The 144,179-nt window shown below is 35.6% G+C and overlaps 1 pseudogene; it reads left to right on the top strand.

Moving 5' to 3' along the window:
* The first annotated feature begins 51,432 nt into the window (after nucleotides 1-51,432).
* On the top strand, nucleotides 51,433-51,921 carry LOC122201187 (annotated as a pseudogene).
* Nucleotides 51,922-144,179: the final 92,258 nt, after the last annotated feature.

Below are 144,179 nucleotides of genomic sequence, written 5' to 3'. Positions count from 1 at the left end.
GAACCAGATCTTGTTGAAAGAAACTGACAAGAAACAGAACTTGGAAACCCAGACAAGTCAGGATGGCACTCAGAGAAAATGCCCTGTTCCAAATGGAGAGAGGGCAATGGGTAAGATACTTGGACAAACAACTCAGTAAAGATGAATCTGAGAAGTAAAGACGGTGAAACGAGGATACAGCAGATTCTGAAGCTTGGAGAGAAACTGCTGCCCAAGTGAGTCACAATGTCACATAATGCTGGTCTGGTAGGATTAACAGAGTAAGCAAATGAAAATACAGAATTCTGGTTAAATTTGATTCTCAAATCAACAAAAACACTTTTTAAAAAATAACCATGTCCCAAATATTGCATGGAATATACTTATACTCAAAAAATTATTTTTTATTTGAAATTCAAATTACACTGTCCTGTGTCTAGACTATATTCAAAATCTATTAGACAGGAGTGTTTCTATGAAGGAAATCCTTGTCAGTATTTCTCAGTAAATTAATACATTTTTTCTGGATCCCTAAAAAAAATCATGTCAAGATGTTAGGAAAAAAATAGTAAAAATCTTTGTCAGTCTCCTCTGAGAATTAAAACATAAGCAACACAGCAACATTATAGGTTTAAAAGAATCCTGTAAGCTCAGGTTAAAGAGTAGGAAATGCTGACCCTCAGAGTTTAAGGTCAGGGTTGAAAGTTCTAGGAACAAGAATACAAAGGCAAAGAGCTGTTGATGTGTTATGAGTGTGGTCCTGTCTGCTGCTAATGATGGATCATTCATGTAAACAAAATAAATATTAATAAAACTTTACATGCATGATCTATTTTATATAAATCCTATGAGTTATACTCCAAGAAAATCGTTTGAGAAGCAAAATATGTCAGCATATTGACTTGTTACCATTCTGTGTAGTACTGTTTATCTAAGAGATACAAATGCCATATTTTTAATACTACCTAACAGTGCTTGCTAAAGCCTTATGGTGTTTATATTTTTGTTATAACCTACAATTTCTTGTAAATATTATATCCATAATAATGACTAATGAGCCTCTAAGTGGTCCCCAATGAGTCTGTCCCCTAGGTATACACACTTTTGTGTAATCCTTTCCTATAAGGTATTAGAGTTGGTCTGTGTGATCAAGAGAATATGGCAGAAGGGGTGGTATATCACTTTCAGGATTGATTATAATGTAAAGGGCACTTCAACTACATGCACTCACTTGCGCTCTCTCTCTCACTCTCACTCTCACTCTCACTCTCTCTCTCTGCCCCTGTCTCTCATTCTCACTCTAGTTCTCTCTCACCACCACTTAGCTCTGGGGATAAACCATGTGTGAGGAATCCTAAAGAAACACATGTGATACCATGCACACCATAGGTTCCTGATTCAGAAAGTAATTACTACCTATCAAAAATTCCACTATTAGAAAATGGAAGAGTTACATGGTTCAAATATTTCTCTACAAGGTGAGAAATGGATGAGGAACCTATGGTCTGTATGGTACATGACTTTTTTGACTAGAGGAAAGGCTGATTGAATCTGAAGAATGGAGTTAAGGTTCTTAAAAGAGGAAGATAAACTCAATGGGTTATTTCTTTCCTTAGACTCTGTATCAAATCACATCTGCTTTATGATTTAGAATTTCTTAGCATTTTTATTTCCACATACATATCCAGACTCTGTAGTGCTTACTCTTGAATACCCACATTCTGGCTCCTTCCCAAGAATTTTACATATCTGGCAAATTCTCCTAATATCATGGAAAGAAACACAGGCTTTGAAGTATAAGCACTGGTTTGAGTCAAGGTGCTGATCTTTATTAATTATGCCACTTACCTCTGGTTCTTAGTCCCATCATTTGTTAAATGGAGCTGGTAATATTTCTCTTATTGGTAATGTGAGAACAGAAAAAAAATTAGTGAAAATCTGTTAAAGAGTAGGTTCCAATAAAGAGGATTCCCAATATTGTTATATCATTTGATTATTTTATCTGCAGTTCTGTGAAGTTAGTACAGCATATTTTTAATGTAGTATTTAAGTATAACATTCACAATTTCACAAACTAAACAAAGTTATGCAGTGCCTAGGTTAAGAAATAGAACAAATGTATTATCTTGAAAGTCTTCCCACCCATGTCCTATTCCAATCATAAATCATATCCTCCCCAGGGATACCACCTATCATGATTTCTAATGCATTGATTAATTTTGCCTATTTTTGAATTTTACATTCACTTCTAATTCCCAAAATCTGTCAATATGTTACATGACCAATGGCCTTAGCAGATGTGAGTAAGTTAAGGACTTTGAGATGGGGTCATTGTCCTTGGTTGGTTATTCAGGTGGGTTAATGTAATCACGTGGGTCCTTAAAAGGAGAGAACCTTTCCTGGCTATGGTGAGGGAGAGACAGAGAGAGAGAGGCACAGAGAGAAAAGGAGAGAAAGACAAAGAGATAGATATAGAGGTAGAGACAGATAGATCCAGGCAGAGAGAGATGTGATGAGGGAAAAAGGGGTGAAGGAATCCAACACTGCTGGTTTTAAAAATGAAGGAAGGGGTAATGAGAAAAAGAATACAGGAGACTTCCAGAAGCTGTGAGTGGCATGAGAAGGGATTCTAACCTAGCGTCCAGAAAGGAACATAAAATACCTTTATTGTTGCCCAAGGAGACCTGTTTGGGTTTTTAATCTAAAGAACTATAAGATAACACATTTGTGTTGTTTTCAGCCACTAAATTTATAGTAATTTGTTACAACAGCAATAGAAAACTAATACAGCATATCCCTAGAGCAAAGATTTGCTGAGTCACAGGGTACACTTATACTTACCTTTATTGGAAACTGTGAAACAACTCTTAAAATGATTTTGCCAGTTTATATTTTTACCAAGAGTAAGTACATGAGAGTTCTAGTCCCTCCACATCCTCCTCATCATTTGGAATTTTCACTTCTCTGATAAAAAGTCATATTGTGATTTTACTTTGCATTTCTCCAACAATCAATGAGGTTGAACACTTTCATATTTTTATGGGGCACCTGGGCATCCTATCTTGTGATGTGACTGGTAAGTCTCTCACCTATTTGTCAATGTATTTTCCTTATTCAATTCTGAGGGATTTTTAAATATATTCCAGATATAGTATCATTTTCCAGACATAGTATCACAAATGTATGTTCTTATCTGTTTTGTCTTTCACACTCTTACTTGTTAACAAAGACAAAGGAAAACATTAAGACATTCTAAATCTCTTTTGGGTTCTATTTAATAAAGCTTTTCCTATTCCAAGATCTGCACCAGAAAATCTTTAGATTTTCTCCTATGATTTCTTCTAAATCCTTTATTTATTTATTTGGTCTTTTTTTTTTTTTTTTTGTCTGAATATGCAATCTGTCCTTAAGGCAAAAATTTTAAATCTTCTGTTACAAATAAGAAAGGTCAAGTGAGCTATGGAGATTTAAACATCAAATAGGAAGCAAAAGAGGAGCTTGAAACTTGGTCTTCTGCCTTGTCCACAAACACTGTCTGACCTCATGAAGTCTTTCTTGATATTCAAAAATCAAATTGATCTTTCCCTCCTATAGACCTTACAATACGCAGTATCACTCATGAAATGTATTTTATAGCAAGTATAGATATTGTATGTATTTGTGCCTGCCTGTCTGCCCTGCTGGATTGTTAGCCCCTGTGATCAATGGCCGCTTTATTATTCATCTTCATGGGTCTCACAGAGTTAGATCAGCATAAAACTGGTGGTTTTAAAAAGAAGGAAGAATAACCATTAATTCCTGTGCTTTGTATCTATATTTTACATGGCAACAGTGACTTGCTATATGGCTCAAAAGTCATGTAAAAAACCTTATTATAAATAACAGTCCTCTGGCATAAAAAAAATGATCTGAGAGAAAATCTTAAATTAAAAAAGAGATGTTTTTAAGTAACATAACCATGAGAACAGGCGTGCTAACATTTTATAGTTCTCTGTTCTCAGAAGGTTCATTCTTAGTTACTTGTACTTAAATTAAAAAGCATATCAAGTTAATGGAGCCGGTTATCTTCAACTACATTTTATGTTGTCAGCATCTTTAGTCCTCAATCTCTTTACAGACTCAAGCTGCCTTCAGAGAGCCATTTGTGTTGGCTGAAAGTGCCTTCCCAAGTATTCTTTCTCAATGGTTCTTTTGCAAGTTCAAGATGAGATGTGTTTCCCTGTTCTCTCGTGTCTGTAGTGTTTTTTCTTCCCAAATTACTGTTCCCATAACTACACAGTTTTCTATCATTCCTAATATACATTTATAACAGTGGTTTTGTAGCATGTCATTCATTGGCCATTGTCATACTTCATTAATTTGTTAAAGTCAACATAATAGCTATGCAACATGATTAATTCAATTTACCACTTAGATTCATTTAATTCTACTCCTACACACAACCATTCTTGGTATTTTAAGGATCCCTGTCCAATTGCTCCTGCACTGGGACACTGGAAAAAGCAAAAGATTTGAAGTGAAGTAAACACTGGTTTAAATCTATCGTTTACTAGCCTCTGTCCTTGGACAAATCTACTTAATCTCTCTTAACCTCCATTTCTTTATTTTTAAACTATAGGATTGTTATGGGAAAACTAGCAAAGTATACTTATGCAAAGTACATAGCACCATGTCTGCAAAATACTAGGTCCTCAACAAATGTCAGTTCTCCTTTTCTGACAACAGAAACAAAGTTTAAAGGTAAATAAGTGATCTTGATTGACACGTTAAAATGTTCAGGAGGCTAATAGGAAGGCAGTGAGGATTATTTTTTTTTAAGTCTTATATATTTACTCTGAGAAAGAGCACGTACGACGGGTGAAGGAAGAGAGAGGGAGAGAGAATCCCAAGCAGGCTCCATGCTGCCAGTACAGAGCCCGACACGGGGCTCAAACTCACAAACTGTGAGGTCAAGACATGAGCCGAAATCAAGAATTGGATGCTTAACTGACTGAACCACTCAGGCACCCCAGGGAGCCAGTGAAGATTCTCAGGAAGCAGATTATTTTGGTCAAATTTGAGAAGAGAAAGAGTACTCTGGTGACACTGTAGGATAAACATGGCAAAATAAGATCTTTTTGGACTAAGCAGGTGCCATCAGTGGGTAAAGAAATGGGAATTACTGGAGCAATGATGATCTGGAGAATGCATGCCTTGCCTGTATGTTAAAATTCCAATGATTAATATTAAAATTCCTTTAATTGTTTTAAGAAATCATAAAGACCCAGACAAAAGAGTGGCTGCCGTAGGGATAAAGTGACCCTATAAGAACAAAGGATGTTACCAGAATAAATTAGTCGCTTTAAAATTTAAATATTATTAAAAGAATCATATTGCAAATGCTTGCCAAGAGTTAGCTATTAAAGATATCTCTTTACGTAAAAGAATCTAAAATACATCTTTTGTTTAAATCCTGATTAATAAGTATTAAAAGTGCTTAGGTAACCCTAAGTAAATGAAGATAGCTTCAAAAACATATTTAAATACATATGCATATATTTAAGTGATAATAAATTACATGTGTTATAAATTACACATAAATCAATTGCTTTTAATTTCATCATGTTTTTTACTGTGAAGATCATTTTCAGCTTTTCCAAGGAGAATTACAATATTGCCCTACTAATAATCCCTCCAAAAAACAAGGCAGATGCACTAATGGGTTTTCATGGTGGGGTGGATAATGCTATAATTATGAGGAGGTTGCTGCTTACTCATGAAAGCAGGTTTAGATTTAAGCTGAGGGGTGAAATCCAGGTACTGGCCATGTAAGGTCATTAAAAAGCTGATTTTACATGCTGAGATGAGCTGTACTTCTTTGGCTAAAATCCAATTCAGTTTATGGTAGTATTTCCTGAAATCATTCCTGGACTTTATAAATAACTACCATCTACTAAGAATCAACATTGTATAACTCAATTTACGTACATTATTTATAATCCTTACAACACTACCCAAGATAATTATAACATTTTCCTTACAGATGGGGAGATAAATGCATGCACAATAAAAAAAAAAAAAGTTGAATCACGTTCATAGTATGTGAGAAATGCATGGTTTAAAACCAGATCTCTTTTCCTCACAAGTCATGAGCTTTTGATGTATCACATGAAAACTTCTATTTTATTACTCACAAACATGATACAAATGTCATAGTTTTCTGTTATAGACATGGATACAAAGAAGCATGGGCAGTAGTGAGGAATCAACATCAGCCATTTTCATTAGACATAGACAAGTGTCCTTAATAAAATTTCAAAGTATATATAACAACAATTTTAGACTGTCCATACTTTATGACCCATATGCTCAGTGACCCAATCTAAGGAAAATCAAAGATGAATACAATTGATAATACTGTATTGTATATTTGCAAGTTGCTAACTGAGACATACTAAAAGTTCTTATCACAAGAAAAAAAATTTAACTATGTGTGATGATGGATGTTAACTGGACTTAATGTGGAGATCATTTCACAATATATACATGTATTTAATCATTATGTTGTACACCTAAAACTCATATAATGTGATATGTCAATTACATCTCAAAAAAGGAGATAAAGGGGCGCCTGGGTGGCTCAGTCGGTTAAGCGTCCGACTTCGGCTCAGGTCATGATCTCACGGTCTGTGAGTTCGAGCCCCGCGTTGGGCTCTGTGCTGACAGCTCAGAGCCTGGAGCCTGTTTCAGATTCTGTGTCTCCCTCTCTCTCTGCCCCTCCCCTGTTCATGCTCTGTCTCTCTCTGTCTCAAAAATAAATAAACGTTAAAAAAAATTTTAAAAAAAGAGAGATAAATACAAAGAATGGCATATAAGAGTTTTTAACATACTGTTACTTACAATTCCCAAAATTAGAAAGCAACATATTAGACCAAAAATTAGTTAAGATAACTGTTCTATCACATATCTGTATGATATGGTATTCTAATCATTAAAAGAATATTTACAATTAATATACAAGGAAGTGATTATAGAATAATGTTCTATGAAAGTAAACAGAAGATAAAAAAATATATAAGATTGTGAACATTATATATGTCTATCCACATCTCTGTATATATTTCTTCTTTCTTTTTCTCTCTCCCTGTCCATTGATCCATCCATCCATCCATCCATCCATCCATCCATCTAGCCATCCATCCACTTGTCTACTATAATTATTAACGTTGTTTGTTAAAGATGACATACATTTTTAAAAATTAAACTCTTGTTTATAATTTCATTTTTCTGATTTAAACATACATTGTTTTTAGTTTTAAAATAAAATCCACAATACTTTTTAAAGATAATAGTTTTTGCCTGTCATGTTCCAAACAGCCTTTCTTTTCATAGTTTTAGGGCTTTAGAGCCAGAACCTAGCTCAGATTTGGCTAAAGTTAAAAAAAAAAAAAAAAAAAAAAACTATTTTCCTGACTCAGGCGAGAAGGTAAGAAGAATAGACGGGAAGATCTAAAGCTGAAAAATATGTGAAGGGAAAAAGTGATGATAGGTGATAAGAATCCTCTTTGGCTGGAATAAGGTAGTCCTTGGAAGAATGGAGTGAGGAATTATCACCTTTAGCTATTCATTCTATGATTGAATTAGGGTCATAAATATTATGTCAACCCCATAAAAATAATAAAATAAAATTTAAAATAATTTTTAAAAGAACCCCATGTAATTTATGCTGAGAATTGTTGCTACTAAGTAATTCCTATTTTTAAATTTTATATGCTTTATTTTTATTCTTTATTGGCAAGAACTACTAGTTGTAGCAGTGACCTAAAATCTGATGTATTTAGTCTACATGCATATATAAAGTGATGAATTTCTTAATATAGTATAGACTTTATAAGGTATTTTAATTCTTGGCAAGAGCAATAAAAAAGGGGAGGGATCTAAAATCTATTTAGTAAACACCTCTTAATACTTTAGTAAATACAATTTCTGGCCAGCGGTACAGAAAAACCCACCACTGCTTATTCCAAACTATGGTAAATTGTGGGTAGTTCTAGTGAGGTGTCAGAGCTATCTCAAAGAAAGGAATATATTCATGTGTATGCTAGAGCCAGCTCATATCACCTCATGAGAGCCAAATGTCACATTTTCAGAGATACTGTAATCTGAGTGATAAACACAACCATCATAAAAAAAATGTTATAGGGGTACCTGGGTAGATCAGTCAGTTGAGTATCTAACTCCTAATTTCTGCTCAGGTCATGATTCCAGGGTCATGGGATCAAGCCACACATTCGGCTCTGTGTTGTACATGAAACCTGCGTGGTATTCTCTCTTTCTCTTTCTCTCTCTCTCCCTCTCTCTCTTGCTCCCTCCCTCCTTCCCTCTGCCCCTCCCTGCTCATGCTCTAAGTAAATAAATGAATTTTATAAACCTACACCTAAAAAATGTTACAGACAAAAATGCTAAGTATTCAAAATTCATGAATCCTTAACTATTTTCCTATATTCCATTCTTATCTATACTCTTGAAATTACTTACATCTCTTGTTTTCTGTATTCTGGAAACACTGTGTAATGGCGTGCTACTACAAATCTCTTTCCAATTTCACTTTCAGTAAGGCCACATTAGTAACTTGAAATCAATAATGGTGGAAGTATTTACACTATGTAAATAAACCAGGAAATTCTAAATCAGTTCTTTATTCCCACCTTCACTGGAAATCTGGTTATTAATATTTATCAGTAACCACAGAACATACTATTTCTTCATGACTTCTTCTTTTTCTTTTTCCCCGGCATGTCCAAATACAATAAGTTGTATTTGGATATCATCCATTTTTCTGCACTTATATCATGGAAAAACAAAAATCAATCAATCACAATCTCTTTTATATTTATTGATTATTTGATAATATGCTTAGAGCCATCCCGTGACACTGATGCTGTAGAGGGTAAAAAGACAAATAAAATATAGCCATTGCCTGCCATCATGGCAAGGAGAGGGGGAATGGATGGATAGATATTCAAGTATGCACTGCTTTGTTACTGAAGATAATGTATACCTATAAATATTGATTAATATTTAAAATAGTTTCATAAAAAGTCTCTTTCATTTGCTTCTCACATAAACAAACCCTGGGAAGTAAACTAGTAATTTAGTATTATGCCCACTTAACCAATAAGAAACTTAAGACACACCCAAGGTCACAGAGTGAGAATAATGCAGAGATAAAATAAAATCCAATATCCTACTCCTTAACTCTAAGTCCTGTGCCATTTGTGTTCTCTTCTACTATTAAAATTAGAAAGAGAAAACAGTTTCCAAATTCTATCCACTAGACTCAGTGAACTTTGTCTGGATACACTGAACTTTTTCTGGAAAACCTCAAAGGCCTGTTATAGAAATCTTAAAATCATTGGCCTATTTCATGTAGTATAATCATACAATGATTCTCTAATGCTGGATTCTCATCAATCCATAAAACAATATACTACACTTGAGATGTCAACCAGGACAGGTGGATTGACAGAAGACACACACACTGCTGACCCTGAATCTGTGCTTCAGGTGCTTGGGACACTGATGGGCACAAGCAGTCTCTGGTTCAGAAAGGCTATAAAATGAAAAGCATTTTTTTCAAAAGCAAAGACTGCTGAAAGAGACAAGACGCATCTAATGAGGTGGAGGATGAGTCAGGCTGTAAGTGCATGAAGAGAATTACAGGAAAAAAGAATGCTTAAAAAGCCAAAAACTCAGTCAGTTGATGATATGAAATAAGGAGACTAAGTCAGTTATAAAAATCTGAGTCAGTCTGTGTTTATCTTTAAGAATGTTCAGATTTCTATGGAAAAAGTCTACTCAAAAGTTCCAATTACTAAGTTAGTCCCAGACCAAATCTATTCAAATATATCCCAGATAATCTGGTATGAATTCATAAATGCCACTGAAGGGTAAGTGCAACAAATAGAAAATACAAAATAAAGGAAAAACAGACTCACTCTTGTTGGTATTGTTTTTAATCATTACTTTAGATATCTGATCATTATCTAAAACCCTGACTATAAAATATACCAAAGATTCTAGTTGACTCAGTACCCCAGAGATTATGATAAATATGTAGCAAAAAGTGGGAATGCAGGACATATTATGAAAATGAAATATTTTATCAGCTTAAAAAGAGTGATTAATGACCCACATCTATCTATGAAGATGAAGTTTCTTCTCAGAATCTCCAATAGTCCTCTGCCATTAAGCAAAACAGGAACTTCACTTTGTTGTAAAGAGGGGGATGCAGGGTAAAAGGGAAAATGAGTGAGAAGTTCTAAGTAACAATGCTTGTTTGTAGAGTAGCCCTGTTAACTTTGTCTTATTCAGTCCCTCTTCTATCTGTGTATTATCATGCTCTTCCCCATTAGCTCCAAAAATCTGTTTTGCAACCTAAAGAATACGTGGGCCTCATTGACAACTATGCCATGAATAAGACAATATTAAGGTGGTTAGTATGCAGAATGGTTCAGGAGTGTGGTACCAGAATGCAATACTGCTAACTGCTAGCCAGGTGGGCAGCAAGCTTGCACAGCACAGCGGTGAGGCATAGACTTTGCAGTCTTCCATGGCTTAGCTTATTTGAACTTGTTTCCTCATCTGTAAAAAGGGACTAATCAGTGTACCTATTTTACAGGCATTTTATGAGGATTCAATGAGTTAATATGTATAAAAAGCCTATAACTGTGCCAGAATATAGTCAGGGTCAAATAAAGTATATATTTATATACAAATATAATTTACAAATATACATACAAATTTGTAAATACATATACAAATATACAATATAGTATCATATAAATCATTATATATATGTATATATGTATATGTATATATGTATAATGATTTATATGATACTATATTATATATTTGTATATACATACATACATATGTATCTACATACATAAACATATATATATATATATATATATATATATATATGTATCAGATCAGTCTGAAGTAATGAAAAATCACAGCTAACTAAATGGAGTATCTAATCTGACTAAACACAGATATTGTCATGTAAGTTGCAGCAGCCATTTAAACTGAAACTTGGACTTGATCAAGTCAATAATTTCTTTATAAAGTTAATAAGAAAGTAAGAATCTAATGCTATTGGCCTATGTCTTTTAGATATTGGTATTCTGATATAAGGGTTATAGGAGCCTATAGACTTCAGAGGAGCTCTATCTAACCTTTTTGGATAAGGTCATTATATTAGTTACTAATTCCGCAAAAAACTCACCCAAAAAATGAGGGATTTCAAAAAATAACCATTTATTACCTCTCAGAGTTTCTGTGGGTTAGAAATTTAAAAGCAATGTGACTGGGTAGTTGTGACTCAGGATCTCTCATTAGGTTACAGGAATGAGAATGTCTCAGGATACAATCATCTGAGAGCCTGACTGGGTCTGGGGAACACATTTTCAAGGTGGTTTACACAGGCTGGCAAATTGATGTAAGTGTTGGTAGGCTTCAAGCCCTCTTCATATGGGCCTCTCTAGTGGCTACCTGAGGGTCTTCAGGGTCATAAACCAGGTTCCCCTAGATACTGCAATCCAAGAGTTCAAAAGGAAAGCCGCAATGCTTTTTAAGCCCCAACCTCAGAAGTCATAGTATCACTTTAGTAATATTCTGTGACTCATATACATCAACTCTGATGTAATGTGGAAGAAGACCACACAAAACTGTGCATGTCAGGAAGCAAGGGCTATTGGGGGCTATTTTATAGGCAGTCTACTAGAATCATAAATTATAATCATTTGTCCTGAAGAACAAACATGGACACCAAATAGATCTATTTATACTGTAGGATAATATATTCCCTTCTTCAACAATAATTTATTGAGAACCTATAATGTGTCAAGTAAAATGCTACATGCTTGGTTGCATAAATTGAAGATAACAAAACACTAGATACAGGGATATAGAGAGGTTTATGTTTTAATAATAACTCAGGAGAGTTGGTGATGCAAAATAATTGACAGTTCCAATAAAAACAGACATCTTGTTCTGTCGTGACTTTGGTTAGGTTAAGTTAGTCTCTCAGATTTTGTGTGTCTTTAAGTAAACTTATGAAGTTGATTCCATGAACATAAATAAAGAACCATTTCTTGGGACAATGGTGATCCCACCAAGTTAGAAATGTGTTCTGGAGCTTGGGCTAGAAAGACAGAGAACAGCTATCACGTTCATTACTAACCTAGGGAGAGTAATGACCATAACTGAATTCATGGGGATGTAGTGTGCACAAAGTGAAGAAAAGACCACTTATATTTCTGAAGACTGTTATATGGAAGAGAAAATGAACTAGTGTAGTTTAATAAAATAGTGCAGTTTAGGTGGTCACCTTATTCAGGAATGCCTGGTTGGTTATTTCTGATGGGTTTCTATTAAATTTCATTTTCTCGGATTCAAGTGCAATGCCTCTAGCTTAGGTTTTGGGTTGCTTACATAGGCCACCAACGTATTAGAGCCACTTCAGTCAGGCCTTCTTATTTAACAATATATAACTAATGTAGATAATGAGAATGGGCATGTTCCTTCCTTCAAAAACCACAAAAACAATGAAGCATGAGCACACGTTATGGGAGTGTAGCGGCTGTGTTTCTTTTGGCAATCATGCCAATTCTCCAATGTACTCAATGATATACACTGTGTTAGCGAAATAAAAAGCCTCAGAAAATTAGAGTAGCTTCAGTTTCATTTACAACACAAACTGAACTCTGCCAAACATCTCTTTCAAAATCTAGTAGATTAGATAAACAAAAAATTGTCCACATTTCCTGATACCATGCTCATAAGATACTACCAAATTCAGAAGGAAGGAGAGTAAAGCCAATCAGATTGCAGCCTGGCTGCTAAATGGACTTGAACTATAATCATCTTCTTATGAAAGATATCATGAGCACATTTCAAAAGGGAAGATACCTAATATCACTTCACAATTCTTTTTCTAATTACTGTTTTCTCCTCAAAATTCTAATGAAATGATATTGCATTTACATATCTTTAATGATGTTTCAATCATCCGTTATGAATACAGGCAATTTGCAACTTTTATTCAACATACTCAGTTGTGCACTGTTTATGAATTCTGATGTTTATTAGATAATTGACTAATTAAATCTTGTTTAGGGCTGAATTATTTAAGCATGCCCCATAGACTCCATTTTTACTCCACTTAAATTATAAAAGTCTTCGACATTCCCTACTGTAAAACTCTGAATAAAGAACCCTTAGCATTTAAGAGCTTTGAATTCCCACAAAGTTTACAAAGTTATTTATCCTACAGATAAATATTCACAGTGGCAAGGTGTCATATGATCTCTCGTCACTCTAGGATTTCTTAAGTCAATTACCGGTTCCTGAGATAGCAATTAAATGTTGCTTTCTCCCAGGCCATTATTCCAGAAGTTTCTAGCTCATTATTTAGAAATACACACAAAACATTTTCCAAACACACAAAACATCATGACAATCACTGTGGTTGTATAAAATATTTAAAAGGTAAAAACACAAGAATCTTTGGAGAAATAATCAAGTCTGAATTTTTTTTGGTTTCTTTGCTCCTGTTTTTATGGTATGTAGCATTCCACATTTCTGTAAGTGTTAATGGGAATTTGTCAAGCTTGGATAAGTAATTCCATATTTAAACAGATTTAATTATCCAATACATAGCTGATTTTCTAAACTGTCCACACTGAGTTTGCTGAATAAATGTTACAAATGAACTATATAAATGATGATTGAAATATTTTAAAATGCAAATACTTTCCTATCTTAAAAGAAGAAAAGTGAAACTGAAAACAATAAACAGAACCTCTTAAAGGTTTTCTCCTGGATTTCTGCCTACTGATTAGACTAATGACAAAAGAGACATCCTCAATGACTGCGTATCACTTAACATCAGTCTTCTCTTGGAGAGCAGATGAAACAGCTTTTACAGAGAAGACACAAAGTGTTCTTTGGTTGCTGAAAGTAACTTTAGGATTATATCAAAGGTTCATCTAAGGCTTTGAATCTTTATAAAGTTAGAAAAACAGTTACATTTTCAAACGGTATTAGAATTTTAATTTTTATGAAATCTCTCTTTTATAAACACCATTTCCCACTGAATCCATCAAGCCGTAATAATTTGAGTCATTGTAATCTCTTCAGTCATATAGTGTTCAAATACTTATATCTCCTGGTAGATACTGGGAAGAAAATTTTTGAAGGGCTGCATGTGGAATGAGATCATGGAAAAAGACAGATATGTATCTATTTCAGTTCATTCTTTTCTAAAATGTGAAAAGTAAGTGTATGATAAACCATTACCCCTGGGTATTCTTTGAGAATACAACTGAGTGCTTCAATCAATTTGTAAATTTTAGCTTTTCCTTTTTATTTATTTATTTATTTTTTAATTTTAGGGTGAGAGACAGACAGAGAGTGCACAAGCAGAGGAGAGTGGCAGAGGGATAGAGAGAGAATCCTAAGCAGGCTCCTTGCTCAGCATGGACCCCAACACAGGGTTCAATCCCATGACCCTGGGATCACGACCTGAGCCTAAATCAAGAGTCAGATGCTCAACTGACTGAACCATCCAGTCAAAAAACCATCTTGTTTTTTTTTTTTATTTTTAATTTCATTTACAGTTAATATTTTTCCAGTTATTCGTTACTACTAGATCTGGAAATTGGCAATCATGCCCATTCTCCAATGCACTCTGGAGATTTGAAGTGTTTTATACTTTTAGAATGCTTATCACAACGTAAGCAGAATTGATTTTGTTCATTATCTCTATTAATTGATTTACGTATATCAACTTTTTTTTCAAATAAGAATTCTTGTTCTGGCCCTATGACTAATAAGTGATATGTTATTAAATATTCCATTTATAGGGAACTTTATTTTTTTATTTTTTAATGTTTATTAATTTTTGAGATAGAGAGAGACAGAGCACGAGTGGGGGCGGGGCAGAGAGAGAGGGAGCCACAGAATCCAAAGTAGGCTCCAGGCCCCGAGCTGTCAGCACAGAACCCAATGTGAGACTCGAACTCACAAACTGAGAGATCATGACCAACTGCGAGATCATGACCTGAGTAGAAGTCAGACGCTTAACTGACTGAACCACCCAGGAGCCCCTATAGGGAACTTTATAAAACTGTAACTGTTTATATTCAGTTTATTTGTATTGATACCTTAGCAATGTTTTCATTGAAGTTTAGAAAGTCAATGGAATTAAATTCTACCTTACTTCAAAATTTATATTTTTGTTTATTGATAATCTATAAAAATATTTATTAATTGATAATCTATAATTGATAATCTATAAAAATATTTATTAATTACTCTGTTAATCTTTCATAAAATATAAAAGTAAACCACATGCATCACTTAATAAGTCTATAGTATAAAATGTAAAGGTTAGTATAGTAATTCTCATATAAAAGAGAAAACATCATGTATCTTATGAGGTAAATATACAGTCAATGGGAAACCAGGAGATCCTAAATACTGCTTCCCCTTGAGAAGATTAGGTAACAATTCTAGAATAAGTAGCTTTTGAGATGGAATGTCTTAGAAGTATATGGCTAAATAAGCAATGTATAAGGGAAGAGGGCATTTCAGACAGAGAGAAGGTAAACTATGAATAGGCATAGAGGCAGAAAATCACAAAGTAACAGAGAAAAAAATTACTTCAGTCTAGTTGGACATGGTTAGATCCAAAATGGTATTATCTGAAAAAGCTTACAAGTTTGAATCCAAACTATAATCAACTATCCTCATTTTTGTGAACAGATTGTGAACTAGTATCTACAAACCCTCCATGAAAAATTTCAAGATAGTAAGAGAAAGAATGAATATATAAATACAATATACAAAGTTATGTTAATAAACATATACATACATTCATATATATGAATATACATGATATATATGCATACATATTACATGTATTATATATATGTGTATATACATACATATACATACATACACATATATACACACATAATCTGTAGTAAATCTTTTGTGGGTTAGCAAGAGCAAATGATGCATTAACTCCTAAGTGTATGTAAAATACCTGTAAAAACACTAAAGCACTGTGGAACCTCCTTTTGAAGCAGGCTGAAAGGAAACATACCAGTTTTCTTCCCTTTTGAAAAATGGCACAACTCTTCATGGCAAGTTTATTTCTGCCCTCTAAAACTCTTTGTGCACATTTATATACTTGCTCCAGAAATATTTTCTAAGTGTCTAAAATATGCATGGCACAGTGGTAAAAGCAGGGTTAAAAGCACACACACGCAACTAAATAAATTGTCTACCCTTTAAAATAGTTTGTAAAACCAGCTATAAAAGAATAAGACAGGGGGAAAACTAAGATGAAAGAACTAACTTTTATAGGAGTACTACCCTGAGTACCTAAGAGAGTCCAGTTGAAGAAGCCATACATTCTGCCCTTGGATGATGAAAATGAAGTCATGAATAAAAGACAGCATAGACACTAGTTACTGTAATGGTAATCATTGTATATTAATTCAGACTTCAATAAGACATCCACAAAGCCTTATCAAGCATACATATTCTTTAAATATTTTTATTATCTTGATTTTTAAAATACTATTAAGGTATTACCCCTTTATACTTCTTTCTTCTTTCATCTAACATTTCATATTCCACATAGCCACAGTACCTGACACTGTTAACTTTCCTAAAGGGATCAACAGTTGAATTAACCTGACAAAAATCATAACAGATATTTGGATTTAATGAAGCCAAATGAAAACATTTCTAAATGATCCCCCTCCTTCTAGCCACCATGTACACACCAGTGCTATAAGAAAATTAAGTGTAACCCTCTTTCTTTTCTTTAAAAAAATTCTTTTAATGTTTATTCGTTTTTGAAGGAGAGACAGAGTGTGAGTGGGGGAAGGGCAGAGAGAGAAGGAGAGACACAGAATCTGAAGCAGGCTGCAGGCTCCGAGCTGTCAGCACAGAGCCCGACGCAGGGCCCAAACCCACAAACCACGAGATCATTACCTGAGTCAAAGTCGGACATTCAACCAACTGAGTCCCAACCCAGGCGCCCCAAGTATAACCCTCTTTCTTAAGGCAAAACTTCATTTAAAATCCAATGATTTGGTTATACTTATATTGCCATTTATGGCTCAAGCACCTGTTAGGAAGTTCCAAGATTCTAAATGTAAACTGCCATGACACAGATGAGCAGGTTAGTATGTTCCTGGTGAAATTCTCAGTAAAGCATATTATTCTTCTTTCTCCAAGTGGGATATGGATGGCATGTAAGAGAGGGGACTGAATATTCTTTCCTCCAGAAAAAAAGCCAATTTGATAGTTCTTTGATATTCTTAGTAAAATGGGTAATCATACATTTTCTGACAACTGGTTAACGTTCTAGGAGTCTTAATGCTATCAGTAGTATATGTATTAATATAAACTATTAATGGCCGACAAAGTGATGGGCACTGTAGTGGATATCTCTTAAGTATCACTAATATACATCTTGTAGACAAGGTAATTGAGATGCAGACGCTTTACATGACCAACCTAAATCAGCAGCTGCCAGAAACTAGGGGAGGAGAGTCAGCACTAGGCTGTAATTTTCACACTGACATCAGTCAGTCAGTTGGAGCCTCACAGTGAACCCTCATGCACACATCCTTTAGTTACTGTCCCTCCCTTCCTGAGTGTGTTACTACTAAAAATTCACCTATCCAGGCATGGTGGTATAAGAAAATCAAGAGCCTGGGACTTTGAATTCAAACACGCGGCCTATGCAGATATGTAAACTCTTTGTATTAAGTTTCCTCTTATACTGAACAGAAGTAGTACATGGAGTTTGCTTTTGTGAGGCATATGCTTTGTAACTGCTCTGTATTCCATGTTAGGAAATAAAGTGAAAACTGAGGGTTCCTCACATGTTTGGGAAAATATTCTCTTTACAGGAAGCTTGTCCAAGTTGTCCAATCATGTGTAGAAAAAGTTCCAGTTATTCCTCCACATGTGGGATGGCAGAAAGGCATCCACTCAAAGAGAACAGCATGTAAAAAGCCTGAATGCATGAAAGGCTTTGTCCTATAGATGATGAAAGAGCTCGTTTTCTACACTGAAAAATGAGGAACAGGTAGAGACCTGGTTGAAAAGGAAGTAGGGCCCATTTAGAAGGATCTTTTCTGCCTGTCTAAAGGGGGGCTCAACTTACATCTGTGACTGTGTGTGTGTGTGTGTGTGTGTGTGTGTGCTCAGAGATGGGCAACTCAGGGTTTTAGGAATAGGATGGCTACATTTGCTTTACAGAGATTACGTTAGAAGGGAGGTGAACTGAAGAGGTACACTATTTATTGCAGGGATTAGGGAGATGAAAATAAAAACAGGATTGGGATATTTTACACATCTATTTAATTTGTACTTGACAATGACCAGTTTGCCAGTTCCAAAACCAAAACAAAATAAAAAACCAGAAAACTAATACTGTATTTGCTATTTGTCAGAAAGTATGCTATTAGCAAACTTTATTAGAAACTTATTTTCCTTTTTTCCTGCAGGGTGCTTTTCTTATCCTTCCATCTTCCTCTTCTTTCCTGAATGTGGCTCAAAACCAGCATTAAACTTAGAATGTTACATATGGCCTTTATGTCATGAAATCACCCAGGATACTGAATGGATAAATGGGAAGTAGTTGTCTGTTGGGATTAACCATATGTTGCTAATTAAGAGTTAATTGGTAGGAAATCTTTATTTATAGAAGGCAAATCCATACTATTCTGGAAATTTAAAGTCTTCATCTTCTCAAAGAATTTCATCCAATGTATAAGTTTTCTTGACCACATAATAAGCACACCTGCTCATGGAAAACATTCTGTCTGAACTATGAAATTAGAATGTAATTGGTAAAATCAATTTCTTGAATAATGTCACAGGAGGACAAAGGTCTATCAAGGAAGAAAAAGAAAAAGAAACTTCATTCAATAATTAAACTAGCCATGATTTTTTTAAAGATATAAAAGCTTAGATACGGGCAGTAAGCGTTCATGAAAACACAATAAAACAGTACATAACTCTTTGTAACAATATAATGCTACTCTTGTGGCAAACATTTCCCTTTTGCAGAGTCAATTTCACATCTTTGGTAAAATCTCACTCAGAAATTTAACTCTAGAACCACATTTTGCCTTACTGCTGTTTACCACTTGACAACATAATTCATCCATGGAAAATAAGACATGCTCTACATGTTCTAAGGCAGTTATCTCCATTTGGCAAATGAAAAGCTTATTATATTGAAATCAGGGCGTGTACTGATAAAAATAGTGACACGAGCATTAAAGTTCTACTTGCTCTAAGAATTATATTGCCCCAGATGCATCTTTCATTGTCTCCTCCTGCCTCATGCTGCAGCCAATTTTGCTGGAGCAAAATTGCTCCAAACTATTTACATGTATTTATTTGGCTTCCTACCTATGCACAAGCTGTTCCACTTTCCTGACACAATCCTTTCTTCAGTCCTCCTCCTTTGCTTAGCTAACTCCTATTCAACTTTAAGTTTTCATCAGCTACTAACTGGGTTAGGGACAATGCCTTTCATTCTTAGCACTCAGTGTTATACCCAATATGGCAATTAATATTCACATCATAATTCAAATTACCCTGTTTTCCTCCCCTATCAGTTGGAAAGATCCCTGAATATAGACAAAACTCTTAATTTTACTTCACCTAACTAAGAATGTTCTACTGTACTAAGAAGTCTGTTGAATGACTACATGCATGATAAATAAGTAACTGACAGGAATGAGGAGGTTAATATTAACTTGATCTTAATAGTAACCTCCTCATTCCTGTCAGTTACTTATTTATCATGCATGTATTCATTCAACGGCAACCTCATCTGACACTTAAATTGTGCCATCTACTGACAACAATCCCTAAATATTCTTCATCACCAGTCTACCCTAGTGCATAAATAATAGGCCCTGGTATGTATTTCAGTTAGTTGTACCTTGTTGAATTTAACTCTATTCCAGATCACTGACACTCAAACTTTAATATGCTTAGGGATCACTTGAGTGAAAAATACTAGAAGTTCACATTTGTGTTTCTACCATTGTAGATTCTAATTAAATTGGCCTGGGACAGGATCAAGACTTCTGTCTTCTTAAAAAATATTTATAGTAAGCTTCAGAGGTTCCTGGGTGGCTCAGTCGGTTAAGCATCCAACTCTTGATTTCTGCTCAGGTCATGATTTCACGGTTTATGAGATTGAGGCCCATGTCAGGCTCTGCACTCACAGCACAGGGCCTGCTTGGGATTCTCTCTCTCCCTCTCGCTCTCTGCCCCTCCCCCATGTGTGCGCACATTCTATCTCAAAATAAATAAACTTTAAAAATAAAATAAGTCTCATGTAGGTCATCCAGGGACCATATTTTGACAAAGACTCTTCCACTAAAAAAAGAAATGTGCTTGGTGGGACATATCCTGTCCTCTGGTGAAACCATATAAGTTTCAACTGTTGCTTTTTCTTTGAGGCCAGTATAAAGTACCTTTTAAAAAACAGCTCTAGAATTTTCTAAGGACAAATATCAAAGGAAATTTTTTCTTTTTTCCTATTTTAAAACATATGTATGCCCTCTCATTTTAATCCTCATAACAATAAATCCTTAGGTTTAAATCCTTATTTAAACCTAAAAAGAAAAGCACTGATATTTGTGTTTTTCAAAATAAGAAAGCAGAGTCTCAGAGAGATTAAAGAACTTGAGAAAATTCAAAGAAGTAGTAAAACTGTAGCATGGGACAGCTCAATTCCAGAGTTTGTGTCCATTCTTCCCCCACCTTACTACATTGGATCCCTGAGAAACATGTTTTACCTACAATCTATCTAATGACAGTAGCCCCTAGAAGCCCAGTTAGTTGTAGTAGACTTGGTAGTTAGAAGCAGTGTCATAAAGAGACCAAAAGGAATCAACTGATGGTGAATCTGAGGAACACAGCTTTGATTTATGCCAGACACTGCACATGTGGCCTGTGGCCCATCAAGACAAAAGTGTTCTGGGGCGCCTGGGTGGCGCAGTCGGTTAAGCGTCCGACTTCAGCCAGGTCACGATCTCGCGGTCCGTGAGTTCGAGCCCCGCGTCAGGCTCTGGGCTGATGGCTCGGAGCCTGGAGCCTGTTTCCGATTCTGTGTCTCCCTCTCTCTCTGCCCCTCCCCCGTTCATGCTCTGTCTCTCTCTCTGTCCCAAAAATAAAAATTAAAAAAAGTTGAAAAAAAAAAAAAGTGTTCTGTGTGTCCCATGAAATAGCACATGAATTAACATGAATGACAGTGATCATGCATCAAACCTTGAGCTTACCAACAATGATCTCATCATTGCAGGCCAACATGCCACTTGTCTTAAAAGTTCATAGCCAAACAATGGAGAGAGCCCAAATGTCCAGTGACTGATCAATGGATAAAGAATAGGTGTGTGTGTGTGTGTGTGTGTGTGTGTGTGTGTGTGTGTGTGTATCATAGAATATTATTCAGCCATAAAAAAGAATGAAATCTTGCCATTTGCAATGACGTGGATGGAGCTAGAGTGTATTATGCTAAGACAAATAAGTCAGAGAAAGACAAATACCATATGATTTCACTCATATGTGGAATTTAAGAAACAAAATAGATGAACATATGGGGGGGGGGGAGAAAGAGAATGAAACAAACCATAAGAGACTCTTAAAGAGACAGAACAAACTGAGGATGGATGGAGGGCATTGGGTGGGGGACTGGCTAGATGGGTGATGGATATTAGGAAGGGCACTTGTTATGTAGAGCACTGGGTGTTGCATGTAAGTGACTCATCCCTGAATTCTACTACTCCTGAAACCAATATTGCTTTGTATGTTAACTAAATAGAATTTAAATTAAAATTTGAAAAGAAAAAAAAAGTTTATAGCCTATTAAGGAAGAGAGATGAGTAAATAAGATAGATTATCATGAGTGCAAAAATGCAGATCCTGGAAGAACTTTAGAGAGTCCAAAAAATGATGCCAACCAGGTAGACCAAGGTAACTCCACGGAGAAGATAATATATAAACACAACTGGGATAGTAATACGCTCCACTTTATTCAAGTCTCTAATCTGTGAAGCTGTGGGGCTTTCTGTCCAGCAAATTCCCTCAATAGGAATAAGCCAAGGATTCAATTTCATTTTAATTGCATTAAATCCCAGAAGACTAGAAAAATTGCAAATGCGGTCCCTACAGTGAATGACTGTACCAGTATCCTCTTCATGCTTAACTGAAGCAGATAGAAAACCCACTAATTAACACAGGCAAAAAAGAGTAATTTAAGATTTTATTTAATTGAAAGCTCATAACTTACAACACAACAATTACATAATTAGATCATGCTTGTATTAATCTTTCTCCCTGATGCTTATAAATTCCATCAAGTTAGCTCACTGTACTTTGGGACTTAATAAAGTTTTCTTAACTCATTTTTGTATAGATAACCATTGTTCTATATATTCAGGAAGTGGGTGCTACAGAATCTATTTTGAGTACCCATTATAAACACAGAAAAGAAGTAGCTGAAGGACAATTATATAAGGGGAGAAGGATGATTTCAATTTTTTGACACTTAATTTCTTTTTCCAAAATTTTCCCTCCCCAAACTATCAGCTTTGGGAATAGATTTGGAAGTTATTTGAACACTTGCTGTAAAATATGAGGATACTTTCTAACAGAGGGACCATCCCTTTGTCCATAATACTAGAAATATATATGGAGGTATCTATAGTGATCTTTTGCACAGAGATTGTGACTATGGCCTCTGTTCCAAAAATAAGCAACATCTCTTAACACATGGCACATACATCAAGTCTTCTGTCATCCAGTCAATCTTAATGCTCTCCAATGTTCTTGGTGTTGATTTTTCTTATTCTTTACCATATATTAGTGGTCATTTGTGTGTACACATGAGTAGGATTGTGGGTGGAGTCCTTTTTATTTTTAAGTTAACTACTAAGTTTAAATTATATCATATTATTTATATTATAAAATAATACAGAATAGAAAACTTGGAAAGTGGAATATGAAAAACAAATTCTCTTCCTGCTCTAACCCAACTGGGGTTACATTTTTGAAGTTTATTTTTTCATAGTTGTAATCATATCCTACTGATTATTTTAATCACACCATTACCACTTTGTAACATAAGCATTTATCCATGACTCCTGCAGAACTTTTCATTTCACTCATAAGTTATGTCTCTCTATCTCCATCTCTTTCTTTATCTCCTTCCTGCATCTTTGGTCTTTTTCTTGTCAATCTCCACTTTCTTTTTCCATTCATTCTTCATTAGTCTACCACTATTTGGTTTTGGCCTCACTCCTCTACTGATATCATTCTATCTAAGGCTAAAAGTGACTTCCTGCTTTCATATACAAAATGTATACTTTCAGTACTTATCCTTATCTTTGTTTTAGAGATGAAACAGGAGATGGGGGTGGTTAAGCAAAATATTATCAAAATCAGGAGCAAGAGGTATAATGGAACATGTTAGAAATCTTGAGATGACATAGTTTTAAATGTTGTCAAACTGTCTGCAGTTTTGCACTAAGATTCTTTCCCAGACTTAAGAGTTAGGGAGTCAGGGATAGAGAAAGTGGCCATGTAGATATGACAGAATAAAGTTGGTGTATTCTTCACTGTTTGCCTTTTGGGCTTGAAAGCTCAAAACCAGTAGTGCTGTAAGCAACAGTTTCATTTTTGTGGCTCACACTCATGGTCTCTCCCCTAGTTCAGGCCCCATAAGCTACCTAAGTCAACAACTATAGTATCCTCTAACCTGGCCTCCAATTATCTCACTAATTTAAGCTCTGTAGTCATGACAATGACCTTTCACATGTGGAAGTGCTATACCACAAAATAAAATGGCCAACATTTCATCACTTTAACACAACTGTAGTTATAATTTTGTGATGTTTTGTTACACATAACTGTATTTATATTATATAAATACATACACACATTATCTATCTATCTATCTATCTATCTATCTATCTATCTAGAATGCTTATAGTATAAGCATTCCCCCAAACTCCTGGGAATATAGAAGTAGGAAAGACTTTGCAGAGAACTTGAATTGAATGAGTTGCTCTTATTTTAGAAACTCAATAATTACAAGGTACAGATAACATATAGTAATAACTAACAGCATGCACAGTGGGCCCACACTTCCAGGATTCAAATCTTGCCTCAAGTAATTAGTTTGTGACTTTGAACAAGCAATTTGACTTTCCTGTGCGTACTGTCTACATTGAAGAAAATATAATATTTATGTCATATAGTTGTTGTTAAAGATTAAACAACATATTATATGTAAGGAATGTAAGTGTTTAAAAGTATCTGGCACAGGGGTGCCTGGGTGGCTCAGTCAGTTAGCATCTGACTTTGGCTGAGGTCATGATCTCACAGTTTGTGAGTCTGAGCCCCACATCAGGCTATGCGCTGACAGTTCAGAACCTGGTGCCCACTTCAGATCCTGTGTCTCCTTCTACCTCTGCCCCTCCCCCACTCATTCTCTTTCTCTCTCTCTCTCTCTCTCTCAAAAATAAAATAAACATTATTTTTTTTAATTTAAAAATGTATCTGGCACATAGTAACACACAGTTACTACATATATATATATATATATATATATATATATATATGTACATATATATATCAAGTAATATTACCACATCTGTATATATTACACACACACACACACACACACACACACACACACATATATAATTCAAGTAACATTATTGTATCTGGAAAACATAAAAAAATACACATTTTATTTTACGAAAGAGAGGCAATTTAGTGTACTATAAGCAAGGACTGGATTTCAGAAGACCTCATATCTAATCTAGCTCTAATAATAATTATTGTATAATTTAGGGAAAATCTCCCTAACTAGCTAATTACAAGACAATTATATTCTACAGATTTCATGCATGAGGAAACTAAGGTTTGCAGAACCTTTTGACCAATGTTTTACAAATGGGAAATGAAACCAAGGACTCAAAAGCATCTCCCTACAACATCGCTGCCTCTGTAAAATACATGCATTGGGTCAAGTGATCTTGAAAATCCTTTAAAGAAAATCAATTACATGATAACACAAAATAGCAACTTCAACAATAAGTAAATGAATATAGTTGCCCTACTCAATTAAAATTTACTGAGACATTAAGTCTTTTTAATATAGACATTCCTGGCAAAGACATAGAATCATGTCTGCTGAGAACGAAAATACTATCTCATTCTTCGTTGTGAAATTCATTTTTCTTTCGCTATTTCTTAAAACAGTGCCAAAAATCATAGACATTTAAGGATTGGGTTTTTTTTTCTCCCTTCCTGCTTGTTTGACCATGATGGAAAAATATATAATGAACACCTTTTTACTGTGAAGAACTGTTTCAGTTTATTCAGAAGCTCTGCTAGTAACAATAGATATCTTTATGTCAAAATTACTTTTATCAAGATTTTCCTCTTTCTTCTTTGATTCAAAAGCATGTTTTACAATAACAGCACCATGCCTACATTAAGCATAAACTTCAGGAAGTACAACTGAATAGTATAATATGTTCAGTGCCAAAGTTCACACTTTCTTGAACTGTAGAAATGTCACCTTCCCTTGCAGGTTTCAAAAAGTGTCTCTTTACCGGGAATATAACAAAGCTTCAAAGGTTCCAGAGTCAGGCACCAGGCTCCTGTAATTGGAGGGTGGATATGTTCTCACTGGAAATAGTGCCCAAAATAGAATAGAAATAAGCCAGATGGTCCTGACTAGAAGCTTAATGAGAAAGCTTATATATTAGTAAGTCCCCAGTTATGAATTAAAGATAAAAATTATTTAAGGTAGAAATATCACTACAGTCCAAGGAGAACTGCTGAAGCTAGAAACAACTTCAGAGATATTTAAGCCAAGTGCTTCCATTTTAATCAAGGAAACTGAAGTCCAGAGAGGTTAATGAGGTAACGTCTTGCGGCAAATTCAGGGAAAAGCAAAGACTGGGACTCAGGAGTTCAGACTCAGGGAAAAGCAAAGACTGGGACTCAGGAGTTCAGACTCTTACTGCAATATAACCAAGTATATGTTTTTCATAATGTGCCATTTAGCATGTAAAATTTATGACACGCCTGCCTACCAGAGACTGCCATCCTATTGATATTAGACATTTTGTATTGCTTTTGTTCTAGGTGAACTAAAACGTGGTGCTCATGAACACCTTACTGCACATGAAGTTGTTAAAAATGTATGTTCGAGCAAAAACTGAAATGGGAGAAACTGTCAGTGATGCTACAGGGAGAGTGTCATGTCACTACAGGAAAGGATTAATTTATTTTCTAATCCACATGTAAGCAAAAAGTGACTTTTTCTGCTTTATAGTTTGAATGTGTCTCTTCTTGGTGCAGGTGGCAAGGATGCAACCACCAGAGAGAGAACTAATTTCACATGGAGGACACAAAGAGCTCTTGGATCAGGGACAGAGAGCTATGACATCCTGAGTCACAGCCAAATTTCTCAGGTTATGTTACAAGAAAGCAAAGCAAAGTCTGTAAAAAATCACGTTGCAGACTGAGAATATCAATACTGCACTTGGAACAAGTGAATAGGAAAAGAGATACACTGAGTCATAAAGATTTCAGCATGAGAATTTAAAATCCAACTAAAAATCTGATGGTGTGAAATGCAACAATAGGACATCAGCAGGAGAAGTCAGGTTAATCCAACCCAAATATTATTCCACAGGCCAAATTGATTACAAATAATTCCCAGCTTTTTTAATATTAGGAACCAGAAAATGATATTGATATCAATCTTTAGAGCCTGAGAGCCATCAAGTATGATTAAAATTGCATAAGTCTGAATTAATATGTGTAATTTTTATGGGAGCAGATTTCAAACTTTGGGCTTAAAATTATTTGTCATTTTCATAGATACCTGAGTTAAAAATATCCACGTTTTCTTGAAGTTATTAAAGATATACATATATCAAGACTGGGAAATTTTACATACTCGATATTCAAAATTTTCATACAGAGATACACAGAAACACTTCAGGTAGCACAACTCTGTACTATACATCATAAACACACACACACACACACACACACACACCTTCCCTGAATTCCATCTGGAGTACTCTATATTACTGTGAAATTAGAAACTCAGAGACTGAGAAGCAGATGTCAGTCATAGAATCCAATCCCACAGCTCTAAACCTGGAGGTATGTGGCTGTTTAGTGTCTTCTAGACAACTGGAAAAAGCTAGTTTTATTATACCCTACTGTGTAACTGTTTGAACAGAGGGTTGTAGGGTTTTGATAGCTATGTTATAGATTTTTTTTTGTTTTTACTTTTTAGTTTTTTGCAAACATAGTATTTTGAAAACATGTGTCTTGTACTCTGCGATATTCTCTATTTGAACTCATGTAACTTTTATTTTATACAACACGTGATATCATTTGATGCAAAACACTATTTACCTAATTGATGTAAAATGCCCATTTCTATTTTTTTTCTTCTTTATTTTCAAAATAATCATCCAAGTAATCAATAATGTAAGTTAGACTGTATTTAAGGTGAAAGTTATATACACACACATATATACAATGACAATTATATATGTATGTATACATATATATATATATATATATATAGAGAGAGAGAGAGAGAGAGAGAGAGAGAGAAGGAGAGAGAGAGGGAGGGAGGGAGGGGGGGAGAGAGAGAACTCTATATACAGTTATAGAAAACCCTAATTATATAAGAGTATGACCAGGGCACCTGGGTGACTCAGTCAGTTAAGCGTCCTACTCTTGGTTGTGGCTCAGATCATGACCTCCTGGTTCGTGAGTTTCAGCCCTACATCAGGCTCCCCACTGACAGTGCAGAGACTGCTTTGGATTCTCTCTTTCCCTCTCTCTGCCCCACCCCCACTTGCTCTGTCTCTCTCAAAATAAATAAATAAATTTTAAAATATATTTAAAAAATCAAAATAAAGGAGTATGACCACTAACTGCTAGAGATAAGTGCCAGCTAGAGAAAATAGGAAACATACAATGGCTAAAATTCACGTAGTTTTCTGTACAAGTTTTATTGAAGGTTTAAGTAACAATTACAAATTAGTGCTCTCTTATATGCCAACTCAAGTAACAGTTAAAAGCAATTTTGAGAAAGAGTCTAGGATTTCATCTAATCTCAGCAGGAAAAGAAGTTGCGTATGAAAAAATAGGCCTGCTGTAGGTTGATGAAAAAGAAAGTCAGGACATGTGACCATGTAATGACACTCTATGCTCAGAATCATGTTGCATCAGGCACACAATTTTTTGAGAAACCTAAATCATGACTCCCGTTCTCATGGACCTTGTATTTTTTAGAAATGTCCTATGAGTAAGAAGCAACCAGAACATATAAAGTTGCATATAATAAACAGGTGATTTCTGCAATATATATACTGGACATGCTACAAGAGTTCAGGGGCCTATAAAAGTAAAAGTTTATAAGGCAGTATATTTGGCATGGTGATTGGATTAAAGATGGCTATTCATGACTTTAATAAAGACTGCAAATGATAAAGTTGCTAATGTTTGATGATAAAAAAAAGTAAAAATGAAAATTTTAAATTAACATGTTAAATGTAAATTTACATTAACATCCCAAATTGTCAAATACCTAGGGAAATTTAATGAAAAAATGTATAATCTTTTTAAACTGAAAACCCAAATCCATTGCTAAGAGAACTTAAATAATATCTAAATAAATGGAAAAATATCTAATACTCATGAATAGAAAGAATCAAAATTGTGATTATGTTAATTCCCCTCAAATTGACCTAGAGACTTAGTGAAATCTCAATCAGAATGCAAATAGAGGTGTATATGTGTGTTTGGGTGAAAACTGACAAACTATTTTATTATTTTCTAATTTTAGTTGATACACTGTTATGTTGAAGTATACAACACGGTGATTCAACTTCTCTCTACATTATGTTATGCTCACCAAGTATAGCTACCATCTGTCACCATACAATGCTATTAAAATATCATTGACTATATTCCCTATGCTGTCCCTTTTGTTCCTGTAATTTAGTCAGTCTACCACCAGAAGCTTGTATCTCCCACTCTCCTTCACCCATTTTGCCCATCCCCCAGACAAGCTATTTTTAATTATGTTTTATGGAAAGGCAAAGAACCAAAAGGAGTCAAACCAATCTTGAAGAACAAGACTGCAAAACATACTACCATAGTTCAGATTTACTATCATTAAGACAGTATGGTATTGGCACAAGGACAGAAATTAAGATTAACGGAAAGAATAAAGAGGTGGGGTTTTTTTAATACACACTTTTAAGGTAACTTGATTTGCAATAAATATGTAACTGCAATTCAGTGAGAAGAGGATAACACTTTCAATAAATGTTGTGGAAAAAGTTAAATATTTGTGTGGAAAAAAAGTCTTGACCCTTACCTCCAGACCATTTATAACATTTAAATCAAAATGAACTTCAGATGAAAGGTAAAACCTGAAAAAATAAAGCTTCTAGAATAAGGCAAAGAAAAATATTCTAGTGACCATGGATTCAGTAAAGATTTTTAAGACAATAAATAAAATTCACTAACTGTTAAAATAGAGACTGATGAATAGGATTTATTAAAATTAAAATTAAAACATTTATCAAAATATAACATGAACAACATGAATATGCAAACCACATGCTGAGAGAATGTATTTTCTGTGTGGGGCTGGGGGTGGGTGTGTATCCAAAAGAAAACTCCAAAATATATAAAAAAGCATTAAAAATGCATATCAATAAGAAAAAAAATGAAAAATATGGGCAAAAGACTAAGTAGGAGCTTCAAAACAATGATTTTTCTCGTTTATAGGGCACTTTCAAATACAGGGCATTCTCCAAACATGTAAAAGGATATTCAACATCACTAGTTATCAAGAAAATGAAAATTAAAACCATGAGCCCTTTTACACAAGCATGAGAATGGTAAAATGTAAAAAGATTACAAATATTGTTGGTAAGGTTGTATAGTATCTAAACATCTTACAGTGGGATATTACATATAACATATTATCTACCTATTCTAATCTCTATCTCTATGTATCTGTATCTGTCTATATATCTATCTATCTATCAGGAATATAAGTTGTCATAATCACTTTGAATATCTGTTTGTATCTACCGTAGTTATTCTATTGCCCAGTTATCTAACTATGTACCCATGAGAACTGAGGTGTTTTATCAACCAAAAGATATATTCAAGGGATGTTTGTAACAGCATTAACATAATAGTCATGGAGAAAAAAGAAATAACCATCAACAGTAGAATAAATTCATAAAATAGGATATTAAATAAAATCTTTGAAAAATAAGAGACACTATGTACACAAAAACATGAATCTCATAGACATTATGCTGAGTGAAAGAAACTATAAAACAAAGAGTACATAATGTAAGTCCATTATAATTCACTTAAGAAAAAGGCAATAAAGTGGTTACCTTGGGTGAGAGGCTGGTGGTATTTGGCTGGGAGGGGGCAGGAAGAAACTTTCTGAGGCTCTGTAAATGCCCTTTATCTTGGCCTAAATGATGACTACATGAATTATAGATCCGTAAATACTCAGCGAGCTGCACATTTAAACTAGTAAACATTATCTTTGATATTATTTTATAATTACATTGTTTACCACTGAAAATGTAATAACATGGACTAACATTTTAAAAATATATATTTATTCATGTATGGCTTTTTAGAACCATAAGGGATCTTAGAGATCATTTAATCTAGTATTTACCAAAATGTGATCTATGGTCCACTTTTGGGGGTATCCCCCTCTGGAAAGCTTATTCACTGTGGGCTCCTAAGATACACACTGGGCATACTGACCCAAATCTCTGGGGATAGGACTTGGAATTCTATATTTTAAACAGGTCTCCTAGATATTATTTATATCTACTAACAGTTGAGAACTATCATCTAATTCAGCCTCTTAAGTTTACAGTTAAAACTTGAGGCTGGGTTGATCCAAAGATATATAATAACCACTGGCACAATCAAGTAAGATTCAAAAAAACTTTTGGAAAGCCTTACACACAGCAGAGATATCTTATCTCATTTTATTTTCTTACAACATCACTTGATAGCTATTACCCTTAGTTTTTACATAGAGAAATCAATTCCCAGAAATGCATTCTCACCTAACTTCAGAAAGTGTGTAAAATTTTGAGCCAGCATGCAATTTCGTACCTTCTGACTTAGAGTCCACTATCACCCTATGCTTTCCACTGTGCTGTAGGTTGAGTGTTAACTGCACATTCTTCAGAGTTATCATTCTAGGACTCAGATTCAAGGCTTTTGGTATGGATGCTACAGTAAGGCAACTCAAACACAGCTGAATGTTTTTAAATAAAATAGCAGCCCTACAGGATATATACTTATATAATGTAACCAGGTGAAAAAACTCTGTACCATAACACAAATGTTTCTTGTCATAAACTCTTAATCGTTAATACATTCAGTCTCAGGAATTCTTAAAACGGTAGATCTCTCCGTATTTCACTCACAAGTTTCCCTATTAGAATCTCTGCATCTAATGTTAACAAAGCATCCTGTTGTGTGAAGCTATAGCAGATAATTGCCCTTGGGTTTTGAATATCTTTACATTGTGTTGAAAAAGAAGAATATGCATATAGCTAGATGGGATGAAGATAAAGGATTAAATAAAACTTAACAGAAAAGCAAAATAAAGGCTTATCCTTTTCAGTCCCATAATTTGAAAAAAAAAAAAAAAACTCCCCAAGCAGATCTGCCCCGAGACAACCTTAAGCAGCATTAAGGTTAGTGATTTTGGAACCCAGTCAATCTATGAGAAACTTCTCAGGGGGAAAAAAAGTGATAATTACACAGCACTTGTTATATATATCAGTGCTTTTAAAAGAGATTTCATATGTATTATCTCTTTTCAAATTTATAAAAACACTAAAAGTATCATTTTATTATCCTTATTTTACTAACTGGAGCGCAGATGGGTGAAGTAACTTGTCTAAGGTTGCTAGCTCTTTCTTGGATGATCTCTTATTCCTTCTTTTGTTGCTCACACACCACTGTGTGCATGTTTCATCACATTATTGTTATAGCCTGCCTTATATTTGGGAAAAGAAGTGTCTGTGGAAGATATCTCTCCCTGGATAGGTTTCAAGATACTTCAGTGTAAATAAAGGCATCAAACTGAGAGGATAACCAGGAAACTTTAGGCTATCACCACCAACTACAAAAAGAGTAAGTAAGAATTGCTGAAAACCCACATTAAGTGTTTTACTTACATAATAACATCAAATCAACAAATACCTATTTACCCTTGTTACTAGATAAAGAAACTCATTAAGTGGGAGTAGCTTACCCATTATGTCAGAGTAAATGACAAAGCAAGAATTCAAACTCCAATCTGTTTCCAAAACCCATGCATTATCCCTACTGCACTAAATACCAAGTTGTCCTAGTCTGTTTGCCTCAACTAAGTGATGGCATGAATTCAGACTGTTTTGCATATCAAAGGGAAAAGTAAAAAGTTGTTTAAATGTGAGATGCTAACACAAGTTGTGATAAGATGACACTCACCTTCTGCTCAGGAATAAAACTATTATTCATTTGAAAGCCCCTATTCTCAGTGGGAAAAAAAAAAATAAGGAAAAATACAGACACAGTGAGGATTTTCTACATTGACTGGATCTTCGCAATCTTTCAGTCAACAGTATCTTAAAGAGGAATGCCAATCCATTATAACTTCAGGATTTGGTAGCATTTTCACAATGAGCATAACAATGAACATAGCTTATGAAGTCCAGCCTCTGAGTACTTGGCATGCTGATCTCAGAAAAGACAAAGGGGTGATATGCAACATGATAACCCTTAAACACTTCTATTATGACCATTCACTCTTTCAACACATTCACCCGGAGGATTCACTCTTTCACCCAGAGAATTTTGTGAGTCACTGGTGGAAGGGGGGATACAAAGATGGCTTACAATCTTTTTTTTTTTTAATATAATTGCATTGGCTTAGTTTTGAAAAAGTTATTTCCTCCTTGGCAATTTGGTTATAATTACAGTAAACAATTACTAGAGAGAAAGAGAATTAACCCTTGTGGATGACATAAGTTATATGAGGAACAAGTGTTTTATGTATGTTATCTCATTTAATACCCCCACCAACCCCAACAAATGTTACAACTAAGTTATAGACAGATGAGCTATTTTTCCAAGAACAGGAAGAAATGTAGTGGTAAAGCAGAAATTCATACTTTCTGGGGGCGTCTGGATGGCTTAGTCAGTTAAGCATCTGACTCTTGGTTTTGGCTCAGGTTGTGAACTCATGGCTCATGAGTTCTAGCCCCACATCAAGCAGTTCTAGCCCCTGCTTAGGATTCTCTCTCTCTGCATCTGCCCCCCACCCCCACCCCCACTCAAAATAAATAAATAAGTTTTAAAAAAAGAAAGAAAAAAGAAAGTCATACTTTCTGGCTCCAAATACCCTGCCTTTTCTTCTCACTCAATTCAATATTGTAATGGCTATGGCTTCATAAGATAATATGGACACTTGTTCACTTTACCTTATTTGGGAAACACACATACACATACACAGAGGCACTTACACACACATATACATGCAATACAACAGAAAAAGAAAGAAAAAACTTAACTCAAACAGTATAGCCTTAAAAAGAGTTAGGGAGGTACTTGCTAACTACACATTCAATAAATGTTTATTAATCTTTCAGGAGCCAGCAGAAAAGGGGAGTTTGGTGAGCTGGGACAGAAAGAGATAATTGTTGGCATAGTGTTCCCAAAGAGTTGGAAGGCAATGTCTTATGGGGAGGGGGGAGGTGGACATTAGACATGTATGCTTATGTAGAATCTGCGCTGTGTGAGGCATTGTGTTAGGAAGTTTTGTACAATATCTCACCTGATCTTCAAACAACCCTGTGAAGTAAGAAATATTAACTTCTACAGATGATCATGTGAATGTTTGAGAGATTATATAACTTTTCAAGTTCATGTTAGGGTATGACAAGAAGAGTCTAACCTCCATTTCCACACACTAAAGCTGCCACACAGTTGGAACAATTATATATAAGAAATTAACTTTTTTAAGAAATTAATTATTATAACTAAGATTGGAGTTTGAAGGAAGGTAAATTTGGGAAATTCAAATCTCTATTTTCACTGCCAAATGGCAGATAATGACCACTTGAGAATAATCATTAGCCTGACCTTCTCCTTTCTATTGACTCATCAGCAATGCTCCTTAGCTACACTAAAGGGGTGTCCTCACATCCTCACAGACCTGCAGCTGCTTGGCCTGTGCTATGTCCTCCACTAGGTCTGATAACAATGGAACCTGGGGTCGGACCAAACCTCTGGGAAAGAGCCAAGTTGTCCACAGGAGATTTTCAAATATGAGTTAAATAAAAAGGAAGAACAAAAAAGAATATAATAAGCCCATTAGAGCAATCATATATTATCTTCTACCAAAGCCACTGAACTTTGTTGTTGCTCTTACTGTTTTTCATGAAACAAAACAAAGTATGGAAAGAGGCTGCAAACCTTCCATGCTGTAGCGGTCTTGGGATTAACCTTTTTTCGCCTCTATACAATATTACTGTCTATGCTGGTTCTGAAGTTCATTAGCTCTTTGAAATCTTGTGTATATTTTTTGTTTTGTTTTATATTAGAAACACTTTGTAAATAATATTACTTCCTGTTGTTTAAAAAAAAAAAAGAGTCAGGGATACAGAAGCCAATGCTTTAGGTGCAATTCAATATTGTTCTCAGTTTTTAATTATTCTCCGTCATTATTTAGCTTAACCTCATCCTTCACTTCTGGCATAAGTAGAATATTTCTTTCAACTTACCAGCTAGCCTTACACTTTTAGTTCAAAACATATCCTGTGGCATGCTTCTAATGATCTAGAGGCCAGAATTAAAACAACTGTTCTTGGTTTTTAATCCTATGAGGAAAAATGATTCCAGAACTTTACTTAAAATTAATCAAAGTGCAGCGTTTATTTTGCCTTTTTAGAACCTGGGTTTTGACCTAAGATACACTATAAAATATTCCCCCCAAAAAGAAAAAATAGTCCTCTGTCATCCATTTCTAACTCTATTGATTTCCCTGCTATAAGACTATCAAAAGCATGAAATCCCTTCCAATAATAACACCATGTTATCCATTAGGTTGTGTCCACAGTCCCACCCAAAATGACATGTTGAAGTACCTCAAAATGTATTTTTATTTGGTAAAAGAGTCAGTGCACATATAATTAGTTAAGATGAGGTCCTACTGAGTAGGGTGGGCCTGTAATCCAATCTGACTGGTGTCCTTATAAGACAGTCACGTGAAGACAGAGACACAGGGGAGAAATGCCATAGGCTGACAAAGCAGCGATTGAAATGATGTAGTGCAAACCAAGGAGCACCAAAGATTATCAGTGAGTCATCAGAAGTTAGGAAAAAACAAGGAGGACTTTCCCTACATATTTGGAGGGAGTATGGCCATGCTGGAACCTTGATTTCAAGCATCTAGGCTGAACACCGTGAGAAAATAAATTTCTGTTATTTTAAGACACCCTGTCTGTTGTAATGTGTTTCATCAGCCCTAAGAAACTAACACACATTATAACAAATGTGTATATTTATTGTAGACTCCACCATATTTGCATGCTTTGTATTGAATTCAAGTCTCAAAGTAATGTTTTTTATGTCTATTTAATCTATCTTAAATACACTGGCATTCCCTTAACCTGGTACTTATTCCTCGATATCAACTATTTCCTTACTTTCCTTACTCCTTATTCAAATCTCAGTTGGAAAGTCTCCTCTGGAAAGAGGCCTTCCCTCACTACCCTATTTAAAATAGTACCTCATACCAGGGGTGCCTGGGTGGCTCAGTTGGTTAAGTGTCTGACTCTTGATGTTGACTCAGGTAAGGTCATGATCTCATAGTTCGTGATTTCAAGCCCCACATTGGACTCTGTACTGACAGAATCCCCCTGCTTGGGATTCTCTCTCTCCCTCTCTCTCTGTTCCTCCCCTGCTGTGCTCTATCTCTCCCAAAATAAATAAAAAGCTTGAAATAAAATAAAATAAAATAGTACCTCAGATCGCTCCTTATCTCCTTATTCTGCTTTATTATTTTCATGTCACATAAAAATTCCTGACACTATATTGTATATTTATTTTTGTACATATTTTCTGTTTGTCCAAACTTGAGGGTAGACTCCACAGAGATAGGAATTTTGTCTTTTGCTCTCCTTTGTACTTTCAGTATTTGTAACAGAGATTAACACTGTAGGCATCAAAATAAACTTTGAGGGTTGAACAAAACCATTACCATTCTGTATATGAGGAACCTGTTTCAGTACTAATTTAATATTAGAAAGGACCAAAAAGTTCACCCAAAGATGGACCTGCATATCTGAAGAAAAAACAGTCTGAGCCTAGGCTGATCTGAATTCTGTATGTTGTTATTGTTTCTATGCTGCCTTCTAAAAAGATTATAGCTTTTAAAGACCTAGTTCTTCAGATTATTTTATACATACCAGAAGGTATATTCTATTATCTAGTTTTGAAGCTCATCTCTTTACAACTTCAAAATAGAAACACTGCTTCATTTTCATAATACAAATTTTTCTCTGTAGAAGAATGTCAACACACATTACTACAGAGCTTTTCTTATATAGGAGCTCTTAAATTCAATCATAAAAATGCTGAATTCATTTATTCATTCATTTGTTCATTTATTCATTTGTCCTTAATTAAATATGGTGCCCCTGTTAAGGGGTAAAACTCAGGCTGAGCACTGTGAGGGATTTAAAGTTGCAAACTGGTGCACCTGGGTGTCTCAGTCAGTTAAGCATCCGACTTCAGCTCAAGTCATGACCTCGTACTTCGTGGGTTCAAGCCCCACATCGGGCTCTGCACTGGCAGCTCAGAGCCTGGAGCCTGTTTCAGAATCTGTGTCTCCTTCTCTCTCTGTCCCTCCCCTGCTCATGCTCTGTCTCTCTCTGTCTCTCGAAAATAAATAAACATTAAAACAAATTTAAAGATAAGTGGCAAAGAGGCTCAATGTTATAGTCCCATGGAAGAGATAAAAGAGATATATAAATCAAGATATTTCAGTTAAAAAGTGATAAATCCATAAAATATGCATCATACTAGTTAAATTAAAAAAAGACATGAAGCCAGAGCTGTGGGTCCTCACCTCTCACTGAGGTTTGATGCTCTATTTGTTCTCCTTCCCCTCAGTCCTAAGGATGTTAAGGGCCCCCCTTCCTATCATTTCTAGGCTTTGGGTGACTCACTGTGCTTCTTTGTTCCCTTAACTCTGGCAACACCTCTGTAAATTCATTAAAGTTTATTTATGAAAGCTGCTTCATTTGAACCTTTTGGGAAGAAATCTATTTCCTATGATATAATTGCTGTACTTAGTATATTTCCTGATCTATAGTAGTCACTCAATAAATGTTATTTATTAACAGTTACTATTATTCCAAACTATACTTTCTTTTTTTTTTTTTTTTTTTTTAATTAAGTAACTCTATGCCTAATGCAGGGCTTGAACTCATGATCCTGAGATCAAGAGTTGCATTAAGGGCTTAACATAGGTGCCAGGAGTCCCCAGACTAGAACATTTCTAATAATCATGCAGCCATGCATAAGCAGGTATGAATTACTACTGCAGATACCCATTCACTAATATTAGTCTTGAACTAATTTCACCTTTAATTTCCAAAAATGCCTTTATTTTAAATTAACATCAGGGGAAAAAAATTGATCCTACTGGCATATGAAGCAAGTTTTCATTATTTCATTGGTTGAAACTTATCGTAAGCAAGCAAACATTAAAATCAGAAGTACCTTTGAAGGAATAAATACACTTAAAATTTCTTAGCTTTCTGAAAAATTTAATGATAATTACATTTTTATTATAGATAAGATGATTAATATTTTTAAAGTCCTAATAAAAAAAATGTAGGTCAATGTACTTTAAAGAGCTTGTTGGAAATTAATGATTGGCCTTTGGCATTTTCCACTAATTTTCTGTCTTTTAAAGAATTGCAGAAGATAAGTGTTTTGTCTGAATCAAGCATCTCTTGTGTCAGACTATATCCTTAACAAGTGCATAGAAATAACAGAAATGATTTTGTGCTCTCCAACTGTATTCTCAGAACCCTCTTAGGAGCTTCTGAGAAAAACAAATAAAGAAAAGAAGGGTGATATTATGTGCTGAATTGTATGCTCCACTCCTCAAATTCTTATGTCTAAGCCCTAGTGCCACAGAATGTGAATGCATTTTGAGACAGAGCCTTTAAAGAGGTAATTAACTCAAAATGAGGCCATTAGGGTGGGCACTAATCCAATCTGACTGTGGTCTTCTTAAGAAGAGGAGATTAAGACATACAGAGTGACAGCAGAGGTGCCTGGACACAAAGGAACGGCCATCTGTAAGCCAAGGAAAAAGGCCTCAGAGAAAATCAACTCTTCCAAATCCTTGATCTTGGACTCACAGCCTCCAGACCTTTGAGAAAACCTGTTGATAAACGCATGTTGTTAACCCAGTACTGTACCACCCAGTAGGTGATATGTTGTCATGGTAGCCCAAGCAAACTAGTACACTCAGTATATATTTATTTGACTACTTTTCATAAAATGCGTGAAGCATGTGATATTTTCACTAACTTAAGGAAAAACATATTGCCACATTTTTCATATAAAGATTATTAATTTTTAAAAATGTATAGGCAACATAATAAAAACAATTCCAAACATATTAAATTGCTGTTACAACAAAATTTTAAAAGCTTAAAGAATGTTTATCCTCATAAGGAAAGTCAAGATCATAGAACATATTTTTTGGCAAAATGTAGTAAAAAGAATATATTGGTTTCATTCAAACTTATAAACAAAAAATCTCAGTAATAATATAGAATCTAAAATAATCTCTGAATAGAAAAATAATGGAATTAATTTCAAACCTTTTCTGCTTTTTTGGCACATATTTATTGAGCAACAGTGATAAGGTATCACAATATAGAGTTGTCCAATATGATAGCCACTAGCTACATGTGGCTATATAAATTTAAATTGATTCAAATTGAATGAAATTTAAAATTCCATTCTTCAGTTGTACTAGTCACATTTCAAGTGTTTAATAGTGACATGTGGCTAGTGGCTAAATTATTGGATCGCGCAGATATAGAACATTTCTATCACTGCCCACTGTTCTATTAGACATTAGTCCTGGGTCCATGTCCTGGATTTTTCACTTAGTAGTTATTTAATCTTTCTGTAACTCAATTAATTTATTTTCAGGTAGGGAGCAATGAGTAAGCCAACTCTCGAAAGATTATTATGAGAATTTAATGAGCTAACACCTGTGAAGGTCAATTGTAAATTGAGAAATGTTATAATAAGTGTTGTGCTATGCCAAATGAATGTACTAGTGAGTCAGATATGTAGCCTAATTTGAAGGAGAGTATATGGCATAGGTAAGTTAAGGCTTGTAGACAAATAACTACCATACAAAATAGAAGGTGAGAAACACATAATTAATGGGGAACTACAGAAATGTTCAAATATTTTCCCCATTGCTTAGGTATAATAGTCCAAACTCTAAACAATCTGGTCTTCTGATCTCTTGGTTATTTATTTATTTGTTTGTCTTGTGTTTTTCTTTATGCTCTATTCTACCTAGATTTATTATTATTAGAGTTTGCTTTTTTTTTTTTTAACTCAACTCTTCCAGGCAAAACCTCACTTTCAGACTTTCCTCACTCTTTCCTGGACTGTGTAACGTGGGGCTAGGCTGCTCCAGTTTGACCCCTAGCTTCTTCCATCCCTTCATCTGGCTGACTCATCTCAGACACCACCGCTTCTCAGGACACTCCTCTGACTATCCTAGTTGTCTGTCATCACGATTATGGTATTTGGTTGAAATGTCCTGTGAACTGAAATTGCCTCTCTCTCTACTGACTGCAAATTCTGGATAACTAGGAATTATTATTCTCTCTATCACTGTTAAACCCTCAACACCTACCACTGTTGCTAGCTCATAGTAAGTGTCCAATATGTTAACTGAAAAAGGGAAAGAAAAAATGCTTTTAGCTGATGAGATTGTATATGTGGGTAAGTCATCAAGGAGATGGTGTTTTAATGACTTCCTTCAAATGTGATTTTTTTTTTCCTTTTTGACTCAACCATGCTGTATGCACCACAAACATAAGGACTAGGTCTTTCCTTCGTGTCTAATATAGAACCTAAGCCTACATTTTGATTCACAAACTTAATATTTGGCATGCTTTATCTATAATTTGTTGTTTAGTTCATTGCAGAATGAACTAAATATAAACTAAAGTGGGATAGAAAATATCTTAAGTATTTCATAGTCATTTACTTTGTGCCTGGGAATGCCCCCACCCTTTTATATGGATTATTTCATGAAACCCTTACCACAACCCTGAGAGTTAAGTATTATATTCATTTGACAGATAAGTAAATAAAAGCTAAAGGCAGTTAAGTGACTTGTCAGATGTAGAGCTAGTAATTGGTGAAACTGGAAATTAAACCAGGTCTATCTGATTTGAGGGACAATACATATTCCACCAGAACAGTAAGGTAACTATGGGATGATGACTCCATCTCTCAATCATAGGTAATATTTATGTGAAAATTTGAGGTCCTTTTTCCCTTGCAACCAGGGTAAAGGATATCTGATTTTTTTTAGATAATAATTTCACTCATCTATTATTTCTGTCATCACAAATGTTTTAAAGATATACTGTATTTAAGCTCATTTCATTTATAGTCTCCTTGTGCATAAATATCTCTTTAATCCATTCAGTTTGTTTCAACTTCTCAGATTTAATTTACCCCAAAGTTTTTCCATTGACAACTTACTGTATAGAACAAAAACATTCTTCTCTAAATAACATTTATATCAATGAAGAGCATTCACTATTCTTTTTTCATTTATGTATGTGTATGTATAGGTATATGTAAGGAATCTGAGATAAACACATTTGATACAAATCTCTGGGAAAAATGATTCTTTCTTAATGTTTTACAATTTTTTTCATTTATGAATGAGTTGATTTATTGAGTTTAAACTAAACTGATACATTATTCATATTAATGATGCACATAAATAATGTTGATTTTTATCTCCAAAAGTTCCTTTAACAAATTCACTAGGAAGAAGGCTATAACTCATTGCCAATACTTTATCAACTCATTAGAACATGAAATTTGTAAGAATCTTTGTTTAGCTCAAGGGAGAAAGTGTGTAACATTTTTTCATAGGTAAGGTGAATGCTAAATATACTCAGGCAAATTAGAACAAGGACAAATTATTATTATCAACATTTTAAAAGACAACTCTTGAAATCTCTTATAAATGGCTGTTCCACTGCATTTTAACTCTCTACAAATTTGGCATAAAAACATTTCATTTATTTTGCAAAATAAACACGTCAACCTGCTAACTGGAAAAAGTAACCATGTTCCTAACATTCTCAGTGATATCTGTCCTGTCAAAACCCTTCATTTTTTCATGTAATTCAAGTTCCTGGATCTTCCACACTGTCTTTAAAATGGTCCCAAGTTAGAAACATCTACAGTCATTCAGAGTACTATTCATTGTGTCATTAAAGAACCTACTATGCCTACTTTGGCAGATCAAATTGTCATATCCAGGGTGAGGAAAAAGGAATAAGGAAGATGAAGACTGACGACAGCATCAAATATAAAACTCCGAGTAACCATTCATTCACTTTGCAAACATTTACCTAAAATTTATTCACGCTAAGTAATTCCTAGCTACTACAGATACAGAGAGGAGTGGGATGCAGTCCCTGTGCTTAAGAGACATTTATATAAGTAACTAAAAAATGCAATAATATGATTCTAGCTATAAATTAGATAATATCTATAGCTTGGATAGCAGAGTGCTGACACATGAAATATTCTCAGTAAATATTAGACTTTTATTATATATAATACTATAAGCACAGCTACATTATACATTCATATATATTACGAATACTATATGCCATATATATGCAATTTTTGTGCTATTATTATTAATAAAAGCAGAGGGTTTTATTTTTTAAAGTTCTGAAAAGTAAAGTGTTATAATTAGGGTGAGAAAGGAAAGTCACCAAAGCTCTCATAAAATGGTTAACAGATTAGATGGATCTCAAGAAATAAATCAGATAATACTTATAGAAAAATGAGGAGAATTTTGTACTAAATAAATAAGCAGTATTTCACTTGCATGTGGGAAAAGAGGAGCTTGTGTCCTAAATCCTGAACTTCAGGGGGCCCACCCCATCCTAATAGTGTGACTATTCCCCACCCAAAGTTTACACCTCACATTTTAGACCATGCTCTGGATATACAGGTCACTGGAGTTCCAAAGAACCATACAGTCTTTTATTCCACCTTCATTCTCTTAGGTGCTGACCAAACCACCATTGTTGGGTTTTTTTGTTTGTTGTTTTGATAGAAATCACATATTCCATTGTTTTGTTTTTTTATATAAATCACATATTTTATTTTACTATTTTATATTTTTAAATATAATTTGTTGTCAAATTGGCTAACATACAGTGTATAAAGTGTGTTCTTGGTTTTTGGGGTAGATTCCCATGGCGAACCACCATCGTTCTAAGTATACTACTGAATGGTGGCTCAGGGTTGTCTTTTTATGAGGTGTTTGGTTAGAGACTGAATTAGTGGGCTGGGCTGTTCAGATGTGGAGGATTCAGAACATGGACCAGGGATAACAGTTTAGGGTAATTTTTCTTTGTGCCACTACATTCTGGGGTAGAATTCTAAGGCAAGAAGAAGATTCTAAATTTGAACTGAGATTTCAAAACCATTATCAAATTATTTTTGTCAAAGAAAGAAGATATACTCAACAGTGTGATAATCAATTTGCAGTTTTTAACTATTTAGACACATGTACTTTTTAACGAATTTTTAAGTATTTAGGTAGGAGGACTTCCATTTGGATGCTTGCCCCAGGACCTGAAAAATGGATGGGTTTGTGACCTAACCATAAAAGTAAAGTTGTCCATGTCATGGTATATTGATCTATATAACAGAAAAACAGACAAGAGAAATGAATAGTGGGGAGAAAATGGTGACTAGAACAGTAATGTTAAATTCAGATCAGAAAAGACTGGTGCTAAGAAGCAGGAGTTTTATCCTCTAGAGTGGTGTGGTAGGGAGAATAATGGCTTCCCAGGATATCTACATCCAAATCCCTATAAACAGTGAATATTACCTTACATGGCAAAAGGGATTTTGAAGATGTGATTAAATTTCCAGATTTCGAGATGAGGAGATTATCCTGGAATATCCAGGGGGTCCTAATCTAATTATATAAGTCCTTAAAAGCTGAGAACCCTCCCCAGCTGTGTTCAGAGAGATGGCCCTATGGGAAGAGAAGCATGAGAGGGACTCAGGATTGCTGGCTCTGAAGTGGAAGGAAGGAACCATGAGCTACAGAAGGCAAGTGGCCTTGAGGAGCTAGAAAGGGCAAGAAAACTAATTCTCTCCTGGAGCTTCCAGGATCTAATGCAGCCCTGCTGATGCCCTGACGTTAGCCCCTCATACCCATGACAGATTTCTTTCCTCCAGATAATAAATGTTATTTTAAGCCTCTAAATTTTTATTAATTTGTTACAGCGGTGATGGAAAAGGCAGAATATAGGCAGCATCATTGGTAAGGACTGGCTTATTTAGCCAACTCCTAGGTAAAAGGAAGTAGCAGAAGATGAGCATTTTATGTAGAGACATTGCCGGAGTTCTGATGGTAAGGTAGAAGTAATAAAGGGAAAATACGGGGAAATAATGCAGGTTTCTGAATTGCAGGACTTCTCAAAGCCTCTCATAAGTTAGGGCACACTGTGACTCTCCAAGAAGGATACACAGCATTTCCCTAAATTATTTAAATAAGGAAAAATCAGTTTATTTTCATATGGAGGAATACCTCACCAGACAGAACGTTGCTTGTAAAACTATTATAAGGAAAGAGTCATCAAAGGATTCTGAATAGGGAAAGAACCTGATCCAATATCAGTCTCGTACCAGGCTGGCTATGGGCAACAGGAAGATATCTCATTGTATCCTATACTTATGCTGCATTCGAGGTTCAAGCACAGCGCCAGGTACAAGAGGGGGACCAAATATTCCCTAGCATTAGAAAAGGGCAGTAAATGCTTTAAAGTCCTCCGAATCTTCTCTCTTAAAATGTATACAATGTTCATCAGTACAAAGCATTAATTATTCAATTTTCAAGAATCTAAAGAAATTAATTTGTCTTTTTATTAGTTATTTATATATACTGGGAAGCCTTTAGGAAGGCAATACTCAAATCATTATTTTTTTCACTTAAAGTGGAAAATACTGCAGAGAACATTGAATGAATCCTTAGTAGTGTTGAGGAGAGAACTCACATCCAGAGGTTGGCAACCTATTTATGATTACACAGCTGTCTGACGGTGTCCTTACGACTAGAGCCCAGTTCTCTCATTATCCGAAATTGTGGTTTTCCTATTATTCGTTAGGATCATTGTGCAGTAAGCATTATGTTTCAGGGAATATTATTAGAATGCAGTATACATACATGTATAGACCTTTTTCCCTTCTATAAAATAAAATTACCATCTCCTACCTTCCACTGTTTCCAAAAAGTTTTAAATGGATGAGTTTTACAGATGTCTTTAAGATGATAATAGGGTTCTACTTTATTTAAAATATTATCTGCTTGGAATGAGATAGAATTGCTTAATTCAGTTAACTTGTGTGGGCATAGTTATAAATTCAGTGGCATATTTTAACATAACATGCTATGTTCTTCCCCTGTTTATTTATTGAGCACTTATTAAGGACAGAGCCCTCTGCTGGGCACTGAAGATACAATGTGTGGGACACACAGTCATCCTTAAAAGAGATTTTACTTTGGGTTGAGAGACAAGTAAGTGATTCAGAAACTGGCAACTAAACCCTCAAGGCAAGTAGGGTTCAGGAAAAGGAATAAAATATAAGCAGAGAGCAAATCATAAAAAGAATTGTGTTTACTACAGACTTAGGGAGCATCAAAGACTATCCAGGCCTCAAAACTACATCACTGGGACTCAAGAAAACCCAGAGTACAGGACAAGAAGAAAGAGGAAGAGGAAGAGGAAGAGGAAGAGGAAGAGGAAGAGGAGGAGGAGGATGAGGAGGAGGAAAAGCAGGGGGAGGACGAGGGAGAAAGAAAGGGGAAAAAGAAGGGAGAAGGAGAAGGGAGGGGTAGAGGAAGAAGAAGGAGGAGGAAGTACAGGAAGGAGAAAATGACTCCTCCTCCCCCCCCCGGTGGCATTAAGCTTGACCCATTTTTGTATGCTCCTAATACCCTAGGCACACCCCCAGTTTTGCCATTGTTTCAATACTTTGTAGTGCTCTGTTTATCTATTTACCTGTGTGTGCAACCAAAAAGTTTTTTAATCTCCTGTAGGTAATTAACCAAGTGGTCTTCAGTTCTTATCTTTTCCATGACAAGCAAGGTGCCAGGCTTATGGTAAGTACTATGTTAATATTAATTAAATGAATTATTAAGGCATGAAAATATTTCAGGAGAGGGAATTATTCTTTCTCATTACTTTTATTCCTGCAAATACAATACTTACTGCTGGGCTGAGAATTTGAGTTTGCATCATATCCCTTAGCACCATCTGATTTGGCAGTAGGGTGAGTCAGAGAGTTACACAAACTCAGGTTCACCCTGACTTTCAGAGACCCACAACAGTCAGTCCATCTCTCAGCACTACAAAGACAGAACCCCTAGTATAAACTATTGATTTTAGTTAATAACAACATATCATTAGCTCATCAATTGTAACAACTGTACTACCCTATGTGAAATTTTAATAATAGAGAAAATTGTGAGGAACTGCTGTACTTCCTTCTCAATTTTCTATAAACTCAGAATTGCTCTAAAAATAAAAGTCTATTACTTTAAAAAAAATCTAGTGCACATACGCTTACTTCTCATCTAAAACTTCAGCATGTTGAATTCTGTGGGTATGGGACACTTCAAGCGTATGTTTCTAAGTTCAGGAATTAGATTCTTAAATTTTACTATATAAAGTGTCGAATTTTGTGACAGCACTTTTTTTTTTTTTTGTTACTAGGACACTTTAGATTTAAAAAAAAATTTTTTTTAATGTTTATTTACTTTTGACAGAGAGACAAAGCAAGAACAAAGGGGAGGGGCAGAGAGAGAGGGACACACACAATCTGAAGCAGGCTCCAGGCTCCAAGCTGTCAGCACAGAGCCCGATGCGGGGCTCAAATCCATGAACCATGAGATCATGACCTGAGCCGAAGTCGGACGCTCAACCAACTGAGCCACCCAGGGTCCCCATTACTAGGGTAGTTTAAAAACAAGTACAACTAGCAATAAGTTTAAAGTGAAATATATTCCTATATAATCTTTACAGCTTAAAGTAGGCACTGTTGCTTTCCCCTTTATAGCTGAGAAAACAGACTCAGAGATTTGAGGTCAAATGTCTCACAACCAGCAAGCAGCAAGTCAAAATTCAAACTGAGTCATTTTTCTTAACATTTATGCTGCTTTTAACAACATAAAGGTTAAGTATAGAGATACTGGTGAAGCATATATAAATATATAAATACAAGGAAATTTGGGCCTAACTCTTCAGTTACTTGACAGACAGCCTGGCTCGTATCCACTATGTAGCAGCAACCCATCCATGTCCTCAACATACTGACTTATTTATTAAACAATATTCTGCCAAAAGGTCACAATTTAAATAATGAAAGCAATAAAGTAATGGATACATTTCTGGATGAAATACTGTTGGCTAATTCCCCCCGATCTAGTCACAGTCATTTTTAATTAATATTTACAACAGAAAGAATTCCTGTTCCAAGCAAGCAGCTATGGGTTCTAGGAGCTGCTCAGCATGGAGGTCTAAACGTTATGCAATGCTAATATACAGATGGAGGATCCAGGTGGGACTGCAACGGAGAGTCCTTCGGAGAGTGTAGAACTTTCTTCCTCCTAATCTCAGATATGACATCATTGGCATATTAAAACTTACCTACTTGGTACAATACATGTGTGTTGTAGGCCATGTGTCCGTGAGGCTCATTTGTATTGGCTTTTGCATGTTGCTCTTTGAGGACCGGGAATGCTTTTCTCTACTACATAAGTACTAGTACCTCAAGTACTACTGAAAGAATTTCACCATGACTGAGAAAATGGGAAAATGAAAGCAAAACATGACAATGTCACAGTAAGCACCGTCCAGGAGAACTAACATTGTATTTTCAGATTTAAAAATGTTTCAAACCACAACTTTATGAAAATTGAAGCTTTTGTTTAGTCTATTTTATGTTATTTTATGTCATTAATTTCTTCCCTATTAATGGCATTGCAAAGCAATTATGGAAACTACAGGTATAATTTCCAGGCAACAGACCCTGGTACATACTTGGTATTTTCGGGGTTTTCACTGAGACAGTATATATATCTTTTTTTTTCCCTTTATTAAAGTAAGAACCTATATTATTACACTATTACTATTAATTATTATTACCGAATATATTCTATAGTAAAATTTGAGATCTAGAGTAAGATTTCTGGGATTTACACTGTACCTCCTCCAATATTCCTTAATAAGAAATTCTGGGGCACCTGGGTGGCTCAGTTACTTAAGTGGCTGGCTCTTGGTTTTGGCTCAGGTCAGGATCTCACAATTTATGACATCAAGCCTGGCATCAGGCTCTATGCTGACAGTGCAAAGCCTGCTTGGAATTCTCCCTCTCTCGCGCGCGCGCACGCGCGCACACGCGTGCATGCAAAATAAATAAATAAACATAAAAAAAATAGAATTCCTCATGGAAAACTGTTGAAATCCTTTGGCTGTTTGAAGTTAGTTTGCTCACTTTAAAATTTAAATAATAATGTAATTTATTGCCTTGAGAAAATATCCAAACCTAGTATCCTAACATTTAAACCCCACTTCTATCCACTTGCTTTCTCCATACTGACCACATATCTCTTGGTGTCACCTCAACCCCAGACTCCTATTGAGCCAAGAACAGTCAGTTGTACATGCTCTCCCACACCCCATGTCCCAATGGAAGCTCAACTTCCAAGAGGGCTGTCTCACTCCCTGCCTTCTTGCCCTAACTGTTCTATCTGCTAGCCATCTTCTTTTTTTTATTGACCAACTGACTTCTAAATCTCCGTTTGTCTTTCAAAACACTCCTCTCAGAAATACCTTCTCTGCAAACCCTCTCTAGCTTTAGATTTATATCACACTTGGATGCCTATTCATCATTCATTCTCTGCTTTTGCCTTCCTAACACAACACCCATTTTGTCCTCTTCAAATTCTAGTTTCTTTGATTGCCATTCCTTCTTATTTCAGGATGAGGCTGTTTGAGACAGAGGTCGAGGGAGAGATCTCATCTGAGAAGGTGCTATTCTACATCCACTTATCATGAGGTGCACTGGTCTGGACTACTGGAATCAGAGACCTGGATCCAATCTCAACTCTACTATTTACTGGCTGTGCAGTCTCTAACAAGTTTACTTTCCTGAGTTCTAGTTTTCCAGTATTATAATTAACATTATAATGTCTCTTTTATAAGATTATTATAAAAGGTAATTTTTATGAAAGGCCTAGAATAGCTCTTGGCTCATAAAAAGAAAGGGATATTATATATGGAAGTATACATAACCACTCTTCTGTGTAGAATATTACACAATATTTTCAATAAAAACCCTAAGTCTTTTACATCTTTCAGCCATACTTTCTTCATCAATCTGTATATTGCTGTTAAGTCATTTATGTATATGATATATAGACAGATACAAAATTATACCATATATATGTATATTTAATTACATATAAAGAGATATATAAACATATATTCATATATTTGGATATATGTGGTCATCTTTTTCCCCCTTCTCTCTCTATAAATATATATATTTATCTATGAATATATATATAAATATATTTATATTTATATTTATATGGCCAGAAGATGAAGATGGTAGGTAGAAGTTCAGTGTAGTATATAAAATTCCAGCTCTGGATGGATGGGGGTTGAATTCCAATTATATGGCATCTGTTAGCAGCATGGCCTAAGCAAGCAACTTAAGACTTCTGAACCTCGTTTTCTTTGTTGAAAGTTTAAGAAAATAGAATCTACCAGTACAAGTTATTTCTAGGATTGAAGGTTACCGTCTACATGCAATGTGCCTGCATGTGTATGCAGGTGTGTGTGGTATGTATTTCCCCTAGGAACAACAGTTCAGTATTCACTAATTCAGTGTTTGTGAAGGCTTCATATAGCTACCACAAACAATAAGAATTAAATATATATATATATATATATATATATATATATATATATATATATACATATACACACACACATTATGTATATATATATATTGTATTATGTATATATATATATTGCATGATGTATATGTATGTTATATATACATATAATACACACACACATATATATATAATGTGCATATATATCTACACATTTATTGCCTTGAGGATCTAATTTACCATTGTATACACCACTGCACTCTGTCAATAACTATTGTTTAACAAGGATTCAGTTCATTTTTGCAGAAGAAAGCAAAGGAAAAATAGAGGTATGGAGAGAAGAAAAGACATCAGGGACTGAATGGAAGGTGACTGCGTGCAAGACGGTTCTGAAACTCATCACAAGGTTGACATGTGGCTAATGACTCTTTTCCCATCAAAATTTGACTGCCAGGTTTTCATGGAATGTTCCTCTGTAATACCTTTCATGGTTGGCGCCCTTACTCCCTGCCACTTCCCCTGAATGCCAAATATACCTACACATGCTTTCATTTTTCTTCTTAAAATATTTGCCACCATTTATAGCATCACCTTCTTTGTCTCGGTCATCCTTTTTTCCAGTTATGACAAGCTCTTGCTAAATCTGTAAATGAGCTCAGAGGCTTCCTTCCTTTAGGATAATTCTTCATCTTTCTCCCTCTACTTTGCACTTCATGCTGGAATTGCTTGTGCCCTGTCTATGTATTATTTTTCTTTTCAAGCAAGCTGAGCAAGAGACCAAAGGAACAATTTAACAAGAAGAAGTAAAGCCATTTGGTGATATATGAGAAAATTTTGACAAAAAGTGATAGTAATAATAATTCCATGAGTGAATGACAGCTACAAGCTGGGCATCATATTAGACCTTTTATATACTGTTATGGGCTGAACTGTGTTCCCACAAAATTCATATGTCGAAGTCCTAACCTCTAGTACTTCAAAATGTGACAGTATTTGGAGATAAAGCCCTTAAAGAGGTAATTAAGGTAAAATGAGGTTGTAAGGATAGGCTCTAACCTAAATGACTCATGTCTTTATAGGAAGAGGAGATTAGGACACAGATGTGCACAGAGAAAAGACCAGGGGAAGACAGATGGGGATAATGGCCATTTAAAAGCCAAGGAGAGGTATCTTAGAAGAAATCAACTCTGCTGACATCTTGATCTTAGAATTCTAGTCTCCAGAACTATGAGGAAATAAATTTCTCTTGTTTAAGCCCCCAGGCTGTGGTACTTTGTTACAGCAACCCTAGAAACTAATACATACACTTCATTTTATTTGCTTCCCATAGCATCCCATAAAGAACAAATAAGTATCACTCTCTCCTTTTTATACATGGTGAGAGGAAGGCTCAAAAATAACATTTGAAGGATGCCATTTGAAGTGGAAAATCAACCCACTGATGAACGTGATTAAATAGAAACTAGAAGCAAAAATAATCTGAAGCAATAGGTTTGTAGGCTGATGCTCATACATTAAATATGTTTTCTAGTTCCCTATGTTATTTACTTAACTGATTTTGTCCATTTTGTGCCATGCTTTGTGATATGTGCTGAGGATTCAGAGAGAAATAAAACAGTTCTTGCCCCCCAGAAGCCCATGGCTTTTTAGAGAAGATCCACACAAAATTCATTCATTAATTCAATATATTGTACTGGATATATTCACTACATCTAACTGCCACAAGTCTAGACACAGACATGATCAACTCTGCTGAGCATCAAGGAAAGCCTTGTAAGCAGACAGGCAGGCCTGCAGTCCTGTGGTGGTGCTCCCCGAATTCTCATGTCCCTGCCAGCACCTTCTGGATGGCTTCCCAGAACCACAACCCAGCCTCCACCAGCATCACTGCTTGCTGCCCACAAAGGAGCCAGGGCACTGGCCACTCCATGGGCAAGAGGCTACAGCAGGAGCTGATGACCCTGATGATGTCTGGCAACACAGGAATTCCTATCTTCCCTGAATCAGACAACCATTTTAAGTGGACAGGGGCCATCCATGGAGCAGCTGACAGAGTATATGAAGATCTGAGGTATAAGCTTTTCTTGGAGTTTCCAGTGGCTAACCTTAAAATGCACCCACAGTGCACTTCCTCACACCCTGCTACCACCCCACTGTGCACACCTGGGGTAACATCTGCTTAACATCCTGAAGGACAAGTGGGCCACCCTGTATGATTGTCAGGATCCTCCTGCTGTCCATACAGAGCCTGCTAGGAGAACCCAACATTGATAGCCCTTTGAACATACAAGCTGCTGAGCCCTGAAAAAAAGCCCACAACCTTTAAAAAGTATCTGCAAGAAACCTACTCAAAGCAGGTCTCCAGACAAGAACGCTGTCTTATCCAGCCTCTCTCCTTGTGTTGTCTTTTTAGTTTTCCCTTAGATGGTCTGCCCTTTCTTTGATTTCTGCATAGGACTGTATCTTAACCTGTAGTGTCATTTTTGTTTTGTTTTTTTGTTTTTTGTTGTTTTTTTTTTTATTAAGTCTCTGATTGAGTCCTTATGATAAATATGTTAAATGAATACATTTTGGGATTTTTACAAAAATCAAAGGTCTTAAAACAATGACTCATCTGAGGCTTGAAGTATGAGGTGATAAGACAGAACAATGGCTGATGGCTTCTCAAATGGAAACAAGGACCTATGCTACTGTTTAGTCACTAGCTGGGCAAAAAAGCAGATAAACAGAGCAAGGTGAACTGAGGCACTCCTGAGCCATTTCAGTTTCCCTCCAGACTAGCCTTGCTCTGACATGTTGCTCCCCTGAACACAGCATGGCTACTGCTTCCAGCAGAGTTACCTGCAAATAGTGGAAACCCTGTCAATCCTGATGATAGACTGACTAACTGAACAACTGGTTTATGCTTGCCCATTTATTTTTAATCTGAGCTGATAATGCTACCAAGCTCTTCCCTTGGGAATGTATATGAAGATAAATGAGGTAATTTATGCCATAGGGTTCTGAACTCCTTAGAAGAAAAATGTTACAATAAATTTACAGTTATATTATATATTCTTTAATAAATATTTGATTGGATGTGCATAGAATATCTATGATCCCTTAAGAGATTTAGAGGAAAATAGCCAAGAAAAGACCTATAAGCCTTAAACTGCCAAAACCCCAGAAGATGATTTAAGCAATGCAATAAGTAAGTAGGTTGACCTATTTCTCATTTTAAAGGCAGAAATAAAATTACCATTCCTATGTAGGAAAAGGCTTCTTCCCACGGTGAGTATGAGCAATATTAACACCAAGCTTTCTCTTTCTTTAGAAACACTTCTAAGTTAGGTTTAGAATGAAAGAAGCTCAGACAAATACAAAAATACAACCATGAAAATTAATTACAGTAGCAGGTCCTTGACTAACCAATCTAGTCCCTTTTATGCTGTCCCTCAGTCAGGGTACACTGTGAAAAAAGCAAGGGCCTTGAAGTCATAATGACTGGTGTTCCACTCCTTTCTCTTCCAATTATAGGCCTCTGACCTTGGACAAGTGAGTTACACTCTCTGTGCTTTCATTTGCTCATCCATAAAATAAAGACATTAGTAGGCAATGTGAAGATTTGCTGTGAATACCCAATAAGATAATTTTTTTTCAAATACCTAGAACTCCAGCCAAGGTATAGCAGATGGTTGCCAAATGTTATATATTGTGCTTTCCACCAAATGTGTGGTTTCCTATAGCCATGGCATTAGACTAAATTTTAGGACTTTAATGATGATATATTAAACAGTAATTATATTATCTTATTTAATCCCCAATAACCTTCTATAGTATAGATACTAGTACCATTACTATTTTACAGATGAGAAAACTAAGCTTTAGAGAGGTTAATGGAAAATTTAAGAAGGGGAGGGGGCCCTGAATGACTCAGTTGTTTGAGTGTCCAACTCTTGATTTCAGTTCAGATAATGATCCCAGGATCGTGGGATCAAGTCCCACACTGGACTCCGTACTGAGCATGGAGCATGCTTGAGATTCTCTCTCTCCCCCACCCCCTTACCCCTCTTCCCAGCTTGTGTGCGCGCTCTCTCTCTCTCTAAAATAACAAATAAATAAACAAATAAAATAAAGAGCTTAACGAATTTACCAGATTCAGAATGTTAATAAATGGCACACGATGGACTTCACACTAGTACAGTACAGAAGAAACTACTTTAAAATCACCACCAGGGGCAACTGTGTGTGTGTGTCAGTGTGAGTGTGAATGTGTGTGTGTGTGTGTGTGTGTGTGCGTCTGTATGTGGGTGACTCAACCCAAGCAAAACTTTAGTTTAGTTCCTGTTTAATGATGATAATGATACTGATTATATCTCAGGTTTCTATAACATATTTATATTTCATAAATTGTTTTTTTTTTCTATTTTTTGTTGTTTGTTTGTTTTGAGGGATTTCTTTTGTACAAGAGAAATTTAAGCATTCAGAGTGAAGAAATCACTTCCCCATATTTTAGGAGATAAAAGTGATTCTCAGAGAATAAGTAACCCTACCTTATTTTTACATACTTAAAATCCATACTAAAACACTGTAGTTTTGCTTTTGATTAATTAACACCTTTTAACTTTTTAACATATCTTAACTGCAAGATCTCTGTGATAAATTAGCAATTGTTGGGAAAATATTCTATAATCATACTAGTGTTGCACATGGGGTAATGCTGCTGGGCAGTGGGGCGAAAGTCCTGGTCAGGAGCCCCGGCTAAGCTGCTGACTAACCTAGAGAACTTAGGCAAATCACTTATTTATGCTCAGGGTCACCTTCTCAGGTAACAATGGCTATAAAACTTTCATCTAAGTATCTTACCTTACCAGAGTGGAGGTAGCTCACCCCAGCACCAGCAGCTATGCCCTCCATGGCTCAGGTCTACCACAGACTCCTCAACTAACTTGTTTCTCTCTTTATCCCAGTGCTTGTATTTAGAGTTTCTTGTTCCATCCTTCAGGACTGATTATCTAGTTAGACTATATCCATACTTTGGTTTAATTTTTCCCCACTTACTCTGTCTCGGATTATTCCCAAATTCATATGCTGCAGCCTGTAGGTATTTCCCATTCCATACTAAATTAGTTCAGGCCTGAGGAAAATGTAGTGCAGCAAATTCAGAAGTCTGGGCTGCTTCTTGTCTGGGAGAATGACCCGTACAGAATATAAAAGAGACAAAGGGAAGTGAAAGAAAAAGAGCAAGGCCCAGAAGTTAATGGGAGAAAACTTTAGGGAAAATACCAGTTTAGGATGGCCATGTACCCCCCCGCAGAGAGGGTAAGAGCTGAACTTTTAGGAGACAGATGTGCTTGCAAAATTCTATGTGACCCAGACATCTCCAAACACCTCGAAGATCACTACCAGACACTGTGGGAGCTCCTGAAATGTAGGTGTATCATGTCTTATTCTTGATTATGTCTGCAGTAACTGGAGCGATACACTGATGGTAGGGTACAAAGATACGTGTTCAAAGGGAAACCTGCCTTTGTTCCCAAAAAATGTTCCTCAGTTCTGAAAAATGTAATTAAGTACTCCCAAAACCTAAATATAATGCCCTAAACATTTCTATCCTTTTTACTCAGTGGGAAGAAGAGAGGTAGATTCCAATAATTTAGACTCAGATAACCTATTAGTGAAAAGAGTAGAAACGTGACGTCTGAGGTTAAAACAAAATTAAATAAATGGAAATGAATATGTAGTTGTGGTTCAAAGTTTGATGAGAATAAGCATAGAAATAGGTTGATGTAGGGGTGCCTGGGTGGCTCAGTCAGTTAAGCATCCGACCTCGGCTTACGTCATGATTTCGTGGTTCGTGGGTCCTGGCCCTGTGTCGGGCTCTGTGCTGACAGCTCAGAGCCTGGAGCCTGCTTCGAATTCTGTGTCTCCCTCTCTCTGCCCCTCCCCTGCTCGTGCTCTGTCTCTCTCTGTCTCTCAACAATAAATGTTAAAAAATATTTAAATTAAAAAATTTTTTAAATAGGTTGATGTATCTGTGAAATATCACCTCTTTTATTCAGTATGATTTTATGGCAGTCAACACAACATATTTTATACATTCTAAGATACATACTTTATGTTTTAACACTTCTGAAGTTGGGATGCATCTTAAAATTGATAGCATGAATTGGCTTAACTGGCAGCATTTTTAATGATACATAAAATAGCACTGAATTTTAAAACTAGTAGTATCTTAGAGTCAGTGAATTATGTTAATAAATGTATGATGAATAAGTTTTTGAAGGACACAGAAAGAGAAACCTTTACAATTCTTACAAAATTTCAGTCAATAGTTCTCAAACTTACAAATACATCAGAATCATCTGGGAGGCTTATTATATAATACAAACTGCTAACTCTTCCCCCGACCCCAGAGTTTCAGATTCAGTACCTCTAAATTTGATGCTCATACCACTGGTCTGAGACCCATTGTTGTAGGCCATTTAAAAAAAATGTTTGTTTTATTTTTTCATCTCAACTTTCACTGATACTAATTTAAAATTTTCAGTTAGACTTTTATGATATCACACCTAGAAAATTATTGTTGCCTCCTAAATTGTCTACTTAACTGTCATGCTCTCCTCATTTAGAACCATCTTTTTTTAGAAATAACAGAGTTAGTATATACACACACACACACACACACACACACACACACACACACACACAGGCATAAGTGTGCTTAGTTTATAATTGAAGGTTATTCATAGACCATAATCTTCCTGATCTAATCTACTCCTCTGAATGTTTTGACCATGGATTCAGCCCAAGAACATTTTATCAACTAGTTCCCAATATGTCAATCTCTTTTACAACCAAATGTGTTTGCACTTACTTGTTGCTCACCTACAAGGTGCAGGCCTACTTTATTTAGTTCAGCACAGACTACTTTCCAGAAACATCATCTCCTGTTTCCATTTGTTTTTTTTTTTTTTGAATACACCAAAAGAGACATTACTTCTTGACATGAAGTTCATTAACATTATCATATAGTCATATTACATAATCATTATGTGGGTGTGCTTAGTTTTTACTTCATCTAGAGTACGATCATCTTACACTGAAATCATATTTTATTTCATTTCTCTGAATGAATGATTAACAGAATTCTTGTCACACCATTGAGACTCAATGAATGTTAAATGGAAGTATATGTGGAATTAGCTATATTTTCAATTAGTTTTTGGACTGGTATGCAAGTGGTCAATATACATATGTGGTTCTATTTGACTCAACAAAAGACTACTAAATATTATGTGGAAGTTCTTATCTAAGGCACTGAAAAGAAGAGAGATGGAAAATATACAGGATCAATTTGGCAGTACATATATTTATTGAACACCTACAACTTGTTACGTGCATCTAAGAAACTCTCAGAGTAAAAGGCTAATGATACTCCACCAAGGGGCAATGTTTTGCAGAAGGCTGTGAAAATATTCTGTTGAGTTAGAGACTCAATATTGCTCCTTATAGTATTCCACTGAGGTTTAAACAAAGAGCTTTCCAAAAAGAATTAAATCATACTCACTGGGGCCAGAGGAAAGATGGTCCCCTCCAGACATGAAAGGAGGCAAGTGCATTTCAGAAATAAATGACTTTACATAGACGCACAGGCCTCTCAAGGGTGGAGTAGACACTCCAACTGGAAAGCTCTCAGACTAAATCAGACAGCAAAAGGTCATGACTGACAAAAAGGGAAGCTCTTCTAACTTCATTTTTTTTTTATTTTTACATTTCTCAACCTTAATAAGAAACTACTTCAAGCCTCTTAGTGAGTGACTCAGTTTCAAGTGCAAATTGAAGAAAGATAGGTCAAGACAGTGTTACGGTTCAGAAATTTGGGTAAACACATACTTGGTTTCCACACCAGTGCTCTTAATCAAATAATTTTAAGTATTTTATTTGAAAACTGCACACGAAAAAAGACAACATCCTAAAGCACATCATCTTCTTTTTCTAGTATCTATCAAGATTCCTACATGAATCTTATATGGCAGAGGCTCTCAAGTAGCAAGAACAAAAGGGAGGTTTCATGGATATTGAAAATTCTAGACATATAGTTTTCTAGTTTATATTCACATAATTAACCTTTTATAAATCACTGCTTGTTTAATCCATATCAGACAAAGTCTCATTTGTTGATAAAAAAACTGAGGTTCAGAAAAGTCACATAGCCAACAAGTGGAAGTGTACATATTCAAATCCAATTTCCAGCTGCCAGTTTTTTTTATATGCCTGTAACCCTATCCTTCTAAATTGCCAAGCATCACTTTTCTTGATGTCTCTAACACTGCATTACTTATTTTTAAATCTTTGTTTCTTTGAGTAGGCACTGTAAATGTTTTCTTTGAAAAAATGTACTTTTACCAGGTTTCCAGAAGATGCTCTTTTGAGAATGTTTGTATGTTATATTTGGAGGTGATCACATTCCTGTATTCAATTATTTAAATTATTGTCATAAAATCTACTCTACCCTTAGTAAATAAATATCTGCTAAAAATAATTTTAACATCAAAGAAATCTGGATATGAAATGGTATTGCTAAAGATTCCAAGTGGGAAACATCGGAGTCAGAAAAATTAAATTGTTCCAAGTAAAGTGAATTTTTACTCTTACTCTCTTCTAAAGGACAAAATTAGAAGTATGAAATAAAAATTAATTCAGCTGAAAAGTTATCACTTCTATTTGGCTTTCTCACTTAGAAATGATAGATTTTCAGTGGCTAGGTGAATTGCCCTAATCTTTTGATGAAAAGCAATATCATCTCAATTTTAGGTATGGTTTCTGAAACCACTTAGGTTTTCATGAAATTAATTTTGTTTCTCACATTACAACATATAAAAAGTTGAACTTAAAACCCCTAAATTTTCCTATTTATTTCAAGAATAAAATGCAATTTGATGGGTGCTCTCATCATCCACAGTAGAAGGCCTTTACTTTACGGCTCTGAACATAGTTGAGGCAGAGTGTAGATTAAGAATACAAACTCTAGTCTCTGATTACTGGAATTCAAATTCAATTCTATCACTTGCTGGAAGTGTAACCTTTGCAGGAGGGGACTTAATCTCTCTGTGTCTCACTTTCCCAACCTGTAAAATGGAGAATACCTATCAATATAGGATTAAAAAAGGTAATCAATTATTTTAAGCACAATTTTCAAAATATTATATGTAAATGTAAATAGGATCTGTCACTCAATCACTCAGGTAAGTCCTTAATAAATGGTTCCTACTTTTTTTTTTTTTTTAACGTTTTATTTATTTTTGAGACAGAGAGAGACAGAGCATGAACGGGGGAGGGGCAGAGAGAGAGGGAGACACAGAATCGGAAGCAGGCTCCAGGCTCTGAGCCATCAGCCCAAAGCCTGACGCGGGGCTCGAACTCACGGACCGCGAGATCGTGACCTGGCTGAAGTCAGACGCTTAACCGACTGCGCCACCCAGGCACCCCAATGGTTCCTACTTTTTGTGGAGACGGCATTTATCTGGATGTCTAAGATTCTAGTAACATTCATATTTCTACCCCTCTGTAACAGTGAAGACATTTCTTCATTCATTCAGCAAATGTGAATAAATCTTGAACTAAATGTTGAAAATATAATGTCCAACAAAATGCAATTGCTGACCTCAGGCAGTTTATATATGTTAGAGAATGACACACTAGAGGCAATAATTCAGTTTGTGAACTTTTATTTCTCCATTTATAAAATAAAAGATTTATCTATATTACTTCAGTTCTCTTATCTTCTAAAGGGCTAAATTTTTATGAACTCAGTTTATGTGTAAAGAACAGCCCATTGTAACATGGTCTGTCATGAATCTGAGCTCTGAGAACAAATGTGTGAGTGAGTGTGAAATGTTTCCAAGATATTCCTTTGGATAAGTAGTAGAAGACTATCGTCACTAAAAAAAATTACCTTTCTTCGATAAATTTTGTTTTATTTCTTCAGTGTAAATATTAAATATTTAATACATAAATATTAATTAACACATTAATGCACAAGCAATGGGCCAAATAAGAAATAAAATGGAAAATCAAAATATGTCTCAAAACAAAAGAAAAAGAAAACACAATGTTCTAAAATCTATGGGAAGAAGCAAAAGCAGATGTTAGAGTAAAATTTATGCTATAAATCGTATTTATTCTAAGCAGGGTCATTGAATGGGTGTTGAGCTCTACCTTCCAGGGATTCAACTTCACAATAGTGGGTAGAGGAATTTAGTGCAGTTCCAAGCAGAAAAGTGATTCTCAGTAGATTCTACTTACTGAAAGAACAAATACTCTGATATGGGTCTGAGTCAGAATAGAGAGATTGAGCTTAGTTGTAGCCAACAAAAGAGCTAATAGGAATTTCTAAGGGAAATCAGGGAAATACAATAAAACAACAAACCCTACTTGAAGCGTCAAAGATCTTGCCAGGGAGGCTAGGCTTCAAGTCTTGAATCCAAGTGAGCAAGACACTGGACTGAGAACAGCAGAGAAGGCTGAGCAAGATGACTGGGCTCTGAAAATCAGTCTTTACACAAAGTTCCTTGGCACCTTGTTCACCCCTAACATAAAGATCATCCTGAAGGACAAAAGATCTTCCCATCTCCATCCCAAACTCAAGTGGAAAAAACTTTCTTCACTATGGCAGTGGTTGAATTTTATTGACTCATGGGAATGGAAGGAGAATGTAGCAGCAGGTAAATCCTGCCCTAAACTATTAGGGGCTGCAGAAGACAGATGCTGTCACACTCAGGGTCCTGCAAATTCACTCTTCTCTAAAGGGCACTTGGCAGAGGAAAAAAATGCAATTTTCTTAAAGCTCCAGGGAAACAGTATCTGAAGGGAAGGGGGAATTTAAAAAGGAAGAGCTAAGAAAAAGAAAACAAGCGATGTTCCTTGAAAAACCTTACTAAAAAATCAGGTTTCTCAAGGGATTGTGCCTTTCAATGCTTATGGATGTTCTGCAGCCTGTGACTGACTGTATCAGACAGTGAGGATCTGTGAGGAGCAATGCACACAGCACAGCAGCAGCTATCAATTTGGTGTTGGAGGGAATAGTCTTCACAGCATTCTCCAAAATAAAAGCAGAAGAACAAATAACTCAGGAAATAGAAGTTTTGCTTTAAGATGATACTTTGTACAGGCATATGATTTGAATGAATCTTTATAATATATAATTCCCATTGTCTGTTTCTAAATACAAAACAATATTTATTACAACAACCTGAGTTAAAAATATATAGATACAAAAAATAACCATAAAAATTAAATATTACCTAGAAATCTCTACCATATATAAATAACAGCTGTTAGTATATTGGTTTTGATTCTTTTAGTCATATATTAGAAATAATGTAAATTATAAGTAAATCATACGGTAGATATGATTTTACATTTTTTCAAACTAAATACATTACAGGTATATTTGCACATTATTATATACTTTTATATTCTTTTATTGCTGCAGTTTATGATAGAATGATCAGACTTTGAATTATTCCAATTGTGTTGTAATTCCTTTATCTGCCTCTTCCCAGATGAATACTCTTTGACATCAACTTTTCCAAATTGATATTATAAGCCCATGACCAATATTAGCTTCCTTACACTTAACTGCAAGTAATGAAAGGCATTCGTTTTATTGGAAAGAAGGGCAGGGGTAATAAGAAAGTTGTATGCCATGGGAATGATCCTTTTGGCAGAGTGGAGGAAGTATTGGAAATGGGATGGATAGACATCAAAACACAAAGACCAGTTGGTTTCAATACCAAGGAGGAAATTAAGAAGGAACTGAAAAAAGGGTTTGTTAAGAATCATTTTACACAAAGTGCCAATGTAAGAACACTATGATTTCCAATCAGACATAATTAGAAGCTAGAGTTAGATGTCAAGGCTGGCTCACCTCTGATTGCACATTTATTACTTAATCTGTCCAAACCTATATATTCCTCATATAAGTAAGTAAAGTCACATTTTAAAAATAACTTTACTGCGGAAGGTTTTGTCTATTTGTTTTTTTTAGTTTTAATCCATTTTTGCATTAAATATTAGATGTTTTAGCAGAAAACAATTCAGAATGTGGCAACAATTTATGGAAGCAACATATAGGGATTAACTTATTTTATTTATTCTTTTAGGTTCTTCGCAAACCTGTTTTGCAAAGTACCTTAAAACATTAAAAGAAAAGAAAAGCAGTACTTTTTTCCTAGACCTGAGCAAATACCTCTGAATGAATAACTATTCTTCAAATTTCCCTGTGCCCACTGCCACTTCTAAATTATCAAATATGTGACATATATAAAGAACAGTTCCACTAGGGATGCCTGGGTGGCTCATTGATTAAGCATTCAATTCAATTTCTGCTCAGGTCACGACCTCAGAATCATGAAATTGAGCCCCACATTGGCTCTGTGCTGAGTGTGGAGCCTGTTTAAGATTCACTCTCGCTCTCTCTCTCTTGTTCTCAAAAAAAAAAAAAAAAAACGAAAAAAAAAAAAAAACAGTTCCACTAAAGTAATGCATTTCCTCCAAGGTCTGCAAAGTCTCCCCTCTTACCTACAGTAAAGTCTAACTACACTACCTGCTTTTCATCTCCCTCTCTAATCTGTCTATAAGCCACATTTTCAGTCTCATTTCCCAATGTGTCTTTTTACTCACCCAGTCACTTGACAAACAGAATTACTAGCTCTGTCTCTCCTTCCTCTCTTAATCATCTCTGTGCCTCCACTTACACACGGAATGCTTTTCCCCTCACTTCTCCAGTCCTTGAATTCCACTCAGCTGATGTTTTCTCTACAAATCTCCTTCTGATTCATTTGTTCAAAAGTAACAAATTATTCCACTAGTTTACACACACTATTTCTGCATATCACTTGGTAATTTTACTTCAGCTTCAGTTTTATTTTATACTTGGTTTATCTACCCTTCAACATGTAAAGGAATAAAAAGAAAATGGCATGTAGCATTTGTATTTGCCTTTTCAGTTCTATGTATAGCACTTACATAGGCTGGGCTTGTTTAATTCTCAAAAATTAAAGCAATAAAACTGATATAAAATAACTACACTAAATTACAAGAGAAGGAAACTGAAATAGAAATAAGCAAAATAATCTGGACTGCATTCTGTAACTAGAAATCAATAAAACCAATCAGCAGTGCCCAAATCTACTATACTACACTACATTAATTCTGGCAAATGGAAACAAAAAGTACTGAAAAGTGGAAAGTATTGAAAGTTACCTATTGCCATTCATATTATGCCCATTTTTCTACATTACTCTTTATTTTCATTCACTGACCCCCATACCTCTATCTCTTCTTCTCTTCCTCTCTCCTTCCCACCCCCCTCGTCCCTTCCCTCCCTTTCATTCCCTCTCCCTTCTCCTCCTTTGTAGTGAGCATGGATCTTTCAAGACCATCACCTTTCCTTGTCCCAACCATTATAGACTTACTTGAGTTTAAACTCTGAAATATACATATGAAAATCTCTTTTTTTTCCTTGGGGTTATGTACAAACTCCATTGCATACTTGAGGGGATTCTCAGAGAGAGATGTTGGTTAGGTTATAGGAATATTACCTTCCCTATATAGGTTAACAATGGTTCTTTAGTTTCTGGACTATATCTACTTCATCTGTCTCTTTGTTTTGTGTGAGATTCTATCACTTGATTTCCCTTTTTCTCTTTCTATTTCTAGAAAGGTTTCTATCTCTTTCTCCAGCCTACCTGTCTCTTCTGCTGTCTCTTGCATCTGCCATTCACCAATCAATTTCATTGGTCCATTCTTTATCCCTATTCACATTTGTTAATCTACTGCTGCTGGCCCAGGATTTGAGAAGGACTCACTATTAATGTGTCCCAACAAAGCAGACTTTTCTTATCTCAATCACCACTTAGATAAGGAAATTTTTTAAAAAGTTAGACAGGGAGAGAGCCAAACCATAAGAGACTCTTAAAAACAGAATAAACTGAGGGTTGATGGGAGGTGGGAGGGAGGGGAGGGGAGGTGATGGGCACTGAGGAGGGCACCTGTTGGGATGAGCACTGGGTGTTGTATGGAAACCAATTGGACAATAAATTTCATATTAAAAAAATAAATGAATAAATGAATGAATAAATAAATAGATAAATAAATAAATAAATAAATAAATAAATAAATAAGGAAATTTGAAACCAGGTGAATTTAGCCATCTTCACTGATGTTAATGATTATCTCTCCTCTCAGCAGCAGACTTGTACTATCTGCTGACAATATCTATAGTCCACATATCGCCCCATTTGAACTTGAATTTGTTTAGATGATGGAGAGGTTCCCAGCTTGTTTGGATTCACAAGTACTGTGGAAGGAATTTGTGTGAGCGCAGGACTGATAGCTAAAATAAATGAACTCAAATTCCTGTTCTATCTTATGTCATCTTTCAGAACACCCACGCTTTTCATCTCCAAAGTGGAATTGCTATGAAAGTCTCCCTTAGAGGGTGATGTAAGGATTGGAATGAGTTAATGTATATGAAAGACATGGACTTCCATTAAGTTGATCCTCAACATCTTCCTAACATTTCCTTTTCTCTAAATCCATTTCCCAATAGTCTTCCCAACACAGAGAAGACCTTTGACATTCTCAGAATAAATACATGTTTTTACATCAGGCATTAGGATAAAAAATTTTAGAGGAATTTACATACCATGTTAAGAAATTGAAGCCCTATTCTGTAGGCAATATATGATTTTGCAGTATTGTAATTACTTGGCCCTCAGCAGCATCAGCCTTTGGAAAAGCTCACTTTATACCAGAAGTTTTGGAAAGTTCGTACGTTAGTTATTTGCGTTAATAAGGGGTAGAAGATCCTTAGTGGGGACAATCAATTGATACACACCAATAATCTCATTAATTAATACAAGCGACTACTTGAGCTCTACCAGTATATTCTCTACAAAATTTCTTTTCTTCTCTTACCCCCACTACTCTCCCTCCTTTGCACCTGCTTCCTCTACTTCTCATATTATGTGTTTTTTCCCTTCCCCATGCTAGAAACTTCTATTGCTACATTATGACATTGTTGAAGCCCGCAGGTCATTCTTAGAGCTCAGGCCGATCCCTACAACTGGATTGTTTTTGTACTGTCCCTATACTTACAAGAGTGAATAGTAATCAAACACAAATGTTCACTGAGTTCTTTCTATGTGTCAGGCATAGAGCTGAGATCTTTATACCTCATAAGAGTTTGTACTTTACAACAACCCATGAGGCAGCTATGACTATTATCCCCAGTTTACACTTGCAAAAAATGAGGCAAAAAAAGATTTAGTTTCCCAAGAAACATAACTTGGTATTATGACATGAGTCACTGTTTTACCTGGCAGCTTTTAGTAAATGTTTATTGAATAAGTACTCAGAGTTTTGTCGTACTTCATGGCCCAGCTCAAACTCACTCTTTCTAAAACAAACAAAAACAAAAATAAAAACAAAACAAAAAAACAAGGATCCTCTCAACTACCCTTCAAGGAAGAAATCTTTTTCTCTAAACTCCTAACTATGTTTATTTTCTACCTTACATGTAGTCAGCTATTAATTTACTTTCATTTAATGCTTACATGTATAAGAAAGTGTAAGTCCCTTAAAATAGCATCTGGCTTTCAGTGTCTTATATGTGGTTTTAATGAATTAGTAACTAATTGAAAATTTATACAAATAGTGTTATCATGACAATATATGTGTTAATTGCCAAGAATCTAAAAATTAAACTCAAGGAGTGTATTATCCTAAGTGAAATAAGTCAGAGAAAGATAAATATCATTAAATTTCACTCATATGTGGAACTGTAGAAACAAAACAGATGAACATAAGGGAAGAGAAGGAAAAATAAGATACAAACGGAGAGGGACACAAACCATAAGAGGCTCTTAAGTACAGAGAACAAAACTGAGGGCTGCTGGAGGGGAGGTGGCAGGGGTGATGGGCTAAATGGGTGATAGGCATTAAAGAGGGCACTTGTTGGGATGGACACTGGGTGTTATATGTAAGTGACGAATCACTAAATTCTGCTCCTTAAATATTATTACACTATATGTTAACTAACTGGATTTAAATAAAATTTAAAAATAAAATAAATTAACACAAGGAATTTGTATATATAAGCCACATGCGGTATGATATGTGTTTAATATTTTAATAGAGAGATGTATACAATATTTATGGAAATTATCCTATATTCAATAAGTGACATCAATATTATAGTTAAAGAGTGACATGTACTCTAAATTAACAACAAGTGTTTATTACTTCTACATTAGCCTGAAAGAATTTTACTTGTGTAAAGGATCTTCCCTCTGTTCTTAGATACTCTCTAGCACCTAACATAATCTTTGTATACAGTAGGTTCTCAGTAAATGAGTGAATTAATAAATATCAAGATTGCTTACACAAAGCTTAATGCTAAATATAAGTTAGAAAATCCCATTTTCTTAACACAGCTTCTTTTAACTATGGCTCTCAAAGTAGAAATATATTCACCTTCTAAGGATTTTTCCCATCTGTAAGAGTAAACACCAAGACTCACATCTTTTCCACATTTACTATAAAACTCAAGATCCTTCCACATGGGTAGACAGATTTGGGAGATCTAGGACACTAAAAACATGCCTATTATTACTATTGTATATGTGCTAGGGTATGAGATGCCCATGGTGGGAAAGAGGAGACTAAGCTTCTAGTCCTTGCTCTCCACAAACCAGCTATTTGATCCTGTGCGACTTATTTAATCTAGTTTCCTCCTTTGCTAATTGATGGAGTTGAGTACAATAACTCTAAGGTGGCTTTCAACTCCGATATTTCTTAGTAATCCATAGTATAAATGATCTGACAGAAGCAGAAATAATTAGTATGTGAGGTATACTTCTTTTTCCACTCCTTTCCCTTACAAGTGCTGTCAGACAAATGCTGAATCTAAAATAAAAATGTAGATACCAAGCATGAATATAAATGCAGTTTTTCAGATGATTCAGGGATTTTCTAAAAATCCTCCCATGAAATGAGACCAGATACCTCTTTTGATTTTTTATATATCTATCTTCCTCTTCATGTTTTAAATATCTGTCTTGATGTTTTAGTTACCTCTCTCAATGTTTTAGATATCTCTCTTATTTTCTTTCATTGAAAATATGCTTCAATGATGTATAGCACAGTCATATTTCATATGGATGATACCAGAAAGAAAATAGCCTTCCTCCAAAATATATTAATACTTCCTTACAAATGCAATGTTGATATCTCAATTTTCATGTAATAAAAATGAATAATTCTTTTGTTCCTATTATGTGCTGAGCCAATTGCTGAAGATATAACAGTGAACACGGCACAAGAATGTACCATCTAGTAGGAAAAGAGGTAATAAGCAGGCAACTGTGGCACTGTATAGAACACACTAGAGTGGAGATATAGAATACACAGAGTGTGAAGGAAATCATTCACCAGGGCAGAGATATCCAAGAAAGGTTTCTCTGGAGGTAAGCAATACCTAAACTCAGGAAAAGAGGACATAGAGCACATTATAAGCCAATGGAGAGTCTACAGGACAGAAACTACAATTAGCCTCTGATGTTTAGTGTGAATGGTTTGAAAGACGGTATTAAGAGATAATGCAAGAAAGGCAAGAATAGGCCTTGCAATAAGTGAATGTCCATGTAATACTCAATTGTGAAAATTACACTTCCTCCCAATTGCATCAGAAGTCCATTATTTAGAAACTGTTTTTCAGAAACAAGTATAACGGATAAAAGGTAATGCAAACGATAACTCACTGCTAAAAACATGAGTATGCAGAGAACTTAAAATGATCTGTGGATAGACTGAATTATGAAATATTTTAAATGTCTTCCCTCAGGTTCAATATGACATTGAAAGTGGTTGTATAAAGTTCTTCCAGAATATTTCAAGAGTTAAGACTTCTCATTCATATGTTAATGACATATAATAAACAATGTAATCAAAACCTAGAAAGTAAGAATCCTGACTACTGTTTTACCACTAACAAATTTACATCCTTGGAGAAGGCACATAAATAACTTCTATGGGCATCAGTTTCTACCAAAGAAGAGTATTTAACTTATTTAACATCAAAGTCGCTTTCAAAACTGTAATTCTGAATAATATTTTTGAACATTTTTATTTTATAATATGATCTATGGATTTAGCTTTTTGTGTAAGTGTGTACTTAAAATGTTTTTTCAGGTAGATAAAATGTAGTTTACATTACCAGTTAACTTTGAAAACATGTGTGCTAGATAATACAAACATAAATGGTGTCTTGTTGGAATTTCCATTTAACAGGAGATTTGAACTAAGCTAGTTTGTGGCCCATTTAAAGCACTTCATACATTAGGTAGGGGATTCTTCAGAGGTTTATGACACTTCATCTTTGTTTTCACTCCTTGTGCTCAATCCAACATCTGATAATGAGTACACAAAACCTGTTGACTCAAAAATATATGTTCTAAAATAGAAACAGCTTTTTGAGACCCCTTATATAGCTGTATGTACACTAAAATTTTAGATCACAAAAGGCTGGTGTTATTTATCAGTATGCGTTTCCATGGAGTCCAATTGGCAAAGGAAATGATGAGGTAAAAAGATTTAGATGATTTTACCAAGGTGACTAGTCAGTCAGTTAAAAATAAGTTCTAGATTCTCTAAACCATTACTTTGATCTTAAGCCCATAGTGACTTTATTTTTTTTCTTTTTCTAATCTATTTGATTTCTGCTGGCAGCCATTACCATCGTCAATAATACTTAAAAGAAAAGAGGGCATTATTTATTCACTCATTTATTTATATTATATATTTGCAGTCTTGGAAATATATTTTAATAGGAGATTGATGAATCAAACTAAATCCTGTGATTTTCATAAATGTGAACATCCATTCTCAGGAATGGCTCAATGCCAAGATTCTACACAGTGTACCAGAAAGAAAATAAGGTGTCCATGTCTTAAATCTAGCAAAAAAAAATTTGGCCAGATAATTATGAATTAATCTTCCCAAAGGAAATCCAGTTTCATTTATATTCCTATTAATAGAGCACAGTTACACTTTTCTAAGAGTTTAGATTTGAATACTAATCAATATTCAGTGATCTAGAAAAGGACATCCATTTCAAATTCTTCTTAGTGTACATTTTAAGGTCACCTTTGATGTACTATCTTTTAAACCTTTATTATTTAATCATTTAAGTCTTCAAAGGAAATGTCATTCTATTATGTTTTTGTCCATGAGTTTAACATGAATAGACAAAGAGTAATGTTAGCACTCTTTTACACAATTTTGGTTAGAAAAGATTCATCTCATCTCTGATGAGTTGTGTTTGCAAGGCAATTAATATACTTGGGATGCTGTCATTAAAAATAGGTTCTTTTGTTTTTGTTTTTGTTTTTTGTTTCGTTTTGTTCTGTTTGAGAGAGAGAGGGCACAATTAAGTGAGGGGCAGAGAGAGAGAGAGAGAGAGAGAGAGAGAGACAGAGAGAAGCAGGGCTCACCCAAAGTGGGGCTTGTGTTTTACTTGAAGCGGGCTGGTGCTCACCTGAAGTGGGCCTGAAGCTCACCTGATGTGGGGCTCGAATTCACAAACCTTGAGATCATGACCTGAGCCAAAGTAAGGTGCGTAATGACTGAGCCACCCATAAACCCTAAAAATAGATTCTTGATGTGATGCGAATAAAAACCAGAAAATATGTTTAGAGTTTTGTATATAAGTGTTTATAAAAATTTCAAACTGGGGAGTACACCTACACAGATAACAACTCCTGCATAAGTGTAAGGAACATACATGTACATTTTTATGAATCACAGAAACCTTCCATTCAGGTGGAATAATTAGAATTAATTAATTAATTAATTCTAATTATTCCACCTAAATGTGGAACTCCTTCATAACAGGAGGTATAATGAACATACATGTACATTTTTATGAATCACAGAAACCTTCCATTCAGGTGGAATAATTAGAATTAATTAATTAATTAATTAATTCTAATTATTCCACCTAAATGTGGAACTCCTTCATAACAGGAGGTATAATAGTAGTAAAAAAAAATAATAACATCAGTTATAAATATTTATTGAGCACCTTCACTCTTCATGGGTTAAAGTAGTAATGTGTATCATCTCTAATCATCACAATAATTCTAGAGGCTGTGTATTTTTAGCTATAATTTATAAGTGAATGAACTTAGATGAGCCATGATTAAAGAAACTGTCGAGAGTCACACAGGTAAGATGTGAGATTACCAGGCTTAAAACCCAATTCCTTTCATCTCCAAACCTATCACTTTTTACTATGACATGGCCTTTACTTTCTTATAGGTTATATTATAAATAATCTATAAAAACACAAAGCATCATTATTATATTATCGCTGTTTTCCCAACCTCTTCATTCTATGCACAGTGTTCAGGTTCCCAGTAAATGGCCCAGCTGATCCATTATAGATGATAATTTTTTTAAGCTTGAATTCTCATAAATAAGACCACTGACCCAGACTGGCCAGTCAAAAGGTAGCTTCAGACTCAAACGCCTGTTAGTATCTTTGCATCTTTCAAGAGCTTGGTATAGTCCCTCTCATGTTTTTGTTTTGCTTAAAATTTTGGGCTTTCTTAATAACTTTTGGAGTAGAAAGTAGCCAAGCTGAACTCTTCAACCTTAGAATCCTTCGGCTCTGAGGACTCCCTGACCATATATATGAAGACCTTGAGAGCTCTCTGCAGCATAGGTATAGCATGTATTTTCCATAGAATGGAAGGTATTGCAACATTCCTACAATCAGAGGGTGTTGTAGAAAGGCTATAGCAGTTGCCAGTCAGTCTGTGATCCATGTTTGTATACTGAAGATAGCTAAGAAGTAACAGAAAAATTAGAAAAGTGGCATGTCAAGACACTCTTGTCCCAATCAGACATGTAAGAAACTGGTTCCTTACATAGCATAGATATACTATGGGAGTAGTGGCCAAATCCTCATATTTGCACTTATATCATGGGCATCACAAACATGACGAATAGATATACATATGCACACAGATCACATTCAGCAACAAATATCAGCAGTTGAATGTGAAAGGCAAAGTGAATGATATTAAAACAAACATGTTCCCTATACAGTTTGGTATATAAATAAATGAGTAATGGAGCCCATTTCCTATCTCTGTCCCTCACCATCTATATTAATTAGGGCAGACTAAACATCCCCTCTGAGCCTGTAACCCCATCTGTCAAATGGGCATAAATACTGCTGTCTATGGTATGGCTACTGTGAACATTTTAAGAGAATGTTATAGAAACAGCATATGGCATACATATAACACAGTCCAGTGATGAACATGAGCCATAAATAAATGACTAAAATATGTAATAGAATTAAATTATTGAGTGTCTCCTACACCAGAGCCTAGGCCAGGCATTGAAGTCCAGAGATGAATAAACTCAGCCTCTTTCCTTGAGTACCTTATGATTAAACAGATGGTTATTTTCACAAAATAGGCATTACTGGCAAAGGGAATAACATGAACATAAAAGTGATGGTGTATGTATAGGGAGGAGAAATAATTAAAATATTCAGACTATGAAGGGTAAGGCAAAACATATCAAGCAATAAATATAGAAAAAAGGCAAACCCCAAATCTCTGAGGGCATTTTGGGCCACCTAAATTAAGTTTACTTACTGTTTTCCTCTTTTATCCTTCATATGCCATAGTTTATACTTATATTGAGAAGACAATTAGTAAATATTATGGAGGTGAAATGTTGCTGAAATATGATCTGAGATATGGCTAGAAATCTATTTTAAACATAGTTGGAATATTTCCTTCTTTAGACATTCAGCACGTTTAATTAAGAAATATATACCGATAACCACTATGTGCAAGGTATTCTGCAAAGCCCTGGAACAGATAATGGAGATTGAAAAGGACAAAAGAAAGCTGACTGTTAAAGTCAGTCTGAAAAGGAAACACACAATGCTTATAACATTAAACTGGTAATGATGAAAAAAAAAATAGAGGTCTCAGTTCTAGCTTGGTCACATAATCAGTGACACTGGCTACAGGATTATGAATAAGTTGCTTTACTTTCTGAGCCTGCTTCTTCTTTTTACACAAAGGATAAGAATTCTTAATTTGTCAAACACACAGGGTTATTTTAATTCATAACTATGACAGAGGATGTGAAATTCCTCAGTATGTGGTAAAACTCACATGTTTGGAAAAAACAGGGTAGCTATTAAAAACCTACTCCAAGCTGGCAAAGTGTTCTCCATACCTGATCTCGTTTCATTCTCAACAAGCCCAGGAGGTAGACAGTATTATTATTTTCATTTTACAGATGTGAGAAACAGTCTCAAAGAGTTTAAGCAACATCCTCAAATTCACAGAGCTAACCAGTATTGGAATTATGATCCAAACCAGGGAACTATTTGGTGTCTGATCTCAAACCTCACCATCTGTCTCCACCTCTACTTTATACTAAGTGAAAATGTTACAAGCCTACTTCACAAAAGCAGGGTCTGCTGAAAACAAACAAGTTGAAGTGGCAAACAACAGTGACAGCATGAGCATCATGGAGAATACAGTTGGTAAAGAACTGGAATGCACCAGAATTTTGTTGACGCTTGAGAACCTCAGGGAGTGTTCACTAACCGACAGTGTGCCGGGCCTCTAAAGAGAATTGACATGATGAGAAAGAAAAGAAAAGAAAAGAAAAGAAAAGAAAGGGAAGAACAGGCAGATGAACATCCATCAGCCAGAGTGGGCCAGACAACTGCCTGGCCTGCAAGCAGCCAGGATAAGGCAGTCCAAGAAGAGACCACCACCCTGCAAGAAAAGAAAAGGCCTCAGCCTTACCTGGTGAGAGGAAGAGAGGCAAAGGCCTGAGAGACAAAGGCACCAAAAAAGGAGACCACAAAAGCCCTGTGGAGGCCTGAGAGATAAAGATGGCTTTAATTATCCCATAAAAGGTCATTGGAAATGCCACTTTCTTTCTGTGAAAGAGAATTTAGCCTGCTGCATGTGGCTGTGAAGAAACTTTATGTGTTCAAACTGTATGCATCTCAGGAAGGACGTTTTGTTCTCTGCAGGCCTTTGGACTGTGGAGACCATGAAAACACATTTTGTCAAAATAGGTTTGTAGGACATATTTGATTTCTTCTGCGGCAGCTCCAAAACTAACCCTTAGGGATAAAATGGAAGGAAAAAAAGTGGAGGAATACAGGGTAAAATACTGTGACAGGACAATAAAAATATACCACTTATGAGAAAAAGAATAATTGAAATGGAAAAAAAATTAAGGAGTAAAGCAATTTAGGTGTTTGGAAAAGGACATCAAATCTAGGTTGTGATTTGAGTCCATGTCAATGCCTGACACCCACACCCCCCACTTCTAAGCCTCTTCCTCTTGTAGGTCAGGAATTGCTCTGCCTTCTGCGACAAGCCTTTCATTCTCAGTGGTGTGCATATGTAACAATATAATAATAGAAGTTGAAAAATCCTGGGATTTCTCATTCTGTTTCTTAAAAGACACTAGGGACACCCAGAAATGAATGACTCACCAGGCTTAGCAAAAGCATTAAATAGAAATGTTAAAAATGCCAAGCTTAGACCAAAAAGGAAAAGTATTTTTGTCATTTGGAACACGGGCTATGCACCGTGGTGTAACCTGAGTTCAAATCCTGACACTGTTATTTTCTAGTTTTGTGAAAGATGGATAGATTAACCATCCCATCTGAGCCTCAATTTCTTCACCTGTGAGAATGCCACTCCACGTTTTTGTCAAGATTAAGTTACAGTTTATGAGCATTTTTTTTCAGTGCCTGGCACAATAGTTATTCAAATATTATTTGTTATTCCTAGTGTAGATAAAAATTAAACTTAGTCCTGTTTAAGCTTATAATCACAATTTTATAAATAGAATCCATAACCATGTCAATTGTAACTATGAAGCAATTAAAACTGATTTCATTTTAACTTGAATAAATCCACATTTCTGTGAAGGAAGGACTGTCCCCTTGAGTATCTGCAATGGATTCAAAAGCTGTTTCTGTCCCAAATGCTCCCTGGTTCCTCCCTAAAAAACCATGTTTGTTTGTTTTTTTAAGACTATTTTTTTAAATTTTTTTCTTTTAATGTTTATTTATTATTGAAAGACAGAGAGAGACGCAGCGCGAGCAGGGGAGGGGCAGAGACAGAGGGAGACACATAATCTGAAGCAGGCTCCAGGCTGCGAGCTGTCAGCACACAGCCCAATGTGGGGCTCTAACTCACAAATCACGAGATCATGACCTGAGCCAAAGTCAGACACTTAACCGACTGAGCCACCCAGGCTCCCTGTAAGACTATTTTTTAAAAGAAGTTTCAGGTTCACAGCAAACTTAAGAGAGAGGTATAGAGATTTCCCATATATTTCCTGCCCCTACTCAGGCATAGCATTTCCCATTAGCATTAGCAGCATCCTCCATCAAAATGGTACATTTGTTACAACCAGTGAACCACGTGAATATAATCACCGATAGTCCAGAGTTTACATTAAGGTCCAGAACGCATTTTTTAGTAAGTAAATGATTAGGAAATTCTTATAAAATATTACTGAAACAAACAATGCTAAATAACATCCTATAAGTGGGTGGTGTTGTATCATTTTGTCCCTTTTCACTACAGCACGACAAAAAATGGGACATGATCTTATAAACTGAGCCTAAGGTACCTAATTTGAGTAATAAAACAATTGGACATCAATGTCCATATTTGCAGAACCAGGTACAGGCATAGAAAACATTTTATTTTTTTAATATTTTAATAAAGAAAGAAAGAGGGGCACCTGGGTGGCTCAGTCGGTTAAGCGGCCGACTTCGGCTCAGGTCACGATCTCGCGGTCCGTGAGTTCGAGCCCCGCATCGGGCTCTGTGCTGACAGCTCAGAGCCTGGAGCCCACTTCAGATTCTGTGTCTCCCTCTCTCTCTGCCCCTCCCCTGTTCATGCTCTGTCTCTCTCTGTCTCAAAAATAAATAAACGTTAAAAAAAAAAATTAAAAAAAAAATAAAGAAATAAATAAAATTTATTTTGTTAGATTTAGATTGTTCAATTTCTTAGCAGTCCAATTAATGTTTTATACATTTTACAAAAGCGCTTACCCCAATTCCTTAACACCACAGCATTCAAAATTGTCAATGACCTATAGTGATGCCTTTGTCACATACCTAACATTTAATTTAGTCTCAAGTAGACACTGTTATGAGAATTTATTGATTTTGTATGAGTTCTTTAAACTTTTTTTAATCCTTTAAAAATTATTTGAGTATATGTGGGGCGCCTGGGTGGCTCAGTTGGTTGAGCGACCAACTTCAGCTCAGGTCATGATCTCACGGTTTGTGAGTTCGAGCCCCGTGTTGGGCTCTGTGCTTATAGCTCAGAGCCTGGAGCCTGCTTCAGATGCTGCGTCTCCCTCTCTCCCTCCCTCCCCCAACTCATGCTCTGTCTCTCTCTGTCTCAGAAATAAATAAACATAAAAAAATTAAACAAAAATTATTCGAGTATATGGACCCATAGGGAATTTGTATCTCCCTTGAAATTATTTGCAAAATGTTATATGAAAAAAAGTCTGTTTGAATTTTCTTAGGAAAGGAATGATGGGTTGCATCAAACTCTTTAATGGGTAAGTAAACTAGTTAGAAATACAATGGTCAATTCAATTTAACAAATGTTTATTGTCAAACATTTACTGGAGTTGGGTGTTTGATATGTTTTGAGTAGGTACTATAATTTAGGTACAAAGTTTTGTTTTGTTCGTTAACACATATTATTAAGTAAAATAGGACCATACCATGGCCTATTTAGCAGATAATAGAACATAAAATGGGGAAGTAATTGATTGACACTCTTCTTTCCCCACTGAGGTAAGCTTTGATTTCATAATTTAATAATGAATTGCTACAAAGGACATAGCTTGATGTGTCATATGGAAAGGCATGAAATTAGGTTGCATCTGGTGTGTTACCCCCTTTGGCATAAATTACAGAAAATGGAAGGAATAAAATAAATACATGTCTTCCTATCTACTTAAAAGTATCATCTACCAAGGGTACCTAATTTGGACGACAGAGACTAAAGCCTTTGCACGAGAATTTAAAGCACAAGGAAATGAAATATTCTAGACATGATAAATGTAAAATCAATTAAAGATAAACTGTTATCCTAAAATATGCCTTTGTAGATTCTGCCACTGGAATTAACTCAGGAGAAAACAGTAGTCCTTCTTCCGAAGTTACTCAAATCCAATTGATGTCACCATATGCAAGTTTAGCTGACATCCAGCGGCAATTTAATTGGCTATATTCTTTGTTTCTAAAGGGCAATTTTGTGCGTGTTATCTAGGTGTTCTCTGTTTGCTATTGCATTGACCTTTAGAGATTCTTAGAAATAGTCTTTGAGGCTTCATTCCATTTTTTCCAGACAGAAAACAGCTTATTAAATCGTTTCCTCTGAGATAATAACATCACCATTATAGAAAGGTGGATATGGACACACCAAGGCTGTGTCAACAGTATCCCAAGCATATACAAATATTATTGAGTTTAGGTCATGGGCTTTTTAGTTTGCTTGTTTACCTAGTTTAACTTTTCATTGTGTTTTCATTTCTTATCTCATGAACATAGGATGATCGATTACTAAGGAAATATTGTATTAGCAGACACTGTATGAAATAATTAACGTTAATAAAATTATCTTTGTAAAGGACATAGAGACCTCAGGAAATAAAAACTGATGTTTGTTGTGCCAGATTTTTATCTTATTTTTGACTTAAAAAGATATTCATGATTGGGAGAAAATTACATGTTATTAAAGAACTCAATTTGGAAAGACCATGCAAGTATTAAGAATCATGGGACCCAAAAAGAGCATTTTTCCCCTTTTTTTCTATTAGTAAATCTATCTCAGGAAAGTACCACTGCTACTGTAATTACTATTATTTGTGAATACTAAACTATTCAATCACATTGCCTTATAATTGAAAATCACCAATGCATTTTATATATTAGCCCATTAGTAAACTTTAGGCAAAAATAATTGACTCATGGGGAACTTTTAAAGATAAAGTCTCTGACCTTCAAGGGTCATAGATCTCTTCCTGAAATGTCTGAGAGGCTAAAAGGCAGTTGAGACTTTGCTGACACATGTAAGTGTGTACAGTCCGTTTGCATTGTTGATATGACTATGAAAACAGGCTTCTGAGTCAGATAAAAGGACTTCAAAGAACTGGATCCCACAGCACCAGTTGCATGAACTCAGGTTAATCATTTAGCTCCTTTCATCTAAATTTTCTCATTCATAAATTCAAAATAATAATATAAATTGTGGCATTTTATGAGGATTGAATTTTTTAATATACATAAGGCTTGCACTATAGGCCAGAATATGGTGATCACAGAGAACAAACTGAGGGTGGATGGGGGGGGTGGGGAGGGGAGAGGGAAAAATGGGTGATGGGCATTGAGGAGGGTACTTGTTGGGTTGAGCACTGGGTGTTGTATGTAAGTGATGAATCACAGGAATCTACCCCCATAACCAAGAGCACACTTTACACACTGTATGTTAGCCAATCTGACAATAAATTATATTAAATAAATAAGTATTTAAAAAGAAAAAGAAAAAAAAAGGACAGAAACTCAAACCATCTTAAGACAAAAGTGAATTTGTGACCTATATAACTAGGAAGTCCAAAGAAAAGAATTAGCTTTTGGCATAGATGGATCCAGAGGCTCAAATGATATAATCAGAATTCTCTTCCTTTCTCTCCCAGTTCTGTGTGCTTCTGTTTGGCCTTGTTTTCAGGAAGGTTCCTTCTAGAGCTACTTCCTGCTGCTACTATCAGGCCTAATCTACAAATAGCCATGCACTTCACATTTCCAGAAAATATATATATATTTTCCTACTCTTTAATTTTATTTTTAAAAAACTGTAAAAAGCACATTTTATGACTACATACATAAAACTATATTTCAACATGGACTAAAAAAGCACACGCCAAATCCCACATCCCGTGAAATATTTTCTTCCTGGAACTGAGAGCACAATAGTCTCTGCGAAGGTAAAAAGGAGATAGCAACTTTATCTTAAATGTTCTTCTTTATTAACAAAATGAAAAAAAAAATGAACAATAGGAGGCAGAATGGAAAATGCTAATACCTGTTAATTCTTTAAAAAAATTTGTTTTACATTTATTTATTTTTGAGAGAGAGAGAGAGAGAGAGAGAGACAGAGACAGAGACAGAGGACGAGTGGGGGAGGGGCAGAGAGAGAGGGAGACACAGAATCTGAAACAGGCTCCAGGCTCTGAGCTGTCAGCGCTGAGCCTGATGTGGGGCTTGAACTCACAGACTGAGAGATCATGACCTGAGCTGAAGTCAGATGCCTAACCCACTGAGCCACCTAGATGCCCCGCTTTTTAATTCTGAGTGATAGATATATGGGTGTTTTTGCATTTATTTTCTTTGTGATCCCATATTTTTTTTCAAATGTTCATTATAAAACAGGGTCCAATGGGAGTTTCAGCATGGGTCTTCGCAGCTTCATAGGATAGACTCGGTACACTACAGTCATATTAGTCTAAGTAAATTCATCTAAAATAAAAATGGTCAGTTGCAGAAAACAGAAATCAAAATGATAATAATAATAGGTAAGACTTTTGTGGTACCTACTATGTGCCATACAAACCAAAAAGGCATGAAGTAGCATTATTTTATCCTTGTTTTACAATTCAGGAAACTGAGGTCCAGTAAAGTTGAATATCTTGATCAGGATTTTCTATTAGTAAGAGGCAAAAACAGGATTTGAATCCAGGCATCTTTGCTCCAGAATTTTTACACATGACGGCTTATGCTATTGGGTGGGAACAGGGTGGAAATGCTGATCTTTTCCCACTTTCTGAAAGACAGAAATACCCCACTGGAATCAAAGACGCAGGAAAGAGAAAGTCTTAAAAATCCCAGATGCATTTGAAAAATGAGACTTAAGAGAAATTTACTTGTCTTATAACTGACCCTGAATGAAGTACATATTCAATAGAAACATATATATGTGGATTGATGCCGACTGCAGACTGTCCTCCCCATAGATGAAATGGTGTGTTGCCATCCAAAACCTTTTTGAGCTAGGGGTTCATGTTGCCCTGCATTGGTTCCAGCCTTTAGACTAAAATGTATAGCATATTATGTCTGAACCAAATTGAGTGATACTGTGAGAGCAGCTACTATCTATGAAAACCTTATGGATTCAGGATGTAGTGGGGCTGCCCCCCAATGACTAGATGATCACTGTGAAAGACTGATGGGTAAGACTAAGACTGAGCACACAGAGTGAGAGTAGGCATTAATTCCCACCACTTCATGTAATTTAATTTTACTTATCCAGTGAATTTATTATTTTCAATAGTGTAGAGAAATAACATATGCCATTTGACTGAATTATGACCTTATACTAAATATGACAGATGGAAAAGCAGAACATTAAAATTATCTGACATTTCTAGAATAAAAATACACTTTCTGAATAGAAAATTGGGCTACAGATTAGTCGTTCACTTGGATTATAGAACCGGATTTATTATTTCAAAGCTTTAACAAATCACAAAAACTTGCTGAAACTTGTTTTTTCTTCTGTGAAATAAGACTGGTAAAGCTCATAAATTCTGGATGTTATGATTTTCAATCAGAGCCTTCCATTTGATTGCTACATTTTTATAGGAAGATAGCTTTCCCCCACTCATTCACCCATTCATTGATTCATTTATTCATTCATGCATTCATTCATTCATTCATTCACCAACCAACAGTTTACAGCCCTGCTATGATTAGGAAGTTTGTTAAGAAAGGGGGATACAGAGGGATGCCTGGGTGGCTCAGTTGGTTAAGCATCCGACTTCGGCTCAGGTCAGTCATGATCTCATGGTTCATGAGTTTGAGCCCTGCATCAGGCAGGCTCTGTGCTGTCAGCTCGGAGCCTAGAGCCTGCTTCAGATGCTGTGTCTCCCTCTCTCTCTGCTCCTAACCCACTCACGCTCTGTCTCTGTCTCTCTCTCAAAGAAAAAACACTAATAATAAAAAAAGAAAAGTAAAAAATGTGACAAGGATACAGAGAGGAACTATAGTAGTACTGTTGACACTAGACTAACCTCCTTTTTCCACATACCTCCAGATACTGAAGAGGACCAATGGAAGAGGATTATATAATGAGGAATAAGTCAGGAAAAAATGGATTCCTATGTGAAGCATGCACTCAGCCCATCATGTGCTAATATCAGAGAGAAAACTGCTGTATTTGCATAGTTGTACAGAAAGACGGAGTAATATTATGATATTCAGAACATAAGATATGGAAAAGGGAAGAGGTATTTAAAGGCATCAGCAGATTGTGAAAGGTATGCAAGGTACATGGAATCACAAGCAAAATTTAGTAAGTTACATTGATTGCCAAAAGTTTAATATCTTTTATTCATACTTACTTAAGGTTTTGATATTTTGTTACAAGAAATTTCAACAATCAATGTTTTCAGGTCTGTAATGAGCAAATGCAATATTTAATGTTATAGTTTCAACAACCAAAAGTCTTGTAAAACCACTAGTAAACACAAATACAAAACTATTTTAGGAAACCTATTTTCACTTATAGTAAAACTCTTTAGGGCTGAATTCAGCAAATGGAATCATTATTGGCTAAGACTTTAATCTTAAGGATCAACACTACATTTTTAAGTTGCTGGCTTTAAAATGAGTTGGAGGTCTGGTATATTAGGTGAAATTAAAACTCAAATTGATTCTGTCAATCTCAAGTATTAAAAATAAAACCTTATGTTTATGAGGCTTAAGGTTGGGAGGCTGTAGTATAAATCGCTTACTGAAATAGTCTAGAAATACACACAATGATGATAAAGTCTATTCTACTAATCCTCACATTTAATACTATTCATATATGCCAAATACAGTCAAGGCTTAATGTATACTTTTTGTCAGTTCTGTGAATATCTCTTGATTTATAACTTTTAGTTTTCTAGGATATTACTTTCTTAACTATATCTACCCATGTTTCTAAACACTGATTTTTCTTTTCATTCACTTTTCTTTGCCTATTCATTTCTGATATCAGTCTTATTTTAGGATCCATTGTATTTAAAATTTTTCAGGAGTGCCTGGGTGGCTCAGTTGGTTAGGGATCCCACTCATGAGATCAGGTCATGATGTCATGGTTTGTGGGTTTGAGCCCCACATTGGGCTCTGTACTTATGGCTTGGAACCTGCTGGGATTTTATTTCTCCCTCTCTCTTTGCCCCTTCCCCATTCATTCTGTCTCTCAAAATAAATAAACTTTAAACATAATTTTGAAAGATAGTTACTTCATACTTATCACCTTTTTTTAAAAAGCAGGTGATTAAATCATTTAAAAATGAAAGTGTTGCAATCAGTATTTCAATATGGTTTAGACACTAAAAATATTCTACAAATATCTCCAGTACTTAAATCAAGAGTGAAATTTTCTTCTATAAATTTTTAGTTTCCCAGTTCCTCCTGAATAAAGACAGACAGACAAATAGAGACAGATATACAATCTAGCATTCTTTGATGGTTGTTCCTTCAGTGAAATTTTACAGAAAGTGAGATGCTAGCTATATATATTTAGTGCTATTAGGCAACCAACAATCAATGTTAAGACTTCTATACCATGGGAAGAGAAATTGTCAATATCTGTTTATTCTAGACCTAGACTAGACCTAGATATACTAGTTTAAATTTTTTTTAATGTTTATTTATTTTTGACAGAGAGAGACAGAGCATGAGTGGGGGAGGGGCAGAGAGAGAGGGAGACAGAATCTGAAGCAGGCTCCAGGCTCCGAGCTGTCAGCACAGAGCTCAATGCGGGGCTCGAACTTACAGACCACGAGATCATGACCTGAGCCGAAGTCGGACGCTCAACTGACTGAGCCACCAAGGTGGCCCTAGATATACTATTTCAAACAAGAAATGGGGGGAAAAACCAAGTCATCTCAGAGATGAAGGCAAAAGACTTTATTTGGACATTATCATGTAAAACAATGCTACCATGTGTAGTAAGGTATTTATAATAGCTCTAGTAAGCATCTTAGCTTTACTACAAATTCTATCAATTTATTCAGAGTCCCTGGGGATGGGATCACTGTGCATGTCATATTTACTCTGAAAGTCTCCTATTTGCTCTCTTTTCTAGTCAAAACTAAGCACATACAGTGAACAGCCAGTCCTTTCTTCCAGCCCCACTTTTGCTGACCACAGCCTGACTCTGTCCTACTTTCTTCTATCCTCCTTTATCCCCAGCTCTTTAAACAGAAGTAAGAACCAAGCAAACCAGATGATTAAGTTTTCTAGCTGTTACAGTCTAGTCTGTAAGAGTGTAGGAAAACCTTTCTGTTCTCTGAGCCTTAGTTTTCTCATCTGTATATTGCGAAGGTAGGTTCTGCTGAGATAGGCTTTTCCAAATTTATCATTCTCCAATGCCATGGCTAATGTCACAGATAGTACCCTAGTCCCCTGAAATTATCTTCTGCTGCCCTTTCCACTGGACATTGGTGTCTTCCAGCTGAGACACCTCCTATAGTGTCTCATGGTGAGATTTTCTTACACAATTTGCAGAGAATACAAAAGGCATTATTCTCCCAGAAGTATTGTCTGGTGGGCAAATTTCACTCCCTCACACTGGCATTTCTTACATACTGCAGAATCAACATGATATTCTGACCTTCAGATGTGGATATGAACAATAAGGATATACTCCTTTCTAAGAAAAGAATCATCCTGAGTTTGTGCTTTGTTTGATTCCTTGAGCTTAATGTCTTTCAGAAAAGCTTCTCCTACATCAAACTGTTAACAACAGTTTTCTCTGGGAAGGGAAGAAGAAGAAAAGTCATGGATGGCCATTTTCTTTTATTTTCTATTACATGTATTGGTCTATATTTTAGCCCACGCAGAATACATTTCTTTTATAAATATACATATTTTATTTTGTAAAAATGGGATTAGTGTTCCCATGTAATCAGCAAAAAAAATTACTTTTCTCAGGAAGGTAGCATGTGCATGTGCTTCAATAGTATCCAGATTGGCTAATGGTACAATTTATTTTTATTTATCTTCAGCAGTTACTGTGAAATAGATTTAACAACAGTTCATACCTAAAATGTGTTTAGGCCTATTAATTTTATCAAAGATTTTTGCATCTCACTTTTTATCCTCTCTTCACAGAATTTCTTCCTGGTGGTTAGGCTCATTATTATTATGGCTATACTACAAATTTGAAGAAAAGGAGACCTGAAATCACTACTGGTATTAAATATTCCTAAATTAAACAGTAAATTCAAAATAAGCAGTGACAGCACAGTGGTCATATAAAATCAAAGAAATGCATCTTGAGTCATTCTATGTAACCACTTGGATTTTATGTTTCAGTTTAAATTCTCTGAATGGTAAATACATGAGGAGTGTCTAGAACCTATTGCAAAGAGATAAACACACAGAGAGTACTGAAATTTCTAGAACATAGTTGACACAGGAATTTGTTGTGAATTTCTGCCAGACTCTCATTCTCTCTCTCTCTCTCTCTCTCTCTCTCTCTTGCTCTCTGAGCATTATATATGAAACATACGTGTATATATAATATAAATTTATATGTAAATGTGTGTATATATAAATATATGTATATTATATATGTAAATGTGTATATAAGTGTATATGTAAAGGAAACTTTTCAGAAATGAACAAAAAGTATTTTCTGATCAACTATGAGCAAAGGCAGATAGCCATTATCTAGTTATACTAGCTATTGATCATGAATATTAGAGAAAATAACTTTTGATGAACTCATTGACAAATTTACAGAAGTCAGGGCTTAAAAACAGATCATGTATTTTATTACTGTGCTAAAAATATGCAGGTATAAGTCATCTTTCCTTTTCAAAAACATACTAATTTAAAGTACAATTCAATTTTCCCTTTTTTTAATTGTAATGTTTCATTTGTTTATACTTGTAGAATTATATATATACATATTTCAATAAAAGGAAATTTTCATTATGTTTCTTTTATGTCCATTAACATGATTTACTTCATTATATGATTATCTCTAAAAACAAATGCGTTAAAAAATGACCTACCTGGGATCTTAAATATACAAGACACAGTGCTGCAACATTCTGAGTAGCAGATTTTTATGCATTTGGTATCAGCAGTCAAAGGGAAATATTGTGCCCAGAAAGGAAAAACAAATATCCATCAAGGAAATATCGTAAACTGCATCTACTCAGCATCTTTAGGAAGTTATAATTCCATTTCTTAGTCCCTGATCTAAATCCAATATAATGGATTTCAATGTATTTTAAAGTCAAATAAGTAACCTTCCTCTGTCTTATTTTAATAGCATGTCCTATGTGATATCTTTATTAAATCATTCTATTTTTCTAATTGCCTGAATAACTCAACCCTGTGTTGATGCCAAGGTGATGAGTCCAGTGTTCCCTCCTATACTATTTTGAGGTATCCAGATGCCTTTTTCCAAGTTAATATAGTTTTTAAATTAACCATGTGCACCCCTGTATCAGGTTATATGGAAATTAAAGATCAATCGGCAGCTAATGCCCATGTTTGAGAGAAAAATAATATTAAATTCATGAACTGTACTTGTGAATAACATTTCTATCTTAACAATACTTAAAAAAAAATTAAGTTCTATCTCTTTGATTATAACTACTTATCTGAAGAATACATTTGTTAAATCCCTTCTTGGTATTAAATAGCTAAAACCAAACAGAAAAAACAAACAAACAGTAGTCAGTGACTAAAGATCTATCTGTATATAACACATATAATTTTAGTTAAACTAATACCTGACTTTGGGGATATATATGCAAAAGCACCAATCTTAAAGTTCTTCAATTACCTACATTAAAGATGGGGTCAGCCATCAGACTAATCCAAATGGACTAATCTTATAAATACAGTTTATATGGTCAACATATAGTTTTGAAAGTAGGTTTTAAGATAGATAAATTTCATAGTCTGTACATTTGCTTTATCTTTAATAGAAATGACAATTATGTAATCCAGTCATAAGTAGCTCATCAAAATATGGAAACTTTCCTTGAGTCTAGAACAATGAATGATCACATCATCAGAACTTATCTGAGCACAAAAGTCAGTACAGAAATTTTTTATAAATCAAAACCCAGCCACCTTCCAACAAGTTTTAGGGGACTGTCTTAGTTAGCTTCAGATGCTATAATAAAATTCCACAGGCTGAGTGCAAAGAAAGAAAGACTAACAACTGATAGGAAATAAACTAGTTTCCTGAAGTTATAAGACATTGTTCACAGATTTTAGTCCACCTAACTTCCTAAGAATTCTGCAAAGGAGGTACTATTCCCATTTTACAAATAAGGAAACTAAAGCTCAGAGATACAGAACAACTCACCCATGGTCAGACAGAGTCTGGACCCAGTTGTTGCTAATCAGAAAAGCCATTCTCAGTCTTCATATGACATCAACTCAGAAGTATCCCTTTCCATTTTGAGTATATGTTAAAGCAAAACCCAATGGATGTTGAGACCTGTGGATAACAGAGCAGTGGTCCAACCAACACTCAGCTGGGAGGTGCCTCAGCCCCACCACCTTCCCACTACAGCCCTTGAGTAAGAGCTCTTCTGTCCTGGAGTGGTTAAGGTTGTAACTTTGAGATCAGAAACCTTGATAGCTCTGTACTCCACCCCACCCCCTTGCTTCACACTTTCTTAAAGGCCATTTAATTGTGGGAATAAACCTCACTGTCAGCAAGATCCAATACCTGTTCTCTCTCACATTTTGCCTGAGCAGCACACTGGTCAGTATCAGGTATACAAACAGAGCAGTCACACAGGGCTCCATGCCCCGAGGGTCCTGCAATTAATTTTAATGCTCTGAAGTCACTTGAAATTCTGAGTTATCTGTGAATCTATGCTTTGGAAATGAATTCCAATGGGACAACGGAGAATGCTTTGAGGACCTGGAGACTTGGCTCAAGGTCATGCCCTCCCTGGAAGCCTACCTCCCTTCTACCTACCTCCCTTGACGTGGGTTTTCCAGTGCCTGCTTCTCTGTCACCTAGAATTTTAGGTCCCATTCGATCTGCCTCCTCCATGCCACCCAGCAACCACTGTTGCTCTGCACCCTTGTAATGAGTCTGGGCACAGGTTTAGGGAGAGTCAAGGTTAGTTTTGTGCTCAGCAGGGTCTTAGGCTGGGACACGGCAGCACCTTTCCCCGAGATCAGCTGACCATAGAGCTTAGTGGATGACCCTCTACCCATCCCTTATCCAGGTGCATGTCTCAGGGCAGAGGTTGTAATCACTTGTCTGTGGCCCATCCCCATGGATGGGGGGTCAGCAGATCCATGGGAAGGGGAGATGCCTGGATCTACTTCTCACTGACTGGGCATGGCTGGTTGGGAGTGGAGATCTGCCAGCTGGTAAGTCATACGTACAAGCTGATTTGCAAGGTGGAGCCTGGGAGCTGTGAGGGTCCACACATGCCCCAGGAGTATCCCTTGCCTGAAGGAGTGTGACATTAAAGGCAAATTAAAAACACCATGACAGGCTGAGAAAGTGTCCCTGGAAGAAAGGAAAAATTTTATATTTTTGAACAAAGGTCAGTTCTCACATTTTCATTTTGCACTGGGCACTGTAAATAATGTAGCCAGTCCTGACACTGGCATAAAGGGATTGGACTTCCCTGAATATAAAGCAAATCAGTGAGCATATGTGAGCCTGTTTGACATCTGCTTCTTTTCTTGCTGAAATCCTGAGAAAATATATGATTCTTTGGTAGCCTTAGAGTGCATTTGCTTTTTCAACTGCATAACAAATGGGCTTTATATATTTAAAAAATTATCTCGTATATTTTGGTTTCTTAAAAGAAAATAGCTATAGTTCTTTTTAAAAATCTGTATACTTGCTGTTTTGAAAATAAAAGGCAATAAGTGAATGTTGGGTATTGGGATTCTGAAATCTAAGAAAATACGGTTTAGTTCTACTTTTTCTCTGATTTACACACTCAAAGATATTAGTCTTCTGAACAAAAAGCTGCACAAACTGTAATATCTTTTTCAGAAATGGTTACAAATGTAGCATTGTACAGGTCTGACTACCCATGCAATGGTCAGATAAGCCATTCACTAAATAAGTAGTCCCTGGGTGTCTACTGTGTATCTATCTTACACTAGTCGCAAGAAAAAGAAAAGTGACATATACTCACATTTATTGTGAATCTTCTATGTGCCAGACAATTTGTGTGCTTACAGTCTTTAATCTTCAGAACAAATCAAGAGGTGGATATTATTGGCCCTGTTTTCCAAATAAAGGCATTGAGGTTCCATTTATTATGATTAAAAGCTGTTTTCTACTAGAAAGTGGGAAGGAAGTCTATTCAATGATGATATTAATGAGGAACTGATCATTTATAGTGACTGGATTTTTTTGTATTAATATAAACACTCCATGGTTTAGCTGACCTATCACAGCCTCCACTCCCATGTATAATCTGAACACCTGGCAGGAAAAAACAAACTACAGCTCTCAGCATGTTTACATGGTTATCTTTAAAGTAAATGATGATGCTGAAAGAGCACATCTCAGTGCACAAAGTGTTATTCTCAGCAACTTGTAATCGAAGCCCTTCCTGTTTCTATTAGAGTTTGTCACTTGGAGGGCCTCTTTTGTAACACCCAGGCATAACATTCAGTGAGAAGACACTTTCAGTTAGGAAAGAACTGACTGCGTTTGTCCTAGAGAAGGACAAAGGTGGTTTTCCTTAACCTAACACCAGCCACTCCAGCATTCTTCATGTTATGTTTTGCTTGGAGAAAAACATTGCCCATGTCCAAGTTTGAGTTCTTAGGAGGTCTCTTGGACCCCCTTCCTTACCTAGTGTGGCTGATGTGTTTTACCTGAGAAAGCACCTTATACTTTATAGAGCCTTGAAGGAAAAAAAAAAATAGTAATGCTAATAGTAATTAGCTAATTGCATTAGCTAATATGCAAACATTAATTAACCAATTCTCAAAAGAGATATGGATTAAAAAGTAGGGTATTCTATGCTAATTCAGCAATGGGAAAGTTCTAGTTAAATAACTCGGTCTATCAAGGTCATATTCTGTGTCAAAGAAATAGGAACGATAGACAAAAGTAAAAAAGACCAAACTGGTTGATGGCCCCACTGAACAAAACTCTATCTACCATTAGTTTCCAAGTAGAGGCCTTAATTTTGTGCCTCCCTTTTCCTTATTCAAATCTAGGTAACTCCGTCCATGAAGCTGTCCCTTATGCTCCAACTCACATAAATACCTGCCTTCTCCAGCAACTCCTCATCTATACTGCTTCCATCAATTTGTAAGTGTTAATTTAAGTATGAAATGCATGGTTATTTTTCCCAAACTGGTCTTTAGAAGGTCAGACACAATGGTCAGCCTGCTTTAGGAACACAGCCATATGCTACACATGATGGGAAAATATATTAATAGTTTCCAATTTGGTTTCACAGACTCTGTACTAATTTGTTTTTACTGAACATAAGAACTGATTATTGTTATTCCACCATATATATGTGGAAATTGAGTCTCTGCATGGCTAAAATACTTCCTGGGATCATATAAACAGTACATAACAGAGAAGATTTTCATTTCTCATCAATCTTTTGAAAAAAGTGAGAATTATAACAATTCCAGTTTTACAGATTTGAAAACCTAGGCTCAAAAAGCGATAGCCTTTGCTCAAGTTTACAAACCAAATTACAGGGGAGGAGTATGATATTGTGAGAAAGAGGTGACATGACCAATTAACTGCCAAAGGAAGCATTGCAGAAAAACTGGTTTACAGGCCAGGGACAGCAGCTGCCCCCTGCTTACAGAGATGAGCCTCAGAGCAGCTGACCAGGATCCCATTTGAACTCCATGAGCTGCTGCTGGAGTTCAGCTCAGAGGCTGGAGCTCAAGAGCTACGTGGATGGTATGAACACTAACGTGGCAGGTGTAAAAGGAGAAACTTCTCAGGGATCCCTGCCCACGCGTGTCACTTCCCCTTGTCTGTACCTGTGAAGTCAAACATTCTGATCACATCAGTTAGATCATACTAAATAATAAGTACTGTTTTTGAGAGCCTACCAAGTTCTAATTCCAGATAATTCAATTTCTGTGAGGTAAGGATTATCTTCCCCATGTTACAGATGTGGGAGATGAAGCTCACACCTCCATTCCTTTATTTGAAAGACATTTCATCTCCACCGTGTGCCAAGAATAGTGCTCAGTCCTGGGTAAGCCAAGTAGATAGACTTTCTTTCCTTGTGGAGCTTATAACATTAAAGATAAACAAAGAGGTAAACACACATATTTATGATTTTTTTGAGAAAAATGCTATTAACAGACTGTTATTATAGAGGAAAAGTGGGACCCTGGATGGAAAACTATGTGTGAGTATCTAGAAAAGATTTTAATATGAAATCTGAAGCATGAGAAGAACTATCCCTTCCCAAGAGTTAACGGCAGGCCCATGGAAGCCAGGGACAGTAAAGATAAAAGTTTTGACATACAAGAGATTTTGGTGTTTTTAGAAACTGAATATATCCAGGGTGGCTAGGTCAGTTTGAACAATCACAGAGTAACAGAAAAGATGACATTTTAGAGGGGCGCCTGGGTGGCTCAGTCGGTTAGGCATCCAACTTTGGCTCAGGTCATGGTCTCACGGTTTGTGGGTTTGAGTCCACGTTGGGCTCTGTGCTGACAGCCCAGAGCCTGGAGCCTGCTTTGGATTCTGTGACTTCCTCTCTCTCTGCCCCTCCCCCGTTCATTCTCTGTCTCTCTCTCTCTCAAAGAATAAATAATGTTAAAACAAACTAAAAAAAAAAAAAAAAAAAAAGTAATCCAACTTTGAGTTTCGACTCAGGTCATGATCTCCTGATTTTGTGAGTTTGAGCCCCGTGTCGGGCTCTGTGCTGGCAGCATGAAGCCTGCTCAGGATTCTCCCTCTCTCCCTGTCTGTCCCCAACTTGTGCTGTCTCTGTCTCTCTCAAAATAAATAAATAAACTCAAAAAAATTTCTCTTAATAAAAGATGGCATTTTGAAACAGGAAAAGAAAATGAGTAAGTAATCAAGAAGTGGTAAGTTGAAGAAGAATGGAGTAGAGATATGGGAAGAGGTCTCATAGTATCCCAAAGCTAAAAGAGGCAGAGCCATCATATAAAGCCAAGTCTCTCTGAACTGAAACCCATATATTTAACCACAACACTCCTGCACCTCTAACAGTGACTCACTCACTGCTGGACAAAAGTATCTAGCCTAGTATCATGATCATATTGTAGTCAGACACCATGGAGCTTAACCTGGAGAAACTGAGATCCAGACAGGTAAACTCCAAAGTCACAAGACTAGTAGTCCAGGTCTTAGGAAGTACAGTAGGGATAAAAGAGGGGGGTGTGCAGTGGGAGGGAGGGAGAGAACACAGGGAAAGGGAGAAGAGAAGGGAAAAGAGAGAATAAGAGTGGATCAAACCATAACATCTAGAACAAACCATTGACTCCAATTAGACCAAAACTGAATCTGAATCTAAGAAGTTCAGTTTAGCCAAGATCTTACAAGTAATTTAAGCATGACTACACTAGAATCCAGCTGCCCCCACATTTAAGGATGAATGTGAGCTTGCGGCAAACAACAAAATATAGCAGATTTTGAAGATCTGAAGTTTTGTAATGATTCCTGTTAAAATGTAACCATGGGCGAGGTGGTGGTAATCCAGACAATGACTATGTTTGGAATTAAGGTGGGGATAGCTTTAATTATCTCCACTGTGAATTCATTTGCAGGTGATTTACAAGTGTCTGAAACACAAAGCAAATACATTTCCCCTGATGCAGGTGATTATGTTGTTGCATATGGTAGAGTTTCATTGTTCTGTGTAATATAATAGTTTTTAGATTTAAAAGAGAGTTTGTTTTTTACAAAGTATTAGTTAATCCACACTGCAAAGGGATGAGGGTGGAGAAAAACAGTTTTCATGTCATCCTCTTAACTTTTATTCTGGAAAATGACTACTAATTACACAATAGTTGTTGTATTTGACCAGATCATTTATTTTCTCAATCCTTTCTACCATTTAGTGGGCTATCAATATCCCTCATACCCTTCGTCTCTTTGGGGAGAGATTTATACTATCCCCAAAACTATTGTGAAACTAGACACATCTTTAAGGGAAAAATAATAGATACTTCCAAAATTTAAAGGAGACATTAAAAAATGTTTAAAGATGATACGACAAATGTGTGAAGACACCAAGCATTATACCTGACACACAGTAGACTCTTTTCTATATGCAAACTCCTTCCCCTATATTTTCAGGTCTAATTCAGCTCAGGCCCAACTACTCCTGCATGTGGTGCATTACAAATCAGTTTGTTTTTGTAGTAAGTCCAACTATTAAGTAATCTGAACTCCATACAACTAATAGTCTAAGTTAAATGATATATTTCATTGAAAGGGAAGCCAGTTAATTTAGTAAACTATCTCTTTTATTAAAATCAAATTAATAGTGGTTCAGGGTTGGTATTGGATCTGCTTTCCAGGATTTTTTATGCTCAAGGCAAAACCTGTTTGTAAACACGTAGACTCTGTATCTATAAGGAAAGCAATTCACTTGAAGGATTGATGTACTTATGCTTTCTCTAATAATTTTGGATATCATCCAATACAGCAGTGTTGTACTATAGCATGGCTTGTGGGCTCCAGAAAAACCTTTGGCCACCTACTGGTCTATTATGGGTTTTCAAGACACAGAAAAAAATAAAAAAATGTTACTGCCTTTTAGCTGCTCATACTTTTTGTTTTCTTGGGAATTTTATTGGGGTGGGTAATGTGGATTATCATTTTTATGTACATTCAAATATATCTCCATCAGAAACATCAAGCAGAATTCAAAATTGATATTATCACTTATATACATATTATAAAGAAATGCAATGAATATTAGAGCTATATAACCCCCATATTCATTAGGGACATTTTATTTCTACTTCTTATGAAGATAATTCAGAAAATAATTATCAAATCCTTATAACAGTACAAAATACTTTTTAAAAAACTACACAAATAAGAACAAATAAGTAAATACCTATTATGAGTCACATGTATAAACATGGCAATTAATCCTTACAAGTCCTCAAGGGTCTAGGAAAGGTCATAAATGGAGAAGGTGGTGACTGACTTGAGTTTTGAAAGCACAATAGCCTCTGCTTACAGAAAGTACATGTATGCATGTGTGTGTGTGTGTGTGTGTGTGTGTGTGTGTGTGTGTGTGTAGGTGGGGCCATAATAGGAAGTACAGATATTTGGAAATCCAAGTCAAAGGATAGATTGAAACAAAGGCTTTGCTGCAGGAAAAATTCAGAGCATGATGTTTTTCAGAATAAGACATGTCACTAAGTTATTGAAGCATATGGCATATGCAATGTAGGATAAACATCCTAAAATGCCTTTAACTATTATCACTAAAAAATAAGAATAGGGAGGCTCTGAATAAAGCATTGCCTTCTACAGTTAATCTGAAATATGCCATACACTAAGTCTGAACAAATAAGTATTAAAAAAGTAAACCCAGCACTTGCAATGATTTATAATTCTTACCTCAATTCATCAAAACGAGTATCTTCATCTGGGATCTGAAATTTGGAAATTTGCTTCTTCTTTTTTTTCTTTTTTGAGTGTCTTAAAACAACAGAAATTTATTCTCTCACAGTTATGAAGCCAGACTCAGGTGTTTACAGGGCCATGCTCTCTCCAAAGAGTCTGGAAAGAATTCTTTTTTGACTCTTCTAGGTTCTGGTGGTTACCAGTAACCCTTAGTGTTCCTTACCTTATAGATGCATCACCCCAATCTCCACCTCTATCTTCACTTGACCTTCCCACCTGTGTCTATGTGCAAATTTCCCTCTTCTAATAAGGACATAAATCATTGGATTAGGCTACATCCTAATCCCGTATGACCTCATCTTGATTACATCTGTAAAGACCCTATTTCCAAATTAAGTAACATTCACAGGATCGGGGTAGACATGAATTTGGAGGTTGGGGGTGTGGATATTGGACACTATTCAACCCAGTACAATGGGTTTATAGTTTTCATCAAATTTCGAAAATGTTCAGCCATTATTTTTCTAGTTTTTTTTTTTCTCCCTCTTCCTTCCAAAACTCTAATTATAGAAACGTTAGGCCACTTGGTATTCTCTAAGGTTACTGAATCTCTGTTCATGTTTTTGTCTTTTTTACTCTACTTCATTTTGGAAATTTGCTTCTTTAACTAGCCTCATGATTGTAAAGCATAATGAATCCTTGACCTTTTGCACCTAAGCTGGACAATCAGCTCCAGGCAGACTTATCAAGTTGGTTGCATGAGAGGATTCAAGGGTCTTGTCATGGCCATATGTGAGTATTTCAAAGTCAAGAACATTAGTGTTCTACACAAATTAAAAGAATATAGAATTTTAGCAATACTACAGACTAAAGCTACTGAGTGGAATTCAAGCAATTGAGGCCATGTAACAGAGAAAAACAAGTCCCCTATTACCATGATGCCATTTATAGGATTCGTTCTCTATAAAATACTATACTGTAGAAGTAGATGGGGTGAAGATAAATACCAATTCAGCTACAAAACAACTGTTTCTTTTCTTGAGCTCTAGAAAAGGACAGACCTATAGACAAGAGTGTGGGAAAAAACAACATAAACCAAAGTGCCAGCAAAGGGATTGCTACAGACCAGTAAGCTGATGCAACCACTACTGACCAGAAATGATGACACATTCAGAAATGATGACACATTTCTATGACCCTCACTATTTTCAGATATATTTGGTGAAAAGCATAAACACCAAAGTCCCATCAGAAGTTTCACTGAGTTCAACTTAATACCACCAGAATCCACTTTTATGAATAGGAAAATTTGTAAAGATTACTTTTACCCTAAGCGTACCTAATGACAAAGCATGTACATTGCAATAAGTATCTTAGGAAGAGTGTTCTTTTAACCTGAATAAAACTTTAAAAAAGAATGTAAACAATGAACATGGGCTTACTTGAAAACAACAAAGTCAAATCAGAGCAATGAATCTATCTTCTTATGAGCTCACTGGAGCCCAACCATTTCATTTTAATCATAAATTAGTTTTACTCTTATAATTGATATTAATGGAAATCTAAAAAAATGATACTAAAACTAAGAGTGAAAAACCATGCATGGCTCTTCCAAGGAAAAAAGTAGCAGGAATTAACATGCAAATAAGTGACTGCTTCCAATAAGAGAAAACTCTTGGCCTTACACAGCTGAACGGTTAAAAAGTTGTGTGTCATCTGTGCTTCGTAAAAACCTCTCACACAAAAGCAATAGTACACACTCTATCAATGAATAAACTAGGTTTCAAAGTTTCCCAAATCCACACAGCTAATCAGTAGAAGAGCTTCTGGTACCCAGTTCTGCTCATCTCTCCAAGTCAAGTATAACTTGTCACAGGAAAAACATCATGCTAGGTTTTAAACACCTGAGGCTGTTGATTTCCCCTGATCTTACAAGAAAACAATACTTCATAATTTTTTTGGCAAAACTTATGGTTCATAAGTCACACTCTGAGTAAAATAAAAATAAGGTCATAGTAGGAGTCACAAAAAACATTTTCTAAATTCTCATTCATTTCATGGAAGTTTCAAGCCCTGCATTTCTTTTCAATAGTATTAGAGCCAGTAGGGTGGAGTCTCACACATGTTCTAGAACTAATTTGCTTATCATTATTTAATAATTCAACAAAATTATCTTTGTTGTCTATGATAGAAAAGTAAATAAATAAGTCCTATATGGTTAAATTCTGCAAGTGTGAAAATTATTGTTAAAGTTCAGGGCTGAGAGTCCTGGTATTCACAGAAAGGGCTCTGACCTAAAGATCTCTGTCCTCTTCCTCCTCAGCTCATACCAGCACCAATCCTACCAAGTTCTTATAGGCCAGATTCTGAAACAGCTCTATTATTTTCACTATTACTTTTCAGATTTAATTTGCCAATTTGGGAGACTAGCCTAGGAGAACCATCTGAGAGACAGATATTGTATTATATTTTTGGCTACCCTCTCTTCAATTTTGTTAATAGATGCAGGGTGGGACCACCCTGTCTCTCTTCTAAATGAGCCTGAGATATCAGAATGCAGTTTCATTAAGCTACACACAAGTTTGGGTAAAACAAGCCTGGAATGTAAAATACTTGCAAAGTCATTTACAAAGAACCTATTAGTAGCAAGTTACTATTCTACGCTGTGTAGATACAGTGACAAAGACGACAGGAATAGTCCCAGATATTCTGGATCTTACAGTCTAGTGAAAAAGAGAAACATTAAACAGATTATCACATAAATAACCGAAACTTCCATTATCATCACAGCAGTAAAGTGACATAATAATATAATTCAAATTGGGTAAGTGCTTTGAAGCACATGATAGGGGGAATTAACCTAGTCTCATAGAGCAAGGGGTGAAGTGGGAGAAGGTAGGGTGGAGCTTACATGAGCAGAGAAAGCATTACTAAAATAGTCCAAGAACATTAAAATGAATCTAGCAAAGAATGAGAGCACTGAAATATATTAAAATAGTGCTTACATTAAGTAAATAAAAACATGACATTAAATTATATCTATGATACAAGATCAGTTAAATAAAAATGCTTAAAAAAAGAGTAAAACATTTTAAATAAATAACCCAAGACATAAGTTGATTATTTCTAAAGGCTGGTACTGTTAGCTATTTAAAAAAAAAAGCTTTAGGGGCGCCTGGGTGGCGCAGTCGGTTAAGCGTCCGACTTCAGCCAGGTCACGATCTCGCGGTCCGTGAGTTCGAGCCCCGCGTCAGGCTCTGGGCTGATGGCTCGGAGCCTGGAGCCTGTTTCCGATTCTGTGTCTCCCTCTCTCTCTGCCCCTCCCCCGTTCATGCTCTGTCTCTCTCTCTCTCTGTCCCAAAAATAAATAAAAAAAGTTGAAAAAAAAATTAAAAAAAAAAAAAAAAAAAAAAAAAAGCTTTATATTTATATGCTTAAAATTTAAAAAAGAAACTCTTAGAATCAGGGGAATGAACTGGACTACCTTGGGGAGGAGGGATGGTATTTTTCAAACATATGTTTGCTTCATTATCTATACAATTTCACTGAGGAAAACAAATGTAATAAGTAATCATCTTAGATTAAAATCTACTTTAGGAAAATCCCAGGGCCATATTATGACTACTGCATGTGTGTATGCACATAAATATCATTCATATTTATACATAGTACTTAAAGGTCACTATCAATGTGTTGAAATATAGCTTTAATAAATTTGTTCATCTGGTCATCATTACATATGAACTCAGGGTGGTTACTGAAGATTACATGAAAGCCATCTTAGTTTTATATTAAAACTTTAATTCTCAGAAGTAATGGCAGAAGTCAGTTGGACAGTAATCAATGGTGACTCTTATAAAGTATTTAATATACGCCAGCAATTGCTCAATGTTTGTTCATACACTTTATCGCATTCACTTCTCATAAAACCCCTGAGAGTTGGGTTTTGCATACTAATTTATGAAATAAGATCAAACTGAGGCACAAAAAGGTGAATAATTATTTCAGTCTCATAAACTGGAGCAGTGTTCAGCCTCTAGAAATCCTAAGCATTAAAATCAGTATGATTTTCTTCACACACATAATTTTTAATAAAAATAATATGAAAACATACTATATATATATATATAAACACACACATATATATACGCAAGTCAACCAATATTCTCACTTTTCCCATAACTAATTTGATAGTTTTTCATGAAATAACATATAATTTATTAAAAGAATAATTATGTTGCTTGTTCTTAGCACACCTATTCAGTAATATAGTATCTAAAGGCAAAGCTAGACTGTAACACTGGCTATGCCTTTTCAATATATAATTCTTTAATATTGAACATGACTTTGAATTTGGAGTAATGATGTCTGGGGGTAAGGGGAGGGCATTCTTAAGAATCAAATATTAGAAGGGATAAGAGTAGCTTTTTACAATCAGAAACATTCTTCATGTTGGATGAGTACAGGCATTTGCTCCTTCTGAACAATTATTGAGCACTTCCTATGTGCAAGATACCGTAAGAGACTCCAGGAACACACAGATGAATGAGACATGGAATTTATATTATTGGAAAAGGATTCTGGGTAAAGAGACAATGACAGGTGATGCCATGCACTCTGAAAGAAATAAGGAGAGAGAGAGAGAGAGAGAATAATAAAGATAAATGTAGTCAAAGAATTGCTTCTAAGCATTGATATCTGAGAAAGGCCTAATGGAAAAACTGGAGCATTAGGAGGAACATGTACCATAACAGTGTAGGAAATTAAGCTTAGGAGTTCCCTGAGCTTGCACGGATGGGTTAACAAGGCATAAAGAAATAGAAAGCCACAGGATGAAAGCATCGAAGATTAGGTAAACAGGACAAAGGCCCCCATTATAGGACAAAAGTATAGGAAATCTCAGGATGGAAGCATCCAAAATTAGGTAAACAAGATTAGGTATTAAGGGTGGAAATGACCCCCAACTTAGTACAATAGCAGAAAGCTGCTTTCACAGGAAGGAAGGACAAAAGTAGGAAAGTAGAACTTTACACCAGCAGGGGGAAGTTGCTCAGAGTGGAGCTAATTAGAAAAAAGAAAGGTGCCTTGTTGACCCTGAGGTAGCATGCTCTGTCTTTCTTGTCCCCTAGGCCAGTTTAGGTAAACAGAGGTGGCTCCTCATGTATGCTGTAAACAACCTTCTGCCCAGTGCCAGGATTTTGTTTTGTATTGGTCCAAACCCCTAATACCACATTATCTTCAAAACCCCCTTTCCCTCAAGCCCATGAGTTAAAGTTCACGGTTTCATTATCTCTTTGTGCACATCCATCACGCTTGTAACCCTTCTGATCCTAATAAAAACAGAGCAAGGACCCTTACTCAGGACTCTTGTCTCCTCCCGGACATTAGCCTCTCTTGCATTTCAATCCTGCATCCTCTCTCTTGCTGGACAAGAAAGAACTTCAGAACCAGAGTGTACGACATAACAGGATGGGAGGCCAGCTACTGTGGCCTTGTGAGAAAATGTGGGCAACTTCCTATGGCTGAAACACAGTGGTTCAAGGGAAGTGGTTGGACATGAAACACAAGAGAGCCCAGACCATACAGAGATTGATAAACACCAAAGAGCTCAGGTTTCCTCCTGAATACAATGGCATGTTATTGAAGGATTTCAAGTGAATGGTCATATGATTTGATTTATATTACAGAAATTTCATGTTGAGTCTATAGACAGCTTAGTTCCAGATTCTAAAAGCTCTCAGAAGGTTTCATAGCAATTGTGTTTTTCTCACAGTGTGACATTATTCCCATATCTTCTTCCTACGATGTTTAGACTTGAAACATTTTAGAAATAAATAGGCATATAGTCTTTCCGAGTTAGTCCTGGAGCACAGTTGAGAGGAAGTGTGTGGGTGTGTGATGAGGCCAAGTTGCCAAGAAAGATGTCCATATGCTAGAGTCAAGCAGTTGTGTGGGCAGGCCACAGACATCACACAGACATCACCACAGATGTCCTAGAGCTCTAGCACTCACGGGTCGAAGGAGTAGTGTCAAGATCCCATCTTTTGTAAAGAAAGTGAATGTTTTGTAATAAACATGTGTAGAATTAAATCAGTCAAGCTACTTGTTCTGATTTGCCACCCAGGATAATTAAAGTTAACAAGACAAGAATGAAAGAGGCAATAGAGACATAGAGTGAAAAATCATTAAGGAACATCTTACCTAAAAGGTGTTTTTTTGAAAAGTGATATAATCCAATAAGGATATCAAGTTCTATCACAATGTTCAATAGTTTTCTCTGAGCTAACATATTTTATATTTGTTAGATCATCTGCTTAACAATTGGGACAACCCAAACTTTGGATGGAAGAAATAAAAGCATATTTAAGTGAGTTGGAATTACAAAAAAAATAAACTTTACTTTCCTAAAATCTGTGACATAGTCAGCTTTTGGTTAATTATGAGACTAAATTTTTAAAAATGTTATGATGCCTTTTAAAGCACCCATCAGCATTTTAGTTTGTATATCAATCTTAAGGCGATACAGTTATCTTTGTGGGATAAAGTTGAAGGATAAAGTGGCTTAGTCACCTGCATTCTTTGCTCTGACTAGTGTTAGGAGTAACCCTAGCTACCAACAAGAGACAGATGCCCTCTTGCATTCAAAGAAGCTATCCTTACTATGACCCAGCAAAAACAAGTGTTACTCACATCCTTGCTTACAGATGAGAAACCTGAGATTCTAAGAGATTAAAAAAATTTCCCTAGGTCAGAGCCACATAAATTGGGAAACATCACTCACGTACTGGTCTCTTTGCCTGTAAAACTTGCATGTTTTCCATTACCTGGCTTAGCCTGTGCAAATGAGGCAAGAATTTTTCTCCCTGGCTTGATCAAATTCTGTAGGCTTTCTTTTCCTCTTTCTACCTAGGAAAATGTAGACCTGTTTTTCTCTTTCCCATATAGGTTTATCTTTTCTGAGTCATTTATAGTTTGTTTTTCCTTTTTCCTAGAACAAGGGCTAGCCCTTTCCTAGCCCTTTCCTAGAACAAGGGCTAATTTGTTAAAATATACATAGAAAAACACTTGTCCTGGCAGAGCTTTATCTGTTTCAAATCGTCTTACCTTTTGGCAGGACATACTAGTCATTTTTCAGTCCTTTGATTGATATTCATACAGCATCTTTCTCAACTGACAGTATTAAGGCCCAGATATAGAAAATCTTAAATAAATAAAAAAAAAGAAACCTAATTTGCAATCCTATTTTCCTTCTACCAAAAGGAAGCCTACCTGTGGACAATAATTTCATACATTAACCAGATATCAGGACCCTTGGAGGAAAATACATACTATCATGTTGAAAATTGAGTATTTTCAGAAAATGATGAGCTTTCCCAGCTTATGACTATAGCTTTAATAATAAGAGAGAAGCTCCAGCAGGGACAAGGGCAATTAAAACCAATCTGAAAGCACGCAAATGAAATGGATTATAAAACAACTAAAGTAAAATTACCTAAGGAAACATTTGTAAGAGCGATTAAAGACTTGGTATAGGCTGATTAATCATATTTAGAAGTGAAGAAAAAAGTATTCTGAACAAATGTAATTGCAAATAAACAAAGTAAATAACTGCTATTTATTTGAACATGTATTCTTTCTGATATAAGTAATGTTTCACATAATATACTATCAGAAACATTGATTTAATGGAAGAGAACATGGGACTAGGTATTGTGCCATAACATCATTTTGGTATTAACTTGCGGTGTAAATTTGGACCACCACTACCTGTCCCTAGTAAGGGAGTTGACCTAGAGAAGCGTTTCTTAAAGTATGGCTCTAGACCATCATCCTCATCCTCATCATCATTTGAAAACTTGCTAAAAATGCATATTATTGGGCCCTACCTAGACCCACTGAATTGAAAAATTTGAGAATGGGGTCCTGCAGTCTATAATTGAACAAGACTTCTATGTATATCTGAGGCACACTAAAACCTGAGACCCACTGAACTAGACCAACTGTAAAGTGTCCCTAGTATCAATATTCTCTGGTTACGTAAGGTATTTCCCAAAATGGTTTAGCTCATGGTCAGCTACCTTCCTCTTCTAGGACCTACATAGCTCACTAAGAATGTAACCATGATATTGAGGCACCTAGGTGGCTCAGTTGGTTAAGTGACTGACTCTTGGTTCAGGCTCAGGTCATGACCTCATGGTTGGTGATTTTGAGCCGTGCATGGGGTTCTGTGCTAACAGTGCGCAGCCTGCTTGGGATTCTGTTTCTCTCTCTCTGCACCCGTCCTCTGCTCTCTCAATTGCTCTAAATAAATAGATAAACATTTAAAAACAAAAAGAAGGGGCACCTGAGTAGCTCACTTGGTTAAGTGTCCAACTTCTGCTCAGGTCATATTAGAGTTCATGAGTTAGAGCCCCATATCAGGCTCTCTGCTGTCAGCATGGAGCCTACTTTGGGTCCTCTGTCTCCCCTCTCTCTGCTCCACCCCCACTCTCACACACTTTGTCTCTTAAAAATAAATAAACATTAAAAAAAAAAGAATATAACCATGACAATGACACGTGAGAAAGTGTCAGGAGATGAATATTAAGAAATTGGATACATTATGGGAGGCTATTAAGACTTTATACTTGGGGTCACCTGGGTTGCTCAGTTGGTCTCAACCTACTGACTCTTGATTTCACCTCAGGTCATGATCCCAGGATTGTGAGAAAGAGCCCCACAATGGTCTCCATGCTAAGCATGGAGTCTGCTTAAGATATTTTGTCTGTCTCTCTCTCTCTATCTCTCTTTTCCCCTCCTGCTCCTCCCCCACTCGCACACATGCACTCTCTCTCTCAAATTACAAAAAAAAAAAAAAAAAAAAAAGACTTTAGAATCAGACTGACACTGATTAGGAGGCATAAAAATGAGAGACACTGTCTCTCAAAAATTTGAAGTTTAAAATAATTTAGAATAAAAATAACATATTATCAAAGTAATGAGGTCAATCACAGACTTAAGATATTGGGACATTAGAGATGGGAAAACCTTAATTCATTTATGCTATTATTTGTTGATAAAAAATCTGAATCACAGATAAGAGAAATAAATTGTCTCCAGTCAGCTTGTGAGAAAATAAAAACATGCTGAATCTTCATGTAGCAGGTGATTTAAAAATACTTGTTGAACTATATCAAAAAGATTTGTGGAGTGGAGGTAAAACAAATTAGTTTCTGTATGTGCACGATTCTGTGCACTTCTGGAGCAATCTGGATGTGGCTTTAAAACATTCATGTAGGAATCATTTACTATGTCACTGCCTAGAGACATTTTTGGAACTTCTAGGATTAGCTTTCAACTTAAAATTATCTGGAAATGAGTCATGTTCAATCTATTCCATCATATCTTTATTTCTCATTATACCATGAATCAGAAAGTTGGTCACAGGTCTCTATACACAGCTGAATCTTATGTAACCTTAGCTACAGCTAACCACAGGTCTGGTCTCAATGCCTGAAAATAATATAAAACAAAACAACAACAATGACAAAAACAGAAGAAAACCATGGTTTTTGAATACTTATAAAGCATTACTACATGTAGCTCTATTTAATTTCTCATGAAAACATTATTGAAAGAGATAAATCATCTTTTTTGATGTTCAGTCATTAAGGTGAACAGCATGCTTAGATACTGTATTATTTAATGAGGCCACATAGACTCTGCTCATGTATGTCAATTAAAAAAAATCATTCAACATACATTTGGCACTTGCTATTTGGTCAAAGTGCCACACCTTGAGAATATAAAGATGAATAAGACAATATCCATGTCTCAATCACTGTTTTTTTTAACCTAAGCCTTTATAGAATTCATCAATTCATTTTAGTAACCAGCTGTATGATAATTTAATTCAGAATTTCTAAGGTAATATAAGTTATGAATAGTTGTACCAATCGCTGGATACTTAAGCAAACCATAGTTAGAATCCAGGCCCATTAATGTCTGAATATTTCTGATATTTCAGGTAGATAATTACATTAACAGACTATGTATTTCATTTCTTTTTTAAAGCAAACCTATGACATAAATATTACCTGTATTTTGTAGGTAAGGAAATGGAAAACAGAAACCTTCGGTGACTTTCAAAGTCACACTAGAAGTGAATGAGGGATCTAGGATTTACAGCCTGGTCATATTCTGAGTGCAGAGATTTTTTTCTACTCAATTAGAACATTTTGTTTTTTAGGGAAAAAGAGAGATAACTAGAAGAATGATAAGGAAAGGAGAACAAGAGAGAGAGATAGAGAAGAATGTAGGTATGCAATTCTTCATACATAGGGGCAATACTTAGTCTATTTTGATAATCAAATAAATATGTGTCAACCTAGACATCACCACAATTCTGAGGGTCAGGAATTCTTAGACAATATAGAGAAGTAAAAAATGAAACATTTTTTTATTCTGTTACTTTTGCAGCCTCAAGTCATCTAGGTCTTCTAACATATATTATATTTATCAGTTGACGGACTGATGAATGGAAAAAGATGTGGTTTACATATACAATGGAATACTACCTGGCAATGAGAAAGAATGAAATCATGCCATTTGCGGCAATGTGGATGGAACTGGAAGGTATTATGCTGAGTAAAATAAGTCAGTCAGAGAAAGACAGATATCATATGTTTTCACTCCTGTGTGGAAGTTGAGAAACTTAACAGAAGACAAGAGGGGAAGGAAAGGGGGAAAAATAGTTACAAACAGAGAGGGAGGGAGGCACACCATAAGACACTCTTAAATACAGAGAACAAACTGAGGGTGGATGAGGGGGATGGGGGAGAGGGGAAAATGGGTGATGGGCATTGAGGAGGGCACTTGTTGGGATGAGCACTGGGTGTTGTATGTAAGCGATGAACCACAGGAATCTACCCCCAAAACCAAGAGCACACTTTACACACTGTATGTTAGCCAATTTGACAATAAATTATATTTTTTAAAATGAAAGGGAAAAAAAAGACTGAACATGGTTTAGAGTTGTCTCTCTTCTAGATTTTCTCATGGGGCTACAAAGATAAAATTCAGGAAGTCAAACTCTAAGAGCAGAAGGAGAAACAGGGAAGAAGCCTGAGATCCTCTTTGTCCCAAATCACATAGCTGCTGTAAGTGCAGAACTTACCAGGCCTGATGGGGTCCTGGCATTGGAAACGCCGTTGCTGACTCCAACCACAAGTCCAGGTAGAAGCAATGGATGCATCAGTTACGCCTTTGAGGGAAGACATTTTATTTTGCAGAAATTCAGCATCCTGGGGGGCGGGGGCGGATATCTCAGCAACCCAAATGTAAATCTAAATGCCACTTATGGAATTACCGTTTTGTTCCATAGCCATAATTTCTCCCCTTCTTCTGCACTCTAACAACAATATGGAGATGGGAGGGATCCAAGGAAGAATAAAGGGTCCCATTCCTTTCTCCAGGTAAGTTAGACAGAGACATTCCCCAGCCTGAGGCAGATCCACTCCAAAGGCCAGTGAATGAGGAGTTTTTGGGGGTACCAAGAACAGTGTCTGGAGCTGTGGTGACATAGGACAGAGAAGAGAAGAATGCCCTGGAATCACCTGGTACTACTGCTCTCGGCCTCGATTCCGACTACGAAGAATATCAGGAAGTTATGCATCAACGAGAACTGACAACGTGATGATTTGTGAATGCAGGGGGAGAAGACAAGGGAGGGAAGGTGACAATAAATCGACCACTACAATAAAAATAAATAAAATAAACAAAATATATTTTACATATCGTTACTTGATTTAATTTTAATAATATTTGTTTTAAAAAATCGTGCCACAGAGAGAAGGACAGCCATGGAAAGTAGTATGCGCTACAATCCAGAGAATCAAATTTTAGAATCTAAATAAAGTCGGAATTCTATTAGGATATCATTTACCATAGAGAAAGGACAGAATAATTTGTCATTCACATAGACTGGTTTTGAGTAATCATAATTATGAATTTTGTAACACCTCCTCAGACGAATCTTATTCTTTGGCAGTTCAAAATTATTCTTCCTATAATGTCCCTTTCCCTACAGAGAATCTCCAGAAGCTTACATAGAGAATCACAAGTTCACCTATAGATAGAAGGAATAATAACATTTTCCTTTTTCCAGCAATAAGAGATGCAATTATTTATTATTATTATTATTTTGGAGAGAGAGAGAGAGAGAGAGAGAGAGAGAATGAGTGGGGGAAAGGCAGACAGAGAAGACGATAGAGGATCCAAAGCAGGCTCTGTGCTGACAGCAGAGGGCCCAATGCAGGGCTCAAAATCATGAACCATGAGATCATAACCTGGGCCGAAGTTGGAGGCTTAAATGACAGAGCCACCAGGCGCCCTGAAATGCAATTATTTTTAATTGCCAGAAAATGATACATTTTTGGAAAGTTGGCATCTTTGCCAACTTGCAAAACCACTGTCACAGTCCATTATTGCTTTGAGGTATCTTTGAGGAGCATGTCCCTCTGGCTTAAAAATTCTCTAAAGCTTCTTAGTATGGGATAGAATCTCTCCACATTTGGCACTTGCCCACCTCTTGCAATATCATACCATTGCTCCTTTCCATATTTTCCCTGTCTTCATTCTCTTAGTTTCCAAAATAAGTAAATAAACAAACAAACAAACAATAAATAAAAGCAATTTGTTCTCAGATCACTATAAACGTTGTATTGGCCCTAGGGTCTGAAACAATTTTCACACTTTTTTTTTTTTTTTTTTTTGGCCTTGTAAATTTCTCCTTCAAAACCTAGGTAAGTTGTAACCTTTGTTAAACCTTCTTTCAGGAGAATGGATACTTAGTACTATGGTATCCTGCTTTCATTATTCTGTCATAGCACAGGCTATATTCTTTTTCTAGTATTTTGTCACTTGTCCACACTCCTCAGCTCAGGGGCCATACTATAGTCTTCTCTATAGTCCTAACATCCTATGCAGAATTGGAAAACACGTGTTGATGTCATGTGTTCTAAAGAATAAAGGATTATATGAAACACAATAGGAAATAAGGAAAAATGGCCTCTGTGAGGTTTTTTCCCCCATTATGGAGATGGAAACAAGAAAGTTACACCTAACACTTAGATAGCACTCACTATATGTCATGCACTGTTCTAAGTGCTTTGTATACACATATGAATACATTTAATCCTCATTCTAACTTCATGAGACAAACATTATTATCCCATTTTACAAATCAGAAAACTAACACATACACAGAGGTTAAGTAACTTAATTACCATCACTCAGTTGGTGCATAGAAGCATACTATAAACCAGGCTGCAAACACCATACTCAACTACCTCTCATAGGCCCTAAGAAAAAGGTCTAGAAGTACTTCAGAAGCATGCATTCACTTAGCTGCACTTGCTACAGTATGAGATTTAGTTAACGAACTAAGCATTAATGAGCTGGGGCTAGATCAGAGGATAAAGGAATAGCTACACTCTGGTCCTAGAACTATTACCAATTATCAGTGAAGCTAAGGTCTTCCGGTTAGGATTTTTGTAACATTTTTGAAACTTCCCAGGATCTCAATTTCCTCATTCTGAAAGGGGAACAATCACAGCCCCAAATTCATGGGATTGGTTTGAAGGTGAAAATAGACAACACATGAAATGCTCAGCACAGAATCTGCCACATGAAGATAAAGTTGAAACTAAACAATCAAAAACACTGGCGTCCCTATGCTGACCTCTGTCACCACCACCACATTTGACTGGTCAGGAATTTGCATGGCAACTATGGCAAGAGAGAAAAGGGACAGACACCGTAAAATGGGACGAAGTGAAGGTGAGGCACTGCACCCTTTAATCTTGCAGGCATCTTTTTTTTTAAATAAAAAGTAGTAACTTGAGTATCAAAGGTGTATGAGACAGTCATATGAGTAACCTGTAGACTCCCCACATTGCCTCTCTGAGGCTGCCTTTCAGATGTCACATCAGCTCAGTACTTCACATCTTGTGACTCATAATGTTGTATGAGCACTTTATTCTGACCATCCATAATACATCTGAATCTGACCATGATCTCAATTCCCTCTACTCCTGCAGAGAGACAATTCATAGACTGAGTTCTTGAATCACAATCTTAGATTCAATCTCTAAGTTTCTGTTATTTTTTTAAACTCTCACCTATTTTATTCAATGCCTAGCCAAGCAAGAGATTTAAATTATGCACAACCTAGAGACACGAAAATGAAAGCAAGCAAAAGACATTTCTCTCAAATGCTCAGCTTGTACTCACGTGCAATAGGCTGTATGTTGGAATCATACAGAACCTTCTGTGCTGTTTCTCTTTCCCTTCCCTAAATGAAGACTCCGAAGGATTAGAGGAAAGAAGTAGTCTGAGGCCACCAAAATCAGGATATTGGTGGCCCTTTAACATTCCCTAAAAATAGACACTTAATATGAATCCAATTTATAAAACCTTTCCCACAGCTTATGAAAAAATTTTAAGCTGGTAGTTTTACTATGTTATTTTGAGTTGTGTTGTCTGAGACAAAAATACTGACAGATTTAGAGCAAATGTTTGTTTTTACATAGTCATACATCCAGTCTCTAAGTTTATGGAATAGTTATTCAAAACCCTTTGATACTACCCTCATTCTGTGTCTTCCCTCCCCATGGCAAACTGAAAATATAACTGAAAACAAATCAAATATTCATCAACCTAAAAAACACCTCCTCACTTGTCCCCAGGAAACAGCCACCAGGAGAAATACAGTAATATTATATTTTTTTAGAAGCAACCCAATATACAGCACTGACTATAAAATTCACTTGTTGTATGTTATCTTTATTTTTCTAGAATCCTATAATTCATAACTAGTGTTTCTAGTTGTTTTTCTTAATTAATCTAAATACCAGCTGCCTCTTCCTCAGATGATTTTATTTAAAACAAAAACTCACAAAATTAATTTTACCTATTGGCAATATACTGTGATTTTTATTCTTTTGTGGGTAATTATGACTTCTACTTTTAATGGTTTTTTTTGACCAATTCTGATTATGTCTCAAAATGGCTTCTTAAATGCACTCCCAAATGCAAAATGTCAGATGTAAAGAAGAAGCAAGTTTTGAATTTACTTCTCTAGCAATGATACAATGTTCCTGATAGAGTAGGCAGTTAGCCAGATAGGAGCAGGGAACAGGAGTTTTCCGACCATTAAGAAGGGCAGAAACAGGGAGCCTGGGTGGCTTGGTTAAGCATCTGACTTCAGCTCAGGTCATGATCGAATGGCGGTTTGCGAGCTCAAGTCCCGCGTCCAGCTCTGTGCTGATGGCTCAGAGCCTGGAGCCTGCTTCTCTCTCTGCCCCTCCCCAACCCTCACTCTGTCTCTCGCACTCAAAATAAATAAATAAATAAATAAATAAATAAATAAATAAATAAATAAATAAAAAACAAACAAACATTAAAAATTTAAAAAAAGACAAGATGAAGGAGAAGAAGGGCAGAAACAAGTTTCAAACAGCAGGAAAACACCAGGAACACACATGAGCTCTTCTCTGTAACAACTGCCCTACAGTAACCTATACCTTCATTAAATATATTTACATTGTGATTTTGACACTCTTTGTGGGGGATGGCTGCCATGACACTTCTGATAAGGACCATATGGGGCCCAACCCCTCCCTCCTGACCTGTAGGGGGAGACCCTTAGATGATTGGGGGCAACCCGAGTCAGAGACCACCCGAGCTATGACCCATAACTCTTACAGCATAAAAAATGAAGACAACCTGACCCTCAGCGCACTTGCTGCCTCTGGGCCTGCCTGTTCTCCCATCTTGAGAGAGTACTTTCACTTAAACTGCTATTAAATTCTTACTTACTTCAGAGTTTGTCTCTGAAATCTTTGTTTGCTGAACTCAAAAGCTGGTTTGGGGGTTGGGGACAGGACATACTACTGACATCGCCAAATGTTAATAAAATAATATATTCATCAAACACAGTATTCATATCAAGACTTTCTAAAGCTATTTATCCTGTGGTCTTAACTAAATATCAGGACAAATGCTTGAAAGACTTAGGATAGATGGGATAAGTCCAATTTTATAGTACTCATACAGATCACAGAATTTAAAAAAAATCATTTAAACAAGAAAAAAAATACCCATATAATTTTTTTTCATCGGTGCTAAAATCTAGACAGAGCTGAGATCCTTTAAAATGCTGAAATAATAATAAATAATAAAATAAACAAGTATGTTTGCAATAAAAACAAGAATATTGTGAAGAGACAGGCTAACTGCCTTGAGCCAATGGTATAGTATTTAATAAAAACTGAGAGAAGCGAAATTAACCAACAAATTTTTACTTCCAAGAACAAAAGTCTTCATTTGTACTATAAATGGTAATACAAATGTAGGCCATCAAAGATTAAAACCAAAAAGAGGTAGGATTGTAGCTACAGAATACATACCTGAGCAAAGGTGTCCATCAGATGTAAGAGTAAAACTGCTCTTGGTAATTATTCAAACATTCCAGAGAATGGAAGAATTTCCTAAAGACTAGTGATGAAGAAAAATGAACTTGTAAGTTTATCACCTACCACACAAGACTTTATAATGGATTATTATCCATAGCTTGTAAAATTTTTAAATACTATATAGTGATTATCAGAAGCCTATATAAGTTTATGAGAATTCTTGTCAACAAAACTTTTTTTTAATTGAATCTTTTTGCTAAGGAGTTATTGTAAGACACAGTAATTTCAGTAAAGATTTGATGAAGTCTCAACTGAGATAGATCCTTACCAATAGAAGGAAAGCATGTAGAATAGAGGGTACACAGTTAGATCCAGCATTGTACCTCAAGCACAGAAGACAATTACTGTGAATGACTGCTTTAATGCCAAAACAAAGGGGGTTTCCTGGCAAGTTGGTGAACTCTACCCTGTTCAACCTCATAGATGTATATGCAGAAGATGTAGAAGACACATTTATTAAATTCACTGATGACACAGGGCAGGCTGACTAATTGAGTTAGATCAGATTCAACACTTTAAAAGGCTTCAGTATGAAGGATCTAATAATGTCAAATTTAGTTGATTTAAAAAATCCAATTGCCACTATGTCCAAGGCACAGTGGAACACACAAATAACACAATCCAAATAACAGAAACCTATTAACAGTCCTGACTTGAGGAAATTTTGTGTTAACAGCTTTCTTAGCAGGCTCAAGCATAGCTACCAAATGGTAAACTGGATATTCTCTTTGATTCAAAGGATCTGATGTAGGGTACCCATGAAAGGACCAAGTCTCTAGCTCAGGACTTAAGAAATAAAGTTATTCAGCTAAGGAGACCCAGAAATGCCATACCTTATATATGGCACAGAAGTTTGCCATCTTCTGTGACTGTGTTTAAGAAATATTACCTAAAAATGCTAATTCTTGTGTACCATGCCAGAAATGCTGAATAAGAATAATCTCCATGGGAGGTTACAGGAAAGTTATTATTTAAAGAAAAAAAAAAAAAAACACGTCAGGCAATGTCTATCATTGTAAAGATTTTGGTAACACTGATCTATGTGAATAGCCCTGAACCTCAAGAAATCTATACAGGAGAGGAGACACAACACACCAAATGTTCACAAAAGTTTCATATTCAGTAAATGGCAATATGCATGAGAAAGTTACTCTAATTCTTATTAGCCTCTAAGTTATAAGGGAGAAAATACACAAAGGATTTTGAATGTTGAAAAGTGATTTTTCTCAGAGATATTAACAAAGGCAATGTTTCAATCATTATTTAAATCTGTTCTTTTCTTTCACCACCATACCTTTTTAAGAGGTAAATGAGAGTGGCTGATCTGTCTCTCTAGGTAGAAGAGTGTGTCATTTTCGTGTTCTCAGTAGGTTTTCTTTTTTACCCAAAGCTGTAGTTGAAGGATGTACCCAATTGAACAGAAACCAAAACGATAGTCCAGATGAGCTGAGACACATCAGTCACATTTACTACAAATGTAAACTCTGTGGCCTAAGATGACCTGGGTAATGATGCCACATGGTCAGTGAAATCAGAAAGAAAGACAATGTGGAATTCTCATTCCTGTGGGCAAGGTGACACTCCCCTAGAATCTTAAGATAGAGACACATACAAAATTGGTAGGTATCTAAGGTGGTATGGCATTTCCTGGTTCTCCTTAGCTGAGCAATTTTATTTCTTAAGTCCAGAGCTAGAGATTTGGTCCTTCCATAGGTACCCTATATCAGATCTTTTGAATCAAAGAGAATATCCAGTTTACCATGTAGTAGGTATGCTTGAGCCTGCTAAAAAAGCTGTTAACACAAAATTTCCACAAGTCAGGACTGTTACTAGGTTTTTGTTATTTGGATTGTGATAACCATTTTATATCCAATCAGTATAAAGCAAAATTCCTACAATATGAAGGAGCATTGGCATATTATTGTCCTTTTTGTATTGGAAATTTTTTTTTGATTGTTGTTACACTTAAGGACAATAGTAAGGGATTCCAAAAAACAGCGAGAATAGTGGAGGGTAAAACAAAACAAGAAACAGCTGACTCGTTATGAAGAATAATAGATTAGAAACTTTCAGCCTATAATTGAAGAAAATTATGAATATATGATATAGTCATCATTGCTGGGTATTTGAAAAGTACTATGAATAAATGGTCTAACAATCTCTGTTCCCATGGTATACCACAATTGAGTTGTTCTAAATGACACATTTTATTTAGAATGATTAAGCACTATCCTATTTAGTATTCAGTAAGACTATTTATAACCACTAAAAAGTGCTTTATTTTGGGGGTCCTGGGGTGGCTCAGTCAGGTGAGCATCCAACTTCGGCTTGGGTCAGGTCTGTAGGTTCAAACCCTGCATCAGGCTCTGTGCTGACAGCTCAGAGACTGGAGCCTGCTTCGGATTCTGTGTCTCCCTCACTCTCTGCCCCTCCCCCACTGGTGCTATCTGTCTCTCTCTCTCACTCTCTCTCTCTCAAGACTAAATAAACATCAAAAAAATGTTTTAAAAAGTGCTTTATTTTGGACTACTGAGTACACAGAAGAGTGAGGCGGTTTTCTAAATTATTGCTTCTAATTAAATAATAATGATAGTAATAGCAAATGTTATTATAAAAGCAAATATGTAAATTATTCATAAATAAATATTACCTTGGAAAACAAGCCTAGAGAATAAGAGAGTTTATATTGCCTCACTTGCTCGTTCACAGCTTCAACTGACACATAATAGGCAGATAATAAGTTTCCTTTAAAGACTGGAATAAACTGCGGACTAAGTGGCTCTGAGAAGTGTTCAAGCTGCCTGACCCTGAAGGCATATACTTGAAGGCAGCCTCACTGAGATGTCCTCAGTTTCTAAAGCAAATGAGGAAGGTCCAAAAATATCCTGCTCCTTAGACAGGTCGACTTTTTTTAACCTGGTGTGATTTATGCAGAGAATCTGTAAAATATTCCAGTTCATCAAAAGTCTAATTTACATACATTTAAAGGACATTGTGGAAAATAATTAACCAAATGTATCACAATTCAGACACTGAATGTTGACTAGGGATTTTGAGACACTTAAATGGAATACTGGGAGGTTAAATTAGCACACTGGATTGCTAGGGGAAAAAAGAAAGAAGGAAGGACGAAGGGAGGGAAAGAGAGACTGAGAGAAATGGGAAGTTGCTTTCTTTGCAATGCTTCATACCCTAAAGTCACACAAAATAAAGGGCTCTATTCCTTTTTCCCCCTATATTTTATGAGTGAATAATTGTGTTGCTTACCAGCCATCATCTTGAAATAATATATTAGAATGATTATAATACTGTGTGCATCCTGTAGCACATCTCGAGTTCTAGCTTAGAGATTTACCAGGAGAGAAACATGTGGCTTGTGAAAATCAAACTAAATTCCCATCAAAATTGTACTCCCCATCACTGATGCACATGGGAAAAATCTCAAATGAAATTTTATGGACAGATTATAAACTTTTTATTAATTTTCATGAACACCTAAGATTTAGTGGGAATTTCCTAAAGGTTTGAATATTCCAGATTACTAACCCATTATATTAAAAGTATTTAAATAATCTTTTTATAGTTCTTCACAATAACCTGGAAGCTGGCCCTTGATCAACAGAATGATTTTATTATACATAATTCTACTTCGTGGACAATAGATTGAATAAGGTTTATGAGCTTCTTTTTACCATTTAGGTTTCAAACAAGTGGAGCATTATATAATAACTTGAGATTGAATCAGGAATTATTAATTTCTGTTTGTAGTCATACTTCAAGCTATCAATAACTTATTTGGAAGAAAAACTTTCAAAGCCATGTCTTTCTACTATTTTTTTAAATGTATACAGAGAGTTATTAGTTTATACTGGCTGTGTGCTCACATAAATGACTTCAGTTGAAGAACAGCATGGATAAGGCGGGGCTACCTGGAAGGAAACTGACTTCAAGACCAAGAATGCAAATCTATACACTTGATCCTGGCTAGAACCTTCTCTAAATAGTGCCATTATAAAAGAGTGAATAAAAGAATTAACCGAATTACCTACCATTCACCTTCACAAATTTGTTTTTCTTTTTGATCAGAGTAAAATGTCATTAATACAAGGCCTAGTTTAACTGGATCTCCCCTACCTGCCCCCAATTCTTCTAAATTGGAAGTAACCATCTGGAGTAACCATGTCCTTCATTTGCACAGTACTTTCGCACTTGCTTATATAGAGAACCCCATTCCCAAAGGCCTTTGAGCTTCCAAAGAGTTGTTTCCAGGCAATAGCTATGCCTCCTATTCCAATGCCAATACTGATCTGAAGTACTGAAAGACAGAGCTATATTGAAAAGAAATAAGGAAATAATACATGGGCTGTTGTAGTTTTGTAACAGATTACACAGAGTTTTAAAAAGGCATAGGAAATGATACCTACTAACTCTACTTTGATATAGAACAAAGGAATACCTTTACCTGTACATTTATATTTATTTCTCTTATTCTCTTCATATGTTTACATTCATAGATATATAAATATTTCCTCAAATACAAACATAACTAAGCATACTGGACTATATTTTACATAAGCTATTCAAAATACAGTATAAATATCCTGGGGAAATATGTAATTTTATTGCTTTTTAATGAATTTTTTACATATATTTACACATTAGTATTTATAACATACCTATAAAATATTTATTATTAAGTTCATGAAAAATAACAAACATATTTTTAAAACAAATACACACAAGGAAAAATTTGAGGGAAAAGACATCATATCAGGGTAGAAAAATAAGGAATAAAGTTATGAAATTTGTACTTGTAACTAAAAGGTTGATTTGAAAAGCGGAGATATCATTGAAGGGAGCTTCACAAAACCAACAACCCTTTGCAATATAACAAAATTAGCAATGCTCCATCACCTTGGAAGACTCAGCGAAAAATATCAAAATTACTCTTCATCACCACTAGGTGGCTCACTCTCTATATCTATGCCTCAGCAGACACACCAGTGTGGCCCCAGAGGTTGTAGGCACTAAGATTCTCCCTAGAGAGTACAGGTAGTAGAAAAATGATCATTTCGAAGCAAACCTAATGTCTTGAACAAAGGAACACCTGAGCAATCCCCAGTAAGTTATTATCAGAATTGTCTTTACAGACACAGGATAATTAGAAGAGTTGGTCTTAGACCAGAGACATTTAGAAAGCCAGATGGAAACCTGTCTAATAATCATTCTGCAACCATGCCCAGTCTCATATACCTTCAAATGCATTCATAATGTGGAAAAGATACCCGGAGATGGGGGTAAAGGGTGAGAGAAAGAAAAGAAAGCAACACCTTAAAAATTCAAACAACAAGTCACATTATCTACTTTTGACTGAATTTGGATTTAGAATGGGAGAAAAGTTAAGGATTAGGGAAATAAAAATAAGCCAGCAAAGATGGGAAATTTAACGTGTAGAGAAAGTTCACTTTTCTAGATTTGCAAGATTGCTCTTAGCAATCAGTTCCTCCACCAAACTGCATTTTAGCAGAGGGAATGTAATAGGGCAGTAGCCACAGAAACTTGTAATACCATCCAGTGTATTGCTATAAAAAGCTTTACCATCTGGATCCTAATTCTCTTCAATATTGAAACTGTAGAGCATTTTCTTCTCTTCATTCTAATTTACAGCTATCACTCAGTGCAGCCCTGAAGGGTGCATACAATATGCCATTGTTAGAGCTAGTGTATAATCCAAGGCAATTTGGGGAAAATCAGCTTGTAAGTGTAACTGCATGGTTTTCTCGGTATTCAGCACCTTTTGTATTTCGTGAAAGCTTATAAATTCTGCTTATATGTTTTTTTCTTCTCTTCCTTTTGCCTTGGTCACAATAGGTCTGTAAAAGTTGTCATGCATGTATAGAACTGCTTGTGGACTGCACCATCAACCTCATCCCACTGACGGCTGAGAAGTTAAATGTGTATGATCTAACAGTACTGAATATTAACCTGCTTCTTTGATGGAATCCATAGTATCCCTTTTTTGCTTTTATTTAAAAACAAATCCCCCAAAACATCAATTCACCAAGCTACCAAGGAAAGGAATACAGAGGAGGAATAAAGATACAGATACAGAGGAGGAATAAAACTATTTCAAAATTAAGAAGGCTGGAGACTAGAAGCCACCATGGTGACAGAGGAGTCATCACCTCTGGCTGCAAATAAAATGAAATTGATTCCCTCTCAGCAAAGACAGCTCAGACCAGAGATCCATAATGTGCAAGCAACTGGCTAACTTTTCATCTGCCCCACAAATCTAGATTAGAGAGGAGATGGAGTAAGGGGAAACAAGAATAAGAAGCTAGCTCAACATATGAATTAGATTACCTCTCACCTCTACAAAACGCCTGGTTAAGATCACATCTTTGGATGTTTTATGTTGCTTGCCGCATTAGTCATTACTGACAAAAGAAAAATAAAAACAGAGAGTGTGTTCTCTCCCTCTCCAAGATTCCATTCAAAGTACACACCACCCACCCAACATGAAAAAAAAAAAAAAAAAGTTATGTGTCCTCGATCTCCCCAGCTATTTCTGATCTCCTAATCTTACTAAGAGCAATATCAATTCCTTGGACTAAGTCATCAGCTGCCACAGCACCATGGAGAGAGTAATACGAGTAGGCTTATCCCAAGTTTGAATATGAAGCAAAGTGTGGAGTAACAAAAAGTAAAGTTGTGCTTTTTTGGTATTGTAACAGTACAGCAAACTGTAGAATCTTTTTGCCAAATTACTTTAATAGCAGCCTATGCAGAAATCTTAGATATTTGTAGGAGCCAAAAGCAATGACAGAAAACATTACGTTAAATATTTGTCATGGGCTAAAAGTCTTTGTTGAGCACTGCAGAGGGGTCTGTTGCATTAAACATTAATGACATGTGAAGAAAGCAACTCTTTTTTCTTTCTTCTACCTTCCAAAGGGGCAGCAAATAGCCTCACACACATGGTTTTTTTGCTCAAGGGGTCCCTGGAGTTATCAGTGGAGAAGATACCTCGCTGGCCAACCTTGAAAATTCTTGATCCCAGGTGATGCCTTGACTTTCAAGCATAAAGCTAGATCTGCCTAAAGTTACGTGCCATGTTCCCACATCAGAACTGAGGTCATGCATGTCAAGACAGACATACCGTCAAGATACACTGTGGCTTAGAGGCACTTTCCAGAAGGATAATGGAAAGACATATTAAGTTTTACAAGTGCAGCACAATACAAAGTGCTATCTGCAGAAAGTCACAAATACCTACACTGTCTGATTAATTTGCGAATTACCACAAACTCTTATAAGACCTCACTTTTGAAGTCAGTGGTAATTCAGTCATTAACCTGACTTACATATGGGATGCATGCGTTCTAAGTTCTAATATTTCTTTATTATTTCATTTCAATCCAACTGGCTAAATTATGGCTATTATTCTCTCATAAAACTCCCTGTGAGACAATATGCATGAAATGATTTAAATGAATATTAAGAGATGGAAATGTTTAACAAGTTGTTGAAACGTTTCTCCAATAATTTTCCTTTACTGAGAATTGTGGACAGGAAAAGGGGTATAGTTAAGAAATGTTTGGGGTGACAACAAGTGCAGATTAACGTCACTAAGGCAAGCAGACTCAAATCAACAAACCATAGTTTGTTTGGAGTTTCACAAAGATAAATCTGTTAGTAAGAACCCCCTAAATGCAATCCTGGAATCCAGCGCCTATTAGCAGAAGAGATCCCCTCCAGTCAATTCCTTACCGTGTTAATTAATCAGTTTACCCACCTTACCAAAACAGACTTCTCTCAACCCAAAACTTCTCTTCAAACCCACATTCTCCAGATATACATAAGAGCCCAAACAGATGAAAAGACATTTGCTTCCCGGCTTTCTCTGACAAATACAGCGATTTGCATGAATATTAAACTTCTGTGATTCAGCAACTTTCCTCTTGTCTGCATATCACTGAATGTTAAATGCTGAGGAAGAGTTTGGATCACTTGGCTTTTATTTTAGGAGTCGGAGGTAGGTTTTCCTCAGCCAAAGGAGAGCATATTTAAAGGTCTCCAAATCACACATGCAGAGTTACATAACAATTGTCACTAACTCCAAAGGTTGGAACCACACAGGCGCTAAATGTGGAGTTGCCTATGAATCACAAACTGGAGCTGAGTTTCCTATTTGCAGAATATTTATAAGGGCGAGGAGAGAGAAGGAGAGTTACCATCTGCGTCGAAACTTTAATCAGAACGAAATCACTGCCGAACTACCAAACCCTCCTCGGCCTGCTTGCCGGGGTGAAAAAGTCTCCGGCCGTTAAAGTGAATGCGGCGAGAGCGAAGGTTCCCAAGAAACTGCTGGCGCCTACCTGCAAGTGGCCGGTGAGGCAGCTGGCACGGCGGGAGAGAGGCGCAGGAAGCGGTGTCGGCGTCCTCTCGGAGCACCCTCCTCCCCAGGCTGACCGGCTTTGGGAAGAGGGAGCCCTCTTGCTGGGGCCGGGGAAGAGGCAGCTGCCGGCCGGGTGCCTCGAAACCCGGCTCGGGGCTCCGCTGGCGAATCAGGCAGCGCCGCCGGGAGCTCAGCCCAGGGAGCTGGGGCTGCGCTTGCTAACGCCGCCTCACTTGAGGGATAAGCGCTGGGGTGCGCGCGTATGCGTGAGCGTGTGCGTGTGTGTGCACTAAGTGCCGGCTCCAGGCTGAGCCGATGTGTTCTGCATACTCAAAATGCTCCTGCCGGGAGGAGGTTCCTCCGCACAGACCCCAGCGTCCCCGCTTGAGGAATCAGTCCGCTGACCTTGCTGCTGGGGATTCTTGCCGTACAGCTCACTCATCAATAGATTTAACAATCAATCAAATAGAGGAGATGTGATCAGCCTTGGATAGAGACAACTGCCTCCCGCATAAGCACAAGATTAAAAAAAAAAAAAAAAAAACACATATCTCTACTATGTTTTTATAGCTAGAATTGATTTTTTTTCCCCTTTAAACCCCTATGTCTTGAACACAAAGTCTAATTGATGAATCCCGAAGTTAAAACTTTTCAGGTTGTTTTCCTAGGCAAGATAGGCTCTTACCTAGAAGGCAATTCAAAACATTAATTCCACAGAGAGCTGCAGATGCAGACTTATTTATAACAATCGAATTATGATGGTTTAAACTAATGATTACTTTAAAATCAGGGATTCTGTGTTATAGCAGAAATGTTTGGGGCTAGAGGCAAAATCTGAGTTCAAATGCAATCTCAATTTCCTTTAAACATTAATCCAATGGCAAGATTGAGGAAGACCCACGGCTATGAGTGAGTCATTTAAAGTGCACAAGAATATGCTCTGTAAAGTATAAAGGGTTAACCACAAGGTATAGATTTTTTTTAATTGACACAAAGAATGTGTAAGGCTCTTTGAGGCACAAATGAGTCTTTTCAGGGTCTATACCCTAACTGATACAGTGTTTCATTGCTGTGTGCCATTCCTTACGATTTTACATTCTAGACCCGATCCATCAGAAAAGCCAGAAGAGAACTTGCCATTAACCTTATATTGTTTATCATATTCTGTCTCTGCAAAAAGGCTAAAACATTAAGATTGAAATTATCTTCCCTCAAACTAAGCTCTGTCACTAACAATATGAGATCAAACTCAAATCAAGAAATGCAATACAGTGGAAAAGAACAGAAGAATCAAGATACTTGGTGTCAGTCTGAGATATCTGTCATGGAGTCCTTGGATCCCTGGGCATGTTTACAATAATGATCATGTAAAGACCACCAGCACCAGCAGCAGCAGCCAGGAGAATCACATAATGGAAACTAATAGTTACTGCTTGTTACTAATAGTTACAACTTGCCAGGCACTTTCTAGGCATCTTGCATTTATCATTATTTTTAATCCTCACAGCAAATCATGAAGTAGATCATAGTATTATCCCCATTTTGCAGATCAGGACCACAAGACAAAGGACAGGAAAGTTAATGGCTAACAATCTTTTCAGGGCTCATTTGTATTAAGTTAGGCAACTAACTTAATGCTTAACTAAATGTTAAGCATTTAATATTTAAAACCTCTTTATTTGATAATAACTTTAAATATACAGAATAGTTATAAAAATAAGAATAATACAAAACACTTGCATGCCCTTTACTTAGATTTATTTATTACTAACATTTGGTTAACCTGCTTTATCATTTGATCTAGCAACAGAAAGAAAGATTTGAGTCATTTGAGGATAATGTATTTATACCATGTCCCTTTGCTAGTTTTTTCAAAGTACATTTTACAAGAGTAAAATATATAATCAAGTGCTTTTATCAGCTTCAGTAAATTTAACACTAACAAAAGCTTAATCAAATCTATTGTCCATTTTCCAATTTGTCACTTGAACCATTAATGTCCTTTGTAGCATTTTTTCCTCTAGGAGAATAGCCAATCTAGAGTCAGCTATTACATTTATCTCTCATATCTTTTTGGCCTCCTTTAACCTGGAAATCCCATAGCTGTTCTTTTGTTTTCGTGACATTTTTTGAGGAGTGCATTTCCTTCTTTTTTTTTTTTTTTCCTTAATAGATCATTTCCAATTTTACATTTGTCTTATGTTTCCTAATGATTAGATTCAGGTTATACATTCTCAGTTGTAATATTGCATAATTGATGTGCTCTTCTCAGAGTATCATATCTGAAGGCATAGAGGTCTGTCTGCCCCTCACTGGTTCTGTAAATTTTAATCAGCCAATCATGTTTTTTTCCTAGTTATATACTCTCTCATTATTGTTTTCCCCCTCGTAATCATTAAGCCATTTGTGGAAAAACCCTTTAAGGTCATGCCCATATGTTTCATCCGTATTTCCCCTTGTATTAACACCCATTGATGATATAATGGTTACAAAACAATAATTTTCTGACTCCAATACTCTCCATATCCATAACATACTAAGTATTCTACTATTAGCAAGAGATCTCCTTCTCTGCTGTCTATCTCTCTGTCTCTCTGTTTTTCTCTACTTTATCGCAAGGATTCATGGAGTCCTATTTTTTCCAATTATCTGTAATTCATTACTGTACTTATTTCTTTTAATGCTCCCAAATTGCTCAGTGGAAGCCCTTTCTACCTGGTTCCAATGTCATTATTACATGCCACATCATTTTTTAGAACTTATTATTTTAAAATTTTTAGCTTTCCAGAAAGATAAGATGTTCCAAGATCATCATCAGCAAACCTTACTCTAGCCTTGGAATCAGCAATTCTTTTGTTGAGTTTTTATTTTTTCTATTCTTTTTTGTTTTTATGTTTGTGTCTTTTAAAGGGAGGAATGGTGTTAGAAATAACAATCTGTACACTAAGCATGTTCATTTCTAGGTGAGATACAGATGTTATTTGCTTCTTGGCTTTTACAGAGGCCAAGCTAGAAAGTATATGTACACATAAACATAGGCACGTGTATATGCATATATACATATGAGCACAAATACATGCATGAACACAAATATGGCAATATTTCAAAAAAAAACAGGCATGAGTTTACATCAATACTACCAGTTCTAATCCGTCCCTAGAGCACTGTTTTGTATCCTCCCCTATTCTATATTTGTATATCCCTTTTGCCTTACTGATTACCCTGGTTCCCAATAACCAGCAGATGTCTAATTTGTTCATTTATTATCACCACAAAAAAAAACTTGCTGAACTTCTGCAAATGAAATATACATACTTTTCCCATATCCCATTAAGTACAGTAAAAAAAAGACGCCCGGATTCTATATAAAACAAACATATGAAGATTCCGAAAAGTAAAGAGAAGAAGGAAGATTAGATAGAAACCTTGGGAACTAGCAGCATGGTAGTGAGATAACTAGGTTTCCCGCTGCCTCATATATAAAATATATATATATATATTCTATTAGCATATAGTGTCCAGAAGCACACTGTACATTAATGAAACCATGATAAACAATAGAGGTAGCACTGTGAAGTAGTAGAGAAAGGACAATCTTTACAAATGACAGAAAACATTAGATATCTATAAGAAAAGAAAAAGAAATTGAATCCCTACCTCACATTGTAAACAATAATCAGGGGGATTCCTTTAATGACTAAACATAACAAGTAAAATAAAGCTTTTAGAAGATAATTGGGCAGCAGATTTTCAAGACCTTGGAAATGTGAAGGATTTACAAGACAGCAGAAAAGTAAAAGAAAAAAAGAAAGAAAAACAGATTAATGTACAAACTGTACTTCTCATAATTGTCACAGTCTGCTACTTTGCTAAATGCAAAAATATTTTTGTATTTATATATATTTAAATATAACTAAATTAAATTAAACTAAAGTAGCATCCTACCAGTGACTGTATTTTTTAATGGTACACACAGAGAGAAAATGGTAAAATAAATAACATTAAAACTTCCTCAAACACCCCAAAACACCCCAGAAGTAAAAAGACAAGCCACATAACAGAAGATGTCTGAAACATGTTAATTACCAAGAGAATTATATATTAAGAAAGCATAAGTATTTGTAAAAAATCAACTCGAAAAATGGGCTTTTTAGGAAGTTTCCTAATGTCCAATTACATGTAAAAATTACTCAACCTCACAATCATCAGAGAAATTAATATTAAAATCACAACAAAGGTGCAAGGTAGCATATCAGCAAACATTAAAGTCTCACAATCCTAGGGACCTGGGTGGCTCAGTCAGTTAAATGCCCAACTCTTGATTTCAGCTCAGGTCATGATCTCACAGTTGAGATTGAGCCCCATGTCAGGCTCTGTGTTGACAGCATGGAGCCTGCTGGAGATTCTCTCTCTCCCTCTCCCTCTCTCTGCCCCTTCCCTCTCTCAAAATAAATAATAAACTTTAAAAAAAAGTCTCACAATCCTGGGGTGCCTAGGTTGTTCAGTCAGTTGAGTGTCCAGCTCCTGATTTCTGCTCAGGTCATAATCTCTCAGTTCATGAGTTAGAGCCCCACATCAGGCTCTGTGCTGACAGCAAAGCCTGCTTGGGACTCTCTCTCTCTCTCTCTCTCTCTCTCTCAAAATAAATACATATTTAAAAAAAAAGTCTCACAATCCGAAATGTCAGTGAAGCATACCAATGCAGTGCTGGGCTAACAAAGCTAGTCAACTCCCTCTAGGAAGTGTTTAGGCAGCATCTGCTAAAGCTAAACATATGACATGAGCAATATTTCCATTACTTTTCCCAAGAAACAACAGAAATGACCATGTGGGTCCCAAAAGGGGGGGGGGGGGGTGGAGCATTCACAGCAGTAATTTATGTTGGCTGCATAGTAAAAATACCCAGTGCCTACCACCAGCTGGTTGAATAAATGGTGGTGCAGTCACGCTGCTGAAGAGTAATCCCTGCATCAGCACCCACCCAACACTTGTAAGCACAGGCTCCCCTATAAATTTAGTGACATCCTGGGGCTGGTGTAGTTCTTGTCCACAAAGCCATCCTTCTCTTGAATCCCAGGCATCACGGGTACCATGGAGGACTCCCTGAAGGGGTCTTTACAGAGGAGTTCTGTGAAGTCAGGGAATAACACAGGGCCTAGCAAGAAGTCCAAGGCATAGATGTCCTAGGGACAGATTGGGGCTGGGCATTCTCCTCAGGCCTGGCCCTGGCTGCTGGGAAGATTCCCAAAGAGCTGGATATGGAGGAGACTCTAGAGACAGGTCCCCTCTTGCCCCTCCCTGCTAAAACAGTTGCTCAGAGACAGTCTCCTGGGCATATGACTGATGCACCATGGACTCTCCAGCCTGCCTTACTGCCTCTGGAGTCATTGCTGTGGCTACTGCCTAGAGGATCTGGCCCAGTAGGTCTTGAACCACACCTGTACATTTTGCTCTCTTAAGACTCAAGTCTACAGATTCTTGCTGAAGAGGTACTTGCTCTTGAAGGTTTCTCTGGCTCCTGCTGCTGTTTCTTGCCTGTGGACCTTGTTCTACTTCATACCTCTTAGAGGCAGGGGTTGGAAATAGGGATCCTGGAGGGCCCAAGAGATACTTGAGTTTTTACATCCTCAGTCCTGCTCTGTTTCCTGTTCATCCACAAGTGATTTTGACAAAAACACAAAAGCAATTCAATGGAGATAGGAGCCTTTTCAAAAAATGGTGTACATTTGGACATACATAGAAATTTGGACGTACAGAATGTTAAAAAGAAACAAAAAAGGAGCTTCAACCTACATCTCAAAGCTTACATAAAAATTAACTCAAGGGGTGCCTGCGTGGCTCAGTATGTTGAGCATCTGACTCTTGCTTTCAGCTCAGGTCATGATCCCAGTGTTGTGGGATAGAGCCCCACTTTGGGCTCTATACTGAGTGTGTAGTCTGCTTAAAGATTCTCTCTTGCTCTCTCTCTCTCTTTCTCCCTCTACCCCTCTCCCCTGCCTCTCTTTGTCTCTCCAAAAAAAAAAAAAAAAATCAAAATAGAACACAGACTTAAATATGGAATATAAAACTATAAAACTTTTAGGGAAAAAAAAGAAACCATGAGAAAATATTCATGATCCAGGGCTAGGCAAAGACTTCTTAGACTTGACATATAAAGCATGAATAATGAAAGGGAAACTGATAAATATGATTTCATCAACATTTAATTAAAACTTTTGTTATATGAAAGACACTGTTAAGAAGATTAAAAGGTGAATTATGCAATGGGAGAAAATATTTGCAAAGCAAAAATTTGGCAATGTTCTAGTATCTAGAATATACACATAAAAAATACTCTCAGAAGTCTATAATAAACAAATAATACAATCCAAAAGGAGAAAAGGACACAAACAGGTATTTCTTCAAAGATGATATACAGATGGCAAAAAAAGCACATGAAATGATGTTCAACATCATTAGCCGTTAGAGACATGCAAATTAAAACCACAATGAAACATCATTAATCGCTTACCAGAAGAGATAAAGTAAAAAAATAGTAACAACACCAAATGCTGGTGAGAATTCACAGAAACTGGGTCAGTCACACATTACTAATGGGAATATAAAATTCTGCAACCAGCGAAAAATAGTTTGCCATTTTCTTAAAAAAAAGAAATATGAAGTTGTGATATGACACAGTAACTGATCTCTTGGATATTTATCCCAGAGAAATAAAGACTTACGTACACAATAAATCCTGCACAACTGTTTGTAATAGTGCTTCATTTGTAATAGTCAAAGTTGGAAACAACTCATGTGCTTTAACAGGAGAATAGTTAACAAACTGTAGCCTATCTCACAGTATATTACTTAGCAATAAAAATGAATGAACTATTGATAGGTGCTACATTTTGAATACCCAGAGAATCATGATCCATTTGAAGCATATACTTGGGTATGGTATGCAGAATGAATTTAACTTTAACTATTATTTTTCCAAATGGCTATCCAGTTGTCCCAACAATTATTAAAATTATATTCTTTCCCTAGTGATTGAGATATCTCATTTGTCACCTTTCTAAATGTGGTTGTATCTTTTTCTGGACTTGCTATATCTTTCCATTAGTCTATGTGTCAAATCAGGAACTAGTACTACACTGTTTTAATTACAAAGGTATTGTAACATGTCTTAACAACTTACACTTTCCTCTTTTACCCAAAAATTGTTTAGTAGAAGGATTTTCATTTCTAGGTAGTTCATTTTTCAACATTTTTACAGCCATAATGCCTTATAATTCACTTATAGTAAATTTTATTTAAAATGTAAAGTTTGAAAATTTGACATCACCAGTGGAAATCATCTCCACAATCATGACAACAGATATATCACTCACCCCTCCCTGCAAAGTTTCTTATGCCCCTCTGTATGCTGTGTATCCTGCTCTCCCTAACCCAGAGATCCTTCCGTCACCAGGCAAATATCAATCTGCTTTTCTTCCACTATAAATAAGTTTGGATTTTCCAGGATTTTATAATAATGAATTCTTACGTATGTACTCACTTTTCAGACTTCTTTCACTGACCTAAATGATTCTGAGAGTTAAGCACACTGCAGCATTTATCATTTATTTGTATTACTGAGTAGCATTCTCGTGTATAAATACAACATAAATTATTTTTCTATTTACTTGTTGATGGACATTTTGGGTTGTTTCAGTCCTCTCTCATCCATTCTATTTAACATCATCCTAGAGGGTAAAGGAAATAGGGAAAGTAATTAAAAGTATAAAGATGACAAAGTTTGTGTTAAAATAATCCTTAATCTCAAATATGATTGTTTATGTAGAAAAACCTAAGAAATTAGCACATTCCTAAAATTAATAAGCAAATTTACCAAGTTTCAGAATAAATGTTCACTTTTAAAAGATTAATTGAATTTCTATACACCAGAAACTACAGTTGGAAAATATTTTTTAAGTTTATTTTTTTATTTTGAAAGAGAGAGAGAGAGAGGCAGAGAGAGACAGAGAGAGAGAGAACCCCAAACAGGTTCTGTGCTGTCAGCACAGAGCCTGATGCAGGGCTTGAACTCACAAACCATGAGATCATATCCTGAACCAAATTCAAGACTCAGACGCTTAACCAACTGAGCCACCCATGCACCCTGGAAAACACTTTATAATCCCATTTAAAATACATAGTACAGTGAAATAAATTTAATATTAATTCAAGATGGATCAATCAGAAACAAAAATGGAAATGCTAGAATTCTAAAATTTAGGAGAACACATAGACAAAGTAATCCTAGGAGGACCAAAGAAATGCAATAACAAACAGAAAGCAAATGGTATTTTGGTAACTTTAAACAGAGATATTTTTCTTAAGACAGATTCTTAAAAGTGAAATATGGTTCTGAACATGATGTGCATTCTAAATAAATATGCTGTTTCAGTACCTTGGAAACTCTCCCCATTAATACCCAGGGGGCTGGGACTTGGAAATTTCCCTTGCCCCATGACCACGACATAAAGGATTTGGAGAAGCACAGTTAATAAAGCTTTTCTTTGGTCAGAGAGATGGCAGGCATGACAACACTGAATGTTGGAAGTGATTACAAATACCAAAATTATAATAACAATACATTGAAAATTTAGATAAAATAATAAAGTGGCACAGGATGGAAAGGAAGTGTTTGTAGAATAAGAAAGAATAAGAGCTCAACTAGTGAAATGGAAGACAAATTAAACAGTAGGTGCTTGGGAAGAGAAATACTACAACAAAAAATACCAAAAGGAAAGAGAGTGGAAGGGAGGGAGGGAAGAAGGGTGGGAGAGAGGAAAAGAGGGAGGGAGACAGAAAGCAAGAGACAGAAAGGAAGGAAGGAAGGAAGGAAGGAAGGAAGGAAGGAAGGAAGGAAGGAAGGAAGGAAAGGAAGGAAGTTGGAGGGACAGAGGGAGGAAGGAAGGAAGGGCAAAGGGGGGAATTGGCTGCTGGCATAAAAACATGAAAAGAATATAAACCCAGTGAGTACAGGGTATAGGGATGCTCTTTGTCTTTTTTATTCACTGATGTACCTACAGTAACGAACTTGTGTCTAGTACATAGTGGATATTCAATAAGCATTGCTGAATGAAAAAGAAAAAGAAAGAATCAAAGGAAAACAGACCTTGAACACCTATTATGTTGAAACTCCGTCATGCATTCTTTCTAATTAAGAAGCAATCATGTAAATGGCTCAGAAAAAGTTTTTGTTTCAAACATGATATTATCATCTGTGTGAACTCAGCTTCTGTTTGTCATCTGGAAAAATGAAGGCAATAATAAATACATAAAGTATATAGCCCAGGGGTTATGTAGAGTAAGTGTTAAAGTTGATAGTTATTAATATTATTAAAATATTCCACTTCAGGGGCGCCTGGGTGGCGCAGTCGGTTAAGCGTCCGACTTCAGCCAGGTCACGATCTCGCGGTCCGTGAGTTCGAGCCCCGCGTCAGGCTCTGGGCTGATGGCTCGGAGCCTGGAGCCTGTTTCCGATTCTGTGTCTCCCTCTCTCTCTCTGCCCCTCCCCCGTTCATGCTCTGTCTCTCTCTGTCCCAAAAATAAAATAAAAAATGTTGAAAAAAAAAATTAAAAAAAAAAATATTCCACTTCAATAAATTAGCCATTTGGTATTTATTAAATGTCTACTATGTGGCAAATACTATAATATTGACACAAGGAATGAAACAGTAAGGCTCTGTCTTTATAAATTTGACTCTAGTTTGATGAAACTAGACTCCAAGTCAGTGGATGTTTCTTTTTCTGACTTCTGTATCATGATTGTATTCTTTAGATTATTCAACATCCATCACATTTTAACCACCTGGTAAATATTTGTTCTTGAAATATACAGATTATTATTTATTCATATATTTATCTCCTAAGGTGTGAACACCTCAAGGTCAACAGTTGTGTCTGATTCAGCTTGTTATTCTGAATGCCCAGCACAATGCCTGACATGTGAATGGAGCAGAAAATTCACACATATATAAGTATGAGCTGGATACTTGACTTCTAGATAAGTTAAATAAAGATCAGAAAATGAAGTTGTCTCAGCCTTATAGAGGTCAGATGTATGAAGGAGATATAGTAATAGATGAGTTAAATGTGTGACACTTAAAGCCAGACTACCTGTGTTTGAACCACAGCTCTACCAGCAATAAACTTTATGACCTGAACAAGATTGTACTTAGACAAGACTTGCTATGTCTCATTCATCTCACTTACAAAATGGAAACAACTGTATCTATCTCATAGAGTTGCTGTAAAGATTAAATTAATATAAAGCATATATAAGAATGCCTCACACATAGTACACTTATCATCATCATCATCATCATTATCATTATCTCAAAAATAATAATTTTTCCACAATGGAACTTATTCTTGCTACCGTATACAGGATCCTAAGTCAACCATTAGATTGCTTTCTAATTTTCCCAAAGTACTGAATGTCTATAAATAAAAGATATAATCAAAGAAATAGTATGTTGAAGGAAAGTGCAACCAAATAAAGCAGACAGAACATTACTAGGCAGAGAGGGAGAAAAAAAGACAAAAGTCAACAAGAAAATCAAATAAAAGGTAATTTTCAAAGTGAAACATGGGAAGTAAAGTCCAGAGAGATTAATCACATGACCTCAAGCATCATGTGTATTTTTCATAATACACATTCAAAGAAGCTGTTAAATAATTAATTCCCTGGGAAATAAAAACAGGGCTTCAGTAAAGGTGTGGGGACTCAGGTGTCAGGAACAAAAAGAAGGAGAAAAAAAAAAACCTGTTAATCCGCTGTTTAGTAAGGGTGATCTATTCAGAAAAAAAATATCTGAGTCCATAATTCTAAAACTCCAATTTTATTACCACATCTGGCCCCTGGATATATGCCCTTTTTCTCACTTTATCTTGCATCTGGACTTTGTATCACTTGCCAAATTCTAGCCTTGCCTGATTCACCTGAACCTATCATCTCCCTTGTTGGTCCCAGAGAATTCTAAAACATTCAAGTACAATGTGGCCACTCAGCTTCCATCCAGCTGGATCAACCCTGGCCTCTCAAGAGGGGTAAGAGAGATTCAGAATGTTACTAAGTAACAAGATCAGGTTCAAAATTTTGCTCTTCCAACACCAAATCAGTGATGTTGTTGTTGTTTTTTAAAGAAAATGCACTACATACGCAGATATATATATATATATATATATATATATATATATATATCAGTATACATGTATGCACATAAAAAAATGGGTGTGTTTAGAAAACACTGCAAAAAACTATAAACATCATAAGTCACAGTTATAGAAAATCACTATAATTTAAAAATATTTTTCTGCCACTCTCTCTCATATACAAACACACACACACACACACACACACACACACACACACACACATACAATTTCTTCCCACAAAATTTGAATTTTGTAGCCATGTAACTTTGTAGCCAGCATTCTCACATAATTTTTTATGAATGTCTTTCCACGGGATTAAATACTAATGCACAGCATCTTTATTACTAGTATTATATTCCACATATGGATGTGCCATAGTTTATTTAAATAATCTACTTTTACATAAAAGGGTTATTATCAATTTATTCCTCAGTATAAATAACTGCAGTGAAAATCTTTACATATAAATCATTATCCTCAGCCTATTATTTCCATAAGATGTACTTCTGTAATTGGAATTACTAGGTCATGAGTAGACAAAATATATAAAGGAAGTCCTTCCTAAAAGAGGATTTTTAAGAGCAAGTGAATGAAAAAGTGTACCATTAACGTTTAGGAAATACAAATGAAAACCAAAATGGTATATGAATACATCACTTTTAGAATGGTTATGATTAAAAACACACACACACTATCACGTGTGGGCAAAGATATGAAGCAAATGGAACCCTTTGCATGTACATTGATACAACTACTTGAAATCTGTTTCAGAGTACCCATTCATGTTTAGCATATGCCTACCCTATGATCCTACATTTCTAATTTTTAGGAATGTACTTAAGGGAAATGAGATTTTAAGTTCATCATACACACACACACACACACACACACACACACACACACACACACAAATGTTCAGAGAAGATTTATTCATAAAATCCCCCAAATGGGACTAACCTAAATGTCCATACAAAGCATAATGGCTAAATAAAGTGTAAGATAGCTACACAATGGAATATTATGTGTTAACAAGAAGAGTCACCAGTATATTTAATAGAATGGATGAACCTCACAAATACAATGTTAAATGAAAGAAGCCAGGTACAAAAGTATATGTATTCTATGGATTTATCTATATTTATAAATATATATTATATATATAAATTACTGTTATAAATATACAGAACATATATTTAAGCAAAACAAATTCATTGTCAAAGAAGTCTGAACAGTGCTTACCTCTGTGTAGAGAAGGGTATATTGATTAAGAACAGTCACCTGGGTGCTGTAAATATTCTAAATCTTATCCTACGTTGTGGTCAATTGGTCGTAGACATATACATAAATCCATGTCTTTACATCTAAGACTTCTTATGCACTGTACTGGTTCTATACACCAGTACAAAGGTTATAAAAAAGGAGAAATTTGAAATTTTCTGAGGTTATAAAATCATTCTAAATCCACACTTCTTATCGTTAGCAGAACTTGGCTGCCAAACAAGACTGGCCTGTCTCCAAAACTCATGTTTTTATATTCATTCTTCCTCTCATACAGATTCTTCAGGGCCACTGACCTCCTCTCTCTCTCTCTCTCTCTCTCTCTCTCTCTCTTTCTCTTTTCAAAACCTAAAGTAACTTACCTATCTGAGACCTCACATGGAAAGCAGAACTATTGAAATGATAGTGAATATGATTAATAGTTCTTAATAGCTTCTATTTTAATAGCTATTAAAAGTTTTCCCTGAAGGGACTGAACGCATAGCCTTTCACCTGGAAATACCTAATGACACTAATCACACTGAGAATACTAACCTGGTTAAAAAAAAAAAGTGGAAGCAGGGGCCATTTTGTCCTAATTGTTTAATCAACTTAAATGTGTGACAGCCTTTTATCCATCAACCATTATCAGAGGCACAGTAAGCTTCTGCTGCCAAACTTTAAACACAATACACATCTTGATACATAAATGTATATATCTTGTTTCCAAAAGGAGTTACAGTTAGTAATGAGGAATATACATGAATGGATATGTACATAAAACAAACACAAGAGCAGAAAGTCAGGGTTCAATAGAATTGAGCATCAACATGTGGTAACCATAAGAATCAATATAACTTCAGTGACTGATCTTCATATTTGTTTTTGAGATTCCTCGTAGCCAAAGCAAAATCAGTGAATCAGAGCATAAACATCTCCATTAGTCAAAGAAATAGCACCTTTTATATAACTAAATCCCAAAAGAATTTCTTAATCTATGACTTTATAGGGATTATCTGTAATATTATGGTTATTGCTCTTGAAATAGTGCATTTATATTGCTCATTCTTGTTGTGACTTTCAATAAAATCCAAGGGCATAACTTTAAAATGCAACTCCGTGGGGGTAAACCATCTTAGTAAAAAACATTTAAACAAGAGTAAAACATTTGGACAAATCATAATGATCAAAAGTTATAATTCTAGAAGAGTCACTGGACACTGGACACAAGAGAAACAGAAGAGTTTCCTTCTTTATATGCTGCTAAAGTAAGATTTTTCTTTCAAATATATTAAGTTATATAAAGTATATTAATTTTTATTTTATTTTTGAGGAAGGGAATGAGAGCACGTGCACACAAATGGGGGAGGGGCAGAGAGGGAGGGAGACAGAGAATCTGAGGTAGGCTCCTTGTCAGCACAGAGCCTGATGCAGGGCTCGAAACCACAAACCATGAGATCATGACCTGAGTTGAATTCAGATGCTTAACTGACTGAGCCACCCAGGTGCCCCTATAAAGTATATTCTTATTTGCCATTACTATATTCCAGTACCTGAATTTCATATTAAAATATATAATCTGCAACAAGCAGGAAAGAATATCCAGTGGAAAAAAGATAGTCCCTTAAACAAATGGTGTTGGGCAAACTGGAGAGCGACAGGCAGAAACGTGAAATTGGACAACTTTCTTATACCACATACAAAAATAAATTCAAGATGGATTAAAGACCTAAATGTGAGACAGGAAACAATCAAAATCCTAGCAGAGAACACAGGAAGCAACCTCTTTAACCTTGGCGGTAGCAACTTCTTACTAGATATGTCACCAAGGCAAGGGAAACAAAAGCAAACATGAAGTATTCATTAAGATTAAAATCTTCTGCACAGAAAAGGAGCAATCAACAAAACTAAAAGACAACCTTCAGAATGGGAGAAGATATTTGCAAATGACATATCAAAAAAGGGTTAGTATCCAAAATCTATAAAGAACTTATAAAACTCAATACCCCCAAAAACACAAATAACCCAGTTAAGAAATGGGAAGAGGACATGAATAGACACTTTTCCAAAGACATCCAGATGGCTAACAGACACACGAAAAGATGCTCAATATCACTCATCATCAGGGAAATACAAATCAAAACCACACTGAGATACCATCTCACACCTCTCAGAATAGCTAAAATTAACACCACAAGGAACAACAGATATTGGTGAGGACACAGAGAAAAGGCTACCCTCTTGCACTGTTGTGGGAATACAAACCAGTGGGCCACTCTGAAGAACAGTATGGAGCATCCTCAAAAAGGTAAAAAATAGAACTACCTTATGACCCAGCAAGTGCACTACTAGGTATTTATCAAAAGGATATAGGAGTGCTATTTCAAAGGGGCACATGCACCCCAATGTTTATAGCAGCATTGTCAACAATAACCAAACTATGGAGAGAGTCCAAACGTGATGCATGAATAAACGAGATGGATAGAGATATAGATAGATGTATAGATAATGAAATATTACTCAGCCATCCAAAAGAATGAAATCTTGCCATTTGCAATGATGTAGATGGAGCTAGAATGTATTATGCTAAGCATAATAAGTCAATCAGAGAAAAACACATATCATACAATTTCACTCATATGTGAAATTTAAGAAACAAAACAGATGACCCAATGGGAAGGGGATTGGCAAAGAGAAGAGAGGGAAACAAACCCTGAAAGACTTAATGATGGGGTCGATGGGGGAAGGTGGGTGGGAGATGGGCTAGATGGGTGATAGGTATTAAGGAGGGTTACTTATTGTGATAAGTACTGGATGTTGTATGTAAGTGATGAATTCTACTCCTGAAACTAATGGTTAGTTAACCATTTAGTATGTTAACTAACTATACTTTAAAAATAAATGAATAAATAAATATATAAACAAACAAATAAATAAATAAGTTAATTTATGGAATGGCATTCATTTGCCATATCCATATTTATGGAATGAATTTCCTCCATGTGATACAGCAATTATATTCAAAACTAATATTGGTAAAATTTTAATGTTCAATATTAATATCCACATATTACGGTAGATTAGGGTTCAACACTGTCCAGGGTCAGAAAAATCAGATTCATACCTGGACTATACTACTGAAAGCCTCTGTCTGATACAAGTACCAGCAAAATTAGAGCTCAAGCAGTTCAATTTTATCTGTTACTCATGATTTCCTTTATTTTGCTCCTCTTTTGCTGCTAATTTCACTCAGTATCACAGGCTATCTGATCATTTTTTCCTTCTATTTTTGCTCCTGAATTTGTCCTTTCTTGTCCTTGTCAAATGAACTTAGTTTCCTAAGCACAGCCTCAATACTCTCTAATCATTTTGGCTTATACTCAGATTTCTAATTCATACTTGCTTGTCTTAGATAATATATTTGCAGTATAGGTCTAGCCACTCATATCTTAAATAATAGTCATAATAATTAATAAACAATAGATACACCAAGTGCCTACTGTGTGCCAGGAATAAAACACCTCATACATATTATTTCCTATAAACCTCATACTTTAAAGACACATACAAAACAAGTAATAAAACAAAAATGTAATAACTTTAATAAACAGGATCAAGACCTTCATAGTAAATGGTAAAGCTGAGATTTGAAACCAGGTACAATGTAAAAACTCATTAGTTTTCCACTAAAATATGGTTTCTTGTTGTCTGCCTGTGGGAACTACGTATAACCATGAATAAGTCCCTTAAATTCCCTGCATTTTTAGTTGATTTGTATAGAGAGAGGGTGAAAAGGATTATCTATGCACCCTAAGTCTATGAAGCTTACTTCTGGCCTGGTTAAAGCCAAATATTCACCCAACAAAAAGCACCTATTTTTGAAATTATATGGATGGAAGAAGATATTGTCAAAGGGAAATCTGAGTCCTTTATCAGGAACTCTCCTAACCCACAGGGTGATATCACCCAGCCCTCAATTGTACCATTAGGCTATTTCATACAAGTCCAAGTCTTGAGATTGTAACTGTGGACCTAAAATGTAACAGAAGCTGGAAAAGTCTATACTTTTTCACCTGGGCACACAGACACATTTCTACCAACTTATGTGAATGAGTTCCTTTCTATATTTTAATTTTAAGGAATCATCGAATCCCTGTATAATTAAATGATAAATTATCATAAGAAGACTATACATTTCTCTTTCTCAAAAATAAGCATAAATCAAAGTTAAATTAATCAAGCATCATTATATCTTCAGTTTGCAGTTAATATATTTCAATCTTTCAATCAAGTCACTGTCCTAGAAAATAAATATGGATCATGTTTATTTACCTTACCATTAAACTGATAAAGGCATCATCTACAAAGAAGTAAGGTCAAAACCAGCTACTCTGATTTGCTTGAATTCCTGCATAATTTTTCTATTTGATCATCTTGAATACAGTGCTGCCCCAATTTAATCAATTCTCCACATGGAAGTCAAGGAGATTTTTCAAATCTTAAAGTGCTTTACTTAAAATTCTTCAAATAACTCACCACTGTAATTACAGTAGGTCTAAACACTTTAATATGTCATTTAAAACCAGGTGAGGGGTGCCTAGGTGGCTCAGTGGGTTAAGCATCTGACTTCAGCTCAGGTCATGATCTCACAGTTTGTGGGTTCAAGCCCCACATCAGCACAGAGCCAGCTTTGTATCATCTGTCTCCCTCTCTCTCTCTGCCCCTCTGCTGCTCATGCTCTCTCTCCCTCTCTTAAAAATGAACCAACACTAAAAAATAAATAAATAAAATAAAATAAAATAATAAATAAGAGCAGCTGGGATCTGTCCCATTATCTCAACATCTTCACCTGTCACCAATTCTCTCCATCATATTCTCCACTGCATTCATGTTGAACTGCCAGTAAGACAGTATAGTAGTAAACATACAGAAGCCTAAGAAAATAACTTTAAGGAAGGTAACTACCTCGGTCAAACCTGCTGTCTTCCCATTAGATAACCTCATCTAAGAGAATAATTACTTTTGATGGCCTGTGTATACTGTTCCTGAATGATTGAGGCAAATATCCCTATAAAGATTTAAAAACATATTTTATTGGTATCAATAAACAAGCATAGAGATTGGGAATGATAAAGAATGTGTGTGTATCTTGTGTGCATAGTATCTACATAATTTAGAATTTCTGATATTGTGCATGAGATAATAGTCTAGCAACAGTCTACTTAAAATATAAAGGAAAAAATAAAAATGTAAAGGAAAAAAACAATACCAATGAATAGTATTAGAAACTCCTCATACTTTATGTAGAATTTAACTTTTGCACTTCAAAAATACAGGGCAGGACTTCTAGTTTCAGTTCTAATATGTAAGGAAATCAGAAACCATCCATTCTATCCTTTCAACAAGAAACACAAAGAGCAAACTGGAAAACAACGACTTTCCTTGGTCCCAACAGAGAACAAAGATTGCAGAGAAGGTGTTACATCAGAACCTGTAGAGACAGGTGAATCCAGAGAGTCATAATCAAAATTTGTTTACTTACAGCAGAAACTACTTGGGATACAGACACTAATAGGAATGATTGGGTGGTAATTTTGATGACGTGCTGGAGGCTAAGTGTGGAGTAAGAAACTCCTGGGGGCTTCTGTCTTGGAAGGGTTTCACAATTTCATGCTGTTTTAGTTTTATCTCCAAGAAACACATCCAGATCTCACAATGAAAATCTGAGAATGATCCTTTTGTGGTTCAGGCAGGGAATAGGAAACAATAATCATTGTAAAATATGACCAGAATATACTCTATGGCAAATACCTACCCTCCCTACCAAAGGAAAAGACTTCACTGGAGTCTTATCCCAACTGGCAGAATTCTTCTTCTTCCACTAGCCCTTTTGTTTCACTAAAGAGAGGGTAAGGGAATAAAGCTACATCACTGGAGAAACATGTCCCAAGTCTCAAGACTACTAAAAGAATGAGAGCAAATTACAGATTTATAAAATTCTCCCTCTCTGCAAATCTTACCACCATATCAACAGGACTCCAGTATAACAACAGTAGATTACACCTGGAAGAGCTACAAAGTGCAGACTCTATTTAAGGAAGAGTACACAGGGAAGTTCAAAGTAACATAGAAGACAAAATCAGTGACAGAGGACTTTGAAACCCCTGGCATCTACCATACAGTAAACCCTTGGCCAGATTAACATAAATCTCAGTAAACGTCTATTTACTTCAGTTCCAGTGTCTGATACAACATGTATGGCTCTCAATAAAAAATAGTTAGCATGCCAAATGGAAATAAAAAACAAAAATCACAGTCTGATGGGACAAAGAAGCAAAAAAACAACCTAACCAGATTCATACATGACATATTAGAGTTGTCAGATACAGATCTGAAATAACTATCATTAATATTTTAAAAGTTTGGGGGCTCCTGGGTGGCTCAGTCGGTTGAGCATCCGACTTCAGCTCAGGTCAAGATCTCGTGTTTGTGGGCTCAAGACCCAAATTGGGCTCTGTGCTGACAGCTCAGAGCCTAGAGCCTCCTTTGGATTCTGTGTCTCCCTCTCTCTGTGCCCTTCCCCTGCTCGTACTCTCTCGAAAAATAAAATGTACAAAATTTTTAAAAAATATTTTAAAAGTTTGAATAGAAAAAAGTAAAATAAAAAACATGCAACAAAAATGGATAATGTAGGCGGAGTGATGGAAACTCTAAGAAAGAATCAAAATGAAATGGCAGAAATAAAACAACATTATAACAGAAAGGAAAATGCCTTTATGTGCTCATCAACAGACTTGACACAGCCAAAAAACAATAAGTAAGCTTGAAGCCATGTTAACAGAAATTTCCAAAACAGAAATATAGAGGGAATAATAACAATAGAAAAGAACCTTTATAAGGTGTGGGACAATTTTAAAAGATATAACATATGCATAATTGGAATATCATAAATATAGAAGAAAAAAATGAAGCAGAAGAAAGATTTGAGGTAATAATGGATGAGTATTTCACAGAACTAATGGCAGGCAATAAATGACAGATCCAGGAAGTCAGAGAGCAATAAGGATAAATACAAACAACAAAAAACAATGACACCTAGATATTTCATTTTCAAACTGTACAAAATCAAAGACAAATGAAAACCTTTAAAACATCCTGAAGAGAAGGGCATAGAAAAGAATAGAAGATACAGTAGATTTCTCATCAGAAACCATGCAAGCATGAATTAAATTGAGTGAACTATTTAAAGTACTGAAAGAAAAAACATGAACCTGGATTCCTATAGTCAGTAATACTGACCTCTAAGAGTAAAGAAAAGATAAAGATATTATCAGAAAACACAATCTGAGAGAATTCATTAATACCAGATCTTCTCTGCAAGAAATGTTAAGTTTTTCAAGGAGAAAGAAAATAATGTAGTCAGATACTTGAATCTACATAAATGAAGGAAGAATACAGGAGAAGCAATTAGTGAAGGTGATATAAAGTTATTATTTTCTTATTCTAAATAAAAGAAATGCATAAAATAATATTATAAACAATATATTGATTATAGCAGATAGATATGTGAAATAAATGAGAAAATAAAGGATAGAAGAGAAAAATTGATAATGCTCTGTTATAAAGTCCAGGTACTATACATGAAAAGGTGCAGTATTATTAGAGGTAGATTATGATTACTTAAAAGTATATATTGGAAATTTTAATGTGACCACTAAGAATAATACATTGGAGAGAGAATAAAATTTTCAATAAGAAACAGAGATGTCAGTGAAAGAGAGGGAGAGGAACAAGGAACAAGTATAATGAATGGAAACATTGGTAGTTATTAATCTAACTATATCAGTATCACTTTAAGTGGAAATAGTTTAAGTACACCAGTTTAAAATCAGACATTGTCAGAGTGGATAACAAACAAACCCCAAAACTTTAAATATTCAGGTAGGTTAAAGGCAAAGAATTGGAGAAAGATAAACCATGCTGACACTAATCAAAAGAAATCTTTAGTATCTATATTAATTTCAGAAAAAGTACACTTCAAAGTTATTAAAGAAAAAGAGGGGAATTATATGATAAAGGGGGATTCTCCAAAATATAGCAACTCTAAACATACATGCATCTAGTATCAAACTACACAAAGGAAAATTGATAGAATTAAAAGAAATAAATTCACTTTCATAGCTATAAATTTCAACATCCCATTTTGAGTGATTAATAAATCAAGTGGGATACCAAATCATTAAAGATATAGTTGACCTAAATAGTACTATCAATCAGTTTGCTCTAATTGACATTTATAAAATTTTCCATTTTTCAATAGCAGAATACATATTCCTTTCAAACTGATATAGAACATTTACCAATTTGGATCAAATTCTTGGCCATAAAACATACATCGACTAGTTTAAAAGAAGAGAAATAACACAAAAATATGTTGTTAGGCCACAATGGACTTAAACTAGGAACCAGAAAAAGAAAGATTAAAAATCACCAAATATTTGGAAATGAAATAATAACATACTTACAGAAAAAATATGGTTTAGTAGAGTCTAAGAAAAATTTTAAAATATTTTCATTTAAAATAGAAACACAACTTTTCAATATTATTGGGATGCAACAAAAGCAGTGCTTATGGAGAAATTGCTAGGAAAAAAATACCTATTTAATAACAATATCTAAACTCACAACTTAATCTTTCTTGGTGGGAAACTAGAGACATAAGAGAAATTAAAGCATAAAGCAAGCAGAAAAAAAATTAGAGCAGAAATTAATGACACTTAAAAGAAAAAAATAGAAAAATCAACACAACTCTTCTTTGAAACGGTCACAAAATTAATAAACTTTTATGCAGTCTAACCAACAAAAAAATTACTAACAATAGAAATGAAAGCAGAGTCATCGCTACTGATTAATGGATGTTAAAATGTTAACAGGGAAAATCACAAACAAATTTTGCCACGTATTGAACAATTAGGTGAAATGGAGCACCATCCTGAAATAGAAAATTTACCTAAACTCATGCAAAGAGAAATAAATCATCTCAATTGACCTGTATCTATAAGTTGAGTTGATAATGAAAGAAAATTACAAAAATAGAAGCACTATCCCAAATGGTAACAGTACTGAATTCCATAAAATAAGGAAGCACAGAAAATACTCTCTACATAATTCTTTCAAACATTACCCTTACACCAAAAGCAGATGGACATAACAAAAACTGGTTTAACAGACCAGTATCCTTCACGAATAAAGATAAAAAACCTCCTCAACAAAATATTAGCAAATCAAACAAGGGATAAATCTAATTATATACCACAACAATGTACTCCTGATATACAAGGCTGTTTCAACATTTGAAAATCAATTAATAAATTCACCATATCAACAGCCTAAAATCCAACCAGAAAATCAAATGATCATATCAATTGATGAGAAAAAAACACTGAGAAAATCCAGCACTCATTCATGAAAAAATGCTCAAAAACTCAAGAAAGGAATAGAGGGAAAACTCATCGAATTGATAAAAGAATATTTCTAAAACACCTACAGCTAATATCATACTTAATGATGAGAAACTGGACATTTTCACCCTAAGATGAACAAAACAAGAAAGTTCTCTTTTACCATTTCTCAACAGTGTACTGGAGGTCCTAGTAAAAAGACAAAGTAAAGAAAAGATACATAGATCGGAAAGAAGAAATAAAACTGTCTTCATTTGCGGATGACATGATTATTTACGTAGAAAATGTCAAAGAAATTTTTTTTAAGTTTATTTATTTATTTTGAGATAGAGAGAGGGAGACAGAGAATCCCAAGCAGGCTCTATGCACTCAGTGGCAGAGCGTTATGTGGGGCTTGAACACAGGAACCATGAGATCATGACCTGAGCCGAAACCAAGAGTCAGAGGCTAACTCACTGAGCCACCCAGGCACCCCTCCAAGAATTAAAAAAAAAAAAAAAAAAAAAAAAAAGCTGTCCTAGAACTAATAAGCAAGTATACCAAAGGCACAGGATATAAGGTTAATATATAAAAACCAAATATTTTCTTATATATCAGCAATAAAAAATTACAATTTGAAATGTAAATATATATATATATAATTTGAAATAGGATTAATAAATGTAATGCTTAAGTATAAATCTAACAAAGTATGAATAAGATCTATATGTGGAAAACAGATAATCCTGAAAAATATCAAAGATAATTTTAATAAATGGAAAGATACTCTGTGTCCATGGATTGTAAGACTCATTAATGTTCAGATGTCAATTCTTCCCAACTTTATAGATTCAAAACACTATCAAAATTCTAGCAAGCTCTTTTATAGCTACTGAAAAACTGATTCTAAAATTTATATGTAAAAGTCAGGCCAGTACTGAAAAGAATACAGTTAAAGTACTCACACTACTCAATTTTAAGGCTGACTTACAGCAATCAAAACAGTGTACTATTTGTTAAAGAAATGATACATCAATTAAATGAATGAATATAGATATCAGAAATAGATCCAAACAGGAGCACCTGGGTGGTTCAGTCAGGTAAGCATCCAGTTCTTGATTTCAGCTCAGGTCCTGATCTCATGCTTTGTGTGATCAGGCCCCCTGTTGGGCTTTTGGCTGACAGCACAGAGCCTGCTTGGGATTCTCTCTCTGTTCCTCCCCTGCTTGTGCTTTCTTTCTCTCTCTCTCTCAAAATAAATAAATAAACATTAAAAAAAAAGAGAGATGGGGTGCCTGGGTGGCTCAGTCGGTTAAGCATCCGACTTCAGCTCAGGTCACGATCTCGCGGTCCGCGAGTTCGAGCCCCGCGTCGGGCTCTGGGCTGATGGCTCAGAGCCTGGAGCCTGCTTCCGATTCTTTGTCTCCCTCTCTCTGTGCCCCTCCCCCGTTCATGCTGTGTCTCTCTCTGTCTCAAAAATAAATAAACGTTAAAAAAAAAATTAAAAAAAAAAAAAATTAAAAAAAAGAGAGAAACAGACCCACACAAATATAGTCAACTTACCTTGACAAAGTAACAAAGACAATTAATAGAGAAAAGATAGCCTATTCAACACAGCATGTAGTAAGTAATAATTGGATACTCATATGCAAAAATACATAAATAAGCCTATACACAGACCTTACATATTTTATAAATGTTATCTTAAAATGGATCATAGACTTATATGTAAGATAAAATTTTTGAAAGTTTAAGTAGGAAATAGGAAAAGAAAACCTATGTGACCTTGGGTTGATGATAAATTTTTAGATATAACACTTAATGATGTTGACCCATGAAAGCAAAAGTAGATAATTTGAACTTTATTAAAATCTGAAATTTCTGCTCTGTGAAAGACACTTAAAATAATTAAAAGACAAATAATAGACGAGAAATAATATTTGCAAGCCATATATCTGATAAAGGACTGGCATTTAAAATATAAAAAAATAAGTTTAAAAAACAATAAGAAAATAAACAACACAATTAAAAATGGGCAAAATACTTGGAGAGACACTTCACCAGAGAAGATAAACAGATGGCAAATAAGCTTATGAAAATATATTCAACATAATCTATTATTAGGGAAATGAAAATTAAAAGAAGATGTCTATTAGAATTATTAATTATTCTTTTATTTCTATACAGAATATTTGTGGTATAAATGGTGCAAGTGGATTAAGAAATCTTCAATTTTGTATTTGGTATGTAGCCACTTTACTGTCCTTGTTTTCAGTAGCTCTTTCTTTTCTTTACTGATCGAGTCTCTTGCATTTCTTAATTATACAATCATATTATAAATGAATAGATGACTTAGCTTTCCTAACATTTATTGTTCTAATTCAGTTTCCTTGTTGAGTAACTGAAATTGAAAAGTGAATCTAGAATAATATTTATGAAGATTATGAGTACCATGTTTTACTTACAAATTTACTGGAAGTGCTTCTATTATTTATTTACCATGATTCTGCTATATAATGTGAAATATGCATTACGTGCATCTATAATCTATGTATGTGTGTGTATGTATATATATACATACATATGTGTGTGTATATAAATATATATATGTGTATATATATATATGTATATATATATATATATATACATTTAACCTAGTTTAACAATTATCCATGTATTCCTATCATAAATTTTTTTTACATTTATTTATTTTTTGAGAGACATAGAGAAACAGAGTGCGAGTGGGGGAGGGACAGAGAGAGAAGAAGACACAGAATCCAAAGCAGGCTGCAGGCTCCGAGCTGTCAGCACAGAGCCTGACACGGGGCTCGAACCGATGGAGTGCAAGACCATGACCTGAGCGGAAGTCAGACGCTTAACTGGCTGAGCCACCCGGTACCCCTCCATGTATTCCTATCTTAATAAAGTTTTTTTTTTTATTCAGAAAATAAGTGTATTATAGTAATACACATGTATGGTAACAATTTTTTAAATATTTATTTATTTTTAAGAGACAGAGCGCAAACAGGGTAGAGGCAAAGAGAGAGAGACACAGATTCCAAAGCATGCTCCAGGCTCCGAGCTGTCAGCACAGAGCCCAATCAATGCGGGACTCCAACCCATGAACTGCAAGATCATGACCTGAGCCAAAGTTGGACACTTAACTGACTGATCCACCTAGGTGCCTGATAACATGTTTTATAATAATGAATTGTCCTCAATTAATGAACTAAACCCTACTAATTTTAGCTATAATTATTTCAGTGTACCATTGTAACATACTCATTATAATTTTACATTTTTTTGTTTCTTGGTCATGTTTTTGTTCAAGTATAATTAACATACAGTGTTATATTAGTTTCAGATGTACAATATAGTGATTCAACAATTCCATATATTACACACTGCTTATAATAATACTTATTCTAAGTTTGTATTATTATACCCATGATAATTTTGAAGATTTTTCTCCAAACACTTAGGGTCCTTCCTTCAGGTCTTCTCTGCTCTCTCTGTTACATGGTCTACATGTTTCCCTCAGTAATGTTTATTTAGTCCTAGCCAGAACTAGAAATCCAGAATCCAAACTCTAGAAATGCAGCCATTCCCAACACAGAAATCTCCCTTTTGATCAGAGCAGCTACAAGGTGCAGTTTCTGCTATCATTGACTTTTCATGTGAGAGACTGTGATCCAGGAACTACTGAAGACACATTTCAAGCTCTCTGGGTTGTACTTTTGAACCGTTTTACCTGGGCTTACAGTAAGGAAAAGCTTCTGCCTGAACCCACAAAGTAGAAACACGGTGAATTTCATTTATATATACATGTAAAAAATTCCTATTTATATGTAACAGAGCAAATAATGTTTTAAAAGATAAGAATCCAATGAAAAATGGGTAACAAATAAAAATTGGCATTTAATACTAATGAAAAGGTTGTGTGACATGTAAATTTGCTCAAACTCACTAGAAACAATAGAAATACAAATTAAAATACTAATTTGCCATTTTCCACACAGTGTGGAGAAGAGTGTGAAGAATCAAACATTTGTGTGCACTGTTGATACATGTGTAAATTAAAGCAACTTCTTTGGAATGCAAGTTCTATTAAAATAACATTTATATTCTGGCCCAGAAATTCCACTTTTGGGAATTTATTACCATAGAAATATATAAAGCTGAAAATAAAAAGTTGTTCTTTACTGCACTGTTTATAATAGAAAATAGAAGCTCTATCTGGATGCATCAATAAGAGTTGTTTAATGAAATTGTGCCATATCTATACAGGACCAACATTTAGCCTGACGAATAGTAGCATTAGTTTATAAATATATATTTCTTCACATACTGTTCTTGCATTGATATCCCTCTGGCATATCCCTCTAAATGTGCATGTGTGGTTAGGCAAACTTGCATTCTTGCCATCCACAGTGAGAATATTTCCCAAAGAAGGTCCTCTCTTTCAGCCTAGGTTGCAAAGTAAGAAACACGTAAGCCAGCTGAACTCAAAACCAGTGGATGTATAAACTCAAGAATGAGAATTGATATGCATTATAAACCACTAAGTACTTTTGTGGTTGTTTCGTGACACTATCATACCAGTGCTGGTTCTGGTCAGATAGCCATTATTATTGCACAGTAGTTACACTAATTATTAACTTTAATAAAAAACCTGCATATTTACAATAAAATACATTTGAATATCATTAGAGAAAGAGATTACTTTATGTGCTTAATGAAAATATTATCAGGATTTACTTTTAGGTAATATGATATAGAAATGTGTATCTCTTTATTTATGAATGTGAATTTGTATGTATGTATATTAGTATGCATCTTTGCAAAGAAAAAAGTCTAGAAATGCATATAAGATAAACAATACCCTTAAGTGCTTAAATTGAGTACTAGTATTGACAGAGATGTGCATTTAGTTTTGTGTACTTTCCAAAACAATGTAAATGTGTGCATATATTATTTCTTCAGTAAAGTACATAATGTTTTAAAGTTAAAAATAAATATACAAGAAGTAATAAAGCATTCCGTCTGGCTAAGAACACTGTAAAGTATGTTATAATTTTAATAAAATGATTAAAAATAATCTGTGACTGTCCTGGCTGTGTGATCTAAATTTTGATTTATAAAATTATT

Source organism: Panthera leo, chromosome D1 (assembly GCF_018350215.1).
Source record: "Panthera leo isolate Ple1 chromosome D1, P.leo_Ple1_pat1.1, whole genome shotgun sequence".
NCBI lineage: Eukaryota > Metazoa > Chordata > Mammalia > Carnivora > Felidae > Panthera > Panthera leo.
The sequence above is the reverse complement of the archived record's forward strand: the minus strand, read 5'-3'. Positions and strand labels throughout refer to the sequence as shown.